The sequence below is a fragment of the Megalopta genalis genome, chromosome 9 (assembly GCF_051020955.1).
Source record: "Megalopta genalis isolate 19385.01 chromosome 9, iyMegGena1_principal, whole genome shotgun sequence".
NCBI classification, from domain to species: Eukaryota; Metazoa; Arthropoda; class Insecta; order Hymenoptera; family Halictidae; genus Megalopta; species Megalopta genalis.
Window position 1 is genome coordinate 14226328 of NC_135021.1, and position 121896 is coordinate 14348223.

At 42.5% G+C, this 121896-nt stretch overlaps 2 protein-coding genes across 2 annotated transcripts; one reads left to right on the forward strand and one right to left on the reverse strand.

Moving 5' to 3' along the window:
* The first annotated feature begins 70240 nt into the window (after positions 1 to 70240).
* LOC117217513 (zwei Ig domain protein zig-8) lies at positions 70241 to 111744 on the forward strand. Its single transcript, XM_033465158.2, has 6 exons — positions 70241 to 72393; positions 92096 to 92262; positions 100739 to 100949; positions 104173 to 104300; positions 107789 to 107957; positions 111290 to 111744. Exons 1-6 carry the CDS (start codon positions 72348 to 72350, stop codon positions 111394 to 111396), a joined length of 828 nt encoding a protein of 275 aa, XP_033321049.1. The 5' UTR covers positions 70241 to 72347; the 3' UTR covers positions 111397 to 111744.
* Positions 111745 to 112511: 767 nt separating this feature from the next.
* Positions 112512 to 121457, reverse strand: LOC117217510 (tubulin glycylase 3A). Its single transcript, XM_033465154.2, has 10 exons — positions 121043 to 121457; positions 119650 to 120062; positions 119430 to 119541; positions 119021 to 119232; positions 117558 to 117968; positions 116290 to 116497; positions 116124 to 116214; positions 114788 to 114985; positions 114001 to 114260; positions 112512 to 113366 (listed from the first exon to the last, which is right to left on the reverse strand). Exons 2-10 carry the CDS (start codon positions 120043 to 120045, stop codon positions 113044 to 113046), a joined length of 2211 nt encoding a protein of 736 aa, XP_033321045.2. The 5' UTR covers positions 120046 to 120062; positions 121043 to 121457; the 3' UTR covers positions 112512 to 113043.
* Between the last annotated feature and the right edge of the window lie 439 nt (positions 121458 to 121896).

The following is a 121896-nucleotide window of genomic DNA, read 5'->3' on the forward strand; positions in this document are numbered from 1 at the left end:
ATGCAAGCGTGTACCATCGATGGTACACGTGGCACGGAACGTGTTAACCAGTTGCTCCACTTTAATTGTTGCCTAGATCCTATTAGTTTATATATTCTCAACGTTTCCCATATTATTTATCAGCAATGATTTTCTACAAAAACTATTCTGACTTAATTCAAGTTTCATCTTTTAACAATCGTATAAAATAAAAATCCATTGCACTTCATACTATCGTTATTCAACTAATGATTTAAAGCTTCGCTCAAAAGCATCCAAGGTCTAAAACACCTAAGTTCGCTCCATTAGTGGTAAGGTTTTAAAAAGTAGAAAAAATAGCTGCGATTAATAAAATAACGTATATTAGATTTACTTAATTAATCGTAGCTATTACCAGCTAATTCTTCTACATTTTAATTCTCTTTTTCTTCCATCATTTCCCCGTGCTTTCTACGATCGCTTATTAAATATCTAATGAAACTACAGCGCAAAATTTCGATAATTGGCCGACGATGTCCGATAGGCGTTTCGTCCCAGAGTACGGCGCCGCGATGATACGCTAAATTAAGCACAGAGACTGCGGCGAGTCTTTCGGAATTCAGACTTCCGTATCCGGTATCGAAATATGCCCGGCGCGAGCAATATATGGGAGTTGCCCGAACAAAATGAAATACTCCATTCGCGCCGGAACTAGAAACGTTAGCGGGGAGAGAGCGAGAGAGATAGAGAGAGAGAGAGAGAGAGCTCAACTTTGCAGCGTACATTTTGTTCCGTAACTACGTTTGAACGGAGCGTAATTGCAGCACGTCCCGCAACCGTGTCGGTTAGAAGTCGAAATCAAAATGCGCGATGCAGGCTGCAGAGGGTAGGTGCAACGACTTGCGCGCCGCAACGCAAACGTTCTCGTTCTCGTCCCCCCCGTTCCCCCGTCACCCCGTACAGCCCTGTCGCCGTTCAACGTTCCAACCGAAGAGATATTTTAACGCTTTGCCGACGCTTTGCGAAATTCCTTGGATTTTCCTGACCGAACCGGAACAATTACTCGCGGAACGTCTTGCTGCGCGATCTCGGCTCCCGGTCCCGCGGCCTCGGCTCTGCGTGAAACCGAGCAGATCGATTTTTGAGCGTGCTCCGACCACCGAGCGTCACGCTCCACTTTCAAAACATTTTAATCACAGCTTGCAGTCGCGGCAACAAATCTGACTAGTCGGAGCCTCGAGTTCGTTACGCCTGCGAATACTGGTTTCTGCTGCAACGCGTTAATTACGCTCTATTTGTGCCCGAGGAGCAGTGAAAAGGATGAAAGAGCAATCGAGAAGCACATGGGCTTGCACATATGCGAACAGGGGGAGAAAGAGAAAGAGAGAGAGAGAGAGAGGAAGAGGGAGAAACGGATCTGATTTCGCACGCATGAGCACTAAAACATCTCCCGTCAGACGTTCGCGGAGGAACGGAGAAGGTCGCGGGGTGGAAAGGAGAAACAGCGTAGTTTATAATCAAGACAGCGCGGCACGAGCCGGTAATTGGCGAAAAGAGACGGAAGAAAGGAGATGGTGAAAGCCGGAATATATCGAGCAGAAGCGTCGCGCGTTTCTGGGTTTCCGAGCGGCGGCGGCGGCGACGCGACTCTCGGCGCGGCGATACGCGAAACGTTGACGACGTTCTATTAAGGCGGAATCGAGGAACGTCGGCCGGAGGAAGAAATCCGAGGGAAGAGAAAGAGGGAGAGAAGCGGCGGGCAAAGGGAAACGAGAAGTCGCTAAATTTTTCCGCGCTAAAAATTGCTGCCGTGAGCAGCAGCTCGACGAAACGGGCACGGTCCACCCGTTCCGCCCCGTTCCAAGAACATTTCCATAAGACGGACCGTTTTGGAAATTTTAGACGCGGAAAGAAGCTCGTCGGAGTATAAAAACCTCGAAATACTTTGCCGGAGCGCCGAACCAGCCTGCCAAGAATGGCTACTTGCCCCGATAACGGTATCGGAATATTTCCTACCAACTATTCTCGGCCAACGATCATCGCCAGCGAAACCCGCGTATTTACGTCCGCCGCACAAAGAGATTAACTCCGCTGAATTGGAAGCTTATTCCAAACGAAATTACGATTGCGGTGGATCCGCGTAATCGTCGGATTCTTTCGGGTCGACGTCCACTAGAAAATTTGGATATTAGATGCTCGCGTATTATTTGGGACGGAGTTGTGCAGAATTGCAATTGAATTGTTCAAGGAATTACGAATTACAAAGTAACTCAATTAATTTATAATTCGAAACAATTAGTACAATTATAATATTATGTATACACATACTTATATTATATACACATTACATAATTACAATATATAGAATATTATATATTAGTTAAATTACCTTAATTCCGAAATACTAAGTAATTAAATAAAATTAATTACAAAGTATTGGATAATTAAATTACATTAATTACAGAATACTAAATAATTATAGTTGCATTGATTACAAAACACTAAGTAATTAGATTACATTGATTACAAAATACTAAGTACTTAAATTAAATTAATTACTGAATGCTAAGTAATTAAATTAAATTAATTACAAAGTATTAATTAATTAAATTACACTAATTAGGAATTAAGATGTGATCGAATTAATATTACAAATTGAAAGGTACTAAATGAAAATGTAATAAGAGCAGAAAATACTCAGAAGAGACAAAAATGAGCGCGCCAAAGGAAAACATAAAAATGTATGTCACTACCTGATGGTTCCGAGCAGTAACTTCAAGGAATGTGCTTTGTATAAATAGCAACTGACAACAAACTGACAACATTTCGTATAATTAGCAATTGAATTAACAGAAAGGATTGAATTATATAATTGAATTGGAACGTAGCTGAAGCACTGTGTAATTAAAAATACAATGTAATTAAATTGCGAAATTAAAATACAATGCAATTAAACTGCGAGATTGAATTAGCATAACTCTGATGTCGAAGTTCCCAACAGAATATGATGGAATTTTCAATAGTAATTGACAAACTTATTTGAGTCATCAATGGTTCCATATCTCTCGCCCGCTATTACTAGACTGCTTTTATTTTATCTCATCTCGAACAATTATTTTATATCAAATTATTTTAAAACAAGAGAATCCTGTCACATTTTACGACGATAATAACGGTTTAATTAGAATTTTTAACAACCGTAACATCTATCTCAACCCTTTGCACTCGAAGCCATTTTAACTGTAAATCTAAATCAATTTTCTCGACTTATGGTGTTTCCATTTTACATGACAAAGTGCATTTTATGCGTATGAAATTTAGTCTTGTGACTCGTGCAACGGTTAGACTCTTAACAATTTGTTATATCTAAACTTTGATAATATAAATATTATCTTGGAACTTGATGTAACAATTTTAGTGGTGCCTCGGAGACACCGCTCGAGTGCAAAGGGTTAAACAGTTGAACATCTGTTCTGCCCCAGCTTGTTTTGATCGTCAAATGCTCCTACAATTTATCTGCAATCTTTTTGCATGTTTTCCAAAGGGATAATAATAGCGAAAATAAAGTACTAACTAAATATAAAAAATATAATAACTAGAATGCGGATGTTCTTGCAAAATATAATTTATCTGTACCAATTGGCAGGAAATAGAAATTGTATAGAGCAAGATCGCTCTTACTTTAATCATTTTAACTGATTAAAAACAACACATTGATATTTTTAAATTTTTGTATTCTTTCCACCATATTAAATTGCATCCGCTTAATTTTGCCACGAGCGCGCAAGATCCGCAGGCTAATAATAACAACGATAACGAAGCCTCGAAACGTTGCATAAAAGAACGGTCGCGAAACACGCGTTTCGTCGCCGCATCGATTCGAAGTCCGACCAATGTTCGTTCGATTCTACTCGCGCGGCGAAGCGTTCGGCGACCGTGCTCTCCTACCGAAGAAATAATCATTCCGGTTGCGTAGGCAAGCAGTTTGCGAAATACTTGGCTGGACCGTTTTTACGATGGCGGTTCGAGTCATCGGTGATAAGATCTTTAATTGTCTCGAGGGAAGGTGGGGCGATCGATACCTACCGGCTGCGAAAACGAGGTCGAGCGAATCGGATGAGGAAGAACAGCCTCCTGGAGAAATTACGTTAGAACCTCGTCCCTAACGGCAACGTCTCCGAAACGAACAGGTCGGAGCTAGTCATGAGAGCCGAACAAATGACAACGGAAACGATCCTGGCTACGCTCTTGTTTGTAAATCGCAAGCGCGCGTTACAAAGCGAGCGAACCAATTCGAGCAAACGAGACGACTGCTGCTGGAAACGACTGGTCCTCCAACTAGCGCTATTTTATTTCCGTCATTTTTGAAGTCGCGCGAATTAAAGCCATTCTAAAACTGCAGTTCCGTCGATGCGCTCTTAACTGCTCGCTGTACTATGCTCTCGACGAGGTAATCCGGCGGATTAATTCGCGCGTAGATCACACTCGTCGCCGCGACACTGCGCGACTCGTTTCTGCCGTTGCTCCAGCTCCTGCTTTTGCTTTTGATCCTGCTCCTGGCTGCGGAATCGATTCGCTCGGGAGTAGCCGACAACTATGGAAGCACGATATCGGATAATCGGAAAGTAATAGATTGGTAACGGCGACAGGAACGCGGACGAGACCGTGCGCCCAGCGAATCTCCAAACTTTTTCCATCGCTAACAACTGCTTCGCGAACTTCCGAGAACGATGAATAATAACGCGATCGGATCCTGCCTCCATCACACTCTGACAGCTCGTTATGGATTCTGGCCGAAAGTCGAAAACAAAAAACATTAAATACGTCCGACCCACGATTTACGCGAATCTCCTTTTACGCGCGAATGAAAATCGCTGGGCGATGAATAAAATGCTTCTTTTCATTTTGCTATTACGGTAAATTCTCCCTAATTGTTTTTGCACCTCGTTTTTATAATTCTTGACAATCGGCAGTCATATAAATGTGCCGCGAGGCTCGAATAATCGTATCTCATCTTCCCGAATTGTCCATTTTTGTGCACAATCTGAGCGTCGATTAGGGAGATTTCGAATGACAAAAAGATATTAAGAAACCTTGATGTGAGCTTGACACTTTTGGCGAGTAACTGCGAGAAATCTGCAGTTTTTTCAATGTTTCTACACTTGCAATTTGACTCTGTGTCAACCGATTTCGATGCAATTTTCGGCACGCATACAAATTGCCGAGATCTACAAAACGCATTCTACTAAATTTTCGTTATCAGCTCAGATATGAAGTTGAAAAATATAAGTTTTCAATATTTTTATCATTCCAAGTAATAGCAAAATTTACAAAAGTTATTACTCATTTTATTATATTCGCTTATTTATTTTTGATTATGTATTACACTATTTATTTATTTTGATTGCAGTATTTATTTAGTTTTATTATTTATATTTCGTTGGTCATTGTCTAATAGGCTAAGTCCTTCTGTCATCCAAAAAAAAAAAAATTCAAGTCATTTAGTCGAATTTGAAAGAAGTTGCACCGTTTTTCAAGCGATCTCAAGTACAATGGCCGTCACCGTAGCCGTCTTATTCGTCGCATAAGAGAACTTTCGAGGACAAAGTCGCACTCTTTGAAGCGGCGCAACCGATAACGGTAGACGGAATATCTGTTCAGGGCGTTCGAGAGAAAAAGGCAGACAAAAGGACGTCGAGTCGCGTCGCGTCGCGTCCGTGTGTTGGCTGGCATAATAATGGAGGCACATAATCGCGTGTTTAGCGTCACATGATGAGGCTCGGTCCCGCAGGAGCGGTGCATTGCGGCGATCCTCTATTCGGGGATGATAAATTGACAGTGAACGCGTACGCCCGCCAATGGAAATGATCGTCCGTGTAAAATTACGTAACCCACCGGTGCCGAATGCTCGGCGAATCAACAACGCAAACGATCCCGCGCGTTCAACCCTTCGAAAACGAATTAAACGACCGCCGTGATTCTCTTCACGCAGCGCCCGTCCCTAAAATTGATCGCTACGCGACATAGGAGATCTACATTCCTGGCCATGGTTCCCTAATGGAGGCGCCGAGAAGTATCACTTTATCTCCCCCGTCTCGAACCCTTGATTGTCAAGGCAAGATTTAGAGATTCATTTGTACTTGTCCATCGCAACTGGAAAAATGAAATGTGTGTCTCCGATCTTTTTTTTTTATCTCGACAGAAGGCGCTCCCCATATCGTGACACGGGTTCTCGCAAACGGATCAAAAATACCCGAAGTATTTTAAAAAACCACGGCTTTAGAACGTATTCGTTTAACTGCATTGTTTTTATATTAATGTGCAGTGTTTTAAGTCGCGAATGAAATCTAAAATATATCTTAAAATCAGTCATAACTGGACTGCGGATTTTAATGCAAAATCAAGATTGTCTACGTCAATTGCAAGAAATAGAAACTAAATAAAAAGTTCATTTCTGTTTTAAACATTGTTAACCCTTTGCACTCGAGTGACGACTCCGAGGCGCCTTTAAAAATTGTTACGTCTCAAAAAAGCTTTATTAATCAAATTTGTTTACATTCGAAGAGCTGTTGTAAGCGTAACTGTTGCATTTTATGCATATGAAATGGAAATATATCATATAAAATAGAAAAACCGTGGAAGGACTATTTTAAATTTCGCGTTAATTCGGCTTCGAGTGCGAAGGGTTAATTCTTCTAATCTCTCTGCTATTTTAAATCGGAACCACTCAATTTTGCCATAACTGCGTAAAAAAAGGAGATCCGCAGTCTAATCATAATAGAGACTCAGTCTTCTCGATTTGACTTGGTTACCTCTGCGATCAATCTGACCCAGTGGCGGCTCCCGCGGAGTCAAACGAGCAGCAACAGAACGGAACTCGCAGAATACTAATTCGTAAACGCGAGCTTTAAATTCTAGATTCTGCGTGGAGCGAAGCGGCGTCGCACAACACGCTGTCAAAAGGGTCAACAGGTATTTAATATTGATTATCCATCAGCGGCAATCGCGCCGTTTTATTTCGTTCCGCGAATTAATTTTCAGCGCTCATGCATCGCGAATGAAGTTCTCGGCGCGAGCGTTGGCGCGTTGGCGCGTCGACGCGTGTACACGCTGCCGTGCCAGAACCGTCCTCTTCCGGCGTCGCGTCGGTTAATTCGGCGAGGTAAATAGCCGCGGTTTGTTAAATGTTCCACGGAAAATCAGGCCGGCCTACAATTTTGTAAAATCGAGCGCGTGTAACGCAACGTATTGTCGCCGGCCGGTGGACGAGCGGCCGGGTGAAAGGGGAAACAGAGCGCGAGGGGGTGGTATCGATAAATGCAAGAGTTACGCGCGTGCGAACGCACCGAAGTGCAAATGACGTACCGCATTGTACTTTATTGTGCGCCATTGTGTTGCAAATCCAAACAAACGGAGGGCAAAAGCGATTTGTTTATGAATGGAGCCCCGCCGCGTCATACATATTTATCTAACGGCGCGGCCGTTCGCCGTTATTAGCGCGTCACGGATTTACCGCGTCGCCGCTAATATCGTTCCGATTCGGCCGCGATTTCCGAGCGAGCGTACGAAAAAATCGCGCGGCCCCGCCACCAGACCCGACAGGGCCCGGCGGGTGCCGACGAAACGCGCACCGCTTCGAAGTCAATCTAATTGAACGCAACCACGGTCCTCCATAAAATACCGGTCGCTCCTGCCAATCCAAGCAGACGTCATGGTCACGTCGCGTCGGGACGTCGCGCGTCGCGTCGTCGATGGCATTTCATTCCGACGACAAATTTACTTTCCTCGGGGCAAGCGATTCGAAAGCGGTTCGATGCCTTAGCATCGCAGCGGCCATTTTTACGGTGACCCCAAAATATGGCCATCGGACGTACTCGCGTTCTAAACTCGTTCGATCCGCAGTGGATCTTGCTTATTTATAGAACGGAACAGTTTTAACACGTTGGCTGTCACAGGAATGTTTATAAAAATCACGCGAAATCGGGACAGCATGTTTCATATTGTAACAATAGAGATGACGATAATTATTGTGGAAATTACCATCACTGACACTCTCGACTCTTCTAGATACGATATAATTTTAATTTGTTTAATAGACTATGCTAAAAATTCTCTACCAAGTTGGCTAAAAAAATTTTGTTACCTATATATAAGGGTACATATATACATAAGGGTGTTTTCTAGTCTAGAACGCGCTTTTTTTTATTTTCTTTTTTTTTCTTTGGTATATTTTTTGTAAAGAAACCATGCAACTTCTTGCATCGGCGTTTCTTTGTATGGATTTGTTGTTCTTTTAATGGTACATACAAATTTTTACAACAAGAAACAATCAAAATTGATGCAGGTACAGAGGCTCATGAGCAATCGTGTATTAAAAAAGATGCGCCAACGGTTGCCATGATTCCGAAACAAAAGGAACAAAAAGAAGGAACAAATTAAGAAAATGGCAGCACTTTGAAGTTGAAATATCCATTTCTCTTGGTTCTTTAAACTTTATCAAACTAAAAATAACAAGAAAAATATCGATTTTGATCGTGTTTTGATTCTTTTTTAGTGTCCCATGCACTGCGTCGTATTCTATTGATAACAATCCGGTCTGAATCAAACACAGCTACATATAACTTCATTAATTTCTCGAATCCGACGATATCTTTTGGTAACTTCTTAAAGATTCTAGTCTAGAATTATCCCCTTAACACGTTCCGTGCCACGTGCACCATCGATGGTACACGCTTGCATGTTTACTTAGTGAACTGAACAAATTGTTTACAAGAAATTTAGAACCGAAGAATCAATTTCCACCGCAAGAATGGGCGTTGATAAGTTTTTGTTACGTTGTTATGTGTACGAGAATTAATAATTGCACGTAATACATCAAGTTTTAGTAAAATATCAAAGTGTGAAGATTCGAGTAAAAAAAGCTCGGCACGGAACGTGTTAAGGATTATAAGCATGACATATGCGGCACTTCCTCGAAGAACGTGTTTCTTTATTGGAAGAGCGAGTAACAAACGACATTAACTTACATTTGATCGCTCGTGATACGCGATCCTCCCAGACGTCGGGAACAAGTTCTGTTCCGGGTACCCGGCGCATCTGGCCCAAAGGTAGAGGCGTGCCCCGCTCGGCTAATGGCCTCGGGTCGGTAAATTATAGTTAACCACAAGGTTGCGCAGGAATGCACCCAATGACACCACTAATTTGTAGACGGTCGAATCGCGTAATTACTCAATCGTGGAATTCCAGCGCGGCTCGGGGCGCGTGTGTTGCACGCGTGCGCGCGCGCGTTCACGCGCCAGCGAGCTAAGCGTCGCTCGCGCGAACGCCGCGTGTGGATATTTAAATAGGAGGGGGGCGAAACTTGCCAGCGTTGACCGCAAAACAGGATCAAGGGTTGAACTTCTCAAAGAGAAACTGCGGCCGGTGTATACGAGCGTCGCACTTGAACGGTGTACGTTACATCGGAAGTTTCAGCTGCGCGGGGTTAAGATATTCTCTTGTGCGACACAAGGCGACGCGACGCGAAGCGAGTCGAGGCGAGGCGTCGCGACGCCTCTCACGCTAAATCTCCATGAATTATGATCCCCGGGCTGTAACGCCTTAACAATGGAAGGTCGGATCGGTGTCGGCCTTTCGATCGGCGGGACCCTTTCGCGAGCACGGTCCCTTATTTTCTGTCCCCGCAAGAACGTATCCGAGCCACCGGGGTCGATCGATCAACGGGAAATGGAAGGGCCATACGCGCGGATAAAACTCGCGTTTAAGACTCCCCATCCGACGTTCTACCGTGAAAGATGTTTATCCGTAAGTTGGTCGATTTGCTCGCCTCTCTGTTTACTTTGAAACTCGATTTCCGATCGGGAACGCATTCGCGTTTCGTTCCGTACGTTCTATGCACGAGCCGCGCGCGCGTTCCGGGTGAATCATCCGGTTTAACAGGACGTAATATCCTCGAGCAGCGTATTAGAAATTCAGGTTCACCCGCTAGCACCATCGAAACTGCTTTTTGTTTAACTTGCCGGGAGAATGCGAACGGCTGGTGGATCCCCGAGTAATCGCTTCGGTTCCCAGCTAACGTTGAAATACTTGCTCCTTCTATCTCTGCCGCGCTCTTTCGCTTTCTCTTTCCCTTCATCTTCCTCTTCCTCTTTCTATTTCTCCATCGCTGTTGGTGTTCCATTAATCGCACGCGGTTAGTGCAGGTAATACTGTTCGTTGTAAAACAACGATAACGAAGCAACAAAATCGAAAGGTAATCGGTCGGTATTGGACAGTGGAGCCGGTTACTGTGCCTTTGGCTTGTACTCGGGCATGAATAACTGTAGGTATACTCATCGAATGAGAGATATTATATTTTTGTATTCTACAATGAACCAAATGAAAGAATACTTTATTAGAAAGTAAACAGAATAAAAGAATTTTTTTATTAAAACGTAAACGAAATAAAAGAACTCTTGATTAAAATATAAGCAAAATGAACGGATATTTTATTAAAACATGAACGAGATAAAAAAATTTATATTGAAAAATAAAATAATAGAATTTTTTATACTGAAATAAACAAATTAACGTGCCAATAATGGAACACGGGTCGAATCTCTGTTATCGAAAGAGAAATGTTCTTAGCGCTCGAAACACGAATCGAATAGTTAAATATTGTATCGAATGTGTGCAACTGTTTTAGTAATCGACAGAACACGGTGATTTGTTTCCCTTGGTTTTGGCAGGCTAAAAGAGATTATGATAGTCCAATTTCATGTAACCCACGATAGCACGCTTTTCAATGATTCTTCCGCATCCATTGTGCCTAGGGGGACGCGTGTAATACCAATTTAATATTTCGTAAAACAGTTAGCGCGGTCGAATTTATAATTGAAAAATACACGGCCGGCGGATGTTTTATATCGTGGTAAACTTTTTTGCATTCGCATCGCCCAGCGCTGTTTTCATTCCCCGGATTCATTCGTATAACATGTTTTATATCGTGTCGATACCATATTTCACATTGTTCCCAGTTTATTTTAGTTTCCTGATCATACATTTTTGTTTCATTCTCCAACAACGCCCATCGACCGATTTACTTTGATTAAACGTACGTACGAGTCATGTAGCTTCTCTTCCAGATAAAGTTCAGCCATGTTTTTCGAAGTTACGGTTCAATGGAAATGATATCCAATTACGCGATTTGTTTGTACGGTATTCCATGGGAAACTGGAAGAGCTTGTATCGAGCATGCCGTTATTCCGCTGGTTTAAAAACGCGCTCGCGTATTGAAACGACGACCTCTGCAGGGGCCGTGAAGAATGGCCGTTAACCCTAGAAAGATAACCATATGACAACGTACGTAAAAGATAACCATACGCTTCAGAGGCGCATGCTTTTCTAAGGCGTCAATTTTATACTAACAATGGATATTTATTTAAGTTAATCTAGTCATTTTAAAGGTTTGGCATTATTGTAAAAATAAAATGCATTTATATTATATTTTTTGATATTTTAAGTAATTTTAAACTTAAATCACTAGACCTCTATGAAAAATTAACAAAAATCAACAGTCTTCGCAGGCGCCTCTGCGACGTAGGTTATCTTTCTCGGGTTAACAGTGGCCGGCAAGAGCCTGTGCTGAAGATTCGTCCTGAAGCGTGCGAGCTTCGTTTCAGTTGTGCTTCTTGTACTGTTTCCTTTGGTTCGCGTTCCGTGTCTCTCTCTTGGTTTCTCTTGCGTCTCTTTTGGGTCTCTCTGATGAAGTTCTTGTGGCTCATCTACCCCCGTCGACTTCCAATCTTCGAGTTTTCCTCTCGAGACTTCCCCTTGGAGTTTTCAGCACGATAGGAACTCCCACCAGCCAATACGGATTTTCTTGGAAATACCGCCCATCAGGTTGTTAAAAAATAGAAAGTTCGGGGCCTCGGGTTTTTGCCAATTCCGCTGGCCTGTCCCGGGGTCCATATGTGCACTTCGCGTTCCAAGGGGTTTACTATGGCCAGGAGGAACTCTAGGGGTCCGACTTGGTGCTTTCTCCTGTTTATGGTGAATATGAGCGTAATTACCGAGACAGACCCTTGAACTCTAACTTTAAATACTAATGACTCAACAAGTGGGACAAGGGGGGAAATGATGTTTAGGTCACTATTTACAGAAAAATATACTGAAAATAATCCACTAATAAGTCACAAAGTGGAATTTTGTGGAATAGGAGAGATATCGTCTATTAATAGCAAAGAATTTAACAAATTTTTCTTACCGCATTCAATTTTCCAACAAATTATGCTTAGTGTTTGTTAATAAAAGATGTGATTGCTTGTCACAGAAGATTGCTCTTTGCGTTAAAAAAAACGAACGAATACATACATTAAGTAGTATCTTTAAAACAATTTAAAGAATGGAGACAATTTTCACGCATAAAAATACTGTCCTCAAAATTTCTAGCTTTGAATAATTATATTATTTAAATTTTTAATTGTATTTTTATTAATTCATTCATTTCTGAGGTTGCTGGCCACGTAGAAGGAAATAAGAGCTCAGCAGATATCGATGAATTTCTCGATCCGGATCACTGCGCGCCGCTGCACTCCTGGCGCATGCGTCACCTATCCCCACTCCTTCGGCGACTTATATGCCTGTGAACCCCGATCTCGGCTCGCGCTGGAAAATCGCTGAAGCCGGACTCCGCGACCGTGGCTCCGGTTAGTGTGAAAGTCGCGGTTAAATGGAAAGTTAATTGATTACCCGAAGGACAAGAAAATAGATGTAGCGCAGCGGGGAGCGGAATCAGCGGGACGCAACGCGCGACTCGGTATAATTACGCGCGTGTGTAAAGCATAATGCTGGTCGGTTTCTAGGCCGACATTAGAGTTTACTTGGTGTCCATAGCGGCGTCGTGTTACCTGTCTAGAGTTAATTAAGTTAATTAATGGATTGGCCACGCCGTCGGAGTTTGCACGGCGTAGCGGCGGGGTAGGTAGCAAAGCCGGCAACAAACATCAAAGATAAATCGTCCAAGTTCGCGGGGAGAGAGCCTATTGAGAAACGCTCCTTACGTTACGGATATAAACAGCTGGCCGTGTCCCGTGTCCCGAGTCTCGTGTCTCGTGTTCCGTGTCCCGTGTCCTGAAGTTTCAATTACTGACTCTGCCCGGTATTCACCGTGAAACGAACGCCATTGTGCCAAATGAAAGGCAACCCGCGCTGCCCCGGCTGCCCGAGCTGACCGGCTCGTGCAAACTTGTCCTTTCTTTTCGAAGATTAATACAAGCAGGATAATTAAATGACCCGGATCCGGGCTCTTCCAATCTCTTCCAGAGCTTCCACGAAAGTTCCGTTCATTTAAATTCCACCGGATTTCCGCGACAGTTGCACGCGCTGACCGATCGCCGACTTTCTTTTTTCCCTCTCGGAGACGATTAATCCGCCCGCTTTTAAATAATCAAGAGCTGCGGCACACGGACGCTCGGACACAAAGGATATTTGAAAACTCATTGATTATTCGAGCTGGTCATCCAGCATTGACTTTATCTTTGTTATTTATTCGATGTTTGTGTGACTGGCGACGAAGAACATTTGCGAAAAATCAGAATAAATGTCTCGTTGTTACTTTTATTAATTAAAACAAAACAACTGCTTTCAGTTCTTCGCAAATCTAGTGTTAATTCGTGGAACTCCTTCGTTGTACAGGGTGTCCCAAAAATGTTTCGCAATCCAGAAATGGTGGATTCCTGACGTCATTCGTAGCAATTTTTTCCTTAGGGAAAATGCAATCGGCGGCTTCCTTTACGAGTTATTAACGAAAAGAAGCGACCAATGAGAAACGAGCAGGACTGGCGCGCGGCGGCCCAGCCAACGAGCGCACGAGGCCCAGTTCCGTTGATCGTGGCCCTGATTGGTCACTGTTTTTCGTTAATAACTCGCAAACAAAGCCGCGAATTGCATTTTCGCTGAGGAAAAAGTTACTTCAAATGCCATCAGGAACCTTCTATTTCCGGATTACGAGACATTTTTGGGACACCCTGTATATATACATATATATGTATAACCAACATTGTCTTTAACCCCTTGGCCTACACGATATCTGCCAATTGCGCGAGCTATAGTAAACAAGAAAATCGGTCGCGCGCCGTGCCATTCAACCGTTCAGCCGTGTACCTGAACTGGCGCAATTTCATGACATATATATTTCAGTGCAACGAAAGGAATTGCGAAATAATAAACAATGTTTAGGTACAAATAGTAATTTTAAGACGTCTAGGGTGCAATCATAATCAATCGATCAGTTGACAAAAATAATTTATTTTTGCACAAATTTGCACAAATTCTTTACCACGAGTCAGTCTCGTGGTTTTCGCTTATGGCACAAATTCTTTACCACGAGTCAGACTCGTGGTTTTCGCTTATGGCACAAATTTTTCACCACGAGTCAGACTCGTGGTTTTCGCTTATGGCACAAATTTTTCACCACGAGTCAGACTCGTGGTTATAGGCCAAAGGGTTAAGACCGTTGGAGGCGGTCTAGAGCCTCTAGGTATTTTAGGAGTATCAGTACTTTGGAACTTCTTTACTGCTCACTTGTCCCGCCACATCTGGAGTACTGATCTGTTCTATGGTCTCCGCATCACCTTTATCTTTACGATACGTTAGAAGGTATAGAACATCGTTTTATGCAGTCGGTGGCCTACCGTATGGACGATCCTACGTCTATCACAGAATCATGACGTTTCTCGGATGCAGTCTCGACCAAATCTGCCGCCTCTTACCAGTGTTTACGATACTAAACGGCACTGTTATCTGCAGTGAAATGTTAGCTCTATTCAGGTTACAAACATCTTTCTTGCTTCGCGAAACTCATCGCACTCTTTTTCGTCGCTCGTATCATATTGGGTCGTTGCAAAAGTAACTTCGGTTTTCCAAATGAAAAGCTCCCAGAAAAACCGAAATTACTTTCGCAACATCCAAATATTCCGTATCAACAAATATCGCAAATCGATCGACGTATTCTGTTCTCCGAGACTATTCTTGAACGAAACATCTTCGATGTTCTACCTGCCCGCGATTACATAATTGGTAATCGACTAAACTCGTATACGCTACATGTCGCTTTTATCCGTAATCGAACAAATGGATAAATAAATAAAAGACAGTGCGCGACGCGGCGCAAAGCGTCGCGCAATCAAAGCGAATCGAACGGGCCGCGGCCGCATTCATTTCGTTATAAACTCGCGATAATCGTTCCATTATTGCTCGATTCGATGGCGTCGATTTTATAGCCGCTTTAGCGCGAAATAGGATTAGCGGCGATTTCGAAAGGAAAAATAAAATTGAATCGAGTGTAAAAAAAAAGAAAGGAACAGCCGAAAAATTAACCGCGCGCGTGGGCGGCCTGGTTGCCGGTGAGAATCGATCGCGGCCACGGGATCGTTAGCGAACGGAAGAAAGAGAAAGGACGCGCGCGGAGCGGCTCTCCTCTCCCCTATTTTCGGGCGGAAAGAGAGGAGAGAGAGAGAGAACATCGTCGAATTCACCGATCGGAGAACAAACGAACAGTTCGAACGGGCTTTACGGCTTTCACGCCAATCTCCCTAGCTGCTCCATGCCGCTGATAGTTCCCAGCGACAAGCCCGTTGCCTGCTTCTCTCTTTCCCTCTCTCTCTCTCTCTCTCTCCTTTCTTTTCCTCTCCCCGTCGTCGCTCGTTGTTCTTTTTTTCATCGCTATTCGCGGACGAATGCTGGATGTTCGTGGCTCCGACCGAGTTTCTCGGGCGGGGATTTAGACGTTCGCCGAAAGGAAACTACCCCGACGCATCGATCTTTATTTTCCACAATGCATACAATGGCCCACAGAAGTGTTCGTACACCCTTTAACCCTTAAATGCATGATTTTTTGTTTTGGATTTTAAAAAATCATTTTTTATAGGAATGTAGTCATGGGTTACGTGAAAAATAAATAAGAAAATCTAGGTAATAATATTGAGTATTTAATTTGAAAAAAAGTTGTATGTAGACTTTTGGCAAGAATATGCGTTTATTACTGAAATTATTGTAGACGTAAACAAATGGTCATGTATTTATATTATCTATTAGTATAGGAATGTTCACATTATTTAGAAATGAAATGCAGCAAAGCAATTGCGACTTTTGTTGTGACTCAAAGCAATTTTTAAACTCGATAAAAGAGAGAAAATATCTCATTATATATATCTCTCATTCAAATGTCAAAAAACATATAACTTACTCACCAAAAGTAATGTCACGTCTTTTATTTCACACATGGTCTATTGTCTATTGTTATCAACGTGTGTTCGGAAACGCACATACTCAGGTTTTTGAATCAAATTAAGTGGAACTGGAATGTAGACAATTGGCAACGATATGCATTTAAGGGTTAAAACACACCTATTTTAAAACTGAACTAAGTGACTCGAATTTTCTTTTAGATGATAGAAGGACTAGTCTAGAAGACGATGACTGAAATGACTTCTTTTTTTAATTTTGCTATTACTTGGAATGACAAAAAAATAAAAACCTCTCGCTTTTTGACCTTTTTTATGTGAGCCTATAACGAAAATTTAAACAATGTCTCTCGTAGATCTTGGTAACTTATATGCATGTTGAAAATTGTATCGAAATCGATTTACGTTGTTATGAGATGCGATAAATTAAAGATCGCAAAAATCGCAGTCTTGTCACGATTTTGATAAAAAAAACTGTAAGAAAACTGCAGTTTTTATAATCCTTCCTTTCGATCAAATTTTCAGCACGCATATAAGCCACCGAAATCTACAAGAGGCATTTTTTTTTATTTTCGTTATAGGCTCACATAAAAAAGGTCAAAAAGCGAGAGGCTTTTATTTTTTTGTCTCTCCAAGTAATAGCAAAATTTAAAAAAAAGTTTTTTTAGCCATCGTTTAGTAGACTAGTTCATCCATCATCTAAAAAAAATTCAAATCGTTTAGTTCAGTTTTGAAAGAGTTATTGCATATTAAAAGGTGTTCTAACACTTTTGTGGGTCACTTTCTATCGCCGAGACGAGTTCCTTTGCAGCGCGAAACGAAAGTATCGAAGAAAATACACGTTTCTAAACTAATGAGACTATTAACACAATACGGTCCGAGCTGTTTATGCGAAAACTTTTGAGTGTAGCTGGCATATTTTAAGGTTATTGTAACTTTTAGTAAGTAACTTTTAAAATATCAGACAGTTAAATTAAATTGTAAGATATGTTACTTCATTAAAGATGAATATATAGATTTTATTTCGATTCAGTTATACAAATAAATTTTATGATTGGATTTTTTTATTTCAAAGTGCACTTCCCGAGCAATCAAGAAAATGACTATTTTTAGTCATCCGGTATCTCACGAGCAATCAAGAAAATTACTGTTTTTAGTCATCCGGACGGTAATATTTTAAAAGCGTACGAGAAAAAAGTAGTCATAAATGTTCGATAGATCGATGTTTCTATACAACGTAACGAACTTTGAGATATTTATTTGATACGAATAAAAAATAATACGGGTAAATTGTTAAAATATTATGGGACACCGTTCTGTCATCATGTCATCTAGTTCCACATTCGATGTCCTTATTTTCGTACAGGAAATTCAAATGTAACACGGACGCCAACTGTTTCATAAATCAGAACAATGAAAGAATCGAAGTACACAATATTCGACAGTATGTTTTCACTTAGAAACACCTGTGTTCGAATAAACATTTTCTTCACAGCTGATTGTTAACAGTATTTGTGTGTGTGTGCGAATGTGTAAAAGAACAATGTTCAAAACTATGGCTAGAATTTGTACATCAGCTTTCACACATTCTATCTATTTTTTATTGTATTGTTTGTGCTTCCGTTTCAAAAAGAGTACAAATTCAGCGCTGTTTCATGATGGGTAATTTAATCTGACGCTTCTACTGCGCTTCCACGAGCAGAAAGTAGAGATTCGAATTTTTTGTAACTAGCAGAGATCCTCTCATCTTACTCTCTCTCTCTTCCTCTTTCTCTTTCTCTCTCTCCTTTTTCTTTCTCTTTCTCTCCCTCTCTTCTTCTTTCTCTTTCTCTCTCTTTCTCTCTCTCTTCCTCTTTCTCTTTCTCTCTCTCTCCTTTCTCTTTCTCTCTCTTTCTCTCTCTCTTCCTCTTTCTCTTTCTCCCTCTCTCTCCTTTCTCTTTCTCTTTCTCTCCCTCTCTTCCTCTTTCTCTTTCTCTCTCCCTCTCTTCCTCTTTCTCTCTCTCTCTCTCTTTCTCTCTCTCTCTCTTTCTCTCTCTCTCTCTCTCTCTCTCTCTCTCGACGGCCGTTAAATCGAAGCAACGAGGAACCGATAGCTGGCGTAGCTCGCATGCTAACTTTGTTAAACTTTTACGCCGATAGTTTGATAACCGTGCTCGATGGAACTGTCCGTCCTGTTTTTCTCGAGGCATCCCGGAGCCGCGGTAAGCGAGTACCATATTGGCCGGAACAAGTACGAACATATCGGGAGAGCCTGGTTCGGAGAGCAGTCCCGAAATAAGTTTCGAAGCTCGGTTTAAAGAACTGGAGCGGCGAGCTCCGCTCCGCTTCCGCAACGCAGCTCTGTCAGCAAACCTTTTACCGACTCACCTTTCGTCCCCGACCCCGATCAAAGTGCACGCCGATTCCCACGTTTGCTCTGTCACTCTCGCGATTCCCGTTCCCCGTCCATCCATCCGTCGGGTCCTCCTTCCGCCGCGAACGTAATTTGTCGGCCGCGTTGCACGGAAAAAATGCGGCGAATATTTGCGACGAGTCGCAACGGTCGGCGATACGGGAAACAATGAAACGAAACCCGCGGAGCCACGGCGCAATTGTCGGAATGTGCTTGCCAGTTTCGGACGCGCCGACGACAATGGAGCGACCCGAAAGAACGAGAAAAGTGGGATTTAACGATCGCGCGCAAGAAAGGGTCGCCGGTGGATCGTGTTCGCGCGGCTTCGGCAAATGTTTATCGTTCGATAAATTACCGGCTAAATCGCCGGGAAGACGCGGCCAAACATTTCCGATCGGAGCGTTTCGATCCAGCTGTTTACAGGAGATCCGTCGATCCGTGATTCGACTGGCAACGCGTTCCGGACGGCGAACTTTCGCCGATTCGAAGCCAGTTAGGGTCAAGATTCGGTCGACGGGACTCGAGAAGCGGACCGTCCCCTCTTTCTCTTCCTCTTTCCCCGTCTTCCGTTCGGTATTTGTTGCGGTATTTGCCTAACGTAATATCCTGTATCGGGACACACGGATCGAAAGACAAATAAACTGCGGCCGGATGCGGATTCCGTCGGAACGGCCGGAAGGCAAAATTCCCCCACTTCCTTCGAAACGGCATCCAGGGAAGGGAACACACGCTCGCGTGCACGTGCACGGAGAGGCGCACGTAGCCGACGAGGTGGCCCCGAAGAGGTGGTCGAGACGAGCTGGAACGGGAGGGTGGAGAGGCTGGCTCCGGGACTATTCAATTCCATAATCCGATTTGCCGTACGATTGCGGCAAGCAGAAAACTTTCGATTTATGGTACGCTTAGGACAAAATCCTCGGGATCCCCGACCCGCTCGGTATTTTCCTCGGGATGACTGCGAACGCAATTTCACCGAGAAGGACACCCTCGTCGGATCGAGCCTCCCTTCATCCCCCTCCGGCCCTCCGTCCCGCCGCTCTTCGCTCGTCCCTCTCTCCTTTACAATTACGAAAAAATTGGGTTACCAATTACCCCATTCTGCCGCGGGCTATTCTTTTCCTTTCATTTCTCTGCAATCTTCGGTAATTACTGTTCTTTAATCCGTAACTAAATGCGCTTCGCGTCCCCGAGAAGGGGTAGCGTGCCTGCTTCGTCTTGGTACTTGAAATGCGGAACTCGAAACCGAGGCAGGTCGCCGATGAAGTAAACAGCGATGTCTAGGAGAAACGCCGCGAGTGACAATTTCGAAAAATTTAGATCTACGTACTGTGACTCTTATTAACACATTGACAGCCGGCGACCTAAGAGACATGTCAGCCGTTTATTTTGAAAGTGGCATAAGTCACTTTGTTTTTAAGTCGGTCACTTTGTTTTTAAGTCGATATATTTAAGGGTTTGCATTGTAGCACGTTTAAAAATATGGATGCTAGCTTTCGAGGAGATTTACTTGTATTTGTTATCTCAGGATACTGAGATATTTTTCTCAGTATAAATAATTTCGTATAAACATTAAAAAATCACCACTTTTCATTACGGTGAAGTAAGTGCCACTACGATGAATGTTCTATTATATTATAAAACAAGAACACCAAATTTACTATTACAGGCAATCGAATCCAGCAACAATTGTTTAAATAGCATGATATCCGCATATTAATAAGAGTCACTGTATTTATCGGAGAAAACATCGGAGAAACAAAGTCTGTAGACTGAACACAGAGAATGATCTAATTTGAAACGTTACTGTGAGATTCTTATATAAAGTTCAACTTTACAACTTCTTGTCCGTTTCTTAGACGTCGTCAGAGCAAAACCCACCGCACATTTTATGGTCGTTACAATTGTCTCGTAATTGTGTCTCAGGATTGTCGGATACGTAAACTCCTACAGTAGCAACATCGATCCTTTCTGCGACTCCCACATCTTCCAACGCAATTTACGCCATGTATTTTCGCAGTAAATCATTGCCCCCATTTAATCACTAAATAATTAATTGGAAAGATCGCAGATCTCGGTGTTGTTGAGCACTCAGCAAACAACAAATCCTGCAATAAAATGAAACGAACGACTGCGCATTTATCGATATTAAGAAACAGTCTATTTAACACTTTATCGTCCCGTCGTGGTTGAGGCTGCCACTCAGTAAGGACTGGCTTAGTCGCGCGCGCATTTGCTCCCAGTACCGGCTAAATTTTCGCTATTCATTGTGTTGTGCTTATTCCTTTAAAAATAATAATAAATAATAATATAATTATTATAATTATAATTCATAAGGATATGGGGAGGTCAGCATACAGGAGGTCAGCTACTAACAAAACAGTAAAGAAGCGAAAACCGTCGATAGCTAAAAGTCGATTAATAGGCTATCGGTCGATAAGCATTGGCAATCGAAAAGCCGATTAATAGGCTAGCGATCGATAAACATTGGCAATCGAAAAGCCGATAAATAGGCTAGCGGTCGATAAAGTGTTAAGCAGCGCCGGGACTCCGGGCTAATTAAAATATCTTGAACGGGCGAGTTCAGCTCGAACGAGAGTTCACAATTCGCGTTCTCGCCGCGCAACTGCAAGTTTGATAAAACAGCAGCCGGTGACTTCTCGAATACCCACGTGTGCGAGGGATCTAAGAAAGGAGAACGATACAGAAATGCGCTAGGAGGGACTCGTCGAAAACAATTTTTCCTGCGGATAGAAATAGACGGTGTGCACAGCATTGAATAGCCTTGTCCGCTGTCGAGCGAGCTCCCGCCCGATCGAGAAATGCTACAGAAAGATTGTCACGGCGCGCGTTGCCGTAAATAAGATAAATATCGATGGTCCGGGCTGCGCGTTGCCTCTGGTAATCGGCCGTCGCGAGAAGACTGACGGAACGTTCTGTCAAGAGCACGCAGCCAATTCCGCGAGCCAAGATATTAACGCGAGCACGATATTCTTTCGATATCGAGTCCGTGTCATCCGCAAAGAATTTCGATGGATCTACGTACAGCAGAGAGTCGGGGTCACGCTCGACTTGCCGGACGTATTACTGTGATCAAAAAGTAAGGTGAATTTGTTTATAAAATGTAAATTCTTTGTTTATTCTTCCAAATCAATTTCATCCCCTTCAAAGTAATCCCCGTCCGATAAAACGCACTGTTTCCGACGCTTTTTCCAGTCCTCGAAACAGTCGGAATAGTCTTTTTCCGGTATAGCCTTCAAGACCTTCTTCGATTCGGTTTTTATCTCCTCAATCGTGTCGATCATTTGAAAATACAGGATCCGGCATCAAAATCTGGCCAAAAGAAACGATTCGTTTAAACAAGAGTCTATTACTCAAATTATAAGAATTACAAAAAAGCTGTTTGCACATCACCAGTGATATCCTTTTAGAATACTGTTACTCCATGTAACCCCCTTTTGTTTCAACGACGGCTTCAATCCTCGGCCTGAAATGCTGGCACGCTCGTTGTAGCGCGTCTTGGTCCATATTGGCGAATGCCACCTCGATAGCGGTCTGGAGAGATGTCACGTTGGGATGTCTCGACTCGTTGGTCACTCGTTCGATGACGCTGCACACGTAGTAGTCCAATGGATTCAGGTCTGGACTGTTCGGAGACCAGAATTCCTTGGACCAAAACATGTCCACATTATCCGACAGCCTGTTCTGAATTAAGTGACTCGTGTGTGCTGGCGTACCATCCTGTTGGAAGATCTACGGCCTCTTCCGGCGGCCACGGTATCTAGCCACGACTTCGCTACATTCGTCAAAACGCGTGAATAAACCTCTTTGGTGACGGTTTCTTTCTTTTGATAGAAATGTGTGGTGGCACGACGTGTTGCCTCTCTGGAAACAACGCTTAGAACAAGGACTGACAGACTTTTCTTTCGGATGGCCTTTTCCTCGTTGGATTGACAGATCCTTTTTCGCACGTTCATGCAGCAAAATATTTATCCGCAGCGTTATAGAAGATCGATCTCGAGTATCCAAAGAAGCGAATGATTCCAGTCAGCGAACGACCAGCGCGAAGGCCTCCGATAATCGCCGCTCTTCGGTTGCATTCCGCACTCGATCTTATCTGCTCGGACATTTTGAGGATGCGGGCGCTTATTCCAAACAACTCAATAAACAAAATATTAACGGTAATCTATCAACGAGGTCAAACTAGACAGGAAATTCAAATTTAAGTTTGTCCGGATTTTGGCGGCGGATCCTGTATTTTTTGTCGTCGATTGCATTGCCTGCACTGGCTTGCTTCAACATGATTTGGATAGTCTTCCGGATTAATGTATCTAAAAAAAATTGTCGCTTAATCTTGATAAATGTTATACCGTAAGATTCGGTCGGAGAATGATCAATTTCGGTACCAATTGCGTAATATTAATAGCTATTGTTTTAATATAATCTTAATGTAAATAGTTTACACTCATCCATCGATTTATCAAATCATTCTCTGCACTCTTTCAAACAGAATTCATGGCGTATTACATTAGATAATTTCGCAATTTCGCAATTTATATTAGACTGTAGATCTTTAGGAAAAATAAATATTGTCTGCATCAATTGCAAAGAATAGAAACCAAGTAGCGAATGCATTATTCCTTCAATCATCTCAATTGCTTAAAAATCATACATTCACGTCTTAAATTGCTATCAATCTTTACACTATATTAAATTCTAACTACCCAATTTTGCCATGAATGCGTAAAATTCACGGTCTAGTTATTATAGTCTGCATAGATTTAATATTTAAGGAATAGTAAGGATACCTTGCTATTTTTATTTTACTTTGTACCTATCCATCCTAGGACACCAGAATACAAGTAAATTCTCCCTAATTTATGCACAGATTATACATAAAAAGAGACAATTTAGGATGAGGAGACACGATTATTCGAGCCTTGCGACTCATTTTTATAGTATTACAAACATTTGAAAACTCTTTTATTGATAGCATCGCAAAGGTCTTTCGCTTCTGTGAATTCCTCATGTATGCTGATCATTTAAAAATACAGAATCCGGTATCAAAATTTAGACGAAAAAGAAACGATTCGTTTAAACGAAAGTCTATTATTCAAATTGTAAGAATTACAAAAAAGCTGTTTCTACATCACTAGTGATATCCTTCTAGAATACAGTTACTCTATGTAACCGTTAAATACTCCACGAATAAGTACTCTATTGAGTCCTCTATGAATAACAACTGCAAAAGCGAGCCGCAAGACTCGAATAATCGTATCTCCTCTTCTCAAATTGTGCACTTTTCTGCACGATCTCAGCGTCAATTAAGGAAAATTCACTGTACCTAGTGTACATGGCACACCTGTGTATTCTTTGATTTTATAACTAATTGGCAAGTTCGCGTGGAAATTCAATGCATAAATCAAAGTCTGGATAAATAGCTACGCCGTCGAATTGTCGGAACCGTCTATCGTCAACGGGTTGGTACGACGGAGTTACCCTTCGATCCCCGGGTTGATCTCGCGAGCCTGATTTTATAAATTAGAGCGCTCACCGCCCCGACAACGAGGATAGGTGTGCGGTTTGCGAAAAGCGGCGAAGCGTCGTGGTTTCTTGGGCTAATTCAAAATTCAGGGCGCGCGATCCTCGACGAGCAGGTACGTTCGAGAATAACGAGGCCCTAGCCGGCGCGATACGAGCCAGTCGATCGATTTGCGTCTCCCCCGGGAACGTTTCGCCGCGATCAAGGGTGCGTTGCCCTCCTTTGACGCTTCTCGACCTTCGTCGCGCGAAAAGTGTTGTACTTGGGCGCTGGATAGACTCTTGACTTCTCGATGGTCGTCGATCCGCTCTAATTTTCCACTCGTTCGACCCTGGCGCGGCTGGCTCAACTCGTTTCAGTCAATGTTATTTCGATTCGCTCGCTTTCGAAAGGGCTCGCGCCGATTTATTCTTGACCAGATGGCAAAACCTAGCTAAGGATGTATAGTAATTTCTCGCAGAAATGTTCGGAGATCGGACTCGAAACCGGCAGATCTGAGAGTACTATGTCGCGATTCTTCGAGCCTCGCGGTTCGTTTTGATAGAAACTCGGGGCAGTTGGGAAAAGAAGGCAGCGGCCAGCATGCCGGTGTACATTAATATGAATACATAGTGACGCTGAAATAAAAACAAGGACTTAATTTTTTTTATTTCTAATCTTTTTGCCTCGATTTGTTGGCAATTCGGAGGACACGTGACATGATTCGAAGGAAATTCGGAGGAGACGTGAAACGATTCGAAGGCAATTCGGAGGACACGTGACACGATTCGAAGGAAATTCAGAGGAGACGTGACATGATTCGAAGGAAATTCGGAGGACACGTGACACGATTCGAAGGCAATTCGGAGGACACGTGACACGATTCGAAGGCAATTCGGAGGACACGTGACACGATTCGAAGGAAATTCGGACACGTGACACGATTCGAAGGCAATTCGGAGGACACGTGACACGATTCGAAGGAAATTCGGAGGAGACGTGACACGATTCGAAGGAAATTCGGAGGACACGTGACATGATTCAAAGGCAATTCAGAGCACACGTGACGCTATTCAAAGGCAATTCGGAGGCCACATGCCACGATTAGATGGAGATTGGTCACCTACCTTGTAGCTTCGCGGTTTTTCTTCCCCGACTCATACCCAAGCAGACCATTTTGTGTTGTCTTTCGAAAATTCGTATCGCGTGCCGCATCACAAGCTTGACCAACTCTGCTGACCCTTAGCATCGACGTAGTAATAAATTACATAAGCGTAGGACTAACACAGGGAAATTCACAGTAACTCGAAGTTTGGTATTTCCAGGAGAAATTATTGTATACACAGAGAGTGCAAAAAACAATTGAATGTTGAGCGTTGACATCCTTAGAAAGGTTAATCGTTCGTCCGTCTAACGCACCTAAGTTCGTGCCAATCGAATGATAAATGACAAAGTTATGACAGTTCTTCCTGACCAAAACTTTAATCGACGTCGAGATTGTATCATGGAACAATTATTAAATTAAATTAAATTATTTAGTTATTAAATTAAAAGCAAAACGACTGTTTAAATCGATTGAATGTTTTCGTGTAATTTGAACGGAACAACATGAAATCGTGTATCGTTGGCCCGGTCTTAAAAATTAACTCTCGTACGGCGGGCGCCGGGTCCATTTGAACCCAGAGTTGCAAACATTCCGTCTAGATTCTAATTTTCTGACGGTCACATGTAATTATTAACTAATAATATCGAAACTAATAAAAGGGTTAACTATGGTCCCAACGGAGAGATTTTCAATAACACACAAATGAAAATGAATCGTGAAAAACAATGACCGGCGTGCAAAGATTAATCGCCGCACCGTGCACACTTCTACGTAGAACGTTCTATCGCTGATCGATCGAGTCTTTTGTACATGCCATAGTCTGGCACGAGTGCTGTTCGACTCGTTTCGGCTGTCGGGTGGTAGAGAATAAAGCCGCGGTTCGGAGAAGTTCGGCACCCGTGCGGAACAGAATGATACTTTCGTTTCTGTTAAGATCGAACACGGGCCGGGATGAAATTCAAAGAACGCGGAAACACGGTCGGTTCCGTGTGCAACTCGTAAAGTTCGCTGCTATAAAATTCTAGATGTTTCCTAGTAGGTCGGCATAAATAAATCATGCGGACATGGAAATCGGGCGGGGAGCCGATCGGTGAAGGGCCGGGTTTTCGCCGGTAAGCGAATATATTCCTGGCGCGCGAGCCGACCGCGTGTACTTTTACCGATATAATCCGTGAATCGACTACGCATGAGCTTTTAAAGCGTCCACCGGGGGAACCGGAGAAATCATATACAAGAAGATGCTCGTTAAACTTTCCGCATCCTGAGAGAAGAACCGGCCGCTGCCGGGAATACTGAAATAAACTCTGCATACAAATATCTGTTTTCCCTTCGAGTATCGACGCGATGCTGCAAACCTTCCGGAATTCTACCTGCTAACGCTCCTCCCGCCCCCGCCTGCTAGACGTCACGGATTCTACGATGCGGCAGCATCGCGTTACTACATTTTCGATCGAACATGTTCGTACCTCGAAAAAGCGTATAAGCTATTTTAGCGCGCGACCCGCGGCGCGGCGACGGAACACAGGAGAGAGCAGCCGGTCGACAAAGGACGAAGATGTTCGCTCTCGTATTAAGCAACAACTACGCCGGGAAGGCGCGGATTTATCGGCACATCCGGCCGAGATTACTACACCCGGGCTCGAGGATATTTTTTAGTATTATGGATCAAGCTATCGTAAATCCGACACCATTTTTTTCACCTTATCTCCTCCCCCGGGCGCCGCTCGTTTCCTCGCTCGGCCTTCCGGGGACCAATGTCTCCTCCGCCCGATTAAACACCAGATTTAAGTAGTACTCGGCGAGTTTCTGGACCCGCGCGAAGACGACGCCGGAGCTATCGGATCGTTCGATGCGGCTCGATCGTTCGGGCGGCCGGGAACGCTGCTGTTTCGTTTGAGTTTTCGAGTCGGAACGGAGATCATCTCGAATCGGCGTGATCGGCAGTTTACGGGAAGAAATGAAAAACTGGGTCATCGACCTCCCGCCGGCGGATTTCACCGTGAATGGTACTATTCCAGGGAATGATTTACGCGGTATTAAAGTGCGTATCGGCACCGTTAAGCAAGAATGTAAAGAGACTGCTCTCCATCGACCCGTCCATCGCCGCGTATCGTAAAAGGGATAAAGGCCGGACGAAACTGTGCTTTTCGTTGGTCCACGCTCGTCGTTCCTTCGCTTCGTATCGGCTAATATCAATGGATATAGGTCGCCGATAAGGGAATAAAACGTAACGAGAGGCGGGTCGTCGTCGTCGTCGTCGTTGACGTCGCGTCCTCCTAAAGACCGTCGCACAAACATCCCTCTAAACCGACGTATTTTTCGGAACGGCGTTGACTCTCCCGAAAAGGAGTCCGCGCGTTCTTAACCGTTTGATCGTCGAATCCGACTTATTCTTTATCGCGGCATCGACTCGACCAATTATTTTCGAATGCGATCGAATCGGAGGTGCAAAGCGGCGCAAAACGCGAGCGTCCTAAATTAAAATTTAACGCGAACGTGGCATTCGGGCGACCCCGATAAAAAATTGAGCTTTCGTAAGTTGCCCGTGTGACGTATCGCGTGTACGCGTAACCTCGTTTCTCTGTTCCTTTCTAATACGTGGCGAAACTTTCCGAGCTGATGCAAAATTAAATCGAGATTTTTCTATAAATCTGATCCGAGCGACCGCCCAACCTTTTGTTTACCGTGCATGAACGATCTTTTGACTCTCGTTTTCTTTTTTTCAGAAATTAATCGTGTTCTTATCATTTGCGTGGAAGTAGGGGCGAAATGCCATGAATAGGATGTATATCGGGCGGAACATATTTTTGTTATCTTCTCCTAAACGAAAGAGTCCCAATCGTAGGAATTCTCCCCCAATTATAAGCAATTCGGAAATTCGCTTGAGACTGCTTTCGCGTAGAACTTTTCCGCGCGTGCGAGCAAAGAAAGCTCGTCTTTCGGGGACATTTCGTCGTTCAGGATGTCCGACCCATAGTAACGCGACCAATCCGACGTTTCGGGGGAAACTTGAGCATCCGGCAAGGAACTTCGGTAATTCGCTCTCTTGCCCTGTTTCTCCGAAGAGGGTGGAAACTGTCGCGACTCCTCGGTTGCCGGCTTGATTTCATTTACGAGCCGTGTATCACGTATCTATCGGAGGCCTAACTTCGTGTTTTCTCCCGATACCGTATTAACGCGAGGGTGCACTGTTTTGCTCGCGATCGGATTATCGTACAACGCAGCGTGATCTCGACTAACGCGTTTCATTTTGCTTGCGAAGACTGGCACGTTTCTGTTTACCGCGTAAAGAGAACCGTGTTGCACCCGCTCTGCGAGGGCTACCGTATTTTATATTTACTAGGAAAAAACTGTTACGTTTCAGTTTCTTTCATGCATAATTCACAACATTTAATTGGTCTCTTCTTAACACGCTCGCTACGAGCGTCGCACCATGTGTGGCGACCACGATTTTCTATTTCACGTAAAGAACATGAAATGAACAATGTGAATATAATTATTGAAAATTGTAACGCGTGGCACGATATTTCGAGAATTTATAGCTGCTCTTTGACGACATTTTTATCATATTTTATGAGAGTACGATGTATTTGATACGATAAATGCAATAAATTTAACTACGTACGCCGGTGATTCTGCAAGCGAACGTATTTTAAAGCGCGATAACTTTTTTAAAATTGGATGAAGAAAATGACATGAATTTTTTTTAAATGATATAGCGGGACTAGTCTACCAGACGACGACGAAAATACTTTTTTTAAATTTTGCTATTACTTGGAATAACAAAAAATACATAAAAAGTAAAAAATGTTGAAAAAGTTTGCTTCGAAACAAAAAATCATAACATACAGAAAAGATTGCAGAGAAGAGAAAAATTTATTATTAACGATGTCTAAAGATATTATCCCAAGAGAACGCGTTGTCTATCATAAAATCATTATTAAACAAACAATCTGTTCCTGCGTTCTGGTTACAATTGCATTGATTTAATTAAAGAACTAATTTGATTAACTTATTTAATGCAACATTCTATGCAGCAAGGAACGAAACACGCTATCTTCCGCAGCAAGTAGCGAAACGTTTTATTCTTCGCGGCTAAAACTGATCCGTGCTAGTTTTCATGGCAGACTGCTGAAACGTGCCAGTCTCCTCCGCGAAAGAGCAAACGTGTTACTTTTCGTAACACAATCTCTCGTCAGATCCTTGGAAAATCGCCCGAAAGAAGTTCGAAGGTATCGCGTTCGCAATGACATTTTCATTTGCAATCGGTGCCGTGCTTACCGCGGCTCCTCAAGAACACGTTGGCCCGTTGGACGACGAGATCCCGACGACGGACAGTTTCCCGACGGAGTTCCCGCGAAAATGGCTGCAAACTGGAAAGTACTCGGTTGTACCGTAATTGCGTGTCGGCAACTTTTCTCTCCGCGGCGGGACGTAAACCGCTTACGTAAACCGTTCCCATTTAATAGCGCGCGCAAATTACACGAGACCGCCGCGCGCGTCTTTCGATTGTTTCGTGGCCTCCGTCGACGCGAACCGCTCGGTTCGAAACGCCGTCGATTCGAAAAGAGACGGCGAATCCCGGCGTCCCGTTTCGGGAGACACTTCCCGCGTGGCGGAGACGCGAGCCGGAACTTTGTTCGTCCAACGATTACAGGTTCCCGCCGCGTCGCTTCCCATTCGTTCGGCGCGGAATTACCGTCGCTCAATGCGAAAGTTGCCGAAACAAACTTTGATAATATCGTTGGATCGACTTCGCGGGGGGAACGGGGGAGGCGGAAACTTGCGATGCGTTCGATGGATACGTAATTGAATAGCAAAAGGAGGAGATCGGATGAAGGGATAGGTTCGTTTTAGGGGTTAATAAAGTCGGCGGCGTCGACGTCGGCGTCGGCGGAGGGTGCCAAAGCGGGGGATGATGGCGGACGGTGGGAGCAGGAGCGCAGCGTCGCGCCAACGACGCAGGTAATGCATACTAGGTACAGGAAGTAAAATTTCATCCGATGAATTAATTATAAACTATGCTCGACATCTCGCGCTCGGCTCAAGCAATTACCATGAATATGAAGCGCGCTCCATCGGGCTCGTGGGAGGAGCCGGAGACGGCAGCGGCTCACTTTCCGAACGATAATATCGGTAATTTCATTTAGGTACCTGGCATTCCATCACTTTCCTCGATAACACGGTTAACACGTTTCTCAATGGTTCAACGAGGTCCGAACGGACCAAGAAATCTACGACCGACTAGTGAAACCGTTCACTGTGGGCTGACCAATTGCCGCGTCTTTGGTTCGTATTGTCTTGCATTTGTATCGTTTTCGGGCATGATTAACGTTATATTTGTCGAATAAATCATATCAAATTCTTTCAGACTTTTAGTTCGTTTATTTTTGGACATAAAATTCTTTCAGTCTTTTACCTGGTTTATTTTTGGACATAAAATTCTTTCAGTCTTTTACCTGGTTTATTTTCGAATAAGAAAATTCTTTTATCTTTTTATTTTATTTATCTCTAACGCTAGATACGCTCAATTTTTGGATGAGGTGCATAGACCAGCCGATGTTTATTTCGACACGGGTGGCTACCTTTAAGGTTAGGATAAGGTGTTTGGAGAAATTGATGTTAGGATGCCTCGTATAACTTTGTTAGAAAAGAGCGGTTAAGATATATCTTGGTGGGTTATACCAACTACTCGTTCGAAACAGGAGATGTAAATGATTAAACTTGAAACCAAAGAAAACTGGTAAAAACTAATTTATTACGCGTTGAGTTTTACAACAGTAAGCGAGTGTTCGCGGACTCTAACGCGCTCTCAGTTTTTCGCAATGAATCGGCGGGGGCTTCCGACTTTAGGTTGTTACCTAGCAGATTGCTCGAAGGAGAATTGAACTCGATCTTACTAACGTTTACGCGTCGACGAATGTCTCGAAACTAGCCCAATTCCCGGTCGCGTTCGAGCCCTTTATATAGCCAGATTTTTGTGGAAAAATGGTAGTGGGGGTGTACCTATGTGGTCCGATTCCAGAAACGTTCGTCGTCGTATCCCCTCGGAGGTACTCGACTCGCGATATACAAAATGAACCCCCGGCTGGCTGGCGCTAATCTGGCGTATGCCTTCAGGAAGGAATATAAAAAATACGTGGGAAGATTCTCCGTACGTTACAAGACATTTATTCTGATTTTGTAACGAGTCTTATTGTGATATTTGTCGCAAGTAACGCATGCATCGAATAAATAACTCATAAATATATCAAAACAATCTGAATAATCGTAAATTACAAAATTAGTGACCAGTTGTTTCGACGGGTTCCGTGAACCAAGTACGAAATGGAAAGGATTTGTAGCGGCACACGGTCGGCGACCGTAATAACCATAAAACTGTCCGCTTGCAGATGTCAAGGGGTCGACGGAGAGAAAACGTCCTTGACGTTTGCAAGAACCGGAAATTCCTTTGTCTCTTTATTTTTTATCACTGCCAGATGTACTGCATGCCTGGTCGCGGAGAAAGCCGCCGGCCGCGCACCGCTACCTGACCGAACGGCCAGCGCGCCCCTACAGCGAGGGTTCATCGATGGCTGTCTCCCCCGCCAAACTAAACGGGGGTAAAAGAAGACAGCGAGTCCCCCAAAACAGGCGTGGCCTTTTTGGGGGACGTAATATAAATAAGAGACCCCAGTCAGTCGAGCAGTCAGTCAGTCAACGAGCGAGTCGGTACTTTTCAGTTTAGTTTTTCTGCGCCCACAGATTAACACGTTCCGTGCCGAGCTTTTTTTACTCGAATCTTCACACTTTGATATTTTACTAAAACTTGATGTATTACGTGCAATTATTAATTCTCGTACGCATAACAACGTAACAAAAACTTATCAACGCCCATTCTTGCGGTGGAAATTGATTCTTCGGTTCTAAATTTCTTGTAAACAATTTGTTCAGTTCACTAAGTAAACATGCAAGCGTGTACCATCGATGGTACACGTGGCACGGAACGTGTTAAACAGTATTATTCGATAAATGTAACCTCGACTTCGCAGTAGCCTCTCCGTTCCACGTACACTTTGGCACAGTAGCCGAAAAAAGAACTTCCTTCCTCTTTTTCACCATTTTCCCCTCTATCCTGCTTTCCACGAACAATTTGTTGATCATTGGAATTGCTCCGGTATTCTGCCGGACGCGCATTGTACCGCTGTTCGTACCTTCGATGTCGCGTGTTTCTTCGGGATTTTGAATCGCGCGACGTTGAAAGTTCGCCGCGCCCGAAAGAGAATTCGGCGGACAATGAGCGGCGTGACAGCGCGCGCGACCGCGAGTAATTAAAATCGATGAAAATCGATGCAGCCCCGGCCGGTAGAGAACACAACGGACGTGGACGGGGCCCAGCGCGGACGGTGGAAATTTTATTCGCGGGCATTTTACGTTCGGCGAAACTGCACGCCGCGCGCCGGCTGGTTTCGTTCTGTTTACCGAAAACCAAACACCGGGGCGCTCGGATGCTCTTTCTTCGTGGCACGTTTTCAACTATAACGATCGGCGGGTAGTATTTTCTGCTCGGGCGAGCCGCGGTTTACCTTGCAATAAGAGCGCGCACGAGCCCATCCGGCGGAGTTATATGCCTGACTTTTGGGACGCATTCGAGACGTATCCGGGACGTATGTTTGCCGACACATTACACGTGGCTCCCGGTTGGCTCCGTCCGCTTGCGCCCGCTTACGCCCGCCTCCGCTCGCGGAAGGATAACCCGAACCGCCGAATCGTGCGTGCACCCCGCGCTTAACCTGTGTATCTTCCGTATTATTTGTTCAGGGCTCCATGCGCTCTCCGTGACGTACACATTGTATTTGTACACGCTCGAACGTCAAACACGTGCACACCGCTGGTCCCGTGTATACTGTACGCGATATTATGTGGGGCAAATGCGCGGGCAAATTAACGTTATTTAGCGCGGAACGCGATCATTGGCTCGCGAGCACTCCAAAGAATGCACCCACCCCTTCGGCCCTCCGCCCTCCGGCCTCACCCTCCCCGCTGCGACCCCGTCCTCGCGCCGCGCCGTTCGCGCTTTATTAAATTCACTGCCGTTCCAAGAAGCGGGCTCCCGCGAGCAAGATCTGCTAATACGGAAGAAGTAACATTAAAAACACCGTGTTGCAGCTTAATGCAGCCTTAACGCGGCTCGCATAACTGCCGGCCGGCACGTGAACCGTCAGGCTAAAAATAAAGGGCTCCCGGATCGTAAAGTGTCCTGAACACCGCATATACCGGGTGTTACCCGGTGTTGCGCGCCGGGCTACCGGTTCTCCCCGTAAACGATAAGTACGCGGAAAAAATGAACGGGGATAAGCTGCTGTTGGTTTTTGTCTGCGCGCGTAATGGTCTATGGAAATTTTCTACGATCGTGGTATTCTTTTTAGAGGGCAGCCCGTTGGATCTTTCGAATGGCGCGACGCGTTTCTTTTTATATCTTGTAGTTCTTGCGTCCGTGCGTTAGCACATTTGCATCGCAAGGGAACGCGAAATATAACGTACTGATAAGACGTTTCTTTGACTTAACTTGATAAACCTTTCTCGACGATCGATCACGAGCCGCTCCGGCCGAAAGAGAGAAACGATAAACGCTTACTTTAGGGCAAGTGTGTCAATTACTGTGCTCCACGCTGGCCACTGTGCCCTCCCGATATAATTTTACTTACATTTAAAAACAACGTTATTAAATTGAAGAGATTGAATGTTTTCAATAAACTTTGATCCGTCGTTTAGATAAGTGAATCAAGTCTCCACATTCTTAAGACCTATTTAGTGCGGAAAGTAATCCTTTATATAGAAATATACAAATTTCCTTGGTTTTTGTTGAAATATCAATACAAAATGTAAAACTTAATTTGTGTTTGTAATTATTCACGGTAGTGTAAGTGATCTATTTTAACTGAGTCATTCTGTATATTTGAAAAAAGAACTTAACAAAATATCATATTTATATATTTCTATATTAGAAATAACAGAAGATACAAATATGCAAATGTAATAATTTGTCAAATTTTCGTTTAGATATCAGGAACAATGTAATAGTTACTTTGAGTCTATAATTATGCACAGCACTGTATGTCAAGTATTATAATATATTATACTATATTCACTGTAAAATATTATATATAGTAATATATGTGTAGTAGTACATATTATATATTATATATATTATTGTATATTAAATATATATATATAATATATACTACTATAATATATTATAATACAGTGACTATAGTGAATATAGTATAATATACTATATATACGTATATATATAGCGCGCATATTATATATATATACTATAGTCTCACTATATTATAATATATTATAGATTATAGTAGATTATACTAGATATAATGGATATGTTGTAAATATACGTCTGCAACAGTGAAAAGATTAAATTTCTGGTAATGGTTTGATGTGTTTTTGCCTTGATCTTCTTAAAAAACTTAAGAAGATGAAAGCTAAGATGAAAAAGATACGAAAATGGTACTTTCCAAAACAAAAGAATGAACTATTGTGTTCGTAAAGCTTTACCAAATTACAGAAAAACATTGATATAATCGACTTCCTAGATATACCTTTTTGCTTAAAGCAATTCAGTAACCGAAACAAATTTATGTTTTGTTTCCGTTACTATGCACTGTAATTGGATTAAGTTTTCCTGTATTTTCCGATGCTTGCGTTTATTACTCAGCAAAAAACTCCCACGGAAAGCAACGCGTTACATCTAACTTTACTTTCTTCGTCCGTGAAATGTGTGTACGGTACACGTGATTTTCTTTCCTTTTATGAATAATATCGTAAGTACTAAAAAACATGAATAATAAATCGTGCTAAATAATTTAATACGGAAACTTTATGTTTTTACGTTTTTGTTGTAGGATTATTTACCTGGAACTGATCACAGAAATTTACAGAGTAATTAAATCAGGTATACGGAAATTGACACAAAGTAATTAAATCAGGTACAAAGAGTAATTAAATTAGTGTACTGAAATTGACGCAGAAATTGATTAGAAAATGTTCAGCAACTGAGACATAGTAATTAACTTTTCATGTTTTTGTGGGCACGCAGTAGCTCGCTTAAAAGCTGTTACACATATTTTGTTAAACATTTCGCGTTGTTTATATATTTCAATTGCGAAGAAACTCGTACTTATATAAAACACGCCGGCACATAATTGAAATATTCTAAGAAGTGCGATATAGATAAAAAAGAGTATTTAATTTGCCGAAATCTCCGAACGTCAGTTTAATAGGCACAGTAATCGATACACTTACCCTATATCTTATAATTCTTGTATCCGTGGATCGGCACATTTTCATTGCAAGATAACATGAGATATAACGATCCGACAAGTTGTTTCTTTGATTTTATTTTCCGATAAACGCTTCTCGCCGAACGATCGAGTTCCGATCGACTTCGTCCGAGAGAGAAAAACAATTCACTTACTTTAGGTGTTGCCGGAGCATTCGGGACAGCGGGCGATTTTGTCCCGGAACGATTCTGACGAGATCGACTTTCGGCCGGCAAGGTGGAGGCAACTTGCTCGATTTCGTTCGAGCTCCCGCCGTCGAATAAGAAGGGAAAGATGAGGGCAAGAAGAGATCTCGTCCGAACAGGATTCAACGTCGTTCTCGGCGGGCATCCCCAATTATGCGACCACTCGAGTCGTTCCGTGTCCGACATAACCGTTTTCGGAAAGTGCCGTTCCAGCTTTTGCCCCGTAATTCTGACCGTAAATGTACACATGTAGACATAACAGGCTCCCCGGATTCGATACCGGCCCCGTGGAACTTTAGCCCCGAGTTTAAGGGGAAGAGGACTATTAGCCCGCATCAGGGTCGCTTCCGGTGGCGCACTTAACGCAATTACCGGCAAAACTCGCGCCCGAAGAACGGCTTTGCTCGTTGAACCGGCCCCGACGAATAAAGAACATCGAACTTCTGTTCGAAGACCGACGATAACGAGTCTCTCCGTGTCCTATCTCGCGGAGACGGCCTCGGCAACCGCGACTCGGAGCCCTTGATTACGCTCGAAAGAACTTATTACAGCCCGGTGACAAAAAGATAGGACGCTCCATTAATTTCGCCGAGGCACCCGGCGATCGAACTTGCTGGATTTTCAATAAAGAATCGACAAATATCCCACTGTCTGCTCTTTAGAACCGCGCGGAGGAACATTAATAACCGGAGTTTTAAGATATCGCTGTGTAGACATTAATCTACGCCGAGGAGATCGCAACGGTGTTGCATCGATACTTAGCGGGAGAGCTACGACGACGCTAAGTCGCTTTCTGGCGCAGTCTCGGTCGGCGCAAGTGGTACAAGTAAATCATTAATCATAGTCGACGTTCGCAGCTCGAATGGATGCCGTCCGAAGAAACGTTCGAACCTCTCATCCCCGGTATATCGGTGAATTTGTTGTAAAGGACGGGCCATCTGTTAGCTTCTTTTCAACATTTATTTATTTATTCGCCGATTTATTCACGGGAAACTCCATTAGCAGACTATAAAGTGTAAATCATAGTAATGCACTGCAATTAATTCCACGACTACGTTGATTAGCACTTCGTCGAACATAATCATTTTCCTGACAGAACGCGAGGCAATTTTTCTTTCTTGTACGTCCACAATTACTTTCGTTTCTAGGCTTTCGTAACGGAAGAACGAAATTTTGCTTCTATTTCGAGTCTGATTCGTAGTTACAGCGCGAAGGGTGAAACCGAGGTAAATTCTCCCTAATTGACGCTCGGATTGTATAGAAAAATGGACAATTTTGGAAGAGGAGATACGATTATCCATTTTTATGTACAATCTGAGCGACAATTAGGGAGAATTCACTGTATGTAGACATGATACTTAACAGAACAGCATTGTTGAATTATGGCTGAGGAGAAATTACAAAGACACAAGATGTAACGATTGCTTAACCCTTTCGCTACGGGCGGGTTCTCCACCGCGGTACTTCCGCTGAACGGAGCGCCGCGACATCACTGCACGCCACGCGACGCCGATCGTCAGCGGGAGTACCGCGGCGGAGAACCCAAGCTGCTTGAATGTTTTCGTACGAAAAAATTTCTCTCCAAAGGGTATTTATAAATAAAGGGTATTCCAGGATATTTATAACGTCTTAGCATGCGCTCTTTAATTTACAGTATGAGAGGAAATAACATTATGCAATATAATGCATCTTATGGAAGGCCACTATAGTGGCCCATAGTACCTCAGTGGCATCTTATGAAAGGCCACTATAGTGGCCCGTAGTACCTCAGTGGCATCATACGAAAGGCCACTATAGTGGCCCGTAGTACCTCAGTGACATCTTATGGAGGGCCACTATAGTGGCCCGTAGTACCTCAGTGACATCTTATGGAGGGCCACTATAGTGGCCCGTAGTAGCGAAAGGGTTAATGGAGCGATAGGGCTGCCTACAATATAGCAACGCTACTATGACATGCTGGAAACAGTGCAGCATAAATTTCTGAGATATGTATCTTTCATAGTAAATGAATTCACGTTTGTTCTCTCACACATCTACGGTCCTATTCTTAGCCTACTAGGGTAAGTGTAGGTATTACCGCGGTTTCTCAATGAAGGCAAACTTTGACAGAGAAAATAAGACCTTCCGCGCCGATACAATATCTTCAATTATTTTTCACGGACGAATTGGTAAATGAAATTATAAAGGAAACCAACAATTACGCAGAAAATGTTCTAAACTTGAAAGAAATATCTGGTAACTCTATTTGGCAAAGTGAATACTGTGACACTTGTCCAAGTAAACCCAGAATGCACATGGGAGATTGTTACCAAAGATATCGCACCATGGTGAATTACAAAATTTAAAATTTATCTTTTATTTACAATAGGAAAATGTATATTTATAAAATAAATAAAATCAAATGCATTCGCAAGGACGTGTAAGCTTTTCCGCTCAAAATAAGACTTCCTTTATCTCAGGCGCTCCGCTCCAAAAATGTGCCGGAGTTGCTGGTAGGCAGTACTCGAGAAACGCGCAGAGCGCTAAGGGTTAAAAATATCCAGAAAAGTGACAGATTAGTAGAGAGGACGTTTTAACTAAGCACGGCAGTATCGCAGTGATACGGAGTCAATTTGACGTACATCGCCCCTAGTGTTGGGAGTCGATTTGACGCGCGTCACCGCTACAAGGTTAAAGCATAATCGAATTAGAATATTGCTCTAGGCAAAACGGTCTAAGAAGAGAACAAGTGTTCCGGCACACGAGCCGTCCGCAAAGATACGGAAAGATCAACAGAGCCCTAAAACGAAAGCAGACTCGAAAGTATGAATATTCCGCAGTCATCGTGCACCCCCGTGTCCCACGTTTTCCACGTTCCGGGTCCCTGGTTCCAGGTTCCATGTTCCACGTTTCAGGTCCTGTACGCAAATAGGCAGCTCGCGCCTCGTGCTCGCCTATCGTTTGCATAGGTTGGCGACCGCTTGGTCTCGCCTTGCCTCGTCTCGTCGCGATCTTTCTAGGCGGTTGCTCGTGTATAGAGGTCGCCATTTAGCTCGCTTAGCCCGTTTAGCCCGTTTAGGGGCGCGGAATATCTCCCTGTAATTGCACCTTTCGTGTTACATGCACGAGAGACGCGAAGCACACTCGCTTTGCTCCGGTTCGCGCGAACGCCGCGTCACAGATCGCCGCCGATTTCAATGCGCAACCCGGGCTCTGATATGCTGTCGTTGGGTGAAAAAGAGCAGCAGTCATGTCTATTCGTTTAACAGTCCATAAACGTTGTTCCGCGGTGCATAAAAGTAGCCGATGCGAGCGAGCGATTCAAGAGCAACGGGTGCAATCGGTTTCGTTTCTTTTCGGCTTCCAAGGAGAGTACACTGGTGCGTATAATAATTAGCTTATGCGCATGTATGTCCTATACGGAGTTCGGCATTATTCGCATTATTTCGAATAAGTATTTTTATCTAAGAATAAGATAATCATTCGAATAAATTCCTTTTAGACGAATATTTTATTCGAATAATTCAAGAAAGTAATATAGAAGAAATACATCGACGAACTATGAAAAGACACTTCATGTTCTATAATTTTCATTCAAATCAATTATTTTCCGCATGAAATCCTGTACGAATAAATTCATATTCGAATTAAATCCTATTCGGATAAATTTTTATTCAATCGAATATTTATTCGATAATGCTGAATAAAATTTGATTCGTTACTCTTCATCTTTCATCTATCCAAATATCTTATTCGAATAATTCAAGAATGTAATATGGAAGAAAGAAATCGACAAAAAACATTTCATATTCTATTTTCATTCAAATCAATTATTTTCCGTATGAATTTCAGTACGAATAAATTCATATTCGAATTAAATCCTATTCGAATGAATTCTTATCCGGATAAATTTTTATTCGATTGAATACTTATTCGATAGTGCCGAATAAAATTTTATTCGGTAGTCGTCATTTTCTATCCATCATCCGAATAAAATTTTTCCCAATTCTGGTCCTATAGTCGCCGTAGGAAGATAAGATTACAGTGATCTCAAAAATAGTGAATCTTATGTTCGAATGCAACCAATTGACGAATAGAAAAAAAATGCATTTCTCGAAAAAGATTGAAAATAAAGGAAGTAAATGTGGAAGAAACTCATTGACACTGTGTATTTTTATATTAAAGAAACTGATCTTTCAAGTATCTCAAACTAGAATTAGATAGGTCGTTTAGTCTCTTTCTTATCAAATCCTAAATAAAGGTGTCCCATTCGCGGCGGCACTGTTGGATAAATTTCTAAGCCGCGTTCGAATTCCACCTATGGATCCGTCGCTCCGTTCTCTTCCGCGCTAATGAAAATCGTCCCGTTTAAAAGACCATCGACGGCTCCGAAATCTAAAAAATGACCACGGGAACGGGTTTCTCTCCATCATTAAGCACGGCGCGCGCGTCACGATGTTTGAAAAGCATGGAAAGCACGCTTCCCCTTCGCTGAATCTCTGATACAGTTCCCGTCTTGTCCCTCGCTTCGGAAAAAAGACACGTAAATTTGCTCCCTTTGCTTGGCGAGTAATCTATGAAGCCATTACGCCGGCACACGCGCGTGCCGCGCACACGTACACGCGCATGCACGCGGTTTAATGGCCTAAGACATTTGTATCCTTCAGTGGCGTGTCGCGAATGGGCCCGCAAAGCACGCCGGTCTTTACAATTTTTACAGAAACTGGGAAACCGGCAACTGGAAACTGGAAACCGGCTGAACGCGCGTGTTCCAGCGGTCGGATCTCCGATCGCGCACGGAACTATGAAAAACGGCTAATCGACGGACAACGATGTAATCTTGCCGAAACGAGCTTCGAAAGTTTTATTCCGATAAATTTCCGTCGGGCGCCGTTCATCAAATTTCCAGCCGAGCCCCGTTGCGCTCTGTTTGCCGCTCAAATAGTACGTTGCGCGAGTTTGTCTCCGTCCGTTTGTTCAACGACGGAAACACCGGTCGGCGACATCGAGACGTGCGAGTCCGTTGCCTCTGCACATTACTTTCCACCGAATGAAACGTATTCGTGTTTCGCGTCTCTCGCGCGAAAAAAATGTCGCTTCGAGGACCGGGACAAATGGGCGCTCTCGGTCCACGGAAACTTGCTCGGTGCCACGCCGGTGTAATAATTAATACGAAGTGGACGTTGCGGCGACGCACAGTGGGGCGCGCTTGTATTGGTGTTCGGAACAAAATTCGTAACTTCTGAGCTGATCAATTTTCGACCAAAATGCCTTAATAATTTGTCAAAAAAAAAAATACAAAAGTTCGTCGATTTGCGTAAAAACATTATATGATTTTATAAAAAAAAATTGGTGCCACCTTGATTTTGATGATTGAATAAAAGCTTTTATGCAGGTATTCGTTAACACAATTTATTGTTAGTCGAATACTGAGCAAAATGATTTGAGCAGAATGATTTTTTCATTAATTTTGCCTTAGTGCCTGAAAATTCGTAGCAATTATTTCGCATGTATGGCTACATATTTTGTGGAATAACTCTGAAGACAGGAACTTTTCGCAAAAAAAGTTTATATAATATTAAAATATACTGTTTGATAAATACGTCGGAATATAGGAATTCTAGGATAGTTTGAGCCGTTGTTTTTTAAAACCTTATCTGGAGTTAAGGAAAAAAAATCGAACTTAATTCTTTCATTTCGGGTCAATTATTATATTGCATGTAACTATTATCAAATTTCTATAGATTAATTACGATCATATAACCCGTGGCAATCGCGTTTTCTATAAAGATTATGTACTTCGTAAAGTGGCCTTTTGTTCGTCAGACAATGTGAACAAACTGCGTTATGGACTAACGTACTATTTGATCTTCCTAATATTCGCTCGGAGAACTCGCTTTAAATTAATTTCCTGTTCAATTGTTTGATCATTCTGTTCCTAAATATGATTATTTAGGCATTTTAACACATCATGGACGTAGTTTTGAATTGATATGAGACAGTGACTTGGGTTGAGCAAAAATAGATTTTTTAAAATAGTAAACAGACTATAATTATTTGTATCAAATGAACTTTTCTTTTAAATAGTAGTTACATATGTGAAAATAGCGTTTCAAATATATATTTTAATAATAGCTCATAGAAGTATTATTCTGAAATAAGTATTTCATTAAAATATACGAAAATAATTGTTCGTCAAATAATAATATTTCGCAGAACAAGTTACAAGTAATGTTACAAGTAATAATATTGCAAATAAGAGGTTTTTATCCTTTAACTTTGTATTTTACTATATATCTTCTTTTACCGATAATATAAGAAATTAATTCAATTTATAAATAACTGAAAATAGTATTGATATCGTAAGATGTTCATTTCCTAGGTAAATAACAAGAAACATCTGAGAAGAGTAATTTATATAATTAATATAATTTAAAAATTTATATAATTTATATATTTGTTCGCTTTAAACATTTCGCTTTTGAACATACTATTTTTTAATGAATTTCGTTGATATGTTTTAGAAATTTCGGTATTATATTTTACAATTAGGTTTTCAATTGTGGGGTATTTTTTAAAACCTTGAAATGATGTATCATTATCATTGGGATACTGAAGTAATTCCATTTTCGATTGATTATTGGTAGAACTAGATGTAGATGGAACATTGACAAAATTAAAAAATTCTCGTTCATTATTAGTAACATAAGGATCTGATACATTCGTAATCGTAACGATATCTTTATTTAGCATCAATTGTATTCATTTGTTTTTAGAGAGTAAACGGTATTTTATTGTCTCCTTGATTTTAAGATAACTGAATAATTGAGTAATTGAGTAATTGAGTAATTGAGTAATTGAGTAATTGAGTAATTGAGTAATTGAGTAATTGAGTAATTGAGTAATTGAGTAATTGAGTAATTGAGTAATTGAGTAATTGAGTAATTGAGTAATTGAGTAATTGAGTAATTGAGTAATTGAGTAATAAATTCAGTAACTTGAGCAATAAGTTTCCATTTCGGATGTCACACTGTTGCAATAAAGTAACCTTCCTTGTCATCATACGAATGAAATACATTACTCTGTATTTGAATTCGAGCAGAAATAGTAAATAGTATTTCCCTATAATTTAAACATTTAAGGTAATAACATTTCCAAATAGTACTTCATTTAAGCATTAAATAAAATAGTATTTTCAAATAGTATTTACTTATGCAAATATTTCGATGTTCACCATTTTATATTTATTTCAAACTTTTAAATTTATTTCAAATTTTCCGCGCCAGTCGAATGGCTTCCTCCTTCCACTAAACGGACTCGAGGAATCTCAGAACACTGCGGCCAAATTAGAACTCTCGGGCAAACGTCAACGCTCCGGAATCAAACGGGATTCCTCATCTTAACGGATTCGATTTCGAGGAGACTGGACGGTGCAAGCAATAGCAATAGCAATGAAGAGAAACGGGGAGGTTTGGAATATTTGCTGGCAAACAAAAAGCAAAAGTTGTTCGTCGCGGCCGGATTGATGTTCGATGGTGAATTGAAATGCGGGGCATAGTAGGCATAGCAGATTTTTTCCTAGAAAAAGTGCCTAACTGAGAAGAGCCATAGTTTTTGATTTAATGTCGCCTGCCGCAGTTACTGATGAGTTGGCGGGGATCCAGCGGGTTGAATGCTTTCTGGAGCATCTTCTGCCTATTGTGCCAACCAGCAAGCAATCCCAATAGTTTTAAATCATTTCTCACGCGAGCCGCGGCTCCACCTTGAATCGTTCTTCCTCGGAAATCAAATAATTCTTCGCGATCGTACACCATTTTCTAGAAATCAAAAAGGAAGTATAGCGTGTTATCTACAAAGTACATCTACAGGGTGTTCCAAAATTATGGTACTTCCGGGGAATGAGGGGTTCCTGAGATCATTTGAAGTAACTTTTTCCTTAGCGAAATTGCAATCCGCGGCTTCGTTTACGAGTTATTCACGAAAAACAGTGACCAATGAGAGGCGAGCTTAGCTGGCGCGCGGCGGCCGAGTCAACGAGCGCACAGAGCTCGGTTCCGCTCATTGGCCCGGTCGCCTGGCGCCGAGCGAACTCGCCCCTCATTGGTGAGTGTTTTTTTATGAATAATTCGTTAACAATGTCTCGGAGAAAATTTTTGTAAAGGAAAAAGTTGCTTCAAATCACCTCAGGAATCCCTCATTTCTCGGAAATACCATAATTTTGGGACACCCTGTATAGTACATTTATAAGTACAAAGTTTTCGTACACCTTTCAAAACAGTGTAACTATTTCATGATTCCTAAAATTTTTTGGGATGTAATAGGAATCAATTTACTAGATAACAAATTCAATGGATAACAAATCGTTTTCAAAAATTGCAATTGGTTGGCATGATGAAAGAATGAAAAAATTATGTTTCACCAACTTTTTTATCTGAACCTGTAATTTCAAACATCCGTTTTGTAGATCTCGGCAGCTTGTGTACACGTTGAAAATTTCATTGAAATTCAAAATGTGTTTCGTAGATCTCGGTGACTTATACGCACGCTGAATTTTTAAATTTTCGTTGTAGACTCATGTAGAAAAATTAAAAAACCAGAGCATTTTATTTTGTTTTATAATTCGAAGTAATAGTGAAATTTGAAAAAACGCATTCTAGTCATTGTCGAGTATACTAGCCCCTCTATCGTCTAACATAAAGTCATGTCATTTAGTGCAGTTTTTAAAAAGTTACTGCGTTTCAAAAGGTGTGCGAATAATTTCTTTTACCCACTATATGTACATATACGTTCAACGTTTTGCTGGAACGTTGTACATTGGATAAGTGTCAGTATAAAATCCAACATTTTATAGCGTGTAATTTTCTAAAAATGAATCTCATAATTTTTTATATGTTTAATATTGATAATTTATGACATACAAGTATCATCGATCGCAGTTTTAATTCATTTATTGCCTTTTGATATCGGAAGCTTATGAAAACGTTGATATTTATATTTTGGTAATTAATAATAAATTATTCATTTTAGCGTTATTTTTAGATCATTACTCTGATAAAAAATCGTCATACACTGTCACCGCTAACATCTATCCTCAAATATTATTTACTAACACAGTATTTGGCGCATAGTTTTTTACTATGTGTACATTATTGCGGTGATTTACTGAACAGCGTACCTTAACCTATACAATGCAGTTCTCGATGAGTCGTTGCGAATAGACTAGATCTCTGAGTATTGATTTGTAAACTGTTACAGCGAGAATATCTTGATCCTAGGAATTGTAGCTGTGCGTGTACGCTTAAAAGAAAATAGGTTATGTCAATCTTGACACGCAGTAATCGGAACGTCCGCAGTACATATTTGGTTCGCAATAACAGATGCATAACCACAGTAATGTATGCACACGCATGGTTCCTTTACATTACGCTATTTAATGAAATCTGTGCATTCGCAGATCTAATATTTTGAGAAAGGTAAATAATATTCCAGTGAAAGAATAATAGATATAGCTCAAGTTGTGAATTTATTGGCGTGGAAGGTCTTATCTTCTGTGTCAAAGTTCGCCTTTATTGAGAAACCGTGGTAATACTCTTACCCTAGAAGAGACACATTTCAGTCCATTGGTTCATTTATTTTTTAATTACTACTAATATTGCCATAAAGAAAGGTGGTAGGAAATAACAAATTATTTATTTTTTCTATTTATTGTAATAAGTTATATAATATTATTATATATTATTATTATACATATATAATATATATAAATAATAAATATAATAATATAATATATTATTATAAAATATATATTATTATGTGTAATAGTAAATATATACAATATTATATATAATATTATTATAATAATATATTATATTATTATATATTATTATTATACATATAAATAATAAATATAATAATATAACATATTATTATATGTAATATTAAATATATACAATATTATATATATTATTATTATAATAAATAATTTATTAAATTTCCTTACATGTAATACATAAAGATCACCGCAAATCCGGCCATCGTCATGCGAGGAGTAATAATAAATATAATAAATAAAAAATAATAATAAAGAATAATAATAATAATAATAATAATAATAATAATAATAACAATGACAATAATGATAATAATAATAATTGTTGAACCGAGATAACGTTAGTCCAGCTAATAGAATTCGCTCCACGGTCGCGATCCGATGCCGATAAAATTGTCTCGATATGCAATTTTCCCATCTGTTCAGAATAATTTGATCAGCCACTGAAATTGCTTAATCGTTTCTGTCTCGACTAGCATATTATCTAGCTAGGACGAGAACCGGTCGATATCGTCCGTCCGGTTCGGTAAAGCTTCTCAGCCGCTCTGGTCGCTGATCGTAAGATCTCTGGGAGAAATGTGGAAGTGAACTCTGATGGGTGAAGAATAAATGACTCGGCGAAAATATACAGCGTCGGCGTAGGAGGCGCGCACCATTGCTAAATCTTCGTCGGCCCCTTAAAACGTTTCCACGGCGCGGCGAGCGCGCCGGTTGCAAATGTTTTTAATTACGTGGTCATTCGTTCAGGAAATTAAAGCACTGCGTCAAGGAAAACCGAGCCCGACAAAAGACTCTGGCCGAGTTGCAGATGGCGCACCCTTTCAGGAAACATTGAATTCGCTCGAATGGATCCCGAGATCTATCGAGCGATAGAAAAGCGCGACCTTCCGGCCCGGGGAATCCAAAGACTAAATGAATCAAAATTCCTTAGCGTTCACGCTTCAACTTGTTGCACCCGCCGCGACCAACTGTATTTCCCGATATGCTTTCGGTGATTATCGGACTGCAAATTGTTGCGTGAAATAACATTTTACCGGTCCAGTCTCGCGAAGGAAATTTATTTACTTATTTATTTATTTATATACTTATTTATTCTACTACGGAAGTAACCCATTAATGCGCAAGAAATTAATAAATTTGACCGTGCTAAATGTCGCTCGCTAGATGGAAAAGATATCATTAAAAGTGTCATTGCGTCACGCTTAAATGACACAGTTGCGAACGCAAGAAAAGAATCCAAAATGAGACAAAAAGAATTCGCGTTCCGACATATCCGAGTTATTGGATCTGAATCACTCATTTTGCTTCCTCTCGCGTCCGATAAAGGTTCATTAAAAACAGAAGATCAGGGCAATTTTATATAGGAATACTGCATCGGTAATATTAACCTCTTGGAAAAGGAGCATATGGAAGTATAGTTATTGTCGTACGACATTCAGTTACTGTCGTACATTTAGTTGCTAATTTATCATTGGAAATAAATCTATCGGAATTTCACAAGAATTTCCTCGGGTATACGGATCTATTAATCGATGATATACATTCAATTGGGCAAGTGAAAAATCTGAACGATACGGGCCAAACAATAACGCGCGAAAACCAGCGAATTTGCGACCGGATACGGATTAATAGGTATCTCCGTTTGTTCGAAATGCTGTTGAAATAGTTATGGGATCGCCGTAAAACGGAGGTGTTTGTTTCGCGCTGGTTTATTTTATCTGCAAATTGCATTAGTTTGACGCGCGAGCATCCCGTATAGCTCGTTGAACGGATCGAACGGAAGTTATTGCGTAATCGGTTTCAATCTTACCGTCAACTTTTCGGCCGATACAATAATTTCACCGGTATTATAGTCTGCGCCGTACAATATCGTTAAAACGTCCGTTGGGACTCGATAATCAATAGCATCGCCTAAATTTCCCTCCAAAGCCCGATCTGGATCCTTTTTCTATTACGAGAATGTTTAAAATACCGCTGAATATCAAACCAGCTTTGGCAAAACGGATCGTGTTAACCTTTAACCGGATTATAGCGGCCGCGGTGAACCCTCGCTAAATTGACCCCTCGCTACCTTAACCCTTAAATGCACCGTGTTGCCATTTGGCAACATACAGAAGAATATTTTGTTTTGTAGCCGATTGGCTATATACGATAGTTTTGTAATAAAAAACTATTTTCCTAAAGATATAATTTTTTTCTTCGCTTTTTTCCCTTAATACACACTCATTTTTTAAATGAAGTTTGATAAGTAGAAATTGAAAACAAAAAGTCATGCATTTAAGGGTTAACCTTAACTGTGCGAGCGTTAATTGCCAGTCTGTGAAATTGCTATTCATTTCTTATTCATCTGTGGTGATAATGTAATTGTAAGAAAAATTGTAAAATGTGAACATTTTTAATAGACTTGCTTCTATTCGATCGAACTGTCCAAGTTGCGCCCGTTCATTGTTGATATGGAAAATAAGAACAATTGATTTTGATTTTTTTATTTAACATTTTTATGTCGATAATTACGCAATAATCATTAGTGCTCTGTGAGACCGCTAATGTTTATTTGATTAAGCAATTTATTTGATTTAATTGCCGAAGATTGAATAATTAAGTGAACGATTTCTGGGTTAAAATTCTCTTGGTTAAAATTGACTCAGCCATCGCCATTGCCAGCCACGCCACTATAGTGGCTTTCGCGGATGTCATCTCTCTGGACGACGCGCCACTATAGTGGCTTGCTCTAGTAGCTCACTCGCTCATCGTTTGAATCAAATAATCGTCTTCATATGCATTGTTTCACACTTCTTTCGTCTTCATATCGATTTACAACAGTCTACAGGGTGTCCCAAAAATGTCTCGCAATCCGGAAATGGCGGGTTCCTCGGATCATTTGAAGCAACTTCTTCCTTTATAAAAATTTTCTCCGAGGCACCGTTAACGAGTTATTAACGAAAAACAGTGACCAATAAGAATCGAGTATGGCTGACGCGAGGCGGCCCAGCCAAGCAGCGCGCGAAGCCCAGTTCCGCTCATTGGCTCGATCGCCTCGCGCCAGCTAAGCTCGCTTCTCATTGGTCACTGTTTTTCGTTAATAACTCGTTAACGGTGCCTCGGAGGACATTTTTGTAAAGGAAAAAGTTGCTTCAAATGGCCTGAGGAACCCGCCACTTTCGGATTGCGAGACATTTTTGGGACACCCTCTGTATATACAGTATCAGACTCTGTACAGTACACATCAGACTCTGCCGTCCAGAGAAATAGCCTCGCGCAGAATTCAGCCGTATCTAAAAGGTTAATTGGTGTAGCAGTCAAGGTTCAAACAAGTCATCATTAATATACGTTAGTGTAATTGCTCAAGAATTCATGCAATCCTCTATTAACTCGCCAAGTTTGCAATGTTTCAACGTCAATTAACTTACAGTCACTTGTTTGGAGATACTGAAAAACGACGAAAATTATAAGTTTCGCATTCGAGCTTTTGGAATCGACGAAAGACGACGCGTGTTGGCGAATTCCCGGCGTATCCCGTACTCGTCGGTGCGCGGAGAACGGTCTGAACCGCGATAAGGGGTGCTATTATGGTCCGATGTATTTACGAAGGCGAAGGCGGGAAGGTAAGTTTTATTTGCAGCCGCGTCAGCACTCGGTTGGGTTTCCGCAGGGTCCGTTTTCACGTAGCCGGTCGCGCACCCTTGGCTGCCGGATCCCCGGCAAAATTGGCCCGAGAAAAAACTCGAAAAAAGATATTCCTCGGCGGCGGTTCGCGTCCGTTGACTTTGTAATTTAACCGACGCGTAGCAGCCCCCTCCCTCCCTCCCTCCCTCTCTCTCTTTCTCTCTATCTCTCTCTCTCTCTCTCTCACTCTCTCTCTCGCTCGCTCTCCCCCTATCTCCACCTACATTTTGACCCTGTCTCACATAGGGTTTGTTGATGGCGTCGTCGCGGAGCCAACTACGCGCTGGATACCAGCGAGCACCGGTGTCTTTTATGCGTGTCACGTCGCCCACACCCGAAATTTCATTGCCCCCGCTTCATCGTTCCACGGATTTCTGCCGTTTCGTTCGCACACGAGCGTCAACCTCCCGCCGCGACATTCTGGGTCGCCCTCGACCCGAGCAGAATTTTTCCTGCAAAAAGACGTAAGGTACCTATTACGAAACATCGCCTCAATTGTGACCTCTTCTTTGAAACAGTAACAGAAATAATGCAATAAAAATTAAAATAAAATGATTAGGTCATGTCAAAGTGGATGAAAAAATTCTATCCATAACTTTGAACATTGTTCTTTATAAATTCACTCACACGAGTACCGTTGCGTAACAGTCTGCTGTAAAACGAAATTATCATTATTATTGTTATCGCATTTGAAACATTATTTTTATCATTATATGTCGCATTAATTGCGAGGTCATTGGCGACCGAATGATTTGCAATTAACTATACACAAAAACTTAGAGAACGGCCTCCTCTTCTTTAAATAAATATATTATTAATTAATATATTAATATATTATAATTAATATATATTAATATAAATCTATATAACTCGTTCTAATATTCTGCTATAGTTACTCATGTCAATATAAATTTGAATTATAATCTAGAATATAAGTCTTTCTGTATAGTTAATTGCAAATCATATATTCTCATCGTTTAGGTTCGACTCGAGGTCCCTCTTAATAGAGAATCTGGTTCGTTCCAGGGGATACCTGTTTATTCGAATCCGGGTGTTATTAAACAAGAATACACACTGTCAGAGTTCAATTATACTTCAATTTTTTCATTGTCCCGATTTATGTTACACGGAGACATGATACTAAAATGGTGTTCCATACTAGATACATGTGCTCATATAATAATCGCATCTTACTATTTAACTCGTATTATATTTTTTAATCGCATCAACTAAATATTTCGAAATTCATTACGTTATCTAGAAACAATATTCCGATTCAACAATAATATTTTCCAGTTGTAATAAAATCGATAATAATTTTAGACCCCCTCAAAGCATTCTATAATAGGTACTCTCACTTTATTACAATTCGGGATCAGAGTGAAACCAAACGTTCTGCCCGCAGACATGCCGTCCCGGAACACAAAGGGCTAAACGAGTGAATTGATTTCATCGAATCAGATAAGCTCCAAATGAAAGTTAATTCTCGATGGTAATACCTCCCGGTATTAGCCTTCGTTCTCCGATTTCGACTAGAAAATAAAATCGAAGATGAATCCTCTTCGCCGGGACTGTAGCAATCTACAGAACCCGGACTTTCCCGGAAACTCGAACAGTCCTCGAATTACGGTAACCTCGGCCATGCTGAATCCAAGAAACTCGATGGACTATTCGATCGTGCTAACAAGTTCCCTAACTGGATCTCAAGACGATAAGTATTCGATGGAACGTTTAAGGCGGGAACGGCGCTCGTGTGTCGCAAATGGCCGTTTGATAAATGCTCGCTGTCCTAATGCGCCTTCCCGAGGCTAGCGAAACATTATTCATACCCGCGTTTCCCATCGACCCGACCCACCCCTCCCCCCCGACCCTTTTTCTACGTTTCGTGGCTTCCGCGACAGTCGCCCGGCTTTATCGCGGGCAAGTTTTCAGTTCCATCGGCAGTCGATTCGACAGACGCGACCCGCCGTCATCGTTCCGGCGCTCGCTCTAATCATGTTTCGTTAACTCCAGGGGGAAGCGAAGAGGACGGCAATATCCGCCTTTAAGGCTGCCAAGAGCTGCTCCTCGGCGAGCTTCGAAATTCCATCGCCACGGTGACTTAACTCTGTAGCGATTGATTAGACTGGCTTCATTTCGACGTTTCGGATCATCTAGGCACCGAACCGAGCACCGTTTGTTGCGACAGCCGACCGACCGTTGCGTTGCCGAGAGACGACGTAGCAACGCCAGCTGAAAGTAGAATGCTCAAGTTCTGTCCGAAACGATTGTGGCGGCTACGTCTACGCTCGCCAGCAAATCGCCAATTAGTCGATACCTTCCCCGGAACTATCCGATCCGTCATCGATCCGTTCATTATTGGAGTCTGTTACAGAGACCGTTTACAGCGCCGCCGCTTTATTTATTTATTTATAAACCGGTTTATAACCTTTGACACAATTTTTCTTCTTAAAGTTCTGAATGGCTTAATAAGTTCTGCTCAGCTTCTTTTTTACTCACACATTTGAATCCATATTATATCGAGTGTCCCGAAATTATGGTATTTCCGGGAAATGAGGAGTTCCTGAGGTGATTAGAAGTAACTTTTTCCTTTACAAAAATTTTTTCCGAGGCATCGTTTACGAGTTATCGACGAAAAACAATGGCCAATGAGGGGCGAGCTCGCCTGGCACTAGGCGGTCGAGCCAATGAGCGGAACTGGGCTTCGTGCGCTGGTTGGCTGGGCCGCCTCGCGTCAACCGTACTCGATTCTTATTGGTCACTGTTTTTCGTTAATAACTCGTTAACGATGCCTCGAAGAAAATTTTTGTAAAGGAAAAAGTTGCTTAGAATGACCTCAGTAATCTCTTATTTCCCGAAAGTACCATAATTTTGGGACACAGTCAAGCGTGTCAGGTAAGAAAAATCGCAGAGTTACAAGGTACGCGAGCAATTTTCGTCGAATCGTAGCACGTGGCCTCTGAATTGCCTTTGAATTAGAAACAAAAATTAGAAATAAAATCGTTTTTATTGCTTTAGTCAAATCGTGGCCAAAAATTAGAAATGAAATCGATTTTATTCTATATTCTATTCTTTTGTTCTTATTCGCTGCCCTTTTTTCGACTGTCCCGAGTTTTTATAAAAACGTTTCTATAATTCTTTACTATTCTTAGATTTGCCGGTTTCAATTCCGATCTCCGAACATTTCTCGGGGAAATTACTATACTACCCCAGCGAACAACTATTGTACCGTAATTGATGTTTCGATATCTCCATCATTTAGTGTCGAAATAAAATGAGAAATCTATTCTAAATCACTCTATTCTAAAATAAATCTATCGCACTTAACTGTTACCACCACTGCCCTTTAACGGATTTTCCTACCTATAAATAAACAAATAAACGTATAATGCCATATTTCAACTTCTCTGACTTGCAGTATTTCCTTCTTGTATGACTTAAGTGCATTTTGCGTGCATGAAATTGAATTTTGTGACTCATGCAGCAATTACACTTTTAACAGTTCTTAAAATATAAACAAATTTCATGATGTTCAAATTATTTTGCAACGTTATACAACAATTTGAGGTGATGAGTCGGAATCGCCGGTCGAGTGCAAAGTGTTAACACATATTCGTCCGGTAATGTTTTGCATCGCCATTCACAAAATGCCGACATTTTTTTAACACTATCTGTGGAAATGATATGATCTATATAAAAACAACTTGTTAAAAATCATATATTATTCAGTGAAATTTTTGGAAAATGATATAAAACAAATTTGTCTTCATATATAAATTTTTAACTTTTTTTTGCTTTCTGAAGTTAGAAAAAGATTAAATCCACAAAAAAGTTGAGATGAATTACTGGAAACGCAAAGTTATTATTCTCTTTTTTTATTAGATGAAGTAAATTATTTTCGAATCTTCAATTTTATTAATAATTAATATTTCTTCAGCGAATGGTACTGTTCGAAACGTGTTCCAGTATAAAGTTGAATATCGCATTGAATTTATTTAGAATTAAAAGAACAAGAATCAATTATTTTCAGTAATATACAAATGGCGAATTTTCGTCATGCGGACGGATACGTGCTAATAAAACCGAGAGCGGAACGGAGACCTAGAAATGTTTCAAATGCGCTTATAGAGAATGTTAAGCCAGAGAAAGAAATGACACCCTTGACACTTCCTTGAGCAGCGAATAGTTCGCTAGATAATTGCGTGAAAGAAGAAGACGGGTGTTTGAGAGGTCGGTTGTCCGCAGGTGTCGCTGTGCCTCGGATGAATGGTTGAATGGCAGCCAGTCCGGTGGCAAAAGTCAGCGTACAAGGGCTAGTACGAAGTTCTCCGGGCCCTGTGTTCCACTCTACGCTACGTTCCGCTCTGGTCCGCGGAGGAAAACGAAGCATCTTATCCCGCGGAAAATGGGCGGCACGGTTAAGTTCGAGGCTTCAAGTTCGCCTATTACCGTATATAATAAAGAGCCGTTATTCCGTGGTGCTCTTATCTCTAAGGTAGCCGTGAAATAAAGAGACGTAGTCTACGCCACGGGGATGGCGGGGACTGCAAGACAAGGATTCTCCGCTCGGTTAGCCTCCATCTCCACCCTCTTCGGCCGACCCGAGTCGACTCGACTCGACTCGACTCGACTCGACTCGACTCGCTTCGCTTCGACTCCACTCGACTCGACCCGGTCCCACCCGAACCACCCGACCCGACCCGACGCGATGAGTCTGGGCGCCGCTGCGGGACGACCGGAAGCCCACAGGCTTTTGCAAACATTACACGGGGAGACAGGGGCGGACAGAGCGAAGAGAGAGAAGAGAAGAGAGAGAGAGAGAGAGAGAGAGAGAGCTCGGTGTTCGCTGATGAGACGCGCTTTCGAGATACGTTTGTCACCGGCCTGATAGGAAAAGTCTCTCCCGCTTTTTATTTCATCGAGACAATGGCTCGTGGTATGTATTATACGCGGCGACGGACGAATTGGCTTGTCCTTTGTTATCGGATTTCGTCGGGATCGGATAAGGACCCTGCGAGAAATATTGATGTAAAGTTAACGGAGAGACATCGACGGAGCCTCGAGCTTTCTTCGCGTTCCCATTACGCCGAGCCGCTTCCCATTCCCGGTTTACATCAGCCGAGATCCCCGACTACAAATTTTCTGCAAATCAGAATTCGACGGCTCGGCATCCCCGATGCAAATAACGCTTTTACTTCTGTAATAGATTCTGGATACCGACGAAAACTAAATAGAATTTCATCTCGATCTAACCGATTCGAGGCCAATCCCGCAAATCGATGTGCGATGACATTTTTTTTTAGATGAAATAGGGAGATTTTGTTTGCTACAGTTTCGTGATTCAACGTGTACAGGGTGTACCGTTTGAAGTAACGCACTCGATTATCCTCTAAACTATAGTTTCAACGTGTCAAATGAAACTTACAAATTTTTATTGAAACTCGCACATTTTTATTAGGTGGACATGCTTCCGAGATTCCATTATATATATATATATATATATATATATATATATATATATATATATATATATATATATATATTCCTTATGAATTTAAGGTGAAATTTCGGAAGCATGTCCACCTAATAAAAATTATATATATATTATATTTTATTCCTTTTGTATATATATAAAAGATTTCAAGATGAAATCTCGGAAGTTTCATTATATACACATATATATAATGGAATCTCGGAAGTTTCATTATATACACATATATATAATGGAATCTCGGAAGTTTCATTATATATATATTCCTTTCATATAAACGGATTGTGCATGTCAAGGTTAATTCAGGGGCTTATAACACTTTGGTATTTGAAGAAGGTATTTCAAGATCATTTAATGCTGTTTAAATCTTTGATAAGCGTCCCAAACGTAACGCGAACTCACGCTAAAGAAGATAAACTTTAAACAGCATTCAATGACCTTAAACGAGAATTTCATTGAAATCGATTGCCCTTGACATAAGCTATGGAACAATTAACGATCGCGAAAATCGCAGTATTTCACGAATTTCAACCAAATGCAGATAATTTTTAAATTTTCGTTCTAGGCTCGGATAAAAAAGTTGAAGAACATCGGTCTATAATATTTTTTCGTCATTCCAGGTAATAGCAAAATTAGAAACAGAAGGGGGGTATTATAAGTAAATAAAATATTAAAAGCATTAGAAGTAAATAAATAATTCGAAAGTAAATATTAAGAGTATTAAAACTAAATAAATAATTAGAAAGTAAATGTTAAGAGTATTAAAACTAAATAAATAATTAGAAAGTAAATATTAAGAGTATTAAAACTAAATAAATAATTAGAAAGTAAATATTAAGAGCATTAAAACTAAATAAATAATTAGAAAGTAAATATTAAGAGTATTAAAACTAATAAATAATTAGAAAGTAAATGTTAAGAGTATTAAAAATAAATAAATAACTAAAATGTAAATATGAAAAATATTAAAGGTATTATATAAAAATGTATTTACAGTCAATATCTAATCATCTACATCTGAAGAAAAATTCAAGTTATTTGCTCCACTTCTAAAAAAGTAATACCATCTTTCAATTGTCCTTAAGTATATGGCTGCCACTGTAATTATGATACAGGGTGAAGCACAGCTGTAATTATTTCGATGTAAACCGGTGTTGGAGATGCCTGGAAAGTTCGGAAGAACCGACAGGAAAGTTGGCCCTCTGATTTTTGCGATAGAACGAACATGCGTCGCGTCGCGTCGCATGAAAGGCGACCGCGGTTATGAGCGGTCTCTGTGTTTGAACCGGAATATGTAACGGCAACGGCAATGGAACATCGCGCCTCGCCTCCATAGAACTCGAAACGAAGATCGTTTATTACCGCGGCGAAATTTCGTTCTGCCTTTGCGGGACCGAGCAATTTTAATTTCAAAGCGAACCCTTTGTCTATAAACTGCCAGCCGAACTGGGCCACCGGAACCCTATTATATCTCTGACCAAAATTGGATTCCGAGACAGTAATATGGTTGCGAAGGAGCCCGGCTATCCGCGACGCTCGAAGAAAGATCGTGTACTCTTGGTTACGCGATCGTATCTTACGCTCGCGAAAACGGTAACGCTCGTGCTTTTCGTTTGCTGCGACGAGTGATACGACGCCGGCGAGTTGATTTTACTCGGTAACCAATCGCGGACCAAGGTTTCGTTTTCAATTTGATTAACGTTAGATTTACGGAATCCGTCAAAATGACGGGTCAGTAATTTTGTAATTTACGCGACTGTTCATATCATTCATAAAGACACATTTATGAGTTAGTTCTTCGATTTATACGTTACTTGCGGCAAATGTTACAATAACACTTGTTAAAAGTCGGAATAAATGTCTTATTGTCACTTTTATAAACTAATATAAAACGGCTGTTTTTTTGTGCTCCATAAATCTAATTTGAACGAATATTCCAGTCAGAATTGACCAGAGTTCGTGTTGTTCCATGATGTTAGAAAGGTTCTTCGTTATTGTAACAGGTATTGAATATCATTTATTAACTGTCTGCGTACTGTATGCGCAAGAGCTACCATACCTTTTTAAATAATTTAATTTTTTTAATTGCATTATATGTTTTAAAGAATCCCTCTGTAAAATCCGAAAAGTTCTCGTCAAAATCTCATTGTCAGCTTTGCAAATATTAAATGTTTCCTTCATTTAAGAAATTAAATTTTTTAAAAAGATATTAATACCTCTCACGCACACACACACACACACACACACACACACACACATAGTTTGTTAATAAATAAATTTATGCTGAGTGCCTTTCGCGGATCTTCCTCAACAGACGTTCCGAGATTGTTCGAACTTGTTCCAGGAAGGTTTTCGATTATTCCTCGTGTTCTTGTCACGAAACTATACTATATATATATATATATATATATATATATATATATATATATATATATATTTTATATTTATTTTATATATATATATAATAATATATAATATTTATAATATATATTATATTATAATAATATATATAATAAATATATATATATATATGATTACCTTTAATATTTTTAATATTTTCATTTTAACTCTTTATTTATTTTTAATACTCTTAATATTTACTTTCTAAATTATTTATTTATTTTTAATACGCTTAATACTTACTTTCGAATTATTTATTTACTTTTAATGCTTTTAATATTTTATTTACTTATAATACCTTTTGTTTCTAATTTTGCTATTACTTGATGATACTATACTATATGTATATGATTCAGATCTTTTTCAATGAACGTTCTAAGATAGTTGTAACTATCCAGGGTGTTTTTTGATCATTTCTCTTGTTCCTCTTATTCATTTTCCAAAGAACATTCTAAGATAGTACCACCTTATCCTAAAGTATCTTTCGATCGCCTTTGGAAACTGGCCGAAGGTGAATTTCAATCGCCAGGTTAATTTTGCTCGAGTCTGTTTCGCAAAGCAGCGAGTTCTATTTGGAGTAAGTCGAACATGATTAACTAAAAGATGAACACCGAATGTAATCCGATGAATCGCATCATGGCAGTGTGACGTACGCTAGATAATCCAGTTTTTATCGGTTCCTTAAAAAACGTCAGTTGCAAAATACAGTAAAAATTCTCCCTAATTATCCTTCAGCTTGTAAACAAAAACCTATAATTGGGGAAGAAGAGATGCGATTATTCGATCCTCGCACCTCGTTTTTGTAACTGTTGATAATCGGGCAACTATAAAAACGAGCCGCGATGCTCGAATAATCGTGTCACCTCTTCTCAAATTGTCCATTTTCGTTTGGAAGCTGAAGAAAAATCGGGGAGAATTTACTGCATTGCTGCCAGTACAATCATATAATTTGTATAATGCGCTGTCCTTATGTTTCAATTATTGTGTAAACAAAGGACTTTCAGCCGGTACGCTAATAAATAATAATAATAATAATAACAATATTCTATACAGCGATGGAAATAACTCGTTAGCCAGCATTGCTTTCGAGCAAATTACGCGATTTCCGCGGGAGGACGGTGTAAACAATTATAAGCAGCGAGGCTGCCAGAAATGGAAATTTAATCCGTCACGGTACCCGCGATTCGAATTTTCCGTGGGCTCAACGTGATATCACGCTTCCATCGCGATTCGACGAGTGCTCGCGGATGCGTCGAATCGAAAGTATATCCCGCGCGGGTTGTGCGCATGAGAGCATGGTCCAAACTCCTTTGATGCTCGCCGGTTCAGAGATCGAATTTGTTTTCCGTGTCTAATTTGGAGGCATGTCGGGGCTTAGTCGCTGATCCTTATTTCGCAATTTCGATTGAATGCCGCGCAAGCGCCTAGGTACAAGGACAAAGGCAGTCACGGGCGAGGAACAGCCGGCGTGCGTATGATCCTAGCAGGATTCAAAGCAGGATTTACGTGGATTACGTTACCCGTCGAACCGCGGAATCAGTTGCAAAGACGGTGTACGCTCAATCCAGCCACCTGTCACAAGCCAAAGGTATTTCTATCGACGCGGCTCGCTGGCCTCCGACCGAGCGAATCGCGCTGCGATTCATATTTCATTGCTCTCGAGGCTCAAGAACGCGGAAACCTTCCAAGTATCAGGAATAACGCACGCGTTATTCGTTCGCTGTACCGGCTAACAATAAGGGAGGAGGGCTCGCCGGCGACCCAGCTGGCTCCGCGATCCAGCTATCGCACGATCGACAGCCAACGAAAAAACCTTGGCCCCGTATCGCTTTGCAAATAAATCTTTCGGCTGTTCTCTCTGCTCTAAGAGGCCGTCCTAACCGCGCTATTACGCCAGATCGATAAAATACGGTAGAACCTCGAATATTCGGGACAAAGCGATTTCTGCGATATTTAATTGCTTACAGCTTTTATCAAGGTCAACCGATTTCGATGACATCTTCAGCATGCATATAACTTACCGAGATCTGCGAAATGCGATTTTTAAATTTTCGTTACAGGCTCGGGTAAGGAAGTTGGAAAACATGAATTTGTTGTGGCCTTTTTATCATTCCAAGTTATAGCAAAATTTTAGCGAAAATAAAAAAATAGTAATAAATAGTAAATAAATATAATAATAATATATAAATAATAATATACAATAACAATATATACAATAATAATATATAAATAATAATATACAATAGTAATATATAAATAATAATAAGTAATAATAATATATAAATAATAATAAGTAATAAATAAGTGAAAATAGTAAAATTATAAGCTTGTACAAAATTTACAAAGAATATTCGCGTTTTGGAGTTATAAAATGTTCTTTGATGTAGGTAAAACGAATGGAGAACGTAAGTGGAATCTATATAAGGTAAATAAATACAAAATAAGGCAATTTTTCATATATTATCAAAAAAGAACCACAGAAGAAAACAAAATGTTATGTGAAAAAAAGTTTCCGGTCACATGAGCACGTGGTAATGTAACAAAATATTAATATCTCAATGATCGGAAACTGTTTTCCACATAACACTTTGTTCTCTCTGTAGTATCCCTTTGATAATAAATAATGTTACTTTGTATTCCCCGTCCGTCTTGCCTGCATATAAGAACATTTTATAACACCGAAACGCGAATATTATTCGTAAATTTTATACCAGTGTACACGCTCGGAAACTTTTTGCCAGGGATCGTAGACAGAAGCCGCTTGTCGTCTAAAAAAAATTCAAGTCATTCGGTCCAGTTTGACAAAAAGTTATATCCTCCTTAAAGCGGGGTCTTAAATATATGTCCGCCCCTGTGCTTATGACCGAGAGTGTCCGATCTGTTGCAGCAGAAAGGAGAACGAGCCCGCGATTGATCGGGCCACGATGAAAAATGGATTCCAGCATGAGTTTCAATTCGGAATTTGTTCATTGAAATCCAAGCTACGTCTGGATCGTTGATCCGTGGCACGCCGCGCGTCGGCGAAGCAGCCTCCTTCGAGAATTTTCCTCTCGATACTTTAGCTCTCCGCGGGAACGATTCCGCGGGCTTTATCGCCGCCCCGTTCTTCGGCAGTCACTTCCAGACGTCATTGTCCGAGGGCGGCGCGCGTAGTTAATGGAATTCATTAATTCTATCTTGGAGAACGGCCATTCCGTTATTCTTATTTAAAGATGGATTGTTCGAATGCCCGCCAGACACGGGATCCATTAACGCCGGCTGAAGGCCGCGCGCGCCGGCCGAGCTTTTTTCGCCGCAACTTAGCTCCAAGAATTTCTGCTAACGCCCCGCCACGCGTTCTCACGGCGTACGCCGTGCTTTTTGCGTCCCGAGCTTCCGGGCGATCCGTTTTAAAGTACTCGGCGATGGATGAAAAAATCGCGCTTCCCTCTTCGGGAAGAGATCGCGGGGATTCCGGGCCCGCGGAACGTTCGGACGTTGATTATAAAATACGTACGATTTCGGGTGCTCGTGGAACGCGCTCGGCGCCGAGCACGAAATTAGTCTATCTTCCGGTTTAATCTCGGCTATCTAATTTTGCGAAGCCCTCGTTGCTTAACAATATCTGTCCTCGTAGTTCGCGGGGTTCTCCGGTCGGGGTTCGTATCAGTTAATTAATTCATTGCAGAAGTCCCGTCCCGTTGTAGCGGGCCGATGAGGTTAATTACCTGACGGAACAGAAGTTTAAGAGGCCTCCGGTGGCTCCGCGCGAGTATCATCCGAACGTCTTTACGAGTTTGTCATCGCCGTCCGCGTCTCCGGGGAGCATCCTCCCAGCTATTCGAATCAAGATGAACCCATCGACTCGGCGCTGTGAAATTTTCATAGCGTTCACCGTTTCGGTCAGCTCCGTCTGCCTTCGACGGAGACGAAATTTCCTCGAGAACTATAGTCTTCGCGGCGGTCCGATCGTCGAGAGCACGAGTGCTGTTCGGAGCACCGATTGGACAATTTGGGAAGAGGAGATACGATTATTCGAGCCTTGCGGTTCATTTTTTATAGTTACGAATTGTCAACAATTATAAAAACGAGCTGCAAGGCTCGATTGCGATTATGCTCGTTATGCTCGTCGATACGATTATTCGAGCCTTGCAGCTCGTTTTTATAGTTGTTGACAATTCGTAACTATAAGAATGAACCGCAAGGATCGAATGATCGTATCTCCTCTTCCTAAATTGTCCATTTTTTTGGACAATCGAGCGTCACTTAGAGAGACATTATTGTACCTTGCGCCGACTGCGGTTTCCTCTCAACCAGGAAAAATAAAATGTCGACGAAGCACAAATCTTGACTAGGCCGATGGTTGCAAATCGATCGATTCTTGGAATCGATAACGATCATTAGAAAATTGAAACTTAAAAAATCGATTTCAATAAACCGATCGAGATACTAATTGTGTCTTTATGCATGCTGCGTGACTTATTGCTTTATCGCGATTGCGATAACAATTAATTACTGCTTAACCCGATTTTGTAAATCGGAACTGGGATACAATGCTTTAATTCTTATGGCAGATTAGAGGTCAATATTAAGTGAAGAAGTTACGTTAAGAAGTTAATATTAAATGCATAAAACATTTATGACGCTACTTATTTATTTATTTAGGACTTGAAAAAAGGAAGAATTAACAATGATTTGTATGCGATACATTAATCATTCATTTATCGCTTTGACTGCCGAATCTATTTCAAAGAATTCTGTTCTTGACGCCAATATTACATTTTTCAAATAAAAAAGTAATAATAAGTAAAAAATACTAAATAAATCCTTTTCTTGTTAGTAATGAATTTAGGAAGAATAAACGTTGTAAATGGTCCGGTGACGTACGATCTATTCCACGACAGTTAATGGCATCCTGACGACTTTGAATCGAAGTTCGATACGTAACTAAAAGAAACGATTCGTTTCGAAATCGAATATCGAAGTATCGATGAAAAGAAAAAGAATCGCGGATCTTGACCTTTCTTTTTCGCGTACGAATAACCACGGACGTAAAATAGTTCCGCGACAAAGCAAGTACACTCGGCCAAACTTCAGCAGCATTCAGCGCCTATAATTCGGTGAAAGGTGTAAGTGCTCGGGAACTGGAACACGCGAATATAGCTGTTGACCTCTCCCTTTCCGGTCCCCGCGTCTCATCTTTAGCTTCGAACTGTGTTAACGCAGAGTCTCCCGTTTTACGATCCAACACGTTGCTAAAAACACTCGAAATCAGCACCGCTTGTTCGATTCCTCTCGATCCGGTAACTTATCGCAGCCGCGACGTCGGGCGAACTTTTAATTACAAAAATGTCCAGGGATTAAACGCGCGAGTTATGGAAATGGAATATCGTCGATTGAACTCCGTACAGTTCTTTCGTCTCGAAAGCCTCCGGAACATTCAACTGCGGGAGAAACGCGTACGCACGCACTCGGCGATGGCGCGTTTTTCTTCCGATAGAGAATTGCGCGCGTTCGATCTGTTCGAGCGTGAGAGAACGCGGAAAAGAGAAATAGAGAGAGAGAGAGAGAGAGAGAGAGGAAGAGAGGAAGAGAGAGAGAGAGAGAGAGAGAGAGAGGAAGAGAGGAAGAGAGAGAGAGAGAGAGAGGAAGAGAGGAAGAGAGAGAGAGAGAGAGAGGAAGAGAGGAAGAGAGAGAGAGAGAGGAAGAGAGGAAGAGAGAGAGAGAGGAAGAGAGGAAGAGAGGAAGAGAGAGAGAGAGAGGAAGAGAGGAAGAGAGAGAGAGAGAGAGAGGAAGAGAGGAAGAGAGAGAAAGCGTTGTATCGACGAAATTGCATCGCTAGTTTTGGAAGTGACGTAAGTGCTTCCGTTCACAAATGGACGCGACCGCGTAATAGCAAAGCTGACAAACGCTCGACGCTCTCCGCCAAAGCCGTCAGGTATTCAAATTTCATCGAGATCGACGCGTTCGTTCGGCTAATCGTATTCGATTGCTATAGAACAATCGCGCCGGTAGTCTAAGCGAGTCACCCTGGAAATGGATTCTTGTTTCCGACCATGAATGGGTGGGAAAGAATCGGTGATTAGATATTTATTTAGTATTACAATAAATTCTCCCCAATTGACGCTCAGCTTGTTCTAAAAAATGAACCATTTAGGAAGAGGAAATACGATTATTATAGTTACCGATTGTCAACAACTATAAAAACGAGCCGCAGGGCTCGAATAATCGCACCTCCTCTCCCCAAATTGTCCATTTTTGTTTCCGAGCCGAGCGTCAATTAGGCAGAATTTACTGTATTTCGTAATCCAGAGCACAGAGGAGACAAGATTTATTGTAGAAAGTACCTCTTGAAATTGTCTCTTGAACTTTGTAGACGTCTTCGTCTCTAAAATCTCGATGGACAAAAGATTTGTCGTTTCCATTTAATTGTTGATCTCGAAGATCATTTCAAGGTCATGTAATGTACATAACTAAACATATTTTTACATCAGCTACACGATGCAGTAAAAAAGAATTATACAATTGTACGCAAAAAAACATCGGTGACCTTGGAAACTTCGAAAAAATAACCTTGGAAAACATTTATTGTTGCAAAATACGATGGTTTTTCCAAAGCATTGAAATAGCTTCAAAAAATTTTCTTGTATCCCCGCAATTAGAGGAGATATTTAGATGGCCTTATTTAGGTGGACCACCCTGTATAAACGTAAATTAGTAGCAGCAGATAAACACAACAACACTTGTAATACCTTGATCCTCCCACTATATCTTCCTTTCTTTACTCGCTCTCTGTCACTCGATACTCCGTTTGGATCGCTGCTCTCACCCTCGTCCTCTATCCGGTAATGAAATTCTCGCAACGCATACCACGCTCAGTTCATGCAAACACAAGTGCATACACACTCACAGATGTACTTCTCTCATATCCACGTTGTATGAAGGAGAGGGGTGAAACGACTTCATTCTTACTCCCGTAATTTTAAATGCTTATTTCTGATGTTTCCCGGTAAGTGGGCTCTCGGGAAACTTTCGTACTGTCGCACAGTGATAGAAAAGCCCGGAATCACGGCCAAAACTTTAAAAATCGATGTTGTCGGTGGGGAATTTTTATCTTGGGAATTTATACCTGAATGACAATTGCACTTCGAACTTCGAGTTTCTTGGACAATCATTACTCGCGAGCGCGAGCGACAGTGCGAAGTGCACATTGTGAAGCCTGTATTTTTTATGGAAGTATTTTCTTTGGAATTGTGTAGAATGGACATTGTTTCTGGGTGACTACAACATTTTTTAGCGCTAACGTGTCAAGAACTGTTAACTATTACATTAATAAATGGATAAATTGTAGATTCTAATTATAAGAGCAAATGTAATGCATTTATTGTAAAATTATAGTCGTAAATTTTTAGTCTTAAGAGGTCCTGCTTTCAAACTTACCGGAGCCATACTTTATATTTTTATGTAACTATACAGTAATGTCTCCCTAATTGACGCTTAGTTTCGCGGTTCGTTTTTATAGTTACGAATTATCAACAACTATAAAAACGAGCTGCAAGGCTCGAATAATCGTATCCCCTCTTCCCAAATTGTCCATTTTTGTGGACAATCTGAGCGCGAGTTAGGGAGACATTACTGTACTTGGGAAATTGACTGCATCGAAGTGCCTATTTTTCGATTATAGTCATTTTTATGAGGCAACTTATGGTATATTGTCTCACGAGAGTATTTAAAACGGAATAACTAAAAAGAATTTTTTTTTAAAAATCGTGCCAAATTACTTAAATTGTTTTGAGATATTTGGAGGACCACTTTATTAGACAATGTCGAGAATTATTTTGAGAAAAAATTGAAATTTGTTAGATTGCACCATTCACGCCACTTTCGCGATCATACTTGCAATACCAATATCGAAAAAGTCCTTTTCTTTCCCGATCATCGAAATCAAACGGCTAGAACACCTTAATACGTTTCTTTAGCCAGCAACATCTCGATAGTTTCTTGAAACCGAAGCCTCCAGAATTTAATATTAATGTAATCGATTTAATAAGTGAATAAACGCCCATTTTTACAATAACAGAATTTTTACAAAAACGTAACATATTTAGACTGACAGAAAATCAGCGAATCAGCAACTCAGGCAAGCATCTTATAAAAGCTAGTTTCGAATTTTGTGACATTGGTTGAAAATACAGTAGCCCGCAAAATTTTCAAAATGGACCTCCATTTTGCAGATATTTTGATTTAAAGTTTGTACGCAACCATATGGATGTGTGAACATTCATTTGGAATCTTTAAATGAAAATATCTCAAAAACGAAGGCGCATTTTGAAAAATCCTATGAGAATCTGTTAATATCAAGTATGTACTGTAACTTTAATCCACTCAGGTTTCAAAAGCGATTACCACGATCGTAAGTTCCCCTTGTTAGTAACATTTTAAATGGTGAAACTACTGAAACTCTATACAGTGGCCCGCAAAAGGGTTCGTACACTTTTTAAAACGCAATAACATTTTTAAAACTGGACCAAATGACTTGACATTTTTTAGACATAATAGATAGATAGAGCTACTAGACAATGACTAAAATGCTTCTTTTCAATTTTTGCTATTACTTCGAGTAACCAAAAAAAAAAAAATAAAGAAACCTATAACGAAAATTTAGAAATGCCTTTCGTAGATCTCGGTAACTTATATGCGTGCTGAGAATTTGATCGAAATTCATTGTCCTTGTCCGGTTATTGTCATTGTCCCTCTACCATCTACAAAACATTCAAGTCATTTTTTTTAAAAGTTATCGCGTGTTAAAAAGTGCACGAGCACTTTAGTGGTTCACTGTGTGCCTAATTTATCGTTGTTACCATTGACCAGTTGAAATGTCCTGTAAAAAAAGGGTTCCATTCGTAACGGATAAAGGCTGCGTTGCCGTTCTCTTTTAACCCTAGAAAGATAACCATATGACAACGTACGTAAAAGATAACCATACGCTTCAGAGGCGCATGCTTTTCTAAGGCGTCAATTTTATACTAACAATGGATATTTATTTAAGTTAATCTAGTCATTTTAAAGGTTTGGCATTATTGTAAAAATAAAATGCATTTATATTATATTTTTTTATATTTTAAGTAATTTTAAACTTAAATCACTAGACCTATATGAAAAATTAACAAAAATCAACAGTCTTCGCAGGCGCCTCTGCGACGTAAGTTATCTTTTTCGGGTTAAAAGGATCGACGGACTGGTCGAGGAACCGCTGATCTTTCGTTTCGCGGCGATGCATAGATTGCGTAGAAAAATTGATGCCGCAGTTTTACATGAGATGCAAAATTATACCCATAGGTTTCCCCGGCCGGGGTCTGCTCCGGTCTGCTCCGCTGGCTGCGGTAAGTACATCTGTGCGCCTCTCCGTACTACGACGACGGCAACGGATACAAATGATTCTCTGCTGCCTCGGTATCACGGTTATCACGCATCTCGATCCACCGTCTACGAATCGGTATACGATGCGAGCCGGCGAGACGCCTGCCACCGTAGAGGCGCCGCACGGCAGAAACAAAACGCGCCCGTACATAATACCGCTGCTTCCTACCAATCCCGTGCTCGGAGAATGCATCTCGAATGCGATAGAATTTGGCTGGTCGTTGGATCCGAGGACGAAATTCGCGAACTTGAACGCCTACGAACTCAGTCGCGGTTCTCCCGAATCGAATTCGACGATACTTCGGCATAGTATCGGCCGATCGGTGGACGGACGACCTTGGGAAAGAACCCTCGGAGCTTGAAATCGCTGGCGGAACAGAACGATTTCAGCCTCTCGGGGATTGCAATTGGGCCGGCTGATCGATAGAATATTAATCGGCCGCGTCGACGACAGAGAGATCACGCAGAGTCGATTCAGTCTCTCGTTACGATTCTTGTTTACAGTGTCGAACCGCGTAATATTTTAGTTGTCACGGCGCACGCATTTGTCGCTGGTCGCACTACGATAACAAAAATAAATCAAGCCGCCGTCCGCTCGCATCGAATTTGCGAAAACGCCATTGTCCGTCCTATTTCCGATCGAGTTCGTTCTACCCTGCATCAAGCCGTCCGGGATACGAATACCGATGGGATCGAGCATTTACTAATTGTAAGTAAAATCGATGCCGCGCAAATAGACCGCGGATTTCTGTGCAAAATAAAACGCGATGTACAGGGTGGTCAGTAAACTGGTGGTCGATAAAACTGGCGGTACAGTCGAGAACCGGTGGTACGTTTCCTTCCGCCGCGTTGTAAAAATCTCGACAAATCGAAATGTAACTTCCTTCAACTCGAATTATTTTCCTCGAGTACAAATGCATTCTTTTATCTCTGCATCTCGAATTTATAATTCCCAGAAATTTGATCATTGTTAATTCATCCTTCTTGAATTCTTAATTTTATTCGAATTCTTTTCTTTTATATTCTTAGAGAAACTCCAAAATAAATTGTAATATCCTAATATTCCAAAAAATAAATTGTAATATCCCAATATTCCAAAAAATAAATTGTAATATTCCAATATTCCAAAAAGTAAATTGTAATATTCCAATATTCCAAAAAATAAATTGCAATATTCCAATATTCCAAAAAGTAAATTGTAACATTCCACTATTCCAAAAAATAAATTGTAACATTCCAATATTCCAAAAAATAAATTGTAACATTCCAATATTCCAAAAAATAAATTGTAATATCCCAATATTCCAAAAAATAAATTGTAATATCCCAATATTCCAAAAAATAAATTGTAATATTCCAATATTTTTATGATTTGTTGAATAAGATCATTTTATATAATTAACTTAAGATATAAATGCTATCATAACAACCGGAAGAGGAGACATTCTGCATGCAAAAATAAATCGAAGAAAAGGAATAATATTTTTTCATTGAAGACTGCGTTTTCGTGAACACCGACTTGAAAGATTGAATAGTATTATTTAAACCTTTATACCGAAATTCTCCCCAATTGTCCCTCAGCTTGTACACAAAAATGGACAATTTGAGGAGAGGAGATACGATTATTCGAGTCTTGTGCTTCATTTTTACAGTTGTTGACAATCGGTAACTGTAACAACGAGGCTTGAAAAATCGTATCTCCTCCTCCCAAATTGTCTATTTTTGTTTACAAGCTGAAGGACAATTGGGGAGAATTTATTGTACTCTGAGGTTACTGTATCGTTTCCTGATTACAGTAAATTCGCCCTAATCGACGCTCAGATTGTGCACGAAAATGGACAATTTGAGAAGAGAAGATAAGATTATCCGAGCCTTGCGTCTGATTTTTATAGTTACCGACTGTCGACAATCATAAAAACAAGCCGTAAGGCTCGAATAATCGTACCTCCTCTTTTCAAATCGTCCATTTCTATGCACAATCTGAGCGTCAATTAGAGAGAATTTACTGTAGATCACTGCTGTCTAATAGTATGGTCGTCGTATCATCAGTATCTAATTGCTAACACGGAACATGTGCATCGCTACTTTTTCCGGCCGATTGCAAGACTGTTTCGACGCCGAATGTTTTTTGACGATCACGACTCTTATCCCGAGTCGCGTAGATCTTACATCTCGCGAGCAAAGACGATTGCATCACGATTTGCTATTTGTCCACAGCGTATTGAACGATGATGCAAACAGTTCTGAAATCTGTGCCCTCTTTCAAGCACTCGAGTCGCGATCGACTAGTAGAAAAATATCTATTCTTCTGCAGGAACTCCATCGAACGCTATACGATCAGCACAATTGCATAAATAGGATCATCATGAATGAGAATCGTTACAGCAGCAGAGCCGAGCATCTTCGATGTCTTCAGCTATTTCCGGAAGAACATAAGATACTTAAGTTGCGAGTTATAATACGTACATTATGTATCATTATGTAAAAAGGGTTAACCCCGTTAATAATAATTAGACCGCGGATCCTTCTGTAAAATAAACGTTTTCTAACTCAACTGTAAAAAATGGGAATGGAATAAAAAAGCAGTTCTTCGTTTAATAATCTTAATCAACTGAAGCGAGAAGATACCAATGTTCTTAGATTTTTCTGTTGTTTTTTTCATTTTTGTGTTCTCTCTAGATACTTTTATCAGAAATGCATCAAATCCGCAGTCTAATAATAATAACAAATGAAAACCTAATTTTTCTCGAGAACGAAGCCTTAAATGAAAGAATATTAATCCACATTTTTGTCTCATTTCTGTATGTAAATTCGCCCCCCTCCCGGTAATATCACTAATTATCGTACATTACTCGAAAGCTTAAAAACGCCAGGTTACTTCTACAGTTATCTTTGTCGTCCCGGATCGCGTAACTCCCGGATCTAGGTACAACGAGATTTTGCCTCCGTGTGCATTTCTGAAATTTAAATTGCATCGGTCGAGATGGAGACAGTGAACCGTATCGCGTACGTTCGTTCCAGGCATTTCTGACGGGCATCGATCCGTCGACGGTGGCCAAAAAGTGAATAAACAAGCAGCGCAGAATCGGCCGTCGTGTTTTTCAATTGGATCTCTGTTACAATTAGTCTCGCGGTTAGGTGCATATTGAATTGATAGCGTCGCCAGGTACAGATCGTCATCTCGGTGGTCGTTAGCGTGGCAATCCGGGGAGGTGGATGCACCTCGCGAGTGCGTCCCGGCTGCAACGGACCGGCGGACTCGAAGAAAACGGGGAAGAAGCCGAAACAGAATAGGCGAGCGAGGCGGAAGGAGAATAAGGAGAAGGTGAAACGCAAGGTTGAATGCACAACGGTGGAAGTCGAGCAGGGAGAGGATGAAGGAACGCGGAAAAAGAGAAGATGCCAAGAGAGAAAGAGAAAGAGGAAGAGATAGAGAGAGAGAGAAAGAGAGAGTGAGAGAGAAAGAAAGAGAGCGAGAGGGAAAGAGAGAGAGAGAAAGGAGGGTGATTTGGAAGAAGAAGGAGCCGGAGAAGGAGGAAAAGAAGACGAAGCGGGGGTGGGTGGACCGGCTGATATACATATAAGCAAGGTATAGACACGTGGGAGAGGCGCAGGCGCGCCGCGACCAACACCGCGAGAAAAAGGAGACACGGACACGGCCGAGGGTTGTATAGCACACTATAGCGGTCTCTGGGAGCGGAGTTCGGAGAGGCTGCACGGGGCGGCTGCGTGCTCGAAACCCGAGCGGCGCGAGCGCAATGTAGTCCCTCGGCTATCCTTGACGCGGGAGCATCGTCGTTTCGAAAGAGCCGCGACCTTTCGCCGTCGCGCGCGTTCCCTCGAAACGTCCGACGTCCGACGTCCGACGCGCTCCGCAACATCCTTCGGTCCCCTCCGGAACCGCTGCAATTCATCGGTCGGCCCGCGTAAACGCGTAAGCGCGTGTCCGCCCACGCATCGTCCTCTCGTTCCGCTGCTCTGCTACCACTATTCGTGCGACGTCCTCTTTCCGAAGGGACAGAGAGAAAGAGAGAGAGGGAGAGAGAGAGAAAGAGTGATCGAGCGAGGAGGAGAGAAAGAGATAGAGAGAGAGAGAGAGACTAGCCTCGTCGCATAGTAGTGCAAAACGTGTCGCGAACGATGTGTTGCAGTGACGTAACCGGTGAATCGCGCGATCTCGTTGAACAGCGATCGATGGGACGCAACCCTGCTCAGGAGGACAAGCTGGCTTAGGCGTCTTCGATCGGCCCGTGAGCCCAATCGACACGAGTCCGCGGCCAACCACCGCCGCTTATCTCGGACAGCGTAATCGCGGTTGCACTCGGTCAGCGCGACGCTTGCTGCCCGCCGCAAGAATCGCGATCGATCTCCAGGACACGCCGGAAATCGTGAGCCGTTGTTGGGATTTGCCCCGAGCAGATGATGCTCGATAGATAGCGGGCCTGCGAGGACGTTTCCAGAAGATGTTCTAGCCGAGTTCCCTGCCCCACGGTGATCTCACCCGGAAAGGTAGCACAAGCCGTTTCTCGGATTCGTCGCCCGTTCAGGATTTTCACCTGGACCCCGGAGCCTGCGAATTGGGTTTCCGGAAGATCGAGAGGTGCACCCTGTCCGTCGACGCGACGCTTCGAAACTGGGTGACCGATCGAACTTGGCACCGCAAAGCCGAACTTCCGCCGAATACCCGAACCCGTCTTCCCGATACGATCGACTGTGTAACTCGTTCCTCGAAGACGGAGCTGTTCCCCCCGCGATCGGCGACCAATCTGGAAACGATGTTAGCGAGCCTGCTGTTGTGCGAAGGGAACGTTAGATTTTACGACGGATTCGGTGCAGACGGTGTCGTCGACGGTCGCTTGTCGGTGAAACCAGTGCCGGAACGACGCTAGAGAGTGTCCGAGTGCGTCGCCGGAGGAAACGCGCGGGTTTCATGGGATGTTGCAGGCGAGCTGTTGTGCTGTCGCTGGATCGTCGCGGTCCTGGATTCGCTTTCGAAGTCCGCGTGCTTCCGTGAGACAACGAAGCTTCTCGTAGATCGTTTGGATCGCGATCGCTGGCAATCGGGCGCGGAGAACTCGAAGGAACGGAGAACCCAGGGGATCCCGAAGAGTGGCCAGGCTGGATCGGCGGGTCGATAGGTTGCCGCATTATGCGTTCCGAAGACGATTAGCGCGGCTAGGGCAGAAGGAGCGAACCGAGCGAAGGGTAGCGCGGCGGGGATCCGGAAGAATGCAGCGGCCGGGGATGCACGGGCTTAGCGAGAAAATGCGCGGAAGAATGATCGATGAAACGTCTGGAGCGTCGGGGAAATTACTTTAACGAGTCCCGCCTAATGCATCGCGAACGACTTTGCGGTCGTCAGTGCGACCAGAGGCATAAAAGCGTCCACTGCCACCTCTCCTCTGTCACCCGCTGTCTCTGCTCACCTCTCTCTCCGCCGTTGACGCTCGGACCTACACGAACTAACACCACGTACCATTGCCAACGAAACACTACTGCCGTTAATTGCGTTCATTAGCGTAGCCCGGGTTAGGTCTACCGACGTAGCCGCTTTCTTTCGAGGGAAAGCCGTGAATAATCCTATCGAGTTCGCGCGACACGGTGCGACTGTTGTTGTTGTTGTTGGGTTTTTAATGAAACTAGTGGAAACAGTGTTCTGTCGTGTTGCGAAACAAGCCAAGAGGAACTCTCCGTCGTGACGAGATTCGCCACTCAACGGATCCTGGGAGATGCCACGTTGCTGCGACGCAACGAGACGCTAACGAATCCCCGACAGGACTGGATGCCCGACTCGACGAAACGCCGTGAGATGCGTGCGAGATAGTATATCAATATGTGAAAGAGCCTCGCCGAGGAAAAGCGATGTCTCCTACTCTTCCCGTACTCGTCTGTTTTATCATTTCTTTTGGTAAGTCGAGAGAGAGAGTTCCCGATCACGCTAACGCAGTCCCGCCGTGGTTCTCGAGTCAGTTAGATTTCAAATGTTCTTCAGGATCGGGAAACAGCATCTGGTTACGCTTCTGTAAAATGTACACCTCGAATATGTGAGACTATAAGTCCAAAATTGCCGGTCTAGATGAGTTAGGTTGAACGGACTCGAAGAACGCAGCGGGACTAAAGGCGAATTTAGACTTTGCACCGCGGATGAATCATTCATGGATGCAAATACAATTCATCAAAAAGAAAGCTCGACTCTGTTTCGTTCACTGCTCGCTTTGGGTGTTCACTTTGGATGGAAAACGAATGTAACATAATGTTTATACTTATCATTGCGGATAAATCATCCGGAACGCGCGTCAAAAAGGGCAATGTCTAAATTCGCCTCGAGTAACGTTTAGGAATTAATTTGAAGAAAGCGATCGAACCCAGCGAGTCGATGTTTTCTGTATCCGTGTCTGCACGTTCGAAGCAACGGCTCAAATTTTTACAAGACATTCGGTTATAAATTGTGGGAGTTGTTGAACAAAAAATAGAAATAAAAGCCGTCCAATCGGACGCATCGATTCGAACATTATGTACAGTCTTCTTGAACCGTAGTTTGACCGGCAACGGATAACAAGGAAACCGAGAAAGCGAGAAGAATTGAATAGCTCGAACAATCGCGGCCAAGAAAGGGTTGGAGCTCCGTACGTTCGACCGAAGCCCTCGATATCTCGCGGCGGAACACCTTCGGCGCTTTCAATTTCCGTCGACCGAGTGTCTTAGGTTTTTAATTGCACGGCAGCTAATTGTCAAGCTGTCCGGGGGGGGGGAGGGGGGAGGGAGGCAAACGGATAAGTAATTCTTTCGAGAGGACGGAGATTCTTTTCCTTTGAATTGCAAATCGGGCGTTTAGCTCGCGCCCGTGCCGGTGCTTGTATTATTCATGACATTCCGCTCAATTGTATAATAGCAACACTTTGACGCAACATTTTGTCCCGCTGGCACACGCGGCAGGGCGAAGCCCGCATACCTTTCGGCTCGATTTGATCCAACGAACTCCCCGGGCCCGGCGAAAAGGGAGCCGAAAACTGCTCCGGGAGACTCGCACCCTCGGGCCAACAAAGCCGTTGTGTCGCCGTTTCTATACGAAGATTCGACGAGCTCGCAGCGACGGATCGCGAATGAAACTCGAGCATTCGACGGGGGTCGTCTTCTCGTTCGGATATTTCCTGCGCTTAATTCCGGTAGAAACGAAGCACTTATCCCGACAAGTACGGTGTTCTCGACCTGTCCGCTAACGTCGGAATGGCTTCCCTATAGTTGCTTGGCTCGCCGGTGAAAAGCGTGTTGGCCAGTCGCGAGCAGAAAAGAACACTCGTAGCTCTCTCATCTCCGAGCACTGTGTCCCGCGGACGATTCGGGAAGTAGGTGTACACTGTTTCAATATCGCTTCTCGCGTTTCTCACAATATGCTTTTATACGATTGTCTGTGGAGGATCCAGCGAAGGGGGTGTCGGGGAGAGAATGGGAGAGAGAAACACAGAGAGCGGCGACGCTGATGCCGACGCCGAGGCCAAAGCCCGAGCGCGACGATTTAACGCACAAATAACTTGCCGGCCGTCTTTAGCCGCGTTCCCTTTTCTTCGCGCACCTGCCGCTGTCGAGATTCCCTCTGGAGAGAGCTCGCCCCGTGAAAAGTTAGAATAGTTTTTCTCGAGGAGCTATGATTGTTGCGAACGTAAAAGGAAAGCATGCCCTGGGAACCCGATTTTACAGAATTGTCTCGCACCTTCTTTTCTCTACAACATTACTCGACGCTCGCCTCGATCTCTCTTTCACTCCCTCTCTCTCTCTCCCTCTCTCTCTCTCTCTCTCTCTCTCTCTCTCCGATCTTTTTCACTCCGTGTACACTCTCCCGCCTCGTCCTCTCGAATTCTTTCTCGCGATAAATCCTTTGCGTCTCGCATTTAAACAATCCCCCATTGTGCCCGATCAGTCGGGAATAAAAATGCATTTTTGCCTGCTGTTTGACTGAATTCTCCGAGCACACCGGACGCGTCGCGCCACTGTTAATTTATCAACGTACAATATCGCAATTAGTAAACGTAACAGCATCGCTACATAATATTTCAGCGTTAGCAGCGAATACCGTGCAAACATCTCCCGAAATATTACCTGTTTTTTTTTCTCGACACCGCGCGCCCGAATATATTTTTTCGTTTTATTCGAAACGGCGCGGACGATTAAATAATGTATAATAAATTGTAGTATACCGCTCGAAAGGAGAAAAAACCGTGGAATCGCAGTTTGTGCAGTGGGTCGATAAACAATGCGGGATTGTTCTCGGTAATTTGTTTCTATCTGGAATGAAAACAGAGTTATAGCCGGGTTAATAGATTCGCCGTGTACACGCGTTTCGTTGGAGATTTACGAATAAACCTCAGCGTTTCGAAATAATAGGTGATCGACGGAGAATTTCGGTTCCCGCGGCTGGCACACGGCGGTTCGCGGCGGCCGCGTGGGAAATACTTGGTCCGCGATTTCGAGTAAAAAAATTTGTAATTGCTGCCGGTGATTCGTGTCGGACGCCGGTGACGATTCAAAGTGCACGGCGGCGCGGCGACGCGTCTTGTTTAATCCTGCCGGATTACGAGGGTGAGGGGAGGTTTGGGTGGCGGAGTGGAAGGCGCGCGGGAGGGTTGAATATCAAACTGACGAATTCACTTTGATCGATCATCCATAGACCGAGTCGCAGGCACTGAATTGCCGATACAAGCCAGACTACGAGCCGTTTATACGCCGATCGGGATCGTTCACTGTGGCGTTCGCGTTTATGACGTTGTGCCGTGAAACGGCGCACCTAATTCAGGCACCACGACTCCATCGACGCCGACGCCCCTCGCCGACGCCAATTGAACGGTTCGCCACCTGTCTGGATCATTCCAAGATTCATCCGGACAAGGTGGCGCGTCTGCGAACATAAATGATTTCTGTTAGTAGCATAGGAGATTCGAGTAGATCAAATTCCCCCTAATTGACGCGCAAATTGTTCACAGAAATGGACAATTTGGGAAGAAGGGATATACGATTATTCGAGGTTTGCAGCTCGTTTTTATAGTCACCGATTGTCAACTCGAATAATCGTATCTCCTTTTCCCAAATTGTCCATTTTTGGGCACAATTAGGCGTTCCATTTTGAGCATCAATTAGGGAGAATTTACTGTATGTCAATCGTATTAAGGCCGGTTCAGACACGGCCAGTGATTTAGTGGATCGGTGAGTAACGTTGTAATTTATTGTGTATGGACACTAGTGTTTAGTTGAGCAGATTATTAAAACAATTTAGTCGAGCAGATCCATTACGATGGTACAACTGTACTAATCCCGACACGTAATTACATACTAAACTATTCTGTAGGAAGTAACTACACAAGCATTTGTAACTATGCTAAATTACTGTCCGAACTAGACTTTAGTCCAAGTCTTTAGCACTGGCTCTTAGTCTAAGATTACTAACTCTTTGTCTTATATAACAATGGGTTTTCCAGTTGAAATCGCCAAATAGATAAAATAAATAAATTTCGCGCGACGTCATTCGCGAAAGTAGAAAGTTTCGAGAATTGACATTATATGTTTACGAAAACCGTGGGACTGACGGGTCATTAATATTTTTATCTACGATTACAGTAATTTCTCCCTAATTCGCGCTCAGATTGCGCACGAAAATGGACAATTTACAGAGAGGAGATACGATTATACGAGCCTTGCGTCTCGTTTTTGTAGTTGTTGAGAATCGGTAACTCTAAAAACGAGCCACGGAGCTCGAATAATCGCATCTCTTCTTCCGAAATTGTCAATTTTTGTGAGAAAAATGCGCTTTTTTGAGCGCGAATTAGGGAGAAATTACTGTATTCGGATTGCAACGTTACATCTATGAGTTATTTATTCGATATATGTGTTAGTTGCGGCAGAGGTTACAATAACACTGGTTAAAAATCAGAATAAATGTAAGCTAATATAAAATAGCTGCTTTCAGTGCTCCGTAAATCTAGCGTTAACAGTTCGCTGTATCACATCGAACCGGATTCTATAAATTTCGATTAGCATTCATCCAGACGAACCGTCGTCGAATTGACACACTGACAATCGGATTGTTCGCAACGAATATGGAGAAGCATTATTCTTTCGAGTCACAGCGGGTTGCATCTTGCAGAACGCTCGAAGATTTTCCGTTCTCCCTCAAGTCGATTTCGCAAAACTCTGCGAGGCAGCCAGCGGCAACCTTTTTCTGGAAGCCGCCACGGATCAATTCAACCGTTCGTTTGCTTTTCATTACTCGCCGGCAGGACTTGCACGCTGCCAGCAACCCCGATTTAGGCAATCCCTGCCTCTCCTCTGCCCCGGTTTTACGATCGTTTAGGAGCGAGGCATTCGGGTCTTTTACCTCGCGGCGAACAAATTGCGGGTAATCCGACACATAAGGCCGCGAAAATATGTTTCGTTCAACTTTCACGCGGTTCGCTCGACAATACCAACGATCGAAGGAGCGTTTAATTGACGCCGATCGAGCTCCGTGAGATATTTTCGAACCGGCGGAGCTTGTCTGGAAAGTACACCGGCACAGAAAATATAAAGCTATCCGAGGGAAACGAGGATATGTTGTTAGAGGGTATTATTGCTGCGCATAGTAATGCAAAAATATTTCCCGAGTCGCGACGTAAGGAGATCCGAGAGGCTTTCAAGAGAACACAGCTTCCCCCTTGCAAGAAGAAATTCGATTTATACACGTCCCGGCTGCCGGTAAAACGAGCCACGCAATATGAATGTAAACTGCATGCGAGGCAAGTGTTTTTCGAATACAAGATAAAGCATATCTTTCCAGGGACGAGAGGAGAGCACCGACGTAACGTCAATTACACCGAGTCAATCTTTTTCATTTCGTTTAGCTTACTCCGCATAAACGGGCCAGAGGCTGTTTTATTATTTTTACAAAACTTCGACACAATAATAATAATAATAATAATAGTAATAGTAATAACAGTAGAATAATAATAAAGATGAGAACACCGTGATTACGATATAAATAACAAAAAGGAACTAAAAATCCAGGCTTCTGATAACATTGTAGAGTCGATACCTAAATTTATTGACTCTTTAAGAACATGTAATTTCACGTAAAGAACATCAAATGAATTCTGTGAATACAATTATTTAAAATTGTAATACATAGTATGATATTTCGAGAATTTATGGCTTCTTTTTTACATCATTTTTATCAGATTTTATAAGAAGAACCATTGCATATGATAGGATAAATACGGTATAACTATGTACGCTAGTGAGATTGTTAGCGAACTTGTTAAAATCATCAATGAGGATGTCAATGACGTTAAATTTATGTTAAATTTACTCCCTAATATTGTCGCAATCGTGATATCTCTTGGATAAAACAGATCCGGATTTAAACGGAATGAAACGCAACATCTTATGCTGGACGCTCTCTAATTATCGAATATGCTAATTGAGCTGACCAGATTGCTGACGCATGTTCTAGTGATTTATCTCATCATTCTATTCGCTATAAATATTATACAGGCTGTCCCATAATTATGTTAACACCCGAAATTCATAAGCTAATATCAAACAGCTGCTTTTAATTCTTCGTAAATCTAACGTTAATTCGTGGAACTCTTTCGCTAAGAATATAATACATATACAGGTTGTCCCAAAAATGTCTCGCAATCCGGAAATGGTGGATTTCTGAAGTCATTTGAAGTAACTTTTTCCTTAGCGAAAATGCAATCCGCGGCTTCGTTTGCGAGTTATTAGCGGAAAACAGGGACCAATGAGAGGCGAGCTCGGCTGGCGCGAGACGACCGAGCCAATCGACGGAACTGGGCTTCGCGCGCTCGTTGGCTGGGCCGTCTCGCGTCAGCCGTGCTCGCCTCTTATTGGTCAGTGTTTTTTGTTAATAACTCGTAAATAAAGCCGCGGATTGCATTTTTGCTATGGAAAAAGTTTCTTGAAATGACCTCAGGAATCACCCCTTTCTGGGTGTTAATATATATATATATATATAATATAACATAATAATATATAATATACTCTAAATTAACACATTATCATCCGGATAACTAAAAATAGCTATTTTCTTGACTGAAATGCCGGATCACTAAAAATAGTCATTTTCATGATTGCTCGTGAAATGCCAGAGAACTGAAAATAGTCAAAACTTAACAAAAGAAACTAAAGTTGAAACTTTAATTTCTTTCTCCAAAGTAAGAACTCCTATATTTTTAAGAACCCCCAAACGCGAAAGTTTTCGCATAAACAGCCCCGACCGTATCGTGTTAATGATACGATGATCGCAGGGAAGAGAAGCTGATAATATCACCCCCAGATCCCACGTGACAGATTTTCCAACCAGTGAAGTCTCTGCAACGAGTACTTTCTTTTCGATCTACCCGGCGAAAAAGTCTGTCTGACAAAATGAAACGGGGGGGAGGGGGGGAAACGAAGAATATTTAATCAGATTTCCTTTCTGCAAAACGAAAGTAGTTCTGCGGAAGATGCGGCGTCGGCTGGCTACAGGCGGCAGGAATTTGAATTGCTAAGAAATCGCAGCCTCCTCGATGAAGGATCGCTCGCGAACCACTCGGAAACTATTCGGCTCCCGATGACACTTTAAGCGTCGCATCGATCAGCGAACGGATTCGATTGTCGTTTGCGTGTTGTCTCTATGATGCGGTCCGACGGTCCGGCTCGGAAAGTTTCCCTCTCGCCGCAGAGTTCGGCGGACGCGCGCATCCGCGACTCGATTCGAGATAGAGAAGACAGGCCGCGGATGTAGCCGGCGTTCTTGAAAAGTTTTGCAGCAGGCCGCGATCGGAAACGATCCGCGGGGCGGGGCCGAAGGGAGGAGTGAGGATGAAAGAACCACTTAACCTTTTGCGAAAGGACGCGCAACCGAGTCTCTAGTTTCCCTCCACATAACGTTCTCCGATATTATTGCTTTCTTCGACGGATTCGCTTCGCCTCTAATTTCCCATAATTTCCGCGAGTGGGTCAAGACTCTCTCTCGCTCTCCGTGTCGGGTGCTCGACGCCCGGTTCCTCCGCGACTGTCAACTCGATCGCAATAATTCGGCGTTCGAGTACTACCTTCTTTTTGCACGAGCACGCTGTGTCCGTTTGCAAAAGAGCTGCGACGAGATTGAAATTCTCGGTGAGATCGAATGTTGAAGGACCTCCTTGGAAAAGAGAGAGAGAGAGAGAGAGAGAGAGAGAGAGAAAGGGGAGAGAAGCGGAGAGAAACGATGGAGCAAATAGGAGAGAAAGTCGAGAGGAATGGGAATGTTGAAGCGGATGGAAATTATCTTAGCCGCTCGTAAAAGTCGCACTCGGATAGAAGGGATAATGGAAACCAGAGCGGAACGGGATGGAACGAAATAGGATTTTGCGGTGAACAACCAAACCAGCCCGGTGGCTTCCATTGTCGCCGAAGGATGGCCGGTGCTGTAGTTAGAGCTGTGACGGACAAGCGTCCGCGACCGATCGTCGGAATAATTGCGGAGGCTGTTCGAGCAACGTGAAACGGTTGTCCTGGTTGCTTGCCGGAGCCTCTTCGAAACTTTTCAGACAAGTATGACAGCCACGTGTTCTATGGTTGCGCGGCCAACGGAAAATCCGCGTCACCGTTTCCCAAGGAGCTTCTTCCCCCGGGAACTTCTCTGGCTCGCTACCAGTTATTACTTATTCAACCATATTGCGGCGACTTTTTTCGGTTCACGTAACTTGCAGCCTGAAAGTCAACGCCACGCTTCGTTGCGTAACTTCGACGGGAAATTTTACTGTGCGGCGTTTGAACGTTGCGGATAGAACCGTCGGCGAAACTGTAACCAAGGCGAAAGTGCCGGTTATGATATGTAGCATAAACAGTGTGATAAAAGATAGATCGAGCATATGGAAGCGAATGTAACAATTTTAGCAATATTTATCGACGTTGTTCTTTACACACCCACACTAATACTGTAATTTAACGATCAGCTGTAAAGAAATGGTTACTCGAATTCGGCTGTCTTTAAGCAAAAAGATACTGTTCTGTATAAATTATTATAATATAAATATAAATTATTATAGAAACTTCCATATAAATTATTATAGATACTGTTCCATATAAATTATTACAGATACTGTTTCATATAAATTATTATATTATATCCATTATACAAACCTACAAAAATCAATTGCAAAATATTATTGCTTATAAATTGCTAAATCAATACTAGATTTATGGAGCACAAAAAACATCTGTTTTATATTAGTTCATAATATTTTGACGAGTTCCGTAAATCTACTATTAATATTAATATTACCAGTGCAATCACACGATGCGGATAATGTTCTGCTCGTATATATAAACTGTTACGTATACACAGGGCTTCCAGCCCGTTTATCAATATCAATCATAATAATAATATTGTGTATTTATGTTCAATTTGTACGTTCTTCTGTGCAATTTTTACATTGTTCCGATTTATGGAACAGTTGGCATCCGTGCATCGTATTCAATATCCCCATTTAGGAACAGAACATTGAATATGGAACACCGTGACGTGGTATAAAAACTGTGTTCCATAATAGGTACATGCTCGTACTTTACTAGTTTCCTCGTGTTATTTTTTGTTCGTATTAAATAACTATTTCAAAGTCCATTGCGTTATCTAGAAACATCGATCTATGGAACAATATTATCAATATTCAACAATAATATTTTCCAGTTGAAATTGAATCGTTCCTTATTAGATACTTTATCCTCAATGCCGAAAAAGTAATCGCGTTTTAAAAGGTGATCGAATACTTTTTGCTAGGATTTGCACTCTTCATTGTTAGAACGTCTGGCACTATACTTACGGTTTAGAGCAAAGTTGTTGAAATTAGAAGGATCGTTTCAACGGAGATAGACACAGCTACGAATCTGCAGATTTGAGCGATAAATTAATTTGCTGTGCTGGTAGATTATTTCCCGATGCTCCCTGCAAACTGATCCGTTTTCAACGGAAAAACCTGTGCACGGTGTAATCAAGATTGAACGAACTTTCCGATCTTTGCCGAAAACGAAGAAAAAACAGGGCTAAAGGATATCCTGTTCAGTAAAATCGTGCAGTCGGCATCGGGTCATCGTTACAACAGATTTACGAAACAAACTGTCCGCCAAAATGTCGGGATTCATGTTGTCGAATAAAATTTATTCGAGCGCACGTTGCGTTACATCTCAAATCGATGGCTTTTTACAGGGCCTCCGGGCATCGCGATTTTCGCTGGTTTCTACGCAAACAGGCTTTGCAAACAGACCGGTTGAATGTTTTTTTCACCGAAAAAAACGCCAGGTTTCTGTATCGAAATTTCTAAACGGGTTGATACGGCGACGTGTGAAATTCGGCGAGTGTACGGCAGACTTATTACGGGGAAATCGATGAAATTAAGTTACCGTGGCTCGCTAGAATTTTCACCGACGCGGCGAAGAAGAATTTCCGCGCACAGCGTTCCGCATTCCGTTTCGTTTCCACGTCAGGAAAAAAAGGTTTTTAGAGTGAGCTCGTCCCTCGTGGGAAAATTGAAGGATCTCTGGTGCCGCGGGCCCTTAAACTTTCGAGCGGGCACACGAGAGTTAAGACGAGCCGGCCAAGAGAGCCGCGAGTAACCGCTGTGCAACCGCTTCACCGTCTTGCCATGCTTTCGCATGCCTCGCTATGTCCTGCCGTGCCCCGTGTCGCACTTCGACGAAAATTAATTCTGTCCCGAGACACGCGGCGCTCGAATTTTCCTCGCCACGACTTTTCCCGAAATTCACTGCGACTCGAGCGTGGGACGAAATTGCGCGGTCGTTGTCTAGAAACTACGGCGGTTTCAAATAAGTATTTCACTGCTAAATTTACGATTTTTGAATTCAAGTTCTCCTAGTTATTTAAAATAGAATCGGCTTAAGGGAGGTCAGCACTGTAAACATCAGCCCACACCAGTAATATTTGAGATATAATTTCGAAAAGATGTCTTTTTACAGCATTTTCTACGGCAAATTCGAATAGGTAGAGATTCATTTTTTAGATTTGTTTTTTACGTAAGGAAAAATTTTTTTCTCGGAAATGCCGTCGAAGCGTGAAATCCATATCCTTATTTTCTTCAATATCGTAAAAATACATAAAATTACTGTAATATAATTTCAACTCGGAAGCTTTATTTTTGTGGCAGTTACGACGCTTTTAATATTGCTATATTATCTAAAATTACCTCAAAGATATCGCAATGGAAACAAGCAGACAACCGTTGGAAATGATACGAAGTTATTGGAAGGTTCAACGGAAGCTGCAGGAGCATTTTAGGTAACACGATATAAAAACGTTATAATTTCCGTAAAAATAAAGTCTTCGATATTTGATTCTTGCGAGAAAACAAATTCTTTTCTTACATAAAAAATATATTTGCAAAATTAATTTCTACACATTTTCACACATCATATTCAAGAATTTATCTTAAAAACCACTGGTAACTGATGTTCACAGGGTTGCGCTCCCATAAAGCACAAAGACTCATTCGATGGTAAAGCGATCTTCAAAATAGAAAATTAAAACGAGAAGGAAGAATATATTTGCTAAGAAAGTATTTATATCAGAATTTGAAAGCAACAAGAAGACTTAACTTTCGGATACTGAGAAGTTATTTTCTTCCTTGTATGTATAAAATGCACCAGGTTAGAAAATCTATTGTGTATTCCGAGTTAAAATAGCTCCAACTGCGAAAGGTCACATACATTTTGAGATATTTAACGTGTTACCACTGTTCTGGTGTTGTAATCGAGGTCGTCCCCCTCTACAATTTAAGGTATATAGTAAATTCTCCCTAATTGACGCTCAGATTGTGCATAGAAATGGACAATTTGAGAAGAGGAGGTACGATTATTCGAGCCTTGCGTCTCGTTTTTATATTTCTTGATAATTCGTAACTATGAAAACGAACTGCAAGGCTCGAATAATCGCATCAACTCTTCCCAAATTGTCCATTTTTGTGGACAATCTGAGCGTCAATTAGAGAGACATTACTGTATCAAGCGTTATTAAGCGTTTCGGAGCATCGCGGCCTGTTACACTGTCCGACAAAATCGAACTATTTTTCTGATTTCCTATAGCCACTATAAAATTCTTGTAGAGCTTCACTCTCCAATCAAGGATCCGAAAACCGAATTGCTCCATCACTATCAGTTTTCGAAAAAAACGCGATTTGTAAAAAAACCCAAAATCTACAATTTAAGATATATAGTAAATTCTCCCTAATTGACGCTCAGATTGTGCATAGAAATGGACAATTTGAGAAGAGGAGGTACGATTATTCGAGCCTTGCGTCTCGATTTGTAGTTGTTGAAAATCGATAACTATAAAAACGAGTCGCAAGGCTCGAATAATCGTACCTCCTCTTCCCAAATCGTCCGTTTTCCCCAAATTTTCGTCATTCTCCCCAATTGACGCTCAGATTTTATACAAAAAGAGGATAATTTTGGAAGAAGAGATACGAATATACGAGCCTTGCACCACTTTTTTTACAATTGTTGACATTCGGCGACTATAAAAACGAGTCGCAAGTCTCAAATCGTCCATTTTTGTGCAGAATCCGAACGTCAATTAAGGAGAATTTACCGTATTCCTTAAATTATTGAGGAGAATGACCTCAGCGAACACGACGCACTCATTGGCGGACGGCGTCCATGGAAGAATCAGCATCTGGTTTGCGCGCTCTCTTCTTCGTCCCGCTATTGTCCCGACAGCTTCCGATTGTCGCGTAAAATCCATTCTTCACCGCAGCCGAGCCATTTGTTTCAAAAGTGGATTACGTTTGTTTCCTGAAAAGTAACGAAGCTATTCTCATTCGATTAAAGTTTTAAACGTTTTCCGACTTGTTGGAAAACATCCGCGCTTTCATTGCTCCGCCAATCGGTGACGAGCGGCCAGTAGTCGTTCCCTGCCAGTTCCCCGCAAATCCACTTCGAAGCGGATTTCATCTTCGATTCAGGGATAGAACATTTCTGTGTTCCCGTTCATATCGCTAGACCGGACTTTCGTTCGTTTTCATTCGAATTGATTTACTCGGTCGCTCTAATAATAAACCCGTGCCGGCATCGTTCGGTTGTTCTCGCATGGCCGGCGGAATCTCGGATCGCGAGGTCCATAAGGATCCGCAGTTTACGGGAGAATAAAAGGTAGAATCGGCGGTATCGGTGTACCGATGTTCGTGGAAATCGCCGGCGGAACCGCAGGAATCAACGAGAAAACATTTCCGGCGAGTTTTGTTGGCAACGAAACACGAGCACACGGCGCGGCCCGGCGTCGACGACGCCTCGGTCGAATGTTGGGAGTCAAGAGGAGTTGGGGCAGCGTCCGCGAGGGTAACAGCGTGTAACCGGACCGACAGTTTCGGGACCATCGAGCTATTTTCCTCCTATTCTAGCGGAATAACATCCATAGAGTGCCATTGTCCACGAATGATCGACTCCTCTTACTCCGCGCGCGCCATTTGCCGGCCCCAAATTGCTCTCCCCTTAAATTATACAACGGAAAACGCAAGCAATCGTTTTCAGCGCATTTTACAATTTCGCCACCGGACCGCGACAGTATTTTACCGGCGTGTGTGTTTCGCGTTCGCAATTTTACTCGGATAAAACGCGGGCGCCGCGGCGCTCGCCCCGATTCAATTGTAAATTCGCAATTATCGTATCGAAAATAGAATAAAACGGTGACGAGCAGCGAAATCCTCTTTCATTCCGGTACAAAAAAAATCCGTCAAATCGAATTTCTTGAATAATTAAATGCATCTAACTGTGTCCCGAAACTCTGCGGATCTTGCCCAAATGAAAAACGATTGTTTTCGTTTTTAGAAAGTCTAGATTAGAAACTCTATAAATGAATTGTTCGCGGTAAGCAATCGTTCCAATTATAAAAACCTTGTCACGGTTGCCACGAGGAATTTTTGAACGAATTTCCTGACTGCAGATTCTATTATAAGTCATGCGGAATTTAACTAAAAACGAGTGGAAATAAGCTCTTTTTGGCGAAGTTCACGTCGCTAGTACAGTCATTTAATGTTTTCCTCTGCCACACTATATGACGGGAGTGCTGCATTAAAGCCGCGAAATTCTGGACACGCGGTAGACTAATTTCTCCCAGAAATGTTCGGATGTCGGAATCGAAACACGCAGTTCCGAGAATACTAAGCCGCGCTAAGACACGATTCTTCGAGCCTCGCGGCTCTTGTTTTTATAGAAACTCGGGGCAGTCAGCAAAAAAAGGCAACGACCAGCATGCCGGTATACATTAATATGAATACGTAGTAATGCTAGAATAAAGACGATGACTTAACTTTTTTATTTCTAATTTCTTGCCACGATTTGGAGGCAATTTGAGGGCCACATGAAACTATTCGAAGGCAATTTGGAGGCCACGTGTCACGATTCGAAGGCAATTCGGAGGCCACGTGCCACTATTCGAAGGCAATTCTGAGGCCACGTGCCACTATTCGAAGGCAATTTTGATGCTGCATTTCATTATTCGAAGGCAATTTCTATACCACATGCCATTATTCGAAGACAATTTGGAGGCCATATGCAACGATTCGAAAGCAATTCGATGGTCGCAAGCCACACTATTCAAAGGCAATTTAGATTTCGCATTCCATTATTCGCAGGCAATTCCGAGGCCACATGCCACTATTCGGGAACAATTCGGAAGCCGCATGCTACTATTCTAAGACAATTCGGAGGCCGCGTGCCACTATTCGAAGACAATTCGGAGGCCATATGCCACGATTCGAAAGCAATTCGATGATCGCAAGCCACACTATTCGAAGGCAATTTAGATTTCGCATTCCATTATTCGCAGGCAATTCCGAGGTCACATGCCACTATTCGAGGACAATTCGGAAGCCGCATGCCACTATTCGAAGACAATTCGTAGGCCATATGCCACGATTCGAAAGCAATTCGGTGGTCGCAAGCCACACTATTCGAAGGCAATTTAGATTTCGCATTCCATTATTCGCAGGCAATTCCGAGGTCACATGCCACTATTCGAAGACAATTCGGAAGCGGCATGCCACTATTCGAAGACAATTCGGAAGCCACATGCCACTATTCGAAGGCAATTTTGATGCCGCATTCAATTATTCGCAGGCAATTCCGAGGCCACATGCCACTATTCGAAGGCAATTCGGAGGCAACATGCCACGATTAGACGGAGACGGGTTGTCTACCTAGTACCTCCGTGATTTTTATTACCTGACTCACACCCAAACAGACCATTTTGTGTTGTCTTCCGGGAATTCGCGTCGCGTGTCGCATCACACGCTTGACCCGAAATTTGGCATTTCCGGGAGAAACTGCTGTATGTCTCAACACAGTCTCTTGGGAAATCCTCTCTTCTAGCTGAGGAATCCCACTGTACACTCTACGGCAGCAATAACAGCATTTGTTATAACTAGACTGCGGATGTTTATTTATTTAAAAATGATTTGCTTTTGGTTGAAATTCGTGAGAAACAGATTTTCGCGATCTTTAATTGTTTACAGTTCATATCAAGGTCAACTGATTTCGATAAAATTTTCATCATGCATACAAGTTACCGAAATCTACAAAATGCATTTTTTAAATTTTCGTTATAGCCTCAGATAAAAAGAAGTTAAAAAAACATCATCTTTTCACTCTTTTACCAATTCAACAAATTACAATTTTTGTAAATAATTTGAGTTGATTTGAGTAAACCAATCTCTCTAACATCCCCAAAAAAATTTGGCCCGCTTGGCCCAATTACAATAATGTTATTACGTTTCGAAAGGTGTACGAATACTTTCTGCACCCACTGTGTGTACTTATTGGACCGACTGTAATGCCAGTCGCGTTTTCTTTTCGTTAGTTCAAGCGTTTATTTCGGTGATAGTCGTTTCGCTTAAACCGGCGTACTCGATGTTCGACCGATCGGAGATCGCAATATCGAAATCTGTGTCAGATTCTTGCACGAAGAATCTCTTGTTGTCGCGGGGAACGAGATCGCTCGTCGAGCGCGGGCTTAATCGGCGGAAACGGGCGAACAAAAATTTAAATAAACCGACGACGCGGCGTGGGATTTAGCTAGGTGGCGCGAGCGATCGTGCCGCCGATCTCGGGATCGGGATCGAATTCGTCGGGACCCATTTGTTTTTCGATGGAGGGAACGGCCGGGTACAATGGCGGGCACTGAGGCGAGCACGGCGCCGCGTACGGCGTTGCCACGGCGCGGCGCGGCGTTGCCGCGGTGTAATCGTGGATTCGATCTGGGGAATCCGATCAAGGGTTCAAAGCGGAAATCGAGAGGCGCGTCGAAATCCCCGGGATCAGCGGGAGAGCGAAGTTGAAACGCGGACAAGAATGCCGGCGAGCTTTTCTTTGCGCGACTGCTCTTCTGAATCAGCCGCGTGCACCGGAGCACTTTCGCAATGGAAAATTCTCTTTCGTTAGTTTACTAGACCATGCGCTCTCGTATACTACGCTTCGGAGCTTTTCAGTTCAAGAGTGGTTAAGACGAGTTCACCCCAAGTAACCACCGTCAAGATACACGCTTGCTTTTCCACCGCGGACACGTTCATTTCCTGTATTCTGCTTTTCTGCCGCTTTCCTCCCTTCCTTCCTCCCTTCCTTCCTTCCTTCCTTCCTTCCTTCCTTCCTTCCTTCCTTCCTTCCTTCCTTCCATCCTCCCTTCCTTCATTCCTGACATCCTTCCTTTCTTCCTTTCTGCCTTCCTTCCTTCCTTTCTGCCTTCCTTCCTTCCTTCCTTCTTTCCTTTCTGCCATCCTTCCTTCCTTCCTTCCTTTCTGCCATCCTTCCTTCCTTCCTTCCTTCCTTCCTTCCTTCCTTCCTTCCATCCTCCCTTCCTTCATTCCTGACATCCTTCCTTTCTTCCTTTCTGCCTTCCTTCCTTCCTTTCTGCCTTCCTTCCTTCCTTTCTGCCTTCCTTCCTTCCTTTCTGCCTTCCTTCCTTCCTTCCTTCCTTCCTTTCTGCCATCCTTCCTTCCTTCCTTCCTTTCTGCCTTCCTTCCTTCCTTCCTTCCTTCCTTCCTTCCTTCCTTCCTTCCATCCTCCCTTCCTTCATTCCTGACATCCTTCCTTTCTTCCATTTTGCTTTCCTTCCTTCCTTTCTGCCTTCCTTCCTTCCTTCCTTCCTTCCTTTCTGCCTTCCTTCCTTCCTTCCTTCTTTCCTTTCTGCCATCCTTCCTTCCTTCCTTCCTTTCTGCCATCCTTCCTTCCTTCCTTCCTTTCTGCCATCCTTCCTTCCTTCCTTCCTTCCTTCCTTTCTGCCTTCCTTCCTTCCTTCCTTCTTTCCTTTCTGCCATCCTTCCTTCCTTCCTTCCTTTCTGCCATCCTTCCTTCCTTCCTTCCTTTCTGCCATCCTTCCTTCCTTCCTTCCTTCCTTCCTTCCTTCCTTCCTTTCTTCCTTTCTTCTCGATCGAGCGAAATGTTGTCGATCGTCGCAAGCGTAAATAGCTCGTTCAACATTTAAAATGACGAGGAAACACAACACGTTTGGAGCGATGTCGAGTCCTTTCTTTCGCGGCACAGCAGTCGGGAATAAATAAATTCCGAATCTTTGTGCAATCGAGAATAGGATCTAAAACATCTGATCGAACATTTCGAAAACGTAAACACAGTAGCGGACATATGTATACTTAAGACCACTTGAAAAACGGTATAACTTCTTTAAAACTGAACTAAACGACTTGAATTTTTCGTTTAAATGATAGAGAGATCAGTCTGCTGAACAATGACTTTAATACTTTTTTTAAACTTTGCGATTACTCGGAATGAGAAAAAGATTTAAAAACTTATATTTTTTCCAACTTTCTTATCTGAGCTTGTAACGAAAATTTAGAAAATGCATTTTGTAGATCTTGATGAGTTATATGCATGCTGAAAATTTCATCGAAATCGGTTAATGCAAAATCAAACTACAAGTGTCAAAAGATTTAAAAAACTGCAAATTTCTCACACTTATTGGTCGAAAGTGTCAAAATTCGAAACAAAATTGAAATTTTTGCGATGTTTAATTTCTTACAGCCCCTGTCAAGGTCAATCGATATCGACGAAATTTTCAGCATGCATGTAACTTACCGAGATCTACAAAATGCAGTTTTTAAATTTTTGTTATAGAATCAGATCAAAAAGCTGAAGAACACAAGTTTTTTACATTTTTTTCTCATTCCAAGTAATAGCAAAATTTAAAAAATGTATTAGAATCATTGTCCAGTAGACTGATCCCACTATCATCTAAAAAAAATTAAAATCATTCAGTGCAGTTTTGACAAAAGTTATACCGTTTTTCAAGTGGTCTTAATTATATGTCCGCTACTGTACGTACGAATAAGTGAAAGCGTCCTGTCGTTGAAAATCGAGCATTCGTTTTACCATGAAAATCCGACCAGGAGCCGATTATGCATTTTCTCGCGAACGATAACACTGTCCGACACAAATTTTGATTTCCTATAGCCACTATGAAATTCTTGTAGAGCTTCACTCCCCGATCAAGGATCCGAAAACCGAATTGCTCCATTACCCTCAGAGTTTTCGACAAAATACGAACGTTTCTAAAAGCTCAAAATTTTCGACAAAAAATGAGGTATTGCATGAAAAGCAAAAAGGTTAGAAAGTTCTAATTTTTTAAACTTTGACGTTAATTTATTGCTATTTACGACAAAAAACAATTAATAAATTGCATGCCACTATATTCGGTTTTTACTTTTCATGCAATACCTCATTTTTGTCGAAAATTTTGGGTTTTTACGAAAGCTCGTTTTTTTTCGAGAACTGATGGAGCAATTCGGTTGTGGGATCATTGATCGGGGAGTGAAGCTCTACAAGAATTTTATAGTGGCTATAGGAAATCAGAAAGATAGTTTGATTTTGTCGGACAGTGTAACAGGCCGCGATGCTCCGAAACGCGCCAAGCTAAAAACGCTTGATACAGTAATGTCTCTCTAATTGACGCTCAGATTGTCCACAAATAATGGACAATTTGGAAAGAGGAGATGCGATCATTCGAGCCTTGCAGTTCGTTTTCATAGTTACGAATTATCAAGAAATATAAAAACGAGCTGCAAGGCTCGAATAATCGTGTCTCCTCTTCCCAAATTGTCCATTTTTGTGCGCAATCCGAGCGTCAGTTAGGGAGACATTACTGTAGCCGTCTTTATTTCCTACGCACGACAGTTCTGCCAGTTTGGCGCAGTTGCGCTACGGCCCAGTGGAAAATTGCTGCCGATGAAAGAACGTTCTATCGCCGAGGAGAAAGCCGGAGAGAAAGAGCGGAGTGCCGGCGAAATCCAAAGTAAACGAGAAACAACAGACACGGGTTTTTGTCGAATCACTGAAAGCGCCGCGCGCCGAGACCGATGAAACCCAGATAGGCGAACCCATAAATCTTTCAGCATTTAATCGTCTTAATAGCTGTGTGTCCACCGAGATCGGAGAAACGGTAGTTCAAACAGCAGGACGTTCCTCTTATAATGAACCGAATGCTACGCGCGCAAAACGGCGGAAAACGAAGACGTCGACTGGGAACTTCCCTCTGCTGCTCCAACATCGAGTCGAAGAGTCCGCGAACTGACGTATTTTAATTCTTACGGAAGTTTGTAGCTTTCCAAAGTGTCTCGCGTCCCACAGCGCGTCCACTTTGCGTAAGATCTCGAGAGATCGCTTAACCGAATAGCAGTCAGTTAGCTTCAGATTATTTAATCCTCTATCCCCTCCCCGCCCTTCCGGTCTTCTCGATTTTCTCTATTTTTGTCTCGGCAGGGTGAACGAGATTAGATCAACGTATTTTCGCGACATTCAAACTTTTTGCACCGGATTGCCATACATTATTTGACACGTCCTCTATCCCCTCCCCGCCCTTCTGGGCTTCTCGATTTTCTCTATTTTTGTCTGGGCAGAGTTAATTAGATTAGATCAACGTATTTTCGCGACATTCAAATTTTTTGCACCAGATTGTCATACATTATTTGACACGTCCTCTATCCCCTTCCCGCCCTTCCGGTCTTCTCGATTTTCTCTATTTTTGTCTGGGCAGAGTTAATTAGATTAGATCAACGTATTTTCGCGCCATTCAAATATTTTGCACCGGATTGTCATACATTATTTGACACGTCCTCTATCCCCTCCCCGCCCTTCCGGTCTTCTCGATTTTCTCTATTTTTGTCTCGGCAGAGTTAATTAGATTAGATCAACGTATTTTCGCGCCATTCAAATATTTTGCACCGGATTATCGTACATTATTTCGTCTCGACAAATAGAAACATCGCGGTGAACAAAAATGAAGAGACATTCGATTCAACGACGTCTGTTCGTTGTTTAAAATTATTACAAATTTGGTGACCGTTCTGCCGAAGTTGGAAGAAAATTTCGAACAGAGTATGGAAGAGAAATCTGTCCAACAGACACACACAAATCGAAAGAGCAATTAATGGTTATGGTTCACTTGCAGATGAAGTTAGTGAACAAATATCATCGTAGCGTTTCCTTCTTTTTTTTAAAGAACGAACATTAACTTTGAAATACGCGAATACTCGAGACGCTGGAACTGGGCGTGACGAAGTATAACGATCACGTTGTTTGATTTTCAGGTGGTATAGCATCATGTTCAAGAAATTTTCGAACCGACTTTCTGGAGGAGTGGCCAACACCTGGAACGGGTCCCCATTTCGACACCTCTATGCAGTCGAACTTCACCGGACTGGTGGGCAAAGCGGTGAATCTAGTCTGCAAAGTGAAGAACCTTGGAAATCGAACGGTGAGTTCCGACGAGTTTCTAAACTTCTAGTTTCTGTTATGTCGCCACGACACACAACGGGAGGAGAGTTTCCCAAGAAATATGAGGGTTCTTATTCTGATCGAAGAATTTACCAAGAATCGTTCTGGATTAAACTTCCTTCATTTTAGTAATTATTTCTGAGCGCGTTGATGAAGCGAATAGATCTGAGGATCGGTGTCTCGTTAGACGCATGTTTCGCAGAAAACTGCACTGGTGAAGGTTTTGAAGGGCTCTGGGCTGAGAGAAAGTTGATGTATAGATATATAGGATGTCTCAAAATTATGGCACTTCCGGGAAATATGGGGTTCCTAAGGTCACTTGGAGTAACTTTTTCCTTAGCGAAAATGCAATCCGCGACTTCGTTTGCGAGTTATTAACGAAAAACACTGACCAATGAGAGACGAGCTTGTCTAGCGCTAGGCTGCCGAGCCAACGAGTGGACGAAGCCCAGTTCCGCTGATTGGCTCGGTCGCCTGGCGCTAAGCGAGCTCGCTTCTCATTGGTCAATGTTTTTCGTTAATAACTCGTAAACGATGCCACAGATTGCATTTTCGCTAAGGAAAAAGTTACTCCAAGTGATCTTAGGAACGCTACATTTCCCGTAAGTACCATAATTTTGGGTCACCCTGTATAAGTTCTTGCTTGAGTGACGGGGATTAGGAAATCATAAGGCTTAGTATGGTAAAGTCAAAATTTTGAATTATGAGAATGAGTCATGGGTGAAATCATGGCTTACAGAAGATTTCGGGATGTTCGATAAGAAGATAATGGAATGACATTGGTATACAATGATAAGTGATGATCGCGGAATGACGTTGATATACAATGTAACATTAATAGTAATAAGTGATGTACAATAGTATAATAATAATAATAATAGTAATAACATACTAATACTAATAATAATAACTACTAATAAAGACTAATAATAACTAATACTAATAACAGTAATAATAATAATAATAATAAGAAGAAGAAGAAGGAGAAGAAATCTAATTAGAATGTAAGAATGTAACATTAACAGTAATAAGTGATGTACAATAGTATAATAATAATAATAGTAATAAAATACTAATACTAATAATAATAACTACTAATAAAGACTAATAATAACTAATACTAATAACAGTAATAATAATAAGAAGAAGAAGAAGGAGAAGAAATCTAATTAGAATGTAAGAATGTAACATTAACAGTAATAAGTGATGTACAATACTATAATAATAATAATAGTAATAACATACTAATACTAATAATGATAACTACTAATAAAGACTAATAATAACTAATACTAATAACAGTAATAATAAGGAGAAGAAGAAGAAGAAAAAGAAGAAGAAGAAAAGAAGAAGAAATCTAATTAGAATTAAAGTGGTGAAGTAAGACGTAACAGTTTCACTATTCGGAGGATGCGTTCTTCGACCACGCGCCGATGTTAATTACAGCGTTGCTAAATTTGCAATTTGCGAATTCACTTTAAAACGCATGAAAATCCACGGCCGTAATTACAGTGGTCTTCGGACAGGCGACACGGTACGGCAATTTTCGGGATGGAAGGCAGCCTGCGTCCGAAACTCCCGAAGCCGTTTAATTATCGATATCCGATCGATCAGGCAATCGGTCGATCCCTCGTTTGGCAGGTCGTCGTATCGGAAACGCGGATACAAAGGTGAATATCCGTTTCGACGGTTGACGTCGTGTTTCTAAGCGGCCGCTGGATCGGCCTGTGGAAGGCGATACAGTCGGAGAGCTTTCGAAGGCGACGGGGCATAGAGCTGGCGTGTTCCGTCGGAGCGGAGCAGCTAACAACGCGTTGTTAATACACCGCCCCGACGATAATAGCGGTGTTCATTAGTAGGCGTATAAATACCGCGAGCTAATAAGCGGTAGTTTGACTTCGGCTCGAAGCTCGCCCGAACAGAAGCGCAAGTAGAATCGCTTCCAGACTCTTCGCGGGGGTCAATAGCGTAACTGCTGAGGTTTCGGAACGCGAAGCCGCGGGTCGAACAATTCCATTGTCACGCGTTCGCCACGTATCCACGAAGCCGGTGAGACCGATAAAACCGGTTCCATGTTCCGTATACTTGTTAGCTCAGAGCTCGAGGCCTGACTTGGCCGTTTGACGCTTCACGCCGACTGCCGTTTGTTAACAAAAATTATATGGTAAGGCGATAGTAATAATAATGATGATGATAATAACAACAATATGTTAGTTCAAAATGGTTGTATAGATATGGCCCCAATCACGGGGCTCGCGTGACGTTCAGTGAATTCAGTGACATTTTATGAAAAAGTCAACTTTTACAAATCGGTAATTATTCAATTTGTATTGCTTTACAAATAGGCCCTTTACTGGGCTTCAGAAATAAAATTGAATAAATATTTTAGTTACTATGAATATTTAAAGTTAAGCGCTTTGAAAGTAGAATATTTCGCCTAACAGAACTCCTCAGCTTCTTCGCAATGTGCTGATCATTGTGTTCCATGTTTTCTCTCAATCAGTTTTATATTAAAAAGATCGTACCTTTCTAATAAGAAATCATATATTTGTTTAGTCATTACCAACAATAATATGTTTAAAAAGTAACATTGATTGTTACGTGACAAATTTAGAAAATTCACTATATTTGACGGAGGATATCTTTTGAACTCCTTCAGTATCTGTGTTCTAGCAAAATAGAATATTTTCTATACAACTTCCTTTATATAACTGTGAAAATATCGCGTCCCTAGAAACCAATTTGGAAGTTAGAATTATTTAAAAATGATCGCATCACGCGTCGGTCACAGACGCACTCAGCCGTTAGTATTCCATAAAACATCACCTTTATGGAATATAAATATGAAACACATATTTAAAAAGTAAGAAATAGTTCGTATAATTACATTTAAACAATTTTATTAAATCGAAAATAGCAATGAAAATTTATTGATATTTATTGTCTAACAAATGCAAAAAATATACTAAATAAAATAAAAATTACTGTTAAAATAAATATGTACGTAATAATAATATAAATAAATACGTATAATAATAATATAATAATATAATATAAATATGTATGTAAATATGTATGTAAAAATAAAAGTTACTGTTTTTTAATTATTTTCAGTGATAATTTCATTGCAATATCTCAAATGGTTCAAAAGTTATAACAACTTGTCACTGAATCCTTCAAACCGGACCACTGCGCGGCGCGACTGCTCCGCCGTTTTTCTCTCTAATGCAGTTTCCTTTCTTCTCCGTCTTGCGTATTCGCGTGCTCGGTAAAAAGCTGGGAAGGACTCTCATTTTTCAAGCTGCAGCCGAGCTGCAATAGCCGCGAACAAAGCGTTCGACATCATTACACTGTTCCGCGCTTATCTCCGTAGGGCAGGGAAACGCGTGCGCGCTTATCTTACCGACAGCCTCGCGCGACTCGCACGCAGTCGAGACACGCACACGAATGCACGGCATGCATTTTATCCGGACAAAGATCGCCTGGTCCTTATTTTCCCGACATCTGCTCTCTTTCTTCTCCGTCTTCTTTTCCGATCCCATTTTCTCCGTTCTACTTGCTTCGCGGTGAGAGCCTGTAATCCCGGCGAGCATCAATGGGAACGGAAGACGACGAACGAGCCGGCGGACGGTCGCTCAACGACCGGTATACTCTCCATGCAAACAACGACGAGAGAAACTATGGGAAATGCGTCTTCGCAGCGGTCCAAGGTGCATCGTCGAATGGGCAAGATTCGGAAAAATCAACTTTCTATTTTGAGCTACAGTCATTTATTCCAGAAATGTTCGAAGAAGGTCAGAGAATACTAAGTCGTGATTCATCGAGCCTCGCGGCTCGTTTTTATAGAAATCCGGGGCTGTTGGAAAAAAAGGCTATGGTCAACATGCCGGTGTACATTGGTATAAATACATAGTAACGCTAGAACAAAAACGATGACTTGACTTTTACGATTCGAAGGCAATTCGGAGGCCATATGCCATTATTCGAAGGCAATTCGGAGGACACATGCCACGATTCGACGGTCAATATTTTGGCAAGATTCTTCTATGGTGAGGTAAGATACAAAGGAACTTAACCGAAAATACGTCGACGATATACAGGGTGCCCTAAGAATGTCTCGCAATCCGAAAATGGGAAATTCCTGAGGTCATTTGAAGTAACTTTTTCCTTTGCGAAAATGCAATCCGCGGCTTTGTTTGCGAATTATTAACGATAAACACTGACCAATGAGAGGCGAGCGCGGCTGACGCGAGGCGGCCAGGCCAACGAGCGCGCGAAGCCCAGTTACGCTGATTGGCTCGACCGTCTCGCGTCAGCTGATCTCGCGCTAGCCGAGCTCGCCTCTCATTGGTCACTGTTTTTCGTTAATAACTCGCAAACAAAGCCGCGGATTACGTTTTCGCTAAGGAAAAAGTTGCTTCGAATGATCTCAGGAATCCACTATTTCTAGATTGCGAGACATTTTTGGGACACCCTGTATATGTATTATATTATTAGCAGAGGAGTTCCACGAATTAACACTAGATTTACGAAGGACTGAAAGCAGCTGTTTTATGTTAGTTTATAAAAGTAACAATAAGACATTTATTCTGATTTTTCACGAATGTTCTTGTAATATATTTGCCGCCAGTAACACATATATCGAATAAATAACGAAGATAAAATCAATGCTGGATGACCAGCTTGAATAATCACTGAGGAACTCAGGAACTCCCCATTTTCGAATTGCCAAACATTTTCGAGACACCTTGTATATTGTCAACGTATTTTCGGTTAAGTTCCGTTGCATCTTACCGCACCGTAGAAGAATCTTGCCTAAAATTTTAACGATGGAAATTGTCCGAAAGAAAACTTCTGGCCAGTTCGAGAAACGGTGTCGCAAAGGATGCAACTCGGACTGCCCGCAGCAGGAATTAAAGCGTCCGTATAACGGGAACAAACGCTTCGGTTTCGCCGTTACCTCGTGGAGCGCGACACGGTTCCGCCGGGAGAACGGACTTCCATCAGGATGAATTCGTTCGTTGGACACGCAACAGTTGCGGGGTTCTCCTCGATCCGAGATCGACGCGAGCCACCGCGCGATTCCGAAAACGCTCGTAAATCAATCCGGGTGCAGGAGACGTTTAACGCGGGCACGGCAATTCCAGCGAAATGAAAGGACGGTAAAGAGGGATCGTATCGGCGCGGACAGGGCGGTGCAATTCGGAGAACGAGGGGACCACGAAACTCGCAGTTCTGAACGGCGCCGTTCGTGGACACTTGGAACACTCGGTGCAGCAGCGCGGCGCAGCCTCGGATAGGAATAAATACACCGGTGTCGCGTTAAGCGCCGCGTTCTCCGCCGAAAACCGTGCTCGCGATCACGCACGCTGCATAATAGATTTCGGTCGAATTCCGGCGAACAATGGCGGAGACTAATGTCGGCGATACGACGCGAACATCGACGCGACGGACAGCGGAGCGTTTATATGAGTGCTCGGGACAAAAATTATAACTATTGGGTTGGCAACTAAGTAATTGCCGATTTGTTGAATGAAATAAAAAATTTTTTTTACTTGGAACGAAGTTTAATCTGTAATGTATTTTCCATTTTGTTCGATGACCTTTTGCCATCTCTCTGACAACTTGAAAATTCCACGCTCGTAGAAAGTTTGATCCTTCTCGGCCAAAAACTGAGTTCAGTGAGATTTTACAGCGTCATCATCATTAACCCTTTCGCTACGGGCGGGTTCTCCGCCGCGGTACTTCCGCTGAACGGAGCGCTGCGACATTACTGCACGCTACGCGACGGCGATCGTCAGCGGGAGTCGGTACTCCGCGGCGGTCGGCGAAGAACCCAAGCTGCTTGAATTGAATGAATTTTTCGAACGATAAAATTTTGCACTCTTTAATTTACAGTATGAGAGGAAATAACATTATGCAATATAATGCATCTTTTGGAGGGCCACTATAGTGGCCCGTAGTACCTCAATGGCATCATATGGAAAGCCACTGTAGTGGTCCGTAGTACCTCAGTGGCACCATATGGAAAGCCACTATAGTGGTCCGTAGTACCTCAGTGGCATCATATGGAAAGCCACTATAGTGGTCCGTAGTAGCGAAAGGGTTAAAAGTTTTACCACGAAGGGAGTTGTCCAGGGATCGAAGTAAGTGGTAATCCGATGACGCGAGATCAGGGCTATATGGTGGGTGTAACATGAATTCCCAACCAATATCCATCAATTTTTGCCGAGTGGACAAAGACGTGTGCGGCCTAGCATTGTCCTGCTGGAAAATGACACCTTTACGATCGACCAATGCTGGTCGCTTTTCCTTGACCGCTGCATTCAATTTGTCCAGTTGCTAACATTCACGGATAATAAAAAATAACATAATAATAATAATAATAATTTTATAATATAACATTTACGGATATCATAAAAGTGGGAGTGAGAGACATCTATAACTGAAATCGGTAATTACTTAGTTGCCAACCCAATACTAAGCTAAACAATTTTCGCGCGACAAAAATGCTTGAATAGTTCGTCAAAGAAAATACAAAAATGCATCGATTTGCATAAAGAAAATTATACAGACAGTCGTCTTCAATTTTCCAGCGACAACTGTATCGCTCGTTCGATTCGTGGGCAATTAGTATTGACCGGTAGTAAATGTTACCGTACGCGCGCGCTTACGGCATCGCGTTTTCGGTTCATCGACACTGTCGCTGTCGGCAGATTATTGCGATTTAAATAGGCAGGCTTGTCACGCGTGTACACGTCCCGATCCGCGTATCAAGTTTTTGATCGATTCTATCGAGAGGCGTTTGCCCAGTCGAGTAACCGCAAAAGTTGCCGGGACCAACGAGTCCGACCTACTTTCCGCGCGCGCCCTCGAAATTCGCGAATAAAAGCGAGTTGAAATAACACGGTTCCGCGGTGATTTCGCGGCTCGATTGCTCATTGCTCGCCGAACATCGACGCGGCACGCACAGCCGGCCGCGTAGCTTTTCGAACAGCTACATAGCTGTTCATGGACCCGAAAATCAAACTCCACGTATCGATGCTTATCGAATATATAATGCTTTTTAAATGTCCATTACATCCGAAAGCGATGAAGTTAATAAGAGTTATCAAAATCTTGTCAAAATAAGCGTTCAACGATCAAACTTCTCTAGATACCATAATTGACCGAAGAAATTGCTTTTTCATACGTACGTGTGACTTCGCGAAAGTTTGAATTATAAAAATCGATTCGGCGCACTTGTTTAACGAATATGACGTAATTGTGTTATTAACAGAATTTATTCTACTTATAGCGTTGATAAATGTTGAAATGCGACTTTCAAATAGGCCCGACATACAGAGTGTCTCAAAAATGTCTCGCAATCCGGAAATGCCGGGTTCCATAAATCATTTGAAGCAACTTTTTCCTTTACAAAATTTTTCTCCAAGGCACCGTTAACGAGTTATTAACGAAAAACAGCGACCAATAAGAATCGAGTACGGCTGACGCTGGCGGCCCAGCCAACCAGCGCACGAAGCCCAGTTCCGCTCATTGGCTCGGTCGCCTCGCGCCAGCAGAACTCGCCTCTCATTGGTCACTGTTTTTCGTTAATAACTCGTTAACGGTGCCTCGGAGAACATTTTTGTAAAGGAAGAAGTTACTTCAAATGATCTGAGGAATCCGCCACTTTCGGATTGCGAGACATTTTTGGGACATCCTGTAGATCGTTTGCATTGTGTTTTATTCGTATGAAACTGTGTTCGAATCGGTTAGATCTTTATCACATTATGCAGAGAATATTTTCACTTATTCTCTATAATAAAGTATATCATATGTATGTATATATCACATGTATTCATATGTACATATATCGTAATCACGCTGTTAACACTTCGACCGCCGCGTCGCCCACACGTGGATCACAGAATTATTCAAAATTTCATTTTCACGCTGGTCCATCATAATTTCTTCGTAAGAACGTCGACAAAATAACGGACGTCGTGCCGTAGCTTTCTAAATAAAATGCAACAATTTTATGACATTTTCGAGGTATCTGGCACGGCCGTCAAAGCGTTATAAAGTAAAGTCCATTTGCGTCACCGCCAATCTGACAAGTTGTCGCGGTTCGACTGCAACGTATGCGCATCCTCATGAGCCATCCGCCATCCGCCGTGGCAATATGATTTGGGTAAAAATTCGTTTCCGAGTTATACGAGGAAACGTCGCCGTATTACGGGCGACAGGACAGTGAAAACGCGTCGGCCGCAACGCGACGAGCGTCGTTGTTTTTTCCGCTGGCTCCGATGAGAAGGAAAACTCGCGCGCGAAGGCTGACAGGTCCCGGCGCGGTGTGATGGACGTGCAAAGTGTGGGAAGAAAGCGGCTCGTTGGGTGTGAGAAAGGGGGCGCCGGCAGGGGAGGGGAAACTTTGAGAAAAAAACTTGAACAGCGATATTCGTATTTTGCCGCAGGTTTCCTGGGTGAGACACCGGGACATACACCTGCTGACGGTCGGCCGTTACACGTACACGAGCGACCAGCGTTTCGAAGCCCTGCACTATCCGCACACCGAGGAATGGACGCTGAGGATAGGATACCCCCAGCGCAAGGACTCCGGGATTTATGAGTGCCAAATATCAACGACACCGCCTATCGGCCATTCTATTTATCTGACGATAGTCGGTGAGTAGAAAACGGCGTTGCGCCAAGCAGCCCCGAACGTTATTGGCAAATTATTCGAGGGATTCGTTCGGTCGCGTTCGCGTTTAAATCAAAATCAAGCCGAAACGTTCGACGGTATCGACGCAGTTGCCGCTCGATTTCATCGGAATCGGGTTACTCGTTTCCAGCATCGACGATCGATGATCCCTCTCGATCGCTCGAAAACTGTGCGATGAATCGGCGGGAGGGCTTGCTTTCGATAGAATCGGGATTATTATTCACTCGTAAAGCTGACGAGCGCCTCCGAGGCATTATAAATATCAAGGCGGTGCACGCGATGCACGTACACGTCTATCCATTTAACGCCAATATCTGCGCAGATTTAATGAACTGTGCATTATGTGGGTCAATTATTTCACTGATTCCGGGCCGCGTTCTCGCGTCGCTACAACGATAATAATGACCCGATAAAGGCGCGGGATCCGATCCGAGAAAGGCGACCGAGTGTTTTTTTTTTTTCTTTCACGTACAGAGAAATTTCTGAACGCGTTTTTCATTATACCGCCGCGTTTCCGACGCTGGAAAAGGAATATCGATTTCCGTTTTCAGACTCGATCAAAACGAATATCTTTGTGTGTTTGTTGAATTTGTACGGGAAGTTGCTCGTTTAGTTATAGAATCGATGAATATGATCGTTCGGAATTCAGGATTTGACGGGAACTGTGGGGATGGAAAGATAAATCAACAATGCGCGATGCAGATCCCGCAGAAGCGAAGATCCGTGCGCAGTAAATTCTCGGCAAATGTTACGATAACACTTGTTAAAAATCAGAATAAATGTCTTATTGTTACTTTTACAAACTAATGTAAGACAGCTGTTTTTTTATTCACGCTTGCAAGGTATAATTTTTTTGTCGCGTGTCTGTACGTAAATTGTCCCTAATTGATCATCAGCTTGTAAACAAAAATGGTCAATTTGGGAATAGGTGATACGATTATGCGAGCCTTGCGGCTTCTTTTATTGTTGACGATCGGTAACTATAATTGCTAGCCAAATTGTCCATTTTTGTCTACAAGCTGAGGGTTAATTAGGGAGAATTTATTATATGATTTATTATATATTTTATTATATCAATTCAAAATTTGTTCTAAAAGGGATGATTTTCAAAATGGAGAATTTACGTAGTGTTCGCGGCATTACATTGAAGTGAACGTACGAAAGAATGCCAGTGATTGTGTGCGGCCAATTAATAATGTACATTAGGTCATTAACACATTTTGTGCTGATCACAGATCGAGCTTCAGTCACACGCCTAACGAGGGAAAATCAGTGAATTTTGAATAAAAAACATTTTGCAAGACTGATGATTAGATTTTGTTAACAAGTATATAACGAAGATTTTTAAGATCTCATAGAGGAATTTTTTCAAATGTATAACGAAATTAAGAAATCATTTTTAAAAAAGTATGAAATGCATAGATTTTATAGTACAATTAGTAAAAATTAGAGTATAAATAAAATATATAAAATAAATATAGTAAAATAAATAATTTTACTATAAATATAATAATAAATACATATAATTTTTTTATAAATAAAATAAAATATAGTAAAAAATAGAGTAAAAAATGCATCTCGCACTCAATAATACAATGATATTGATACTTCTGCAAATCTCGTGTATTTTGCTGCCAATTTCATCTCGCATATCAACTTCGACGTAATCGAAGTCACGGCGTCGAAACTAAAAGCGTGTATATCGATGACGCCGCGACATTGACGCGCGCTTAAAGAGGTCAAAGGTGAATTTCGCACGTTCCAGTAGCTTTTTCGGAAGGAAAAACAGCCGCGTCATGCCGCGATCGATGCGTTCGAGACAGCTGCGCGAATCGCGATCGTGTTCCGCGATGGCTCGTGAAAAGGATCAATCGAGGGTACATACGAAATTGATAGAAACAGTTGACGCGGGTGTACACAAGCAGATGAAATCAGGCCGCTGCTCGTACACGTATGCAGGCAGGTGTGCCGTTAATGACTGCTGTGATACTTTAACCGGGCCGTACTATTAAATGAGAGGATCTTATCGCGGTGACTTGACCTGAAAAACGTTGGCCAGCGCTTGCTTCCCCATTTGTTGCTGCGCGATAAAAATATCGGCCATTTATAGAATATTTTGTACGCGGCCATATCTTTCTGCCCCCTATTATACTCTATCAAGCTTTATCGCGCTACACGAGCTATCGTCGAAACATTTATAACGCGAGCCTGCAATACGCTCCGGATAAACCAGAAGAAAATCCGAAATTATTCGAAAACCGTGGCGTTTTTTCACACGATTTAATTGCTCTGAACCGACGAATACAGAGCTCCCGCGAACACACGGTACGTACTCCTCTGTTTACAGTGGCCCACAAAAGTGTTCGGATACCTTCCAAAACGTAATTACATTTCTTTAAACTCAACTAAATGACTTGAATTTTTTTTAAACGATAGAGGGACTGGTCTACTAAACGATGACTAAAAGGCCTTTTTTTCATTTTGCTATTACTTGGAATAGCAAAAAGAGAATAAGAAACTCTCGTTTTATAACTTTTTTATCTGAGCCTAAAACAAAAATTTAAAGAATTTGATCGCAATCGGTTAACCAAGAGTCGAGCTACAGGCGTTGAAGGATTTAAAAAAACTGCAGGTTTCCTCCAGTTTTTGGTCAAAGTCGTGATAACAACGTCATAACAACGTCAACTGATTTCGATAAAATTTTCAGCATGCATACATATAAGTCACCGAGATCTACGAGAGGCATTTTTTAAATTTCCGTTATAGGCTCAGATAAAACAGTTAAAAAACGATTATTTTCATTTTTCTTGTCATTCCACGTAACAGCAAAATTAAAAAAAGAACATTTTGGTTCTAGTAGACTAGTTCCGCTATCATCTGAAAAAAATTCAAGTCACTCGGTCCAGTTTCGAAAAATTTATTGCGTTTTAAAAGGTGCACGAACACTTTTATGGACCACTGTATATCTTCTTCGAAGGATTTGTGATCTATTTAATCCGTGAATTCTCTGCTTTCGAAATTGTCCGGCTCTCGACGATCCGCAAAATCGCGACGATTCGTAAAATCGGGACGATTCCGGTGCGATCGTAAGCGAGATCTGGGCCGGTTTCGCGATGCTTGAAATATCGTCTGCCAACCCTAGTTTCTGCTGGAATTCCGATAAACAGTTGAAATTCGATTTTTCAGAGCCGGTGACCATTATCGTCGGGGCGCCCGACCTATTCGTCAACAAAGGCAGCACCATTAACCTGACCTGCGTGGTGAAGTATGCTCCGGAACCGCCGCCCATGATGTCCTGGAGCCACAACACAGAGGTGAATACATCGCAGAAACAAGAATAGCATTATTGTCCGACAGATTTCGGTGGGAAACCTTTATCCTCAACCTGCAGATCGCGAGTTAGGCAGAAAGTAACTTGACTAACGATTCACGATTATGACACGTTAGTTGTTATAGACTGCGAATCTTTATGCAGAATAAAAATTTTTAGCCAATGTTGCGAAACGTGGAAGTAACTTAGAAGTTGCGTTGTTTCTTTAATATTTTTAGGAGGTCGAAAGCGATACAGTAAATTCTCCCTAGAAGTCCCGGAGCTCGGAATTGAAAACGGTAATCGGCGGACACTCGGACACGATTCTTCGAGTCTCGCGGCTCATTTTTATAGTTGGCGACACCTCGTGAGAGAGAAAGAGAGAGAGAACGAAACTCGGGGCAGCCGGCAAAAAAGGCAGTCGACAAAAAGAAGGCAGCAACCGGTGTACATAAATATGAATACAGTAAATTCTCTCCAATTGTCCCTCAGCTTGTAAAAGAAAATGGAGCATTTGGGAAGAGGAGAAACTATTATTCGAGCCTCGCGACTCGTTTTTAGAGTCGCCGATTGTCAACAACTATAAAACTATATATTACTGCACACAGTGATGCTAAAATAAAAAAAAAGATGACCTGACTTTTTTATTTCTAATTTTTTGTCACGAATCGAAGGCAATTTGGAGGCCTCATGCCGCTTTACGAAGGAAATTGGGAGGCCACGTGCCCATTCTTGAAGCTCTGCGGTCTTTCTTACCTGACTCACGCCCAAACAGACCATTTTGTGTTGTCTTCCGGGAATTCTAGTCAAAGTAGCTGCGTCACGTGCCGCATTACATGCTTGACCGACTTCGTCGACCCTTAGCATCGACGTAGCAAAAAATCACATGGGCGTAGGACTAGCACGGGGAAATTCGCAGCAACCCGAAATTTGGCATTCTAAGGAGCATTTACTGTACATCGACATTATTAAATCCTTTTCATCCTTCTACAGTTTCACATTAAATGTACTCGTTTCTGTCATAAATGCACAAAATTCGCATTCAAATTTACAATAATTGTGCAAACAGTAATCTGGTAAATAATTAACGATAATAACTAACGAGTTATGATCGTTAATCATTGATCAGATTAATTTGTGCCTATCTTTGTCTACGTAATGCTACAACAAACGAACGCGTCCGACGAGAAGTGTTTCTTCATAAGAATCACAGAAATGAATCGATTTATTTATTTACGTATATTTTCTTTATGGTCGTCTGCCAACGATCGCGTTCACGGTCGCGAGCGAACGTTCTCTGCGAAGAGCTTTCTTTCCCTTGGCCTTTGACGAGGAAACGGGAAAGGATCGCGGGAGACGCCGGCATGGATCGTTGCATCGATTAAAAGAAAGAAATGTGCCGGCGCCGTATCAAAGGAAAAATCCGCGGAACTTGGTTAACGACCTAATGTTACGCTCGTCGCATAGAGTCGAAGGTATTCGTCGTTCATTTCGCGTTCAGGCGGGGTCTTTTGTGCGGGCTCAAAGGGAATACGTCGAGGTAAACGCGACACGCACGCGGCACACCTATCTCTTTACCATTCTTCTCGCCAACCATGAAGCAAAACACCGTTTGTCTTCGTACGAAGCAACGATATTACATGGCGCTGTTCCGCTCTGCTTCTACACTGCACTGCGCTGCACTGCACTGCACTGCATTGCGCTGCACTGCACTGCGACGCAGTTTCCACGGAAATATGAGAATGCAGAATGCAGAATGCAGCCGCGAACGGTACCTTTGAAGAAATGATTGCGATCCGAAGACTGCGTTGTACCCGAGGATCCAATATTGCTTCTTTTTAACCGTGCCGATGCCACCGGCGAATCGCTACGGCGAATCCACATTCGTGTCTCCTCGGCTACGCAAACGTTCGCCGCGTATGAAAACATGTTTGCGTCGCATGATTCGAGAATACTCCTCTGTCCGCAACACTTTTATTTATTGTCTCGCGGCAACGAGAACCACGCGGTCAGCAGAGGCTGTATTCCAGTCTAACCAGTTGAAATCATTCGCCTTTGAAATCATTCGTGTCTTGGAAGTGCGGTACGAACGATTGGATCCGGTTCTTAACACGCGCGCAAGAAAAGTTATAATTAACCCCTTGCCCTACGATTTAAGTTTCAATAACCGCAAACAACAAGGTCGATCACACGCCGAGTCTTTTCACGTCTGAGGTTGTGCCAATCGCGCAATATATATATTAATATTATAATAATAATAATATAATATATATATAATATTCGGACACTTTTCAAAATGCAATAACTTTTTTCGAACCGAACTAAACGACTTGAATTTTTTTTTTAGATGACAGAGCGACCAGTCTATTAAACTATAACTAGAATGCTTTTTTCAAAGGTTAATTGCTTAGAGTGATCAAAGAAAATAAAAAAACTCTTGTTTATTAACTTTCTTATCTGAGTTTATAACGAAAATTTAAAAAATTTATTTGCAGATCTCGGTAAGAGTTATGTTCATATTAAAAATTTCACCGAAATCGATTGATCTTCGTATGAGCTGTAAACAATTAAAGATCGCAAAAATCGTAGCTAGTCTAACACAAGCTCTCATTTCTGATCCCACTTTTTTACCACGTCTCTTAGACGTGATAATCATTTCTGGCCTGATTTTTTGACCATGTCTCTCAGACGTGATAATCATGACATAATTATCTGACCACGTCTCCCAGACGTGATAATCATTTCTGGTCTGACTTTTTGACCACGTCTTTCAGACGTAATAATCGTTTCTGGCCCGATTTTTTTACCATGTCTCTCAGACGCGATAATCATTTCTGGTCTGATTTTTTGACCATGTCTTTCAAACGTAATAATCATTTCTGGCCCGATTATCTGACCACACTTCTCAGACGTGATAATCATTTCTAGCCCGATTTTTTACCACGTCTCTCAGACGTGATAATCATGATAATCATCTGACCACGTCTCTCAGACGTGGATGTAGGGTTAAAAACAGAAGTGCGCGAGAAACTCCCTTCCAGCGATTCCGTGCACTCTTTGGTTGTCCAGGCGAACGCACATGAAATATCGATTGCGCAACTTCGACGAATCGCCGGTCGCAATTAAGAAACCGAATAGTCCAATTCCGTCTCGGTTTAGAAGGTTCTCCTGCCGGGGTCCGGTACAGTTTGCGACCGACAAGCGAATGCGTTTCTTTCGGGTGGTGTGAAAGCAATTCGGACGTAATCCAGGAAATAAATTGTACCCATCTCGAGTCTGTTTCCCGTAATGTCTTTGGCTCTTGCTTTTTGGAAGGGGTCGTCGATTACGTGCCGTGTTCCGCGCGAGAGTAGCTGCTACAACGATATATGTACGTACGTCCGAGGATATATATGTATACCTCGCTTCGAAAACTTTTCCTTACGACGGTTCGTCGCTTTCCAGCAATCCCTGAAACAGTGAATCTAACAGTCGTTTTATCTGTCCGTCCAGATAATTAATTTCGACTCGCCGCGCGGCGGCATCAGCCTGGTGACGGAGAAAGGCCCCGAAACGACCAGCCGGTTAATGATCCAGAAAGCCGTGCCGAGCGACTCCGGGATCTACACCTGCCAGCCAAGCAACGCGAATCCCAACAGCATCAAAGTGCACGTTGTCAACGGTCAGTGCTAATTAATATTACAAGGAAACTTCTTCTTCTTCGGTTCGTTTTTTCAACGCGTTTAGCTCTCCTTCCATAAATTCCAATAAATTCTAATGTTGGGTGTACAAGTTGATTTTAGTCTTTCTTTCCAAATTAACCCTAGAAAGATAACCATATGACAACGTACGTAAAAGATAACCATACGCTTCAGAGGCGCATGCTTTTCTAAGGCGTCAATTTTATACTAACAATGGATATTTATTTAAGTTAATCTAGTCATTTTAAAGGTTTGGCATTATTGTAAAAATAAAATGCATTTATATTATATTTTTTTATATTTTAAGTAATTTTAAACTTAAATCACTAGACCTCTATGAAAAATTAACAAAAATCAACAGTCTTCGCAGGCGCCTCTGCGACGTAGGTTATCTTTCTCGGGTTAAAGTTGTAAACAAATTTCTATACAAAGAGATTAGTCAACGAAATAATCTCCCTCATTTTCTGTAATTTTTGTCCATCTTTCCGGCAGCTGGCGGATACCAGACTTGAAGAAGGCTGCTCCATTCTGATGAATTCGTCGATATAGTTTTTTTGTATATCTTCAATTTGTTTGAACTACCTGACCCATATAGGGTAGTGAAGTCGGTTATTGTTTAAAACTAGATTTACTAATTTTTTAATTTACAATTATTTATATCGTAAAGATAGATTTATGAGTTATCATTCCAACTTACGGCAAATGTTACAATAACACTTGTTAAAAATTTGTCGATATTAAGGTTATTAACATTACATTTGCAGAAACCGTCAAAATGACGGGTCACTAATTTTTTAATTTTCGATTATTCATATCGTAAAGATAGATTTATGAGTTATTTATTCCAACTAACGACAAATGTTACAATAACACTTGTTAAAAATCAGAATAAATGTCTTACTGTTACTTTTATAAACTAATATGAAACAGCTGTCTTTTGTGCTCTGTAAATCTAGTGTTGAACAAGTGTTTTTTTTTTTGGTTATGTTGGCCGATTCGAGCAGTCTCGCAGTGCTTTGGAAAGCTAAATAACTCTTATGACCGTCGAAATATAGAACACTAAAATTAACTGTACACCTAATATACTGCATGCAACTGGAACAGATGGGTGTTTTGTACAGTTTCTCATTCCTCAGAACTTTGAAATGTCACGTGGGATATCGGAGCCAGTTACCGTCGGATGACCAATTGCTGTGCAAAAAAGATTGAATATGTCTTATTTGTTACATGTAAAGTCAATAATTAACTTTATATTTATGGACTAAGAAATATTAAATTCCTTAAGCCAGAAATAAACAAAATAAAAGAATGACATAAATCGAATACGTCTCATTAGATAATATATAAAGTTAATTATTTGTTTGTTCTCGAACATAATTAACTTTACATTTCTCGAATAAGACATACAATCTTTCTTGAGACATACAATTATTCAATATTCATTTCAACTCAATTATTCAATTATTTATACAACATTTCTTGACATACAATTCTTTCTTCCTAACTAACGCTCAGACTGTGCACAAAAATGGACAATTTGGGAGGAGGAGATACGATTATTCGAGCCTTGTAGCTCATTTTTATAGTTATTGACAATCCGTAACTATAAAAACGAACTAACAAAAACTAATAAAAACGAACCGCAAGGCTGGAATATTCGTATCTCCTCTTCCGAAATTGACCATTTTTATGAACAATATGAGCGTCAATTAGAGTGACATTACTGTATCCTGTTTATTTTCGAATAAAGTGACTGTAATATTTCTTATTCGATAAACGTAAACAGTAACTGCATCCACTGTCCCAAAAGATACATTGCCATATTTTCGAGGCGTATCCAACGGATAGCCGTCCTCAAGATTTGTCCCTCGATGACGGGGTCCTGAGGGCAAACCAGGGCTCGCTGGCCATGACACGAAATATCGTTGATCGATTCCCGCCGATCCGTCCGTGCCACGGGCCAGTTTTTCAAACGCGTCGCCCCGGTTCTGGTTCCGATTCCGGTTCCGGTTGAAAATGTCGGTCGCCGCGCGTGTGCCACGGCGTTGTCACGAGTTACGAGCGTGTGCCGTGACCGCAGCGATCCGACAATTAAGTGAAAGAACGCGCAAACAGACGGCACGCGGCTCGGCCTAGCTCGGCTCGGCTCGGCTCGGGTCTCGGGTACGACGGTGTGGATCAGTCAGGACGATGACGGTGATAAATCACCGAGTACAGGCGCGGGACGTGTCGCATCGATCTGAATTCGCGTCGACTAAGGCCGAGCGCGGGCCATTCTACCAAGCAATTAACGCTTGAAGTTGATGAATAACAGCCCGGAAACTTGGCTTAACTTATTTCGAATTATCGCCGATTCCGCGCGTCGGCGTCCGCGTCCGTTTCCGGGCCGCGATAACAACGCTCTTTCGGCCGGGCCGCGATAATTCACCGCGAAACAATTAGCCGATCGTCGCGATAGCCGCCGCTCGGCGCTCCTCGATTTTTGATAACGAGACACCGCGGCGGGTAGAAGCGCGGCGTACGGGAGCGTGTGCGCGCGAGCAACGCGGCCGGAAGCTCTTCATTTACCGATGTCGAATGAATTCTAAAGGGTCGAGTGCTCGCGTTTACGTCGTGACTGGCGCGATCGTTAAGTTACGCGCGGGTTTTACCGTTTGCTCGACCGATGTCGCCCGAGCTATTGAAAGTGGTAAACCGTGTCAAACTCGTGGCTTTCAGGGAATTGATACGCGCGGGACGAGGCCAGATCGATCCGGGGCCGCGTCGATTTTCGACCCAGCGAACTAGCGACCGACGCTTTTCAAGAGCCGGCCCCTCGAAACACGGACTAATTTTTTTCAAACCCGCGAACCTTTTTAGCCGGCGAAACTCCTTGCTCTGGCCTGTGCGAACTGGGCGTGGCCTGGACATCGAGTGGGCATGGTTACGTTGTTCTTCGGGTATCCAAAGTGCCCCATAAGGCAACGGTACACGCAGCTGGTCTAGAGCAATCTAAAGAGCAACCGGAGCCACCCTAAATCTTATCCAAATCCTGGCACAAGATCAGACTGTCTTATATCCTCCGCGCGAAGTGGGCGTGATCACCGTGGAACAGGCGCGGTTCCGCGGAGCATTCCGCGCCCTTAATTTAGAGCGACGCGGAAGAATCGGGAGCCCTTTGAATCTGATCAAAATCCTGATAGAAGGCTATCCGTATCACCGTGTTCGCTTAAAGTAGGCGTGGCCCTCCACGGAGTGGGCGTGGCCTCGTTGCTCTCGGCACAGCCGGGGATGGGTAATGTACCGATTCGAGATGAGGAAATTTCTGTTGCAGAGGAGCATCCGGCCGCGATGCATCACGGGGATGGAAGCTCGTCGCACGTCAGGGCGTGGCCGATCGGTTTTATAATTTTAGCGATAGTTAACGTAATATTTCTATAAGAAGAACAAGGGAGCAGCCCCCGAGCAGAAGAAGAGAAGAAAACAGAGAGGGAGAAAACGGGAGGGACACGTACTTACCCGACACGACGTTGCAAGCGCGGTTTCGAACGGTCGCGTTCATTTTTGGGTAAATATTTGTGCAGGGTAAAACCGAATATTACCTACATTTACATTGAATTTCCGTGACCAAAACAGTTTTCGAATATCAGCACGGCACAATAATCGGTAAGAGCGTAGTATTTTGTTAAGATATATCATCAAGAACGAATAACTTACGACGTCTAAATTTATTGTATTATTTGTAAATAAATTTATTGTATGTACATATCAATAAAACGATTGTCTTTATCTTTCCGACTTCGTTTCTGATCCGTGTCACGAGGCCGTCACGCCGCCGTTACTCTTTTCTTTTTCTCGCCCCCTCCTTCGATCGCGCTATTTCGCGGCCGCGGTCTCTCTGACCTGCCCCACTCAACGAAGCACCCACGCCTGTCGACGCGAGCAGCACGAGTCGTGCTAACTGCCCGCGCGAAAGAGTTTCGCGCGCGAGCGGCAAGAGCGAGTAGGAGTTCCCTTGATCGACTCTCCCGCGAGCGCATTCAGTCGGCCCGCCGTTTCCGCCAGGAGCTTGCCGAAAGAAACGTCGACGCAGCGACGACGACCGCCTAATGACAACGTTAATTACTTCGTCTATCTCGCGGCCATTAATTACACACCGCGGTGCAGCCGACTTTTCCGGGGAAAGGCAAAGCGTGCTGGTGCCGGCCAACAAAAACCGGTGAAATACGAGCGAGCAACCAACGTTCTCGAACCCTGACAAACTCGGGAACAAAATTCGCCGTTGCCTCGCCACCGCAGTTGAAACTAACGCGATCTTCACCGGCCAGCTTGCGACCGCGCGGGAAAAAAAGCAAGTCAGCTGTGCTTCTAATTGCTTGGGATTAACAAGGAGCACCGGGTAAGCGTCCCCCTCCGTTCTCATCCGTTTTCACATGTGTCGTGGTGCTCGAAAAACTAAGCGGCGCGTGTTTTTTGTTTTTTATATCGGCGGTAATTCGGCACAAAGGGGTGATACCTCTTAATTTTTAATGTCTCGCGCTAAACTTTCTTCACCACTTTCTACCGAATCACCGTCGATGTATAAACAGAAACACGTGTCGCTTAGTATATCGAGTGCTACAACATGTATGAAAACGATTTGAAATTAGAAGCGGACACTTACCAGGTGTTCCTTGCAAGTCCGAGCGTCCGCTCGAACCGCGATGATCCGGCAGTCGATCATACTCAAAGATCTATCAGTCAAAATCTTATATTCGAAGAAAGCGCGTCGTCGTTTCCATCAGATTTTGGCAACTCGAAGAAACCGTACGACCACGAAGTGCTGTTAGGACGACGATTTTTGAAGTGTGCCAGGGTGTTAAACGCGATCGCTCGCGTCTTCGCGCGAAACAGACCCACGCCACGAAGCGATATCATTGGTGTTCTCTCGTTTGCCAATTAACAGAGTCGCGTCGCGTAGATCGGCCGAGTTTTACCGAATCCACGCGTTTTAGTTTACCAACTATCGACCGGAAACGGTCGGCCGAGTGCAGCGATGCTCGCGCGCGCGCCCGCACGGCTGCACAAGTGCGAATGCGAGTGCTCGTATCAGTTGGCCGCGGTGCAACGGGCGGTATTCAAGTAGTCGATGAAGTCAACTATTTGCGGTTCTCTCATGCGTGGCATCATAGGTGGAGCGGTCCATGCACGGTGCTGTTGCTGGTGTTGCTGTTGCGGCGGTTTCGGCCAGCCGCTGCCCGGCTTGCCCTTCTTTTTCTCCCGTTTCCGCGGGTGCTCTTGCAACGTTATCGACTTGCCGAAGACGAACAGACAGGGGCCGAGGTAAGGTCGAAAGTCGGGTATGCTCTGCTTGTACACGAGGCTGAAGCCGCCCGTGTCGGCCGTCGCGTTCACAGGCACGTCCATTATCACTGAAACAAATTAAACATCAGCTTCCGACCGAATATCGGTTTGCCCGTGGTTCTCCCAATTTCTCCCCGGCTTCCGAATGAAATATGTAATTTTGTGTCTGGAGCAAATCGCGTGCAGCCGAAGCTGGATAAAGCCGCGGTAATTCGGCGAATCGGACGACAAACGCGGCGGATGTAAAAGGGAGGATTTGTTGTCGGTCAGGAACACGAGGTCGTCCGGGGTCGGGAAAGAAGACTCGGAGGCTTCTCGTCCGACCTAGATTCGATCAGAGAAAATTAAAGCTATTTCGGTGGGAGTGTCTCGGCCGAAAGAGAGTCGAAGGTTGTCCGCTCGATTCGTATTCCTATCCTGGACCGGGCAAACTTGTTTAATCAGAGGCCCCGGGACGCGACGGCAGTCGATACTATATAGCGGATTCTCAAAAGCTCGTTCGAATATTCCGATGGAGAAACATCGGAGACAGAGACAGCTGGCAGAAAACGCGCGCGAGAGAGAGAGGGCTGACCGTGTGCTATTCGTTGTCTTGCCCCCCGATTTCCACTCCCCCCGAAAACTTTCTCTCCCGCAGTCGCGGTTCCTGATAACTTCCTTCTGTTTGTGATTCGGAGTCCCCACGGTCCGTAGTTTGCTAACCTTTAACCAAGCTATGGAGGACACTGGAATAGAGGCGCTTGGTAATTCTCGAGCTGGGCGGGTGCATCCTGGGATTCGTGTTGATCTCGATCAGCCAGACGGAAAGGTCCTCCATCACCACGAAATCTGCCCCGTACAGTTCGAAGCTGCATCGCCTTCTGTCCATGTGCTCCTGGGATGCCAGCATCGTTAGAACTATGGCCTCGGCCATCTTCGGGTAGATCCTGTCGTAGTACGGCTCGCCGTCCAGACCTATTTGCCTAACGAACGCGAACGCCTTTTTTATCGTTCCGGACGATAAACGCTGCAATCGCTGAGATTACACGGTCAAAGCGTATAACGAGAACTATCGGGTCTTCCGGCAGGTTTGCGACTCTCACGGGGACCGGTTCGAACGACACGATACGAACGGAACGTTTCTTTCTCGCGAAAGCTTGTTTGTTTAATTGCGGAACAGTTTGTCAAGACGACGCCGCGTCTAATTTTCCGCAGAATTTTCCGCGCGACCAAACGGTTACGCTTTTCCATTTGCGCTAGATGAAATCCGGCCCTAAATCGGCGAGAGGGCGTGATCGACGCTGAAAGTACAGAAGCGGGGGTGGTGTTGGCGAACGCGGACGCGGACCGACAAGGAAGTACACGGGTCCTGAGCATATTTGCGTACCGGACCTATCAATCTCGAGATTCATCCCCACGGGCTATCGAGTGTAACGAACGGATAACCGAAACTTCTCCATAGAACCGTGGTCGAGGATAGACCGGGGGCGCAGAGAGAGAGAGAGATTACTTTAAATATTCGTTCAGCTTCTCGCAGTCCCATCCTTGATCGCGAACCGATTTTACGACTTCCTCCGAATATCCGCGTTTCCTCCTTCGCCGCCTCTCCTCGTCGTACTTCTCTTGAATGGCGGTATTGCAGATATGAATCGCTTCGTGATAAGTCGAGAAAGTGTAGGGCTTCGAGCTGAACCGAAGCAGTCCCTCCCTGATGGAAAAGGATGAAATAGGATCAAGAGAAATTCTTTGATGAAATCTCCCCGGCCGAATCTTCGTCGCGCGGTGGAAATAGTTTTCCCGAAAAATTCGGGACCGTTTTCTCTCCGCCGATCGATTCTCGAAGAATCACTTTGCGAAGATCGTCCGCGCACGCGCTTCTTCTTATCTATCGCGTTTGCAGCTCGCGGGCAACTTGTAGAAATATTAGAGGTATGTATTAGGGTAGTGGAGCCGGTCACTGCGGAGTAACCAATCGCTGTGCCTTGGTTCGTTTTCGGGCACAATTAACTTTATATTTATTGAATAAGAAATATTCAATCCTTTTTATCCTCTTAGTTTCCTTATTTTCCGATAAAAAATTTAATATTTCTATAATCTAAAGTTTATTATAGTAAATATAAAGTTTCGTTTTTATTTATTTATTATTTTAATTTATTCGTTTCCGAGCATAATTAACTTAATATTTATCGAATAAGAAATGTTACATTTCTTATCAAAAACAAACAAATAATTTACTTTATAAGATATATTCAATAAGACGTATTCAATTTTTTCTATTCGAAAACAAGCGAAATAACAAGAATAAAAAGATTATATGTTTCTTATTCGATAAATATTAAGTTAATTACTTATTCGATTCCGATTTATCGAGTAAGAAATATACAATCGTTTTATTCTTTTATTTCGTTTGTTTTCTAATAGAAAAAACGGAATATGTCTTATTCGAAATAAATAATTTTATTTGTTTTCGAGCACATTAAGTTAATTATTTATTCGATTCCGATTTATCGAATAAGAAATATACAATTTTTTTATTCTTTTATCTCGTTTGTTTTCGAATAAAAAAAACTGAATATGTCTTATTCGAAATATATAATTTTGTTTGTTTTCGAGCATAATTAACTTTGTACTTACATTAATAAGACTCATTCGATTTCCTCTGTTCTTTTATGTTATTCGTTTTGAAATTGAAGAAATCAAACGCGTCTCGTTCGATAAATATAGGCACAGCAATTGGTCACCTCACCAGTAATCTCCTCCACTCCCTCGAGTAACGTTCGAAGAACGGATTTGATCGTAAAACGAACTCTGTGATTCTTTCGATAATTCCGCTCTATGAAACTCACTTGAACAGCCATATGGTGAGAGGAAAAGTGCTGGTGACCAAGTACCACTGTCTTATGTCGAACTTCGTGTCGTGAATCAACAGCGGACGCTCTGAAGTGGAAATAAGTCGAATGGAAAGACCGGAGATTCCGCAAATATGACCGTTCAAACAGAGAACTACCTTACCAATGTATTTCTGCACGATGAAGTAATCCTTCGGTCTGGATTTTACCTTGCGGAATATATCTTTGAAATTGTGGGATATGCTTATCCCGGTGCCGCAACAAAGCTCGCTCGGCTTCAGGATCCACATGTTCCTCATCCCGTTCAGTTCGTACTGCGGATCCACTTCCTTCAGTTTCGCTAGAGTCGACCTCGCCACGTCGTAGTATCTCTGGGGAAGATCGCCGACTCGTGTGGAGGGTGAACGCGATTTCTTGGTTACTCGTTAACACCAGAACTATCGAGCCCTAAACGCGGTACAGTAATTTCTCCGGGATTCGCCGAACTTCAGTATTCTCGGATTCGCGCTGTGATATTGCCACGGCCCTGTAATTTACAGTAATGTCTCCCTAACCGACGCTCAAATTGTCCACAAAAATGGACGATTTGGGAAGAGGAGATACGATTATTCGAACCTCGCGGCTCGTTTTTATAATTGTTCACAATTCGTAACTATAAAAATGAGCCTCGTATCTCCTCTTCCTAAATTGTCCATTTCTGTGGGCAATCTTAGTGTCAATTAGAGAGACATTACTGTATCGACTTTCTCGCTACGCCGATCCTAAGGTTCGACGGATTCGGTGAACACGTGTGCTGCGGCACGCGCCGCGGCTCCCTTGACTCGAATTCCCGGAAGACGTCTCGTAATACAATGACATAACTGTTTTTAATTTTAACATGTTAAAACTGAATTCTTTTTTAACATATTTCTGATAGTTTTCGGATTGAAATGAGACCAAACATGATATAGTTTGGACAAATACTTCTGATTACATTCAAAATAAGATCAGCCACAAATATAGACAAAAGTATATATGTACATCGTGTGTGGTCTCATTTTAATTGGAAGAATCTCACCAATATGTCAATCAAATTGTTTTACAATGTAGTTTTTCCAGGTAGTTTCGTTCGACCCGCCTTAATATTCTCAGATCTGCATGCTTCGATTCCGACTAAAAACATTTCTGGCAGAAATTACTGTACATTGTTTTCTACTCTATAACATATACTTCAATAAAAAAAGTTTACCTACAAATTTCTCCTCGAGCAATTTTTAAAATGTCGGCTACTGTAAAAGAAAGAATCAGAAGCCAGTCATCTTGACTTGGTAGTTCCGGTGTTAGCGAGTAACGATGGAACGAAGGAGAATGCGACCGATGGAACGCGACTCGATGGATAAAAAGACGCATCGTCAAGCGAAGAGAGAAGAAACGAGCGCGAGCGAGATCTACTTGTAAATGGTGTCGGCTCTTCTCGGACGTGTACTCGATTCCGCCGCCGTCGTGAACGGCAGTCGTGTAATCGTCCAAAAAGGAATTCCAGTCATCCTCGGAAAGCTCCGCGACAAAGTCTTCATCTATGTTTTGGTGGTTCGCGCAAGCGATAAATTCCTCGCAGCGTTTTATGGCGCATTCCAACCGACTCATCGGAATCGTACGTTGCCCGTGCTCGGCCGCTAGCTCCCGTTCGTCTTGCATTCTTTGGACGAACCACTTCAACAGGCCGGCGGCCGCGGTCACTCGAAAGTCCTCGAGAAAGAGTTTCGGCTCTCTGCTCAGGTTGTAGCTCCGAGGGAACAGCACGCTCGACACGTCTCTCTCGTACAGCCAGTGCGCCTCTTCCAGCACGCGAGCCATTCCTAACTATGGTCGTGTTATCGCACTTTTACCGATCACGCGTCCTCCAACCGCTCGCCGTACACATCGGCTCGGAAAAGTCTCCCAGCCCGCCGTTAGAAAAGTTTTCAACTCGCGTGGCAATAATTGACAATCGCGAACGGCGACGTGTTGTGCCGACCGGAGACTTTCTGGAGCCGCTGTACGTACAACATCCGGTCGGTCTCGTCGCGAAGACTTCGAATAGAATCGGATATATGTAGTTATAACAAGAAAAGGTTCCCTGGTGTAACTCTGATTTTTTTTATCATACTTTGCGCAATGGTTGCGCTTCAAGTATCTCCTTTCAGGGACAGGCGGTTTAATAGCTTCTTAGAAATATAAAAAGTTGCCACAATTGAAAGTAACGAAGTTAGCAAATAAATGAATAAATTACTGATTTTTTTTTTTTAGAAATACTGCAGCTACTTATACTTTAATGATAAGAAGTACACGGAGCAGTAAAAATGTCGTAAAAATGTGCGAAACACAAAAATTGAAAGCTCCACGTACATCGAATACAAGCTCGTCTTTTGCAGTTAGTTTCGGTATAAATTTCTTTGTTCATCTCTCTCGGAAATTCCTCCCGATTCGTAAAATAAGGCCGATCGTCTGGATAATAGACACGCGTATCAAACATATCTCTAGAATAAAAATGAATGAGATAGCTCAAATAAATGTGCATGAGAAATGCACAGACATCTCCAGAAAAAAAGAAAAACTTCGACGTTGAATATCTCAGAAACTATAAACCGTCTGCACCTGCTTAAATAAATGTACATGAGAAATGTTCAGACATCTCCAGGAAATGAAAAGAGAAACTTCGACGTTGGATATCTCAAAAACTATGAACCGTCTGCGCGCCAAAAGGGGGATGCTTCAATATTTGAAGCTCTAGCATTGTGCGAAGGCTGATCGATAAGCCAGAGTTGCACCTGGCCACCATTCCTTGCAAGTCGCTCGAAAAATGGAACGGCAAAGAGTCTCGGAGAACGCGATTTCCAACGATTACGAAGAGATAGAGCTTGAACAGCGTTAACCTTGGATGTGTAAACGGATGGTTTCTGATATCTGTTGAGCAGGGTGTTACTGCCGAGGCTCCGGTGCCAGTCGACGAAGTCGTTCCGGCAGTCCCATATAAAGTCCGGCGATTTGTGACGTAATAAAGCGAAGATCACCGCTTTCTCGTTTAACGTTCCATCCGCGGTGGTCAGATCGCCCAATGATCTCGCTTCCAGGCTGGCCACGCTACCTAAAACGTCGAGCCAGATTTTTTTGCAATATCGCGATAGTTCACGACTGAGCGAGACGGCCCGAATGCTTCGTTTTATCCGACGGTGTGCCGTCGTTCCGGCGTTTACGCGGTTAATGTTTAATTAAAGAAACGGGCAGCGGGAAACGCGGGGCCGCGAAAAAAGTTTAATCAAGAGGGCCGGCGGGAAAGCTAACCGTAAGGCAGGTTTCTTGTTTTTGTGGCTTCGTATTTCTGAACCCAGCCTCGCCTCTCCAGAGCTTCCTTCAGTTTCGGCAGCTCGCCCCGTATCAGAAATATTTTGTGTCTCTGGGAACAGGCGATAAAATCAAATGGAACGAAAATTACGGGGAGGAGACGGAAGGGGACGGAAGCGATTCCTTCGGAGAATGCCAGATGTCCGCAGGATAAAGGTACCTTGACAGCCTTGTTGACGGTCGCCTTAATTTTCTCGTAACCCTCTCGTCTCAGCCAGTGTGCTTTGCAGCAATCGCCGTCTTTGACGACCACGCTCCTGTAACTGCTGTTTGTGCAGTGGTAGTTGTTGTCAAAGTCCATCTCCCGGGGGCAGCAGGAACACGTGTCCATGTACGATTTCGGGAACGCGCCGCAGTCGAGTTGCGGCAGGCTGTTAACAGCGCTGATCTCATTGTCATCCGACCCCGCAACCGAACATTTCGTGTTCATTCTCTCCGGGACCGGCTGCTCGTACGGATTGTACGGATTCACGGAGCTCTCCTTCTTTTCCAGGTTAATCAAAGGGGCCGGTTTGCTGGCGGATTGGTTCGCTTTGTCCTCGCTTGTCGTCTCCATCGTAATCCTTATGGTTCCTTGATCGATGAAAGTGAAATTGCAACGCTGAATGCTATTGTTGCGACGGCAACACCGAAGGTCAAACGTCCCTGGCCATCCCTTGAGCAATTAAGCGATTTACCCGCGACACTAAAAAATGCACCCAAACGAAAATACCCTTCGACCCGACGACACAACTCATAAATTCCATATTTCCCAAAACGAAAAATTTACAACCCGAACTTTCGAACAGTTTCCCACTCCTCAAGTTCCTTCCGACACACCCATCTCCAATCAAAAACGCTTCATTTCCTCCACCAAAACCCACCATACACCAATCAACAAAAGAACCGAGGCGACAAGCGAAAAGGCACCTAGAACGTTACACAGAATCGTTAGAACCACCAGAACTCCTAGAACGTATAGAACTCTGAGAACGCAGATAAGACCATAGCTGTAATATTATTAAAGTGTACGTAAAGGCAACCAGCGACTTCATTAAACTTAATTCCATTTCGAAACATCGCGCACATACAGCTATGTTGCTCGTGAGAATTTGTTGAACGATCTCGTCGACGGGGATCCCTTACGATCTTCGTCGCGTCGTCGATAAGAACGATCGTATTAGCCGCGTAGGAAAGAACAGTTTGTATAAAATATTGATCGATGTCCCGGGACTTTAAACGGCTGACGGACGAAGCGGCAAAGGCTAAATCGATCGGCTCGTTTAACCTACTCGCCTTATTGTCCGCGGCGCGCTTCCTAGTCTTCCGAGTCCATGTAATTAACGTTTTATGGGTCGAACTTTGGGAGAACTATCGGCTAGCCGATAAAAAGCATTAATTTCGCGCGGCGTTTATACTCCCCTTTAATCGTGTAACGTGGTAACGCGATCGGGGCTAACCTAACTGGGTTCGTCGACACCGGTTAACTGCATTATTTCAATATCGTTCGCGCGCGAGGAGCATCGGTACGATGCCGAACCGATTTTGGGAAAAATTGCTCGGTGAATACTTGCCATTGTCATCGCGACGAACAATTTCGAAAATGTCAGCTTCGATTTCATGGTAGGCGGAACACCGACACGTCCGAGCCGTTCACCAGCGTGCGTGGGAATGTTTCGCGGGAACTTGCTGGAAATCGGCCGGACATGCACTTTTCCAAGTTTCTCGTGGGAGAGAGAGAGCGGCTCCGCGAAAGTTTCGTCGGCTCGCAGGTTTGATTAGAAGCTTCTTCATCGAGTGTCGCGGTGCCGCGACGACTCCCCGAGTTCGGTGAAAGCCTTCCCCGTAAGCCCGAGACACACGTTTCAACCCCGAAATTTATTTCATGGTTCTTTTAATCCGAACGGTCGAGTTTGCCGAAATTCGCCGGTAGTTCCTGACGTTTCATTGGACGGACATGTTGCTTTGCCCGCGACCGTCGATTTTTTTCGCACGTTTAAGGTCGATACACATCTACGTGCCAGGCACGGATCGTGCTAGCAGCGTGCTCGACCGAGAGTGCTCACGTTAGATTTGCGAGCATTATTTTTTCGGATTTGCCAATGCAATTGTGAGCTTTTTCTGATTAAAATAAGACCGAACACGATATAATTTTTGTAAGATTATAATGATTTTTATGCAAAATATAAATACACTTTTCATATCAATATCAACTTAAATAGTTTAGAAAACCAATAAAACGTCATCCAAAATTTTTAGTCTGTAGTTTAAACGCCCTCCGTGTTGAAATGATTGTCTGATCTATAAATTTGTAACAAAATAACAGGCGCCGTTTAATTATATAAAATAAAAGTTAAATAAATACTTATTATACTCGTATAGCTGTGTCATATTTAGTAAATTATGCTTACGCCTTGAAATTAATGAT

What these genes read in the sequence shown, in the direction of transcription:
- LOC117217513 (XM_033465158.2), top strand. Translation starts at nt 72,348, where the DNA reads ATGTCTCCTACTCTTCCCGTACTCGTCTGTTTTATCATTTCTTTTG. An exon ending in TATTTATCTGACGATAGTCG is followed by an intron (nt 100,950 to 104,172) that starts GTGAGTAGAAAA and finishes TCGATTTTTCAG; the next exon opens with AGCCGGTGACCATTATCGTC. An exon ending in CAAAGTGCACGTTGTCAACG is followed by an intron (nt 107,958 to 111,289) that starts GTCAGTGCTAAT and finishes TTTCTGTTGCAG; the next exon opens with AGGAGCATCCGGCCGCGATG.
- LOC117217510 (XM_033465154.2), bottom strand. Translation starts at nt 120,045, where the DNA reads ATGGAGACGACAAGCGAGGACAAAGCGAACCAATCCGCCAGCAAACCG. An exon ending in AGAGCCGACACCATTTACAA is followed by an intron (nt 116,498 to 117,557) that starts GTAGATCTCGCT and finishes GATCTTCCCCAG; the next exon opens with AGATACTACGACGTGGCGAG. An exon ending in CCTCCATAGCTTGGTTAAAG is followed by an intron (nt 113,367 to 114,000) that starts GTTAGCAAACTA and finishes AATTTGTTTCAG; the next exon opens with TGATAATGGACGTGCCTGTG.